The sequence below is a fragment of the Hibiscus syriacus genome, unplaced genomic scaffold (genome assembly GCF_006381635.1).
Source record: "Hibiscus syriacus cultivar Baekdansim isolate YM2019G1 unplaced genomic scaffold, ASM638163v2 tig00113726_pilon, whole genome shotgun sequence".
In the NCBI taxonomy this organism is placed as follows: Eukaryota; Viridiplantae; Streptophyta; class Magnoliopsida; order Malvales; family Malvaceae; genus Hibiscus; species Hibiscus syriacus.
The window spans coordinates 3258847-3403025 of NW_024063472.1; the positions used below are offsets into that span (position 1 = coordinate 3258847).

A 144179-nucleotide genomic window follows, 5' to 3' on the forward strand; every position below is an offset into this window, starting at 1 on the left:
GTGAATAGTGAAATAATAGGTACTGATATATCTAGTGTCCCCGAGGGACATGAATGACATAATAGGGCAATGATAACATATTCTCTGACGAAATAATGGAAGGCGCGCCCCGGGAACGCGCCTTCATGTGAATAGTGAACCGATTATAGGCACTATTATGCAACGTATTATAAACTTTCAAAACAAACTTCAGTTCACAATCTTTCAAATTCTCAAATTCCCAAACTCTAAATTCTCAAATTCTCTGAAAATGAGTCGTCTTTCTGCTTTTGTTTTGTATAATGGAGAAATTAAGGAAGCTGAAGAGGGGGTTGTTTTTGAGTCAGATCATTATATCCCCTTAACCTTGAAGAGAAACATCACAATTGAGGAGTTAATCACAAAAATTTCGTTAAAGATTCGTGTAGCAGGCCAGAGAAGACTATCTTCACTTCAGTACAGATTTCCTACTGACTTTTTCCGCTCACGTATACATCATTTCAGCTTTCAAACGATGATGATGTTCTATGATGGTTGATGCTCATATGGGGAGTTTCACAATCTCTTATTGAAATGTATGCCACTTTTATTGAGGTTCGTGCAACTCGTGGTCTCTCATATTCCTCTCACTTTGGCATTGCATATCAACTGATCAAGTTGATAGCCCGACACAACTGATCTGTAATGATTTCACATCATTAATGGCGGATCCACGCCATATACCATGCCATCAAGTTCAATAGAAGGCATTCATCTGCAACTGCTTATGATCTCAACCCACGTGGCTTCACCAATAATCCATATGCAACATCTCTTCTACTTCAAGGGGCAGACATTCATCTGCCAATGTTTTCGACTTACATATGGAAATGCCAACGAGACGACAGTCTATCACATCCCACATGATACAATGGCCTCAATTCAAGGGGAGACACGCAAGCGGAACTTATTTGACCTCAATTGGATTATCGGAGGAACCCTCATCTCCACCAGAAGACCTCTTCGGGAGCCAAGTGCAAATGCTGAAACGGGATTATTCGTTGAACCTGACTCACCACAGTTTAACGTACTTCTGATGATGACGAGGATGACTTCCGATAATACACACCAGCCGAACTTCCTGCACATATGTATAGGCTGATTAGATGCAATGTATGAGCCTGAATTTCCAGATCTTCCTGATGTTGGCAACTATGGACTTCAATCATCAGTCAATGACTGTAATTTACATATTGGAATGGAGTTCGCATCGAAGGAGGAAGCATGATGGCAATAAAGAGTTACAATATTCGTAACTCAGTTCAGTCCCGAGTTGATCGATCTAACGGAGAAATATGTCTGCTACTGCGTCCAACGTCACAACGGATGCCAATGGATGGTCCGTGTATCAAGAGAAAGAAGAACACTTATGGGAACTACCATACAACGGTCCTCATACATGTGTGCAACAGTATAAACCAGATCATCCCAACTTGGACTCCAACATTATTTGTCAAGCAATCATGCCCATTGTGAAGCAAAGCTCTCATATAGCTGTTACATGTTGATTTCTGCTATACAGTCACAATATGGGTACATTGTCTCATATAAAAAGCGTGGTTGGCAAAACAGAATGCCATTTGCAAACTTCATGGCGAATGGGATTCCTCTTACAACGAGCTGCCCAGTTGGTTTCATGTTGTGCAAAGACTTAATCCCGGGACAATTGTTGAGTTCGAAACTCAACACATTACGTGAATGATCGAATGGTTCGCGATCGCTGCCAATTTTACCGAGTCTTTTGGACTTACCCTCAGTGTATTAATGCAGTCATACTGTAAACCAATTGTCCAATTGATGGTACTTTCTTGTATGGAAATACAAGCAAGTTTTATTATTGCTGTGGTCCAAGATGGAAACCGCAATATTCTTCCTGTTGCGTTGCCCTCGTTCAAGGAGAGACACTGAGTCTTGGGCTTTTTTTCCTTAAAAATTTACGTTTACATGTTGTCACCAGGAACGACTATGCATTATTTCAGACCGAGGAGCCGGGATAAAGCAACAATGGACTCTTTGGGTACAATGTATAGACCTCCACATGTTCAACATCGTTATTGTGTCCGTCTATTACTGCAAACTATTACGGAAAATACAAGAAGAACTGAACGTCAGTTAGTCGTGCGGATGGGTATGTTACTTTTTCCCATTTTTCTATCATTTCTATTACTTATTACTTTTTATACTATTACTATTACATTTCCTAAGGCTTAGGTTACGAACTCTTACCTCAAAGGTTTGAGTCGACGCTACAAGAGCTGTTTGGCAAAAATAAGAAGGGGTGCGAGTACATTATGGACATCAGCAAAGAAATTGGACAAATGCATATGACGGGGGTATCGCTATGGTCATATGAACAAACTTGGCTGAAGCAATAAATTCAACCTTAAAGGGGGCGCGTCATTTACCAGTCACGGCGTTGGTCAAACGACTTATTTTCGTTTGGGTCAACTCTTTGCAAAACTCGATGGACAGCTCTTACTTGGATGCAAAACGGACATTTACCACCCAAGACTAGTACCGATTTACAGAAAAAGTGGCTACATCAAATGGGATGTTAGTTACAAATTTTCTCGCGCAAAGAAATGTGGACAAATGCATATGACGGGGGGTATCGCTATGGTCATATGACAACAAACTTGGCTGAAGCAATAAATTCAACCTTAAAGGGGGCGCGTCATTTACCAGTCACGGCGTTGGTCAAAACGACTTATTTTCGTTTGGGTCAACTCTTTGCAAAACTCGATGGACAAGCTCTTACTTGGATGCAAAACGGACATATTACCACCCAAGACTAGTAGCCGATTTACAGAAAAAAGTGGCTACATCAATGGGATGTTAGTTACAATTTTTCTCGCACCCGTGAATTGTTCGTGTAACCGAAATGCCACGTCCGCTGCAAGAAGCTAACTCTTTCAGAGTTAATCTGCAAGAGAGGTGCGATGGGTGGTTTCTTTCAAGCACTCAATATCCATGCTCTCATGTCATTGTGCTTGCTCACATTCGCATTTGGACTACAAAAATTGATCCCGTATACCAACTTTCACAAGTTTTCAAGGTATATGAATGAGTTTCCGCCCAGAAACGAAAGAGACCCAAAGATTCAAACTTGGCTTACAATTGTACCAGATCCATTGCTATTGAGGGACTCAGGTCGTCCAAAATACTAGAATACATTGTGATATGGATATTCGGGAGAAGTCAACAGAACAAAACGATGTGGGCATTGTAGAAACATCGGCACAATAGAAAAAATGTCCAGCTCTGTTCATCATATACCGTTAACTCTTATGTAATTAATGTTTTTTAAATGAATGTTTATTTCTAATAATTTAATGTTATTGCATTTAGATAATTTGTCAATGTAGTACACCTAAATAATTTTTTAACTTTTAAATACATAAATATATTTAATATATTTATTTAATATATTAATATATTAGTTATAATTTTTTTAAAATTAATAATATTCCACCTTCTAAGTAGAGAAAATATTAAATTAAACAATAAAAGTTATTAAAAAATTTATGTATACGATGACACATTTCATGTTCTGATTGGGGATTTAAATTATTAAATTAAATTTTCAATAAGACTAATTTTATAAAATATGTAAGTCTTGAAGATTAAACATGTAATTATACTAATTTATTAACTTATGCATCAATATTTTCGTTAAATATTGATATGAGATGACTAGATTGATAACATTTAAATAATTAACTGATAAAATTAATAGATCGATAATCAAATCAAAAATACTCGAAACTTAATAATTCTTACATTATAATCGAAACATTTACATAATATATTTAATTTATAATAATAATAAAAAAAACTATTTATATAAAACAAAATATGTGTCTGCTGAGTTGGCAAAGGCGCGTCCCCGGGGACGCGCCTTTCACACGTGGCATCCAACTCAGCGACAACACGGGTAAAGCGCGCCCCCGGGGACGCGCTTTGCCAAATCAGCAGAAAGGTGCTAGTTCTGGAAATATTGGTCAAATGGTGTCAGAAAAGTAAAATTAAAAACATGGGGTGTCAGTTATGTAAAAACCCCATTAAATAAAGGACCATTCGCATAAATTTCAAACACAGTTAATCACGATTATTATTTCCCTTATTCAACGATCTTCGCTTCATATCTAAAAAAAAAAACAGAGAAACTCCCAGCTATGGTCTCCGCTCCTATTGAAGATTTAATAAAGAACACTTAGAATTCTCAAATTTCAAAAAATTCAAAATCTTGAACCCTAATTCCCTTATTCCTTCCCCAAACGTAATAATACCCAGGTAAGGGCTCTTTCCTTTTCCTTTTCCTTTCCTTTTCCGATTTGTTCCCTTATTGAACATGAAAGATGGTGGCTTGGAGAATAAAAAGGAACTAGAAAATTCAAAAAAACAATCGAATTCTTCCAAATTTCGTAGCAAAAGTGATGATTTCGCCCTTTCAATTGCCAAGGTTGCCGTTGCACAAGTGTGCGAAAGCATAGGTTTTCAGAGTTTCCAACACTCTGCTTTAGAAACATTGTCCGACGTTGCTGCTCGATACATTTATACCCTAGGAAAAACTGCGAATTTTAATGCTAATTTGGCAGGGAGACTGGAATCGAATGTCTTCGATGTCATCCAAGGGTTGGAAGAGTTAGAATCGGGTTTAGGGTTTGCCGGTGCATCCGATGTTAATCGATGTCTTGCTAATTCGGGGGTTGTTAGGGATATCGTTCACTTTGTTGGTGATGCGGTGGATGTCCCGTTCGCTTATGATATTCCACGGTTTCCGGTTGTTAAAGATCGGAAGGGAATGGGGAGTTTTTGGGAAAAAGGAGAAGAGCCTCATGGGGAGCATATACCTAGTTGGTTGCCGGCCTTTCCTGATCCCGAGACTTATGCTACTCAATCGACTGTAGGGAATGGAACGATGAGTGGCTCCAATGGAGTGAAGACTGGGTTAGTGAGGGTTGAATGGAAGGTAGAGAGGCCGTTGTTGAACTTTCAGCAGCAGTTTGCTCGTAATGGGAATGTAGGAGATTCTTCATGTGGTGGTGGAGATTCTACTAAAGCGAAGGAGGCTTCTAATAGCAATCCTTATCTTGCTGCACCTCTGCATTTTGGGGAAAAAGAAGTGGATGTATCACCTGTTGTTCTTCCAACTAAGCTTTCAAATGAAGTGGCTTCGAGAGATCCGATTCCAGAAAATCGTTTCTTGGGAAATCAAGTCTCAGTGCTAGAGACATTTGCTACTGCTATTGAAGCAATGAAGAGTGGGATATGTGAATATGACGGCAGCAGACAGAAAAATGTTCTTTATAACCAGAGGCCCACGGTTCATTTTAAGATTGGAATAGGGAAGAAGTCCTTAAACAGTGCACCATATTTCATTTCCAAGAACAAGGATCTCCAGAAGATTGCATACTGGTTTGAAAATGGCAACGAGAAAGATGACAGGAAAAGAAGAGCAGAGATTTTTTCGAAAGAATCTATGGAATGTTCTCACGAATCAGGTCAGTTGTAATATAGGGTTGTTACCATTTTTATGGATTTCTCTAAGAAGGTCCCTATAAATGGACAATGAAAAGCACCAGATAGAAGTCTTCTACTTTGACATCTTTCTTAAGGCATGATTCTTTTTAATTGAAATTCTTGTTTCTTCTTTGGTGGTCTTTAACTGATCATGGATTCATCAGTTTCTGTTTCAGCCTGAACTCTAGTTGTACACTACGTTGAAGCTTTACACGATACTGTATTAGCATTTGTTATTAGTGAAGGCAGTTTAATTTAACATCACTTGCTTTCTGCATAATTTGGAGAACGAACATGATTTGCTGTAATCAATCTTTAACACAAATCATGTCGTCCAAACTATTAAATAATTAAAGGTGGATAATAGGGATGTATAACTCAGGGAAAGTTTCACGTGCGACAGTCTTAATATACGGCTAAAGAAAGGCGCAACCGGTTTTGTTATTATTTTTTTAACAAAACCGGTAAAAAATTACCTAAAACATTATTATTTCTACCGGTTTTGTTATTATTGGGCGCTTTACCAGTTTTGTTAACATATCCGGTAAAGCGCTACATAAAACATTATTTTTTCTACCGGTTTTGTTATTATTGGGCACTTTATCGGAAATGTTAAAAAATATTAATGTTTTAGGTAGAAATAATAATGTTTTAGGTAATTTTTTACCGGTTTTGTTAAAAAATAATAACAAAACCAGTAGTGCGTTTCCTTAGCTGTATATTAAGGTTCGCAAGGTAGAACTTCCCATAACACAGATAATTCAGATACTAAAGGCTAGTGGAACTCATCAGATTAATGACCCAAAATTCAAATATTTGTGAACTGCTTTGCTGATTTGAATTTCCTCAACAATTTATCTTCCAGAGTTAGGGTATTTCTTCTTGTGATCTGAAGATCTCCCCTTTTATCTTCTTGTAATTTATTTTGGTTCTTCTGAAACTAGAGTTTGTTATGTTCAACTTCATTGTTTAATTAGTAAATCCTCAGACGAAAGATATAGTGTTTAGCATATTCATGCTATTATTTAATTTGAATTTTATACAACCAAAATAGAATCTTAGAAATAGAGATGGGATTCTTTTTAGAAATCATGGACAAAGCCAAGCGAATCTTCCTTAAAGTCAATCGATCTTTCAGTAGGCGGTTGCCCCGATCCAATCGAGGGATCGAATATATTATAGAAACATGAGTTTAATTAGTCGATTTATTAGTGAATAAGGGAAAAATGTTATCTACACGAGTAAATATATTGATCTTAAAACAAAATGATTAATTACTATTGCTATAAAACAAGTTCATATTTTATCTTTGTTAACCTTTCTTAATTCTTAACAATTTGAAAGAAAATGAGTCTACCATTGGAACTACTTCTCTTAGAACCAGAAATAAATAGGCTTACCCCTTCAATATCATCAAACTTAGACTAATGCTTTATTCAACAAACTCTGATATATATATATATATATATATATATATATATATATATAATTCAAAGGATAAAGTTAGATAAATGACGTAAACTTCTCCAGAGGTGACCTTCTTGATGCTTCCTGGCTCACCAGTTCCCTGAATGTACTCAACACTCTTAAAAGCCTGAGGGACAATCTTGGGAATGAAATTGTCACCGTCAGCAATACAAGCCTTAAACATCCTGGCTGGTGGGATTGCAGTAATAATATCAGATTCATAAGTGAAAACTCCCATGATTATATTCTAGCGATTTTTAGAAGTGTTTAAAGAGGTTTTTCAGCTGTGGACATGTAATTGGAAGATGGTGTGTTTATAGACTTTCAGAATAATGAAGAGTTGCAACTTCGATCCTGGTTTGCGCAAGGACCTTACGACCTCTCGATCTGAAGCTGATAAGCTTACAGTAATGGACAAAATCAAGGTTCTTGAATGCAGTCAATATCAAAAGAAAGATTTATAATATTTTAAATAAAAATGTAAGATCTTGAATCCAAATGCTTGGACTATGAGGAATGTGGTAAATTCTAAATATAGGTTTGTATGATAGATAAGTTACTGCTATCATTCTGGTTTCATCCTTGTATGTCAGTTGGCCCTCTCTCCTTGGCTTTGAATTAAGATATACGTGTAATGGTGGTTCTTTTATTGCCTGATTAAACATGCAACAACGAGTAACTTGCTAGATATTCTTGTTTTGTACGAATGCCATCTTTATTCAATCCTTAAGTTTGTATATGTTCTGCTTCTCACATGTATCTTGTGATTACAAGTAAAGAACGAATGAAGTGACTGGTTGGTCGGTTATTAAAGTGATAATGCCGAGTCCATCGATAACTTTACTACAAAGTTTTGTCCTTCAAAGATTCAAAAGATTTGCCCACCATATCGTCAGCAGAACAGATCAATGCTCTCTATGCAAGAAAGTAGTGAAGATGAATCAAAGAAGAAGATATAATAGCGGGTGCTTTTCAAGCCAAGAACAAAGAATAGTGGTTGCATACATCACATGGTTGAATCCAATATTGATCCTTACTCTTCTACATTATTGGAGACCTAGTCTCTATAATGGTGATTACTGGATCAGACTGGGTGGGTGATGTATTATGTTGTAGCAGAGTACGAGGACAAGGATTTTTGTTTAGGCTTTAAATGTTAGAATATTATGTTAAAATTAGCTAAATGATTGCTGTTGGGTTTGTAATGGTCAGCAACCAATGCATGGAGTACAAGTGAAAAATATCTTAAGTTTCTCAAACATAATTATCTGCTCTTATCTCGTTTCTCCTCTTTCTCTCTTAATTCCATCGTCGTCATCGTCTTTTATTTAATGTTTGTGATGATATACGAGAATGGGAGAAACAAGGGACAAGGAGGAAGTAGAAGTGGAACCCCCTCACTCTATCACTACTGATGACTGGGTAGGTTTTATTTCATGTTTAATATGGATATTCTGTCTACTCTACTGAACTCCTAAACTGTTGTAATATATATATAAAGAAAAACTCCATGTGAAATTAGGGTTTGTTTTGATATGTTTGTTGTTGAAGAAAATCCTTACCGAGTTCGAATTGGCAGAAGCTGGATGACGAATGGGATGATTTAGAACACATGTTCATCATTGAGGCTGCTCTAAGAGAGTGCTTCTACCAACTCTAGTCGAGAGTAAGGCACCATGCTGTATAGCTTGAAGCCAAAAAGGAGGTTAAATCTAGAGAAGATTACCAATCAAGTTTTTCTCAACTGCGGTCAGGAGAGGTTGAAATGACAGAAGCCAATCAACTTCGGTCGGATGATGTTGAGTCGATGGAAAGCACAAATGAGCTTCCACGGTCAGAATATGTTGAGTCAACAGAGAGCTCAACCGAAAATCAAGTTGAGTAGATGAAGATGATATCAATTGAAGATGAGTTGTAAAAGATTGAACTTCAGTAGTTTACTAAAGATTGTGTTGAAAGAGAAGCAACTTGAAAAGACGAGAACATTGTGAGGAAAGACCGGAAGAAGTCGCATGTTCAACATTCATTATAGAAACCCTCAGGCAATTGAATATCTAGTTCTCAGTTAAGTTTGTTTGAGTAGCTTGGATTGCTAAACAGCCCAACCTATTATATATCGAGCTTGATCCTGCACAGCACTCAACTTCCACAACAAATGTACGGATATTGTGCCGCATGCTATGAACGTAGCGCAGACTGGACCGGCGCAGCAGTCAACTTTTTCCACACCAAATGTTCATATATTTCCGATTGTTATAAACATTCACTATCACCAGGGTAGTTAGGGATGAAAATGAATTGAGTTTGAACAAAAAAAATGTTATATTCGTATTCGATTGTTTATTTTTAAATGTGTTTATCTTTAGTTCGTTTAATTTTTTAATATATTGTTTGTGTTTGTTTATTTATTTTTGAAGGTGTTTGTATATGTTTATTTAGTCTTTGCGAATATGTTCGTTTATATGTCTGTTAACATGTTTATTTAGTGTTCGCGAATATATTCATTTGCAAGTTAAAAATTATGCCTTCGTAGTTTAAGCTTCAAGTTTCATTATCTATTCAATTTAGTCTTTTTGTCCATCAATATTTAAAATATAAAAAAAGTAAATGAGTTTGATTATGAAGATAAACGAATGAGCTCATAAATCAGCTTGTTCATGAACATAAACGAATCGAACACATCTTTATTCATATTTGTTCGTTTATTAAATAAACATAAAAAAATATGGGTAAACTACAGGGTGACCATTAAATTATAAAAAAAATTATAGGTATTTAATTATCCCATTTCATTTTGATAACTGACGTTTCGATTTGATCAATCATATCATCCAACTATTTAAATAGTTCAATCAAATCATAATTATATGAAGCATATTTACACATTATATCAAGCCATAATAACCCTCCAATCCAGAAGTGCCACATGTCATTACATGATTGGAAGGATAATTTAATTAATTTTAATATTTTAATTAAATAAATTTTCTCACACTACCTGTGTGTACAGGGGAAAACATTTTAAAATAAGGAATAGAGATGGAGAGATTTAAACCAAGGACCCCTTGGCTCCCTAAGTATACCTTTGCCATAAATCCAAGCAATCCACTTAGTATTAAATTACACAATATTTTATATATTGTGTTTGAAATTATATATATATATATATATATATATATATATATATATATTATATATATATATATATATATATATATATATATATAATTATTAATAAATCTAATAAATAAATCATATTTCATATATATATATATATATTAAATTATATTTAATGTAAGACTTAAAAATAAAAATAATTTTAATTTTTTAATTAAATTATTTTTATTTTATGATTTGAATTCTCTAAATAATTTTAATATAATTTTATTTTTAATATAATTTATATATTATCATTTAAAAATAATTGTAAAAAAATTTAAACAAAAATATCAAGCTCATTTTTATTTTTAAATCTTACATCGACTATAATTTAATATATATATATATATATATATATATAATATAATATAATTTATTTATTAAATTTATTTTAATAATTATATATATATATATATACACGTGTGAGAGAGAGAAATACTATCAAACACAACATATAAAAAAATTGTACAATTTGAAATCAAATGGATGGTCTAGCCCATTGACAAAGGCATGCCTAGAGGACCCAAGGGGGTCCCTGGTTCAAAACCAACCCCCACCACACCCCCAAACTCACCTCTCTTCTAAAATGTTTGGTGTTAAAATTTATTTAATTAAAATATTAATAATAATTAAATTAACTCTTGAATGACATGTGACTCTAATTAAATATTAAGATTAATATATTTATTTAATTAAACTAAAATAATGACTAAATTGATAGAATATTCAAATATTAAGAGTTAAATATATAATTATGTTAATTTTATTAACTGTCAGTTCATCATTTCCGTTAAAAATTAACAGCAAATCAAAACGATAGTAGTTAAAATGAAAAGAGACAATAGTTTAACAGTTATCGTGTAGTTTACCCAAAAATTGTTCACCCTCATTTATTTAACTTAATAAACAGACATAAACGAATGTTATATGAATGATTTAGTAGGTATGTTCATTTAAACCATAATATGCCATTGAGATCCCAAGACAACTAAAGCAGAATTAAATAGTTTACTTATACTACAGAATGTCTTTCGGTTGCACCTTACAAATCAGTGGAGTTAGCAGTGAAACTTTGCTTTAAATAACCATATATCATACGAGTAGTTCTGCGGTGCGACGCCTAAAAAACGGCTAATATACGGCTTGACCGGTTAAATAAGTGACCGATTAAAATTTAGACCGGTTATTTTATATTATTTAACCGGAAATATTATCAAGTACAATAACATATTAGGTAACGCTTATATAATGTAATAGATAGCGCTTATATAATAAAATAGGTATTTAACGGAAATATTATCAAGTACAATAACTATTAGGTAACGCTTATATAATGTAGATAGCGCTTATATAATAAAATAGGTATTTCATTATGGACAAAAATATCGACACAAACTAAAAAAGTGTCGATACATGATTTAGACCTATTCTCTCATAAAACCGGTATAATTATACCGGTTTCATTGAACATTATACTTATGGGTTTCGATGTTTTAGGGATCGATACTTTTTTAATAAATGTATCGACACTTTAAGGGTACACCTTTTTGGCATTCATTCTAGACCGTAAGTCGACACAACTTTAACAAGTGTCGATACTATATGCTGACCTATTTTAGCATAAACCGATATTTTATATCAGTTACATTGTAAATTTACCTAATACATTATAATTATTGGTTTCGATATTTTTGGGATCGATACTTTTAATAAGTGTCGATACTTTATGTTAACCTAATATATTATGCGTGCACCTCGTTTGGGTTGATACTTGTTACATTGTTAATTTACCTATTACATTATAATTATTGGTTTTGATGTTTTTTGGGTCGATACTTGTACTTATTGTACATACCTAAATATGTACTGCGAATTTAATGTTGTACCCACCCTTTAACTACCACTACCATACCACATCCTATTGAAAGCAGCACGACTGAAACATGTTCAAAATGAACCTTTGCTTACATCTCCATCAACTCTGGACCACTGAACTTGCACAACAAATTTTTGCCATGGATAATACTGATGTAGACAATGTTAGCCAACCGAGGAATGCCATGAAGTACATAATGTTGATGAATCTAACAGATTTGTTGGTCAGCTCTTCGTTCACGTGATCAAGCTTGTACTTTTACAAGGATTCGCACGGGAACATGGGTTTAGTGCACGTAAGGGAACAACACGGCTTGACGTGGAAGGGAATGTGAAGACACAAGAATTTGTTGTTCCAAGAAGGGTTTCAGTATCAAAGTCAATACTGTTGATCGTCACATGCTCATACTCCAGTCACAAGAACAGGATGTAAGGCTAGAGTCGTAGTTACAGCAACAAATACAAACGATCAGTGGGTTTATAAGTAAGTCTGATCATAAACATAATCATGCATTGTGCACACCTCTATGACACCATTATGCTTCTAATAGAGCTGTAAGTAAGGCTGATATCGATGAGGCAACAACATTGAAAGAGGTCGGTGTTGGCACGTCACATAATGAATATTTAACGCAGCAGGCAGGGGGCTATCATAATGTTGGATTTACACATAAAGACCTCTACAATGCACTTCAAAGAGGTAAAGCAAAGGAAATCGTCGATGGGATGTGAATGCGCTTATTGCCTACTTTGATTATAAGAACCTGATGATCCCGGTTTTTTTATGACATACTCGGTAGACGAATCGGGGGCATTGTATAATCTTATTTGGTCGGATTCTACATCGAGATCGGATTACACATGCTTCAGTGATGTAATTGCGTTCGACACAACGTACAAAGATAATTTGTATGGTCGACCAATTATGCCTATTGTTGGTGTCAATCATCACCATAACACATTATGTTTGCCACTACCATAATCGCTTGACGACGTCTCAATCTTTCGGTGGGTGCTACAGAATTTTTTAGAAGCCATGATGAATAAATCACCTATTTCAGTTGTCACCGTGGGATAGGGCAATGCAAGGGCTATCAATTTATCCCTTATGCTAAGCACATATTATGTTCTTGGCATCTTTCTCGCAATGCACAAGCTAACATTGGTGACCCAAGTTTACAGCACATTCTCAAATGCATGGCTTCCTGGTGGACAACCAAGGAATTTGATATTCAATGGCGTTCGGTTGTTTCAGAATTCAACGTCCAAAGCATCCATGGGTGATTGAAAGGGAAATACACACACTTATGGGCACAAGCATATCTAACCGGTCATTTCTTTGCCAATATTCGCTCAACACAAAGGTGCGAGCTATGAATGCTTCACTAGCTATTGCACTGAACACAAGAAACATATTTAGATTGTTCGTGCAATTGAAGATGGAATTATAGAAGTGTATGAACGTTTGAAAGCGGATTACTTAAGTTCCCATACGAAGCCCTTCCAGATCAAAAAATTGTCGACCATGAAAGCCATGCGCTGCGATTTTTACCCGCGAATCTTTTCGTGTGTTCCAAGATGAACTTATACGGGAGACATTGTACCAGATTGAGGCAGAGATTAGTCCTTATCATGATGTCAACATTATATTTTTCAAAGTATCAGCAAAAATATGAATTTGAAATTAGTTTTGATTCTCGTACGAAAACTCTAATTTGCTCATGCAAAAAATTCGAGACCGTTGGACTTCCGTGTTGCCATCAACTTCACATTTTGAAGCACTTGGACTACACTATTTGCCCGGGACTTTGATTCAAGTAGGTGGACTAATGATGCGAAGCTTCTGCACCCAGTTATTTGATTTGATGTGTCTCCAGAAGTGATGCAAATGGCAAGGTTCGCTGCTCTACGTTCAACGTCAAGTAGGTTATGCTACATTGCATCAAAGACAGACGAGTCTTTTCAAACCGCAAGAGATAGATGAAAAAACTAATAGAATTAGAAAACTCGTTTGGTTTGAATGATTCAGTCAACCAGATCATTGTAGTAACAACGTTCGTGACCCTCACGAAACAACGCAAGCGAAAGAAGTGTCCGAAGAACAAGGTCGAGAAAATTAGGCGATGTGGGTACTGCACGTGAGGGACATAACAACTAACATGTCCTCAAGTCAAGCTCATTTGAGTACAGCACACAGCCTACATCAACTGATTTTTTCGAAGACAGAATGAATGACAACGATCTCCATATATCGTAAGTATCACATGACTCCTATTGTGTATAGAAACATGTACAATATTTTTGAATGAAGGAAAAAATCGCGTTACTTAAAATTAGCGACACATATTAAAAAGTGTCGATATAGGTTGTAGACCTATTCGCTCATAAAACCGGTATATTTATACCTGTTATATTACAAATTATCTATTACATTATAATTATGGGTTCCGATGTAATGTCGACACTTTTTGACAAGGTATCGACACATTTTTTTCCATTCTGGACATAAAGTACCGACACAATATTAAAAAGTGTCGACATAGGTTGTAGACCTATTTGCTAATAAAACCGTATACTTATACCGTTATATTACAAAATTATCTAGTACATTATAATTCTAGACATAAAGTACCGACACAAATTAAAAAGTGTCGATATAGGTTGTAGACCTATTCTCTCATAAACTGGTATATTTATACCGGTTATATTACAAAATTATCTATTACATTATAATTATGGTTCCGATGTGTAAATGTCGACACTTTTTGACAAGGTATCGACACATTTTTCTTCCATTCTGGACATAAAGTACCGACACAATATTAAAAGTGTCGATATAGGTTGTAGACCTATTCGCTCATAAACCGGTATATTTTATACCGGTTATATTACAAATATCTATTACATTATATTCTGGGTTCCGATGTGTAAATGTCGACACTTTTTGACAAGGTATCGACACATTTTTTCTTCCATTCTGGACATAAAGTACCGACACAATATTAAAAGTGTCGACATAGGTTGTAGACCTATTCGCTAATAAAACCGGTATACTTATACCGGTTATATTACAAAATTATCTAGTACATTATAATTATGGACATAAAGTACCGACACAAATTAAAAAGTGTCGATATAGGTTGTAGACCTATTCACTCATAAAACCGGTATATTTATCCGGTTATATTACAAAATTATCTATTACATTATAATTCTGGGTTCCGATGTGTAAATGTCGACACTTTTTGACAAGGTATCAACACATTTTCTTCCATTATGGACATAAAGTACCAACCAATATTAAAAAATGTCGATATAGGTTGTAGACCTATTCGCTCATAAACCGGTATATTTATACCGTTATATTACAAATTATCTATTACATTATAATTCTTGTTCCGATGTGTAAATGTCGACACTTTTTTGACAAGGTATCGACACATTTTTTCTTCCATTCTGGACATAAAGTACCGACACAATATTAAAAAGTGTCGATATAGGTTGTAGACCTATTTGCACATAAACCGTATATTTATACCGGTTATATTACAAAATTATCTATTACTTATATTATGGTTCCGATGCTTTTCAATCGACACTTTTTGAAAACGTATCGACACATTTTTCTTCCATTCTGGACATAAAGTACCGACACATATTAAAAGTATGAAAACTTGTTGTGGATATCATGGAAAACAATGATATAGTAATGTGTTTCGATACATTTACAAGCAGATGTAAATACATTAATACTATATTGATATTTCAACAATCATAACTAGTATTGATATTTCAACAATCCTCAATGTATATGTATACAGAGAAGCAAATATGGAATAATTAATGAAAATATACACACAATATAATCACACCAAAATATACATACACAAGAATGTTCAAATAATGTACCGACAAACGAAATTAATCCGATAAAAAAGGGTTATTTCTAACAATGTCCGGAACATTAGAGGCCTTCAACAAATTTTCCAAATACTCTCGTATGTTTCCGCCTTTTTCTGAGGACATACATAAATAATTTCAATTATCAAACTAATGAGGTGCAATTTTACTAACAATAAACTAAATTCGCATAAGCATGAATAAATTTGTGTCATACCTAGAGCATTGTCGTTCGAATGGGAAGCAACGTCAAAAGTATGTGGACATATGTAATTGTATTTCTATATAAACACATAAGTTGTTAAAATAATCAATGTCTGAACACCTGTTCAACTGGAAAAACATATTGCATAAATGCAACTTACCGGATTATAAAATCATTTTTTCCGCTGAATCATCGACCAAAAGTGTATTTAGCTCGTTAAAATCTGGACACGCGTTCCAAACATCATTGAGATCTTTACAGTAGGTAACAATATCGTATGTTTTGCATTTTGCTTGATCCTGTTCACAAACAGTCGAACATAAATATGTAGGAATCATAGACAACGAAAAGTCAGCAAACTGTAAGAACATTCATCTTACCCACACGAATAGAAAATGCTCAGAAATAAAGGTAGTTTCTCAAGTACACGGTCGACGTTATGCCTGAGATTGTAATCAAGTTTGAATGTTAACATTCAAATGTATATTAACGATTTTGACTACAGTAATTCAATTGCTCCAACATGTTCTAACCTATCTTTGAAGACCAAAGGGCAACACAAAATTGTCGACACAAAATTGCATAAATTCAAATAATCCTATTATGAGGACAACATCTACAACATGAAGAAAATGAGATAAAGTTCTACGCTTATATGTTAAAATAATGGCACCATTGAGATCAAAATTAAAAAGTTTTCTTGAAGGCGGCGTTGCAGACACGATATACTTGTTTGGATCATCATCATCATCATCATCTTCATCGTCATCTTTATCGTCAGCTTCATCTTCATTGACCGCTTGGTTGTCCACATCTGTTAAAAGAAAAAAACACGTTCAGAACGGTAAATGTTTAAAACATAAATAATGAATTACCTAACTCGTTTGATGTCGTTGACGTAATTCGTCACGCAACATGGAGACTTCATGTTGCAATGATGAAATATCGGATCGCATTCCTCACAAGGGAATCAATATGCTCCCGAAAATTGACCATGTATTCCATCACGGTCTAATTATGACATCCTCTGCAATGGAGCTTCTTCCATCATTGCGTCTCCACTTGGTTGCTCTTCTTCATGGCTAACGGGGTCCATTTCCTCCCTCTCTTGATCTAATCCGACCTCCTTGACACGCTTCCAATCGAGTTTTTCAACAAAATCATATCCCGCTTTTTTAATAAATATCATGTCAATCTTGCGGGTTAATCGAACAGGGGCGTCCTGCGAAAATCAACTTCCTTCTTTTTCAACAGATGGTGATGACACATCCATATGGTAGTGTAGTTGAAATTGTTGCTCCCTTTGACCATATATACAATTGTATTAAATATGAGTTTTGCAATGTTTGGAGCCGTTTTGGATTTGGATTTATACTTTGCTATCCACCAATATCTGTCTCGAAGCGTGAATGTTTTCCCCCACTAGGCCGGATATACCATGTGAGCATTTTGTGAAACACTCTCGACTCTACATCGAGGTTGGGATAATATCTTGGTTCTACACCAAGGAATTCAAGCCAACCCCAAGATGTAAATGTGGATTTAAAACTAAATGCATATTTATCATCAACAGAACCCAGGTCAATGACACGTTCGGGACGAATCTTCCTTACTTTAAAACTCGTCTGCCATCTGTGTTTCTCCATATCGAATCTAAGTTCAGAGTTTCGAAGGACCTGATTTCCTCAGAATCGTTTGTTTCAGAAGGAGGTTGTGGTTGAGAAGAACTGGGTTGAGAAGAGCTTTGAGAAAGACCGCGCTTTTGACGCTGACGTTTTGGAGCCATTTTGGTTGGATGCTATTTCAATGGAACACAAACACATTCAGGAAAAAAACTCCAATATAGAAATCAATCAAACTCATAAAATATCGATAAATTACCTGAATATATCGTCACTGTTATGATAACGCTAGTATTCTTCGGAGATGAAGAGTTACGGTTTTTCGATTTAGAGTACTATATAATGAACGGTGGAAAAACACTTGATATTAAATTAGTATCGACAAACATTAAACAGTGTCGATACATATTATAACCAATTCTCCCATAAACCGGTATACTTATACCAGTTAGATTGAAAATTACCTAATACATTATACTTTTGGGTTTCGATGTTATGGATCGACACTTTTTATATATGGATCGACACTTTATTGTTGCACCCTGTTTGCCATTCATTCTGGACCAAAAATCGACACAAACTACAAAAGTGTCGACACATTATTAGACATATTCTCTCATAAAACCGGTATACTTGTACCGGTTAGATTGAAAATTACCTATTACATTATACTTATGGGTTTCGATGTTTATGGGTCGACACTTTTTATATATGGATCGACACTTTATTGTTTGCACCCTGTTTGCCATTCATTCTGGACCAAAAATATCGACACAACTACAAAAGTGTCGATACATTATTTAGACCTATTCTCTCATAAAACTGGTATACTTATACCTGTTAGATTGAAAAATTACCTATTACATTATACTTATGGGTTTCGATGTTTATCGGATCGACACTTTTTATATATGGATCGACACTTTATTGTTGCACCCTGTTTGCCATTCATTCTTGACCAAAAATCGACACAAACTACAAAAGTGTCAATACATTATTTAGACCTATTCTCTCATAAACCGGTATACTTGTACCGATTAGATTGAAAAATTACCTATTAATTATACTTTTGGGTTTCGATGTTTATGGGATCGACACTTTTTATATATGGATCGACAATTATGATAACATTTGGTATAATACAACACATCTCCATATATCGTAAGTATCAACATGACCCTTAATGTGTATAAGAAACATGTACAACAACATACTGCTAACTTTTTCTCATCTCATTCATAATTATATTCACATACAAAATTATAAATCGTATACAAAATTATAAATCTTATACAAAATTAACCCTATATTTAAATCATTGCATCCTTTTGTTCTATGTATCATGGCAGCTTTGTTATCTCCTATCTTCGTTGATTTTGATTGTGGCTTACGAGATCGTTTAATATTCGTGATCGATCCCACTCTCCAACAACCTTATTCAAATTTTCAGAACTTTAAGTATTGTAAACTACAACATTCAATCTACGACTTTTAACATTTTACCACAAACGAATTTTTCTTTCCACTTACAAAATCACCAGTTCCCCTGTAGAAACCGATCGATTCCATCCACATCATCACATGCCGCAATCATGTCTGTTACAAAATTTGAAAACCACACATGTCAATTATGATGAATACGCATAAATTAAGCTTTCTATTTATGATAACATCTCATACCCATTCAATTGCTTATTCTTCTATGCTCCACAAATTTGAAATTTTTCAAGGGATACTTTCCTAGAGATCCACAGGATTCAACCCAAATGCGTTTCTTATTATAAAAATCTAATATTTAATCTGCATTAAATAGAAGAAGTTATGATCCAAAAATTATGCATTATAATTTATAATGTCCTTTCATACATACATACATACCAATCTCTTAGCATCCTTCACTCTCTGTTTAGCTGCTTCAGTTGTAACATACTATCATATATTGTTGCAACACGATCTACCATATCCAACACCAACAGATACCAATGTGAATTATGTAGTTTATTGTGATCATGGATTTGCAACAAATTTCACACCCAATTTGACAAAATTCAACATTCTATATCTGAAAACATCATTTGTAATTGGTATGTGTCTTACCTTCTCACAGTCGGTGAATTTCACATAGTTATTCAATATGGGACCCCAGAAGGTAGCAAACGCTCAACACTTTCTTTGTTGTTGGCATCCAACGCCTGCTGCTGCAATTACGCAACAAACATTATTAATTTACCGTCTATAACACTAACTTATCTCCATTTATTAATTTAACCACCGTTAAGTGGTATGGAAGGTAGCTAATCCTCCGGGTGACTTCTGAGAATCGTAGCATACTGTCCAGGCGAGCAAATCAATAACCTAACAAAATTAATTACACAATCAGAACATTCAATAAGTTTTAATATTTTCTACTTTCTACTTACCACACCGCCAACCCATTCCGGAGGCTTCAACGTTGCAACGTCGTATACACTAGCGAATTGATTCCCATTGAGATTACAGAATATCTGTATGAATCATTAGGATTAATATGTTGTCATGAAATATTAAATATAACTCACAAAGCAATATATTCACTTACTCTCCGGTTCTAACTCACTATTCCATAAATAATCACAAATTGCAGCTTCGATGTCATCAATTTCGCTTGGAATATCCGCTTTTTCAACCTACAATTTTTGCATACAATTTTTTCACAACAACATAATAAAATCAAATAAGTTTTCTTTTATTCAACTACCTTCTCTTCTTCTCTTCTGGGGTGCAGGACATTCCGAATCCAAATCTGCTGCTATAACACTCTCGGTGTATAAATGACTCGACTTCCTTCCTCCTCATTCTTCTATCTCTTCTTCCTCCCCCTCTTTTCTTCTTCATATTTTTCAGTTCATCATTTTTTTTTTACATAGCTCTTCATCTCTTTTATTTCACCCTTCAATTGATCTCCTTCATCCAAGTATTTATCAACCACCCCCTTCACCCCCGTAAGTTCACTCCTCAATTCCACAACCTCCTTCACCACCCCAAATTTTTCACCCGTCACCATCTTAATATCACCCTTAACATCCCAACTTCTTTCACCACTTCACCCCTCAACACCTCTACTTCTTTCACCACTCCATCTATTTTTCCTTCCACTACCCCCTTATGCCTCTCAAGTGTATCTTCGACTCTCTCAAGTTCTCTTCGACTCTTGATTGTCTTTGCATGATATCAAATTGGATTTTTTTTATATCAGCCAATTCAGACATCAAAATCGAAGTTACTATGTTTTCCCTCACCGTCGTCCCCTCACCGTCATCCCCAATACAACCATCTCTCCTTTCCTCTCCTCTGCCTCCACTGCCTCCTCTACATCCTTGCCAATAACCTTCAAAATTAAATTACAATATTAAGACATTGATTATATTCTTAATATTATTTAATTACATTTATTACCCTTTCTTGCTTCTTCGCTCTATCCAACTTCAACTTCACCATCACTCTAACCACCTCTTCCTTCCCCATGCACGGATGCGTGCCACTCCGGTTCTTTCATAAGCCGGCACTGCCTCACAGCCCGACCAAAAATCGAACAGTGCAACCTGCATTTATAATAAATTTATATTTTATATAAAACACAAAAAAGTTCTTCAACTCATTACCTCTAAGATTGCTATGCACCCTTTGAGTATCTTTGGCTACCCTTTTTAAAGGTGATTATTGATTTAATCAATCTCGAATGGATATATTCAGCCCAATTGAATTCACCCTTCAAGCCTTCATCGCAAATGAGCTTCATATGTTCCTTGTTCGTTGACGTATGACCTGTTGGACAAAGAAAGATACCGACAAGGTATAATAGAACTCTGCCCTTCAGCTCATCCCCAACGTAAGATCCACTTTTTATTTCCTCTTCAATTTTAGCATATGTCACCTTCTGCTTCAAACTATATTTGGAGGTAAGTACTTTCCAGTCCTTACTCTTACAGACTTCTACAACACTTTTGCCTTCATTTTCTACCCCCAATACGGCTGCAGCACATGGGATCCCGAGAGGAAATGAAAAATCACCATACTTAGCAATACATTGTCTGACATCAAATTGTGCCATCAAGGATCGACACAATTCCCTCCGAATAGGTCGATCCCTTACTCCTACCAATGATCCAAAACCTATTTCTCCCAGTACATTCAACTGACCCTTCTCCTTAAGGTGTTTAATTGAATTCACCCTTTTAATGCTGCATCTTGTCGACACTTCCTACATTTTTAACAATATATGTTATAGTTCTTATATTTTGTATCAACGTATTTACAAGTTTAATGAATTTATTTTCATGTGCTTTCCTTCGTTCTTTGTATTCTTTACTATCATTCCTTGACTGTGTGATGTAAGGTTCCTTTTCAGCATCACTCATTGAATTCCATTTGGACCTCACATCTTTTGTCACTAATATTTAAACATAAACGTTTCTTAATCAATACATTAACACTAAACACTACTCAATGTCAATTTCATTTTACATACCGAACCGCTCTGTGTGCCATCTTCCTTCATCCTTTTGCATTCGGCCATACTGTCAACATTTAAAATTTGTAATCAATTTAAGTTTATCGATACTTAATCCATTACCATTTCAACAAGAATAACAAAAAGACATTGATACTTACTAGAAGTATATATCCACCCTTGGTTGCTTTCGAGTCTCGGCCTCAATTTCAAGTCATCTGCGCACCAACAATTTTCCAACCCATTGACTCCATTTTTCCTTCATATATCAGTTTACGCAAATCAAATTATTTTTTTACATACACTTTATTCAATATACAAATATAGATAACTACTCTTGTGGTAAAACGGTTTTCTTCAAAATAATTTGAATGGCCACTACAAAATGTGTCGGCACATTTATACAACCTATAATATCATTTTCTACCTATAATATTTAATAAAAGTATCGACATTTATATTTTACCTTCAATATCACTTTCTACCTACAATCGGTCTCAAATGCTTCTATACTCCAAAACCCCAAACAACACATAAAACCCTATTCGCGATTACTGTAATAATAAAAAACTAGGGTTTCGACAACATACTTTTCGATTCGACTTCATCAACAAATAAACAAACATCGCTTTAGAAACGCCTTCTGAAATGCAGCAACAATTACGCTTCGATTTCAAAAACTCGTCCGTTCTATCGATTTTCAGAGGATATTTAGATATGGCCTTTATATTTTCATCGGATATGTTATTTATATTTAATCGATACAAATACAAAAGTGTCGATACTTTTATGTCAGGTGTCGATACTTTCGAAAGGATAATTACCTATTTCTTTGAAAGTGTTGATAATTTATTATACGTACTTACGAAAGTATCGACACTTTCAATATATCCGGTATCGTTTTACCGGTTTTATCATTTTGATACCGGTTTTATCATATTTTTACCTGTTATATCGTTTGGATCGTATATTTTTTTAAAGTATCGACACATTAGGCGCTAAAACTGCTTCTCTTTTAAATTCACAAAGTGTCGATCCTTATATAAAGTATCGACACTTTCAATATATCCGGTAACGTTTTACCGGTTTTATCATTTTGATACCGGTTTTATCATATTTTTACCTGGTATATCGTTTTGGATCGATACGTTTTTTTAAAAGTCGACACTTTATAGGATTTAAAACTGCTTCTCTTTAAATTCACGAAGTGTCGATCCTTATATTAAAGTACCGACACTTTAAATATCCGTACGCTTTACCGATTTTATCATTTCAATACCGGTTTGTCAGTTTTACATGTTATATTGTTTTGGATCGACACATTTTAATTTGGATCGACACGAACCGACAAGTTAAGTTTGCCGGTTGCACAATTTTTAATATTCTTCATGACTTAGACCTACTACATTATTATTAGTCAACATTTCCGGTAGCGCTAAACCAAATTTGTTAAATATCTTTTAATGTATCCGGTAACGCCGTATATTAGCCGTATATTAACCCGCCTTTCCTGAGACAATCCCTATATCATACATTGTAAATAAGAATGAAAGTGTGAGATTTCTGTATGCATTAACTTCAGCAAAATATTAATACATTATCGGAAACCCTTACTTGCAATACTTATACCTGAGACACCACTATTGTAGATTTGCTACTTCACTACTTATAACGCTACTGTTGAGATTGTTATCCTTTATTGTTGAAAACATTTTGATGTTTCGATATAACAAATTAAGTATAAATGAATTTTAAGATTTTACAAATGATTTTCTAAGTATATTCGATTTAATTACTCTAATATCAAATTATTACTCCAAGTCTTCAGATCAATTTCAAACCTTACTAAATGTGTAAAATTGTGTTTTTATACTAATATTTTTTGAAACAATTTTCACAAAGAATTTTGAACCAAAATCAAGCCTTAAATCAATTTTTCAAAGTGATGCACCATGCACCAATCCATGCATCGATGCACCATGGAATAAATTGAACATCGAATGCATTTCATGCATCGATGCACATACTATGCATCGATGCACTCAGAGTTTTATGAAAACATCGAATGCATTTGATGCATCGATGCACTCATGCTATTTTTAAACATCGAATGCATTTTATGCATCGATGCACTCTTAGTGCACCGATGCACTAAGGGTCCAACGGTCAAAATATTTTAATTTTACACTTAATGCACCGATGCACCTTGGGTATGTATCGATGCATTGACGCTCCCAACTGATTTAATTAATTATTTTCACACTTAAACGACTCTATTGACTCCACTAATCATCCCCAACGTTCAGAATCATTTGAAGGAGTATTTAAACAAGCTTAGAAGCCATTGATCAACAACAAGAAAACACAAGAAACAAGAATAAAGAGAAAATCAAAGAGAAAGCATCAAACCTCAAGCTTGAGCATTTCAAGCCTATTTTTCATTCAATATTCATTTTGCTTTCAAGAACACTACTTGTACTCAATTGTATTCATTTTTTAGTGTTCTTTTCTTTGTTCTAGAATTGTGCAAACAATCTACCTTGTGAGGATTTCCTTGTAAGTTTGCAAATTTGTAATCTCCTCTTTGAGAAAGAGTGTTCTCAAGAAATGGGGTATATTCTTGAGGGAGTTGTAAGGTTATCTCCTTGGCCTCACAAGAAAGAACAAATTAGTGAATTTGTTGGAAAATCTTAGTGTGGTAGCTAAGGGGACGTAGACTTTGGTTGAGAAAGTCGAACCACTCTAAAGCTGTGCAATCTTTCAATTTTCTGCAAAAGCTTCCACCAAAATTTTAATTGTCAATTCACCCCTTCTTGGCCAATTCCATCGATCGATTAACTCAATAATTGGTATTAGAGCCTCACTCATTTGAAGATTTAATCGCCTCTTGAGTTGATTCGGGAAGAGTTACATCGATTATCAAGTCATCAATGGCCTCTACTTGAAATGTCGACTCCGGTCTCGATTCGATGCCCGTCAACAAGCCTCTTTTCTTCAATGGAGCTAACTATGCCTATTGGAAGAATATGATGATGTATTTCATTCAAGCAAGTGATATAGGAGCATGGAATGTTGTAGAAGATGGATATATCAAGCCTCTCACTCATCCAAGATTGGGAAGTGAAGGAGAGACAAGAATGTTCCAGCTCAACTCCAAAGCCATCCATATCATATTTTGTGCTCTTGGACCAGATGAATATGGAAGTTTCATCTTGTACAACCGCCAAAGAAATGGATAAACTATAAGTCACCATGAAGGCACCGACGATAAAAGAATCTAAAATTAGTCTTCTAACACATAGCTATGAAATTTCAGGATGAAACCAAATGAAGATATAAAAGCTATGACGGATAGATTGTCAACAATTGTCAATGGTCTCAAATCATATGGAGAGATCATTCCAAATGAAAAGCTTGTGAGGAAGTTAGTTTACTCACTTCCAAAATCGTGGCAATGCAAGAAGACGGCAATCATCGAGGCTAAGAACCTAAAGTCCTTAACTCTTGAAGAGCTAATCGGTTCCATTCTCACTCATGAAATGATACTTGAAGATAAGGTGGACTTCGATAAGATTGACGAGACACCAAAGGAAAAGGAGAAGAAGAAAAACATTGGAGTTGCTCTCAAATCCACAAAAGATTAGAGTGATTCGGATGAAGATGTCGATGACGAGGAAATGGCATTGTTTGCCAAACGATTTAGAAAAATGATGAGACCTTACCAAGAAGAAAACTCAAACGAAATGAAGGCCTCAAAAATGAACCAAAAGAGAAGGACCCTATCATTTGCTATGAATGCAAAAAGCCGGGGCATGTCAAATATGATTGCCCAGAATTGAAGAGAAAGGGTCAATCAAAGAATAAGCACAAGGCTCATGTGGCTACATGGAGCGATGAAGAAGGTTCCGATGAAGAGGAACAAGAAGTAGCAAACTTGTGCTTGATGGCATTTGGGGAAGATTCTAAGGTAACCTCTAACTCATTTGAATTAGATGATTTATCTTATGATGAGTTATTAGAGGAATATAATGGGTTGGCTTCGGATTATGATAAATTGTTTTTAAATATAAAAATGATGTTCAAAATTGAAAAATTGAAAATAAATAAGCTCATATCCAAAACCAACAATGATTTTGAAAGTAAAATTAGTGATTTGCAAATCAAACTACAAGAGTTTGAAAAGAAAAATTTAGATTTGCAAAATTTACTTTCAAAGGTCAATGATGATCATCAAAAGAAAATGGATGATCTTGAAACTTCTTTTAATAAAGTTGGAATAAAATGTTTTGAAAAAGGGGAGAATTCAAAAACCAACTTTGTTAGAAAAAGTTTTAAAAACTACAATCATAGAGGTCCCCGAAGAACCTCTAATGGAAAAATCATTAGAAGTATATGGGTTTCTAAAGGACTCATTACTACTAAAGATAAGGATATCCTACACAAATGGATACCTAAGGGGACTAGGATTTTGGAAACTAATGAATATGGACACAAAAGAATTTGGGTACCAGGTACCAAAAATAAAAAATTAATCTATGTTTGTAGGAAAATAAGCATTGCTACAAGGCACGGGAAACAAATTCAAACTCATGGTACCTTGATAGTGGATGCTCAAGACATATGACTGGAGACAAAAGCTGGTTCATAGAGCTCAATGCCAAAAATGGAGGAGAAATGACTTTTGGTGATGATTCAAAAGGTCACATTGAAGGTGTAGGTACTATAGGTAATACCTCTTCCATACAAATTAATAATGTTTTATATGTTAATGGATTAAAGCATAATCTATTGAGTATTAGTCAAGATTCAATGTCATGTTTGATATTAATGGTTGTAAAGTCATTGACATTGCATCTAATCGAATTGTGCTTGTTGGTCATAGAATAGGAAACATATACATGGTGCATTTAGACTCTATTGATATGACTAATTTATGCCTAGTTGCTAAGGATAAGCATGATAGTTGGTTATGGAATAGGAGACTAGGACATGCTAGTATGAGTGTTTTGCAACGGCTAATTCAAGGAGATTTAGTTCAAGGGTTGCTAAACTAAAATTTAATAATGATAAAATCTGTGATGCTTGTGCTAAAGGAAAACAAAAGCGAGTTTCTTTTAAATCCATTAATGATGTATCAACTAGTAGAGTATTACAATTGATCCATATATATCTTTTTGGGCCAACTAGAACTACTAGCTTGGGTGGAAAACAATATGCATTTGTCTTGGTAGATGACTATTCTAGATATACTTGAGTTCTATTTTTAAGTATTAAAGATGAAGCATTAGAACATTTCATCACATTTTCAAAAATAATCCAAAATGAAAAGGTTACTCTATAACTAGTGTTAGGAGTGATCATGGCACTGAATTTGAAAATCTTGGATTTACTCAGTTTTGTAATTCTAATGATATTAGCCATAATTTTTCAGCACCTAAAACCCCTCAACAAAATGGAGTTGTTGAGAGGAAAAATCAAACTTTTAGAAGAAATGGCTAGAACCATGCTTTGTGAAAATAATTTGCCAAAATATTTTTGGGCAGAAGCCACAAATACCGCTTGTTATGTTGTAAATCGAGTATGATTAGGCCGATTTTAAAGAAAACTCCATATGAAAATTTTCAAAAATAAAAAGCCTAACATTAGCTATTTTCATCCTTTTGGATGTAAATGTTTTATTTTAAACAACAGTAAAGAAAACCTTGGCAAATTGATGCTAAAAGGATGAGAGGAATTTTTTTGGGTTATTCCTTAAATTCTAAAGCTTATCGAGTATTTAATAAAAGAACTTTAGTTGTAGAGTCTATAATGTTGTTTTCGATGATAATCCCCTTCCGAGGAAGGATTCTTGTGTGATGATGTAGGTATTATAAATATAATGACGTTGGCATGACTTGGAGAACCATCATCAAAGGAAGAAACGAAAGATGAGGAAACTCAAGATCCTCTCGGAATCCAACCATTGAAGAAAGGGAAGTATCTTACCCAAGGGAATACAACTATGTCAAGGATGGTGAGATTATAGGTGATCCATCCATGGGGTAACACTTGATCTTCTCTTAGAAATATTTGTAATTATGTTGCATTTATCTCATGCATAGAGCCTAAGAATATTAAAAAAAACATTAAATGATGAACATTGGATTATGGCTATGCAAGAAGAGTTAAATCAATTTGAGAGAAGTAAAGTATGGACATTAGTTGAAAGGCCTATTAATAAATCCATTGTAGGTACTAGAGGTATGGAGAATAAGGTTGATGAGAGTGGTAATAGTGAGAAACAAGGCTAGACTTTGTTGCTCAAGGGTATACTCAAAGAGGGCATGGGACCTATGATAAAACATACGCTCCCGTAGCTAGAATTGAAGCAGAAATTATGCATTTCATGCTTGTATATCATGAATTAAAGTGAATTTTTTAAATGGTTTTATAAAAGAAGTGTAAGTGGAACAACCTCCTGTTTGAAGATTTAATTCCAAATCATGTTCTTAAATTGACAAAAGCACTTTATGGTTTTAAAACAAGCCCTAGAGCTTGGTATGAAATTGTCAAATTTTAATTGAAAAAGGTTTTTCCAAAGGGAAGGTTGACACATTGTTTTCAAATAAAGGTAAAGATTTTATTATCAAATTTAGTTGATGATATAATATTTGGTTCTACTAATGATTCTTTGCCAAGAATTTCTAAGCTAATGCAAAGTGAATTCGAGATGAGCATGATGGGGGAGCTCTCATTTTTCTTGGGACTCCAAATCAAGCAAAAAAAAGATGGCATCTTCATCAATCAAGCTAAGTACGTCAAAGATATGCTCAGAAGTTTGGACTGGATAATGGAAACCTCATGACACTCCAATGAGTCCTCAACAAGCTTGCATAGATGAATGAGGTAATGTGTGAATGTTAAATTATATAGGTTAATTATTGGCTCTTTGCTTTATCTAACTGCAAGTAGATTGGACATTATGTTTAGTGTTTGCTTATGCGCTAGATTTCAATTATGCCCTAAGGAATCACATTTACTAGCTGTTAAGAGAATCCTTAGATATCTTAAGGACACCCTAGATTAGAACTTTGGTATCCTAGAGACTCTAGCTTTATCTTTCATGCCTTTTCTGATGCGGATTATGGAGGATGCAAATTAGATAGGAAAAGCACCTCCGGTACTTGCCAATTCCTTGGAAATATGATGATTTCTTGGTTTTCAAAGAACAAAATTGTGTTGCATTATCTACCACTGAAGCATAATACATTTCAGCTGGTAGTTGTTGTGCACAGTTTATGGATGAAACAACACTTTTTGATTATGGAATTGAAGTAGGTACTATTCCTATCAAGTGTGACAATACTAGTGTTATTTGTCTCACTAAAAATCCCATCCAACACTCTAAAACTAAGCACATTGAAATTAGACATCACTTCATTAGAGACCATGTCGCTAAGGAATATGTAGTTCTAGAATTTGTTGATACTTTACACCAATTAGCGGATATCATTACAAAACCTTTAGACAAAGAAAGATTTTGGACACTTAGGAGAGAATTAGGTTTAACTGACCTATCTTCACTTAGTGTTTTAAAATAATTTTAGCACTTTTAAGAATAAATGAAAAATGCTTATAATAGTAATTTTTTATTGCATTCATTGCTATTAATTAGGGGGAGTTTATGTTCTTTGGTGAAAATTAATATTATGTTCAAATGTAGTTTTAGAATTAATTGATTGATTGAACATGATTAATTTTCAATATATGAGTTGCCAATACCACTAGAGCTAATTAATTTAGCATTTTGAGTGTTTTAAAACGAATTTTTGACATTTTTGTGCTTCATGCATCGATACACTTAATAGTGCATCGATGCATCACTTTGAATGTGCATCGATACACCATGAAGGTGCACCGATGCATGCCTTGAATGTGCATCGATGTACACTGCCATGCATCGATGCATTCGTCGGGTTTTGGGTTTAAAAGGCTTATTTTCTCATTTGTTTCAAACCCTAAAACTACACCCTCATCAGCCGCACGCCTCTCTCAACAACTATCTCATCATTCTCATATCGTCCGCAACATTTCAACATCTCATTCTCATAAATCCGAAATTTTCAAGGTCTTTTTCTAAAAACTTCTAGTTTATCATATTTTGATCTTAGGACTAGTTTTAATTAGTTTTAGGATGAACATTATATTGGGCATTGATTGTTTGATGATTTCAAACTAGATTTTACAACCAATTTCATCAAAAACTCACAAATTTTAAATTTTTTTTTGAATTTTTTGAAATTAAAAAAAATAAAAATATGAATTTAATTTTTAAATTTGATGTTTTTGATTTAATTATGTTGTTTTCATGAAAACTATGCATATTATGATTTTTCAAAAATTATTTTCAAATAGTTTTCAAAACCTTGCCAATTAGGATTCGGTTAAAGAGAACCTAGAATTATTGAGGACTCAATTGAGTTTTGGGATTAATTATTGTGCATACATGTGTTTTAAATTGCAGGTTCCATTCCTTATTCCTATACCTTAACCATGTTGTTAGGATTTTCGGAAGCTCAAATCGATAACCGAAACAGTTTACAAAGAGGGGTCGGAACGGTTTTGTGTTTAGGGAGTAAGGAGATTGAAAGATAGAGAATTGCACAACGATTTATAGTGGTTTGACTTTCTCAACCAAAGTCTACGTCCACTACCTTAGCTCCTCACCAAGGATTTTCCAACAAATTCACTAATATGTTCTTTCTTTTGAGGATAAAGAGTAACCTTACAAACTCCCTAGTTTTTCCGGGCTAAACTAAAACCTTTCCCTAGCTTTTACACGAGATTAGCTAGAAGCTTTCCCCTTTACAAAAGGATAAGAAATGTAAACAAGAAAACCTCTCTAAGGTAGGTGTTTACAAGATTGAGCTCACAAGAACAAAATATATACAAGAGAAAGATGAAATAAGAATGAAAAACTCTTCTCTTGTGTTTGATTGCTTGGATAGTCGTTCTATTGCTTCTTCAAATGTCATTAGGTTGTATTTATAGCTTGGAATGTGTTTGAAGTCGTATATAGACATTAGGGATGTTTTGGAGCCGTTTGAAGATGAGAAACAATTAATAAAACAGCTTGGAGTGTGGGGGAATCGGTACCCCCTCATGGGGAATCGGTTCCCTAAGTACAATATGTTTTTGACCGTTAGACAGGGGGAATCGGTACCCCCTGCAGGGGGAATCTATACCCCTTGGGGGGAATCTGTACCCCCTGGACAATCTGATTTTTCTTGAAACCCTTTAAAAAGAAAATATTTTAGGCTCGATTAAGTCTCGAAATACTTTGTAAAATTGTTTTAAAATAGTTTAAGTATAAAACACAATTTTACACTTTAGTAAGGATTAAAATGAACTTTGAAAGACTTGGAGTAATATTTTGATATTCGAATAATTATATCGAATATACTTAGAAAATCATTTGCAAAATCTTAAAATTCATTTGTTATATCGAAACATCAAAATGTTTTCAACAATATCCCCCTTTTTGATATAACAAAACATTTGAGTAATTTTAAGATTTTGAATTCAAGTTTGAAATTACTCCCCCTTTAAAACACCTTAACACTTCTCCCCCTTTAAAACACCTTAACACTTCTCCCCCTTTTTGTTAAATCAAAAAGACTCTAATCTCTTAAAGTTCAAAATAACTTTGGAGAGTAAGTAGTAAATTTGACATTTTAAAAATCATTTGAAAAAATCAAAGCTCCCCCTCAATAAATGCATTCCAAATAAAATTTAGCTTTAAGAACAAGACACTTAAACAAAATTGAATTTCAACAAAGAATAACAAACATGTTAGTAGCACATGAAATTAAATATATCCAAGAATAAAATACTTTATGCAATATCAATTGTTGAAATTTGATATCAATACCAATTGTTAAAATTAAGTGCATATGCATAAAGTTTTCCAAAAATGTTATGCATTTGAAAATTTTGATATCAATTGTTAGAGAGATATCATTTTCATTTAAACCACATGCATAAACATTCAAATTTAGGTCAAATTTTTTTAAAGATTTATAAAATCAAAGTATTTGAAAAGTTGATATCAATTGTTAGAGAGATATCATTTGCATTAAAACAAATTTTGACCAAAATTTTATTATGATGAACTAAAAATTCTGAAAAATCATTACAACTTTAAAATGTTCATCATAATCATCTTTTCAACATACATGAGATTATGATGCATAATCATTTAAAACCAAAACTCATGCATGCTTAAAATCAAATGAGCAACCAAATAATCCAAAATTAAAAGCATTAAGCTTAGAGGTTACCCATTCCTTTTTCATGTGTGGCTAGAGCATCTTGAATATCATCATTTTCATCACAATTGCTTCCACACACCTACAAGAGACATTTAAGTAGATTTTGGTATCCAAATTGCTTTGGATCCTTGAATGTTAGTTACAATGCCCCTTGTTCCTTTTGGAACCCATACTTGCCTAATTTTAAAACGTTTTCCTTTCTTCAAAGGGCAAGTATGTTCCATATGACCATGATAGTGGCAATGTGAGCATTTTGCCATATTTAAACATAATAGGTTGCTTTTAGAAATTAATTCTTTTTCTTTTATTAAGCTTTCAAACTTAACACCTAACTCGAAATTTTCTTTTTCTAAATCATTTATTTTGATTTTTGAAAGCTCTAAATTATTTTTCAAAATTTCATTTTGATTTTCAAAATCAACTTTTGCTTTCAAAATAAAATTATCTTTATTTTTGAGTTTTGAAATTAATTTCGTATATTTGGAATTCATGGTCTCAAATCCCAAATACAACCTATTATAAGCATCTTGTAACTCATCAAAAGTAAATGAATTAAATTCATTTGAGTTAGAAGATACCTCGAATTCTTCTTGAGTGGTCATAAGGCATAGGTTGACTACTTCATCTTCATCATTGGAATCATCTTCATCACTCCAAGATGCAACAAATGTCTTCTTCCCCTTTTTCTTTAGAAGAGGACATTCATACATGACATGCCTCTTTCTTTGACAATCGAAACATACAGGGGGACTCTTCTTCTTGGTTGATTCATGTTTCACTTCCTTGGAAATCATGAATCTCTTGAGTTCCTTCAGGAGCTTGACCATCTCTTCTTTTTGTTCATCATCGTCTTCATCTACCTCATCACTTGAATCTTGATAGCTTTCATTGATGCCTACGTCCTCATTCTTCTTCTTCTTCTTCTTCTTGTTTTTCTTCTCTTCCCTTTCTTCATCTTCCTTCACCATCATCTCATGAGTGAGAAGGGAACCAATTAGCTCGTCTAGAGTGAGAGACTTTAGGTTTCTTGCTTCGATAATGGCCGTCTTCTTTGATTGTCACTCCTTTGGAAGAGAGTAAATCATCTTCCTCACAAGCTTCTCATTTGGGTTACTTCTTCATATCCCTTGAGACCGTTGACAATCACGGAAAATCTATCCGTCATAGCTTTGATGTCTTCATCGGGTTTCATCTTGAAGTTCTCGTAGCTATGGTTGAGAAGAATTTTCTTTGATTCCCTCACATCGTCGGTTCCTTCATGAGTGACTTGGAGTTTATCCCAAATCTCTTTGGCATTGGAACAAGATGAGACTCTTCCATATTCATTTGGGCCTAAAGCACAAAATAGAATATGTATAGCCTTAGAATTAAGCTGAAAATTTTTCTGCTATTCTCTACTCCAATCGTTGTACTTGCCCGGTGGAGAGGAGTAACCGTCCATGATTGAGTACCAAGCTCCTAGATTGTATGATTGAATGAAGTACATCATCTTATTCTTCCAATGTGCATAATTTTCTCCATTGAAGAAGGGTGGCTTGTTGACCGGTTGTGAATCCATAATAGGATATTCTTCAAGATAATAAGCACCGGAGGAAAAAGTCATTTCTTTGTCGGTTGCGTCAGGAATTGGTATAGCTTCTTCTAGGATCGTCTCAAGGTAGTTAAACCTTCTTAACGAGTTAGACTCTGATGCCAATTGTTAGGATTTTCGGAAGCTCAAATCGATAACCGGAACGGTTTGCAAAGAGGGGTCGGAACGGTTTTGTGTTTAGGGAGTAAGGAGATTGAAAGATAGAGAATTGCACAACGATTTATAGTGGTTCGACTTTCTCAACCAAAGTCTATGTCCACCACCTTAGCTCCTCACCAAGGATTTTCCAACAAATTCACTAATCTGTTCTTTCTTTTGAGGATAAAGAGTAACCTTACAAACTCCCTAGTTTTTCCGGGCTAAACTAGAACCTTTCCCTAGCTTTTACACGGGATTAGCTAGAACCTTTCCCCTTTACAAAAGGATAAGAAATGTAAACAAGAAAACCTCTCTAAGGTAGGTGTTTATAAGATTGAGCTCACAAGAACAAAATATATACAAGAGAAAGATGAAATAAGAATGAAAAACTCTTCTCTTGTGTTTGATTGCTTGGATAGTTGTTCTATTGCTTCTTCAAGTGTCCTTAGGTTGTATTTATAGCTTGGAATGTGTTTGAAGTCGTATATAGCCGTTAGGGATGTTTTGGAGCTGTTTAGAGATGAGAAACAATTAATAAAACAACTTGGAGCGTGGGGAAATCGGTACCCCCTCATGGGGAACCGGTTCCCTAAGTACAATATGTTTTTGACCGTTAGACAGGGGGAATCGGTACCCCCTACAGGGGGAATCGGTACCCCTGGAGGGAATCTGTACCCCCTAGGGGGGAATCTCTACCCCCCGGACAATATGATTTTTCTTAAAACCCTTTAAAAAGAAAATATTTTTGGCTTGATTAAGGCTCGAAATACTTTGTAAAATTGTTTTAAAATAGTTTAAGTATAAAACACAATTTTACACTTTAGTAAGGATTAAAATGAACTTTGAAAGACTTGGAGTAATATTTTGATATTCGAATAATTATATCAAATATACTTAGAAAATCATTTGCAAAATCTTAAAATTCATTTGTTATATCGAAACATCAAAATGTTTTCAACACATGTCCAATCCTAAACGTCCTAGGACTTCATCGAGTCGTTCAACCCGACCTCCTAATCCCGTTCCTCTTCCACCTAATAGTCTTATAGGATCCTGTTTTAATATGCCTGAACGTCGTTGAGACGACTTGTACTCTAGGTACATAAATTCTTTCCAATCCTATAGAATCCGGGAAGAGCGTATTCCTTCTCTTCAAGCCATGATAGATATTGACTTTGAATACCTTCCGATTATTAAAACTTGGAAGTTTGATAAAATGTTTCACCTCAAACCTATCGTCTATCATCAGTTAGTCTGCATTTTCTACTCCAATGCGGTATGCATTCAAAACCAAACTCAATGTGGGACTATAGTAATTAGATCATATCTTTTAGGCTAATATATTAATATTGACCCCGAGACTATAATTTTCCGTTTTGGGCTAGATGATGATGGGTTATATAATGAGAATGAAACTGTGGAATATCTCTATGTTCCAAACTCTAGTGTTAGTACTCTACGATCTCATCACGATCGTGTACTTCATTTGATGATCTCTTGGTGTTTTAGACCATCCGGAGGTAGGTACTCCACTCTTCGTACTAGGGATTTATGGTGGATGCACTGTATCAAGAATAAGAACAAAATAAATATGCCCCACATTATATTTAGTCAACTAGTGGATATCATAAACATTGTTCCTTCAAAACATATCGAAACATTAGTTTATGGATGTCTTCTTTGTAACTTTTTATCAAACTCGGTCTAAACGTCTCTATCGACAATCCCATCCCTCTCCAAAATCAAATCAATCTCACCTCGTTGAAGAAAGCGGATTGGAAACAAGACGAGGAAACCGGTCTTTGGGTCTTTCGACCCAGTAAGCAAACTCCGGGAGCGAGTTCTTCATGAGCTGCTCATAGCTCCTCTCATGCTCATCCTCCTCCTCTGGCACCGGCTGCAGACGATGATCCAGAATTTCAGTAGCTTATGCAAGATATCGACGATCACGTACCAGAAGATGAGCCTGCACGGGAACAAGCTCCACAAGAGGATCAAGTGCCTCCATATTTTCGTTCATTTTTGGAGACATTTGATCTACGATATGCTTCCATCAAATCCCACTTGATTGCTACTCATGAAGCGGTAAATCATCGCTTAGACACTTTGGAAGCTCGACAGATGGAGAGATGCTTGCACGTATGGATGTTCTCTCTCTTGAGATGCAAGCACGATTTCCTCCTCCTCCCGATCCTCCGATGGAGTAGATCTATCCTTGTTATGCTTTCTTGTTTTTAAAACTTGGATTGATTTTGATGTTTATAGAGTGTTTGTTTTGGTTTGTTAAATGTTTCAATTTGTTAAGAGTTTGATGATTGGATGTTTGAACTTAATATATATATATATATATATAGTTTGGTTGAATTTTCTTATTTTTGCATCATTAGACATATATGACCAATTATGTCATTTCACATTTGATTATGAATATTGTTTATGAAAGCTAATGGCTAATCTCTCTTTTGATCTTTGATCTTAGCAGCTTAAGCTATATATATATATATATTTAATCAATTGACTATGTTTTTCAAAACCTTGTTTAGAACATTTTAAAGTCTTTTTGATTTAACAAAAAGAGGGAGAAGTGTAAAAGTGTTAAAGGGGATAAGTGTTAGAGTAAGGGGGAGTAATTTTTCAAAGTTTATATTCAAAGAAAATCTTAAAATTACACACACGTTTTGTTATATCAAAAAGGGTGAAATTGTTGAAAACATTTTGATGTTTCGATATAAAAAATTAAGTATAAATGAATTTTAAGATTTTACAAATGATTTTCTAAGTATATTCGATTTAATTACTCGAATATCGAATTATTACTCCAAGTCTTCAAGATCAATTTCAAACCTTACTAAATGTGTAAAATTGTTTTTATACTTAATTTATTTTTGAAACAATTTTCACAAAGTATTTTGAACCAAAATCAAGCCCAAAATCAAATTTTCAAAGTGATGCACCGATGCACCAATCCATGCATTGATGCACCATGGAATAAATTGAACATCGAATGCATTTCATGCATCGATGCACATACTATGCATCGATGCACTCAGAGTTTTATGAAAACATCGAATGCATTTGACGCATCGATGCACCAGCCATGCATCGATGCACTCAGGCTATTTTGAAACATCGAATGCATTTTATGCATCGATGCACTCTTAGTGCACCGATGCACTAAGGGTCCAACGGTCAAAATATTTGAATTTTACACTTGATGCACCGATGCACCTTGGGTATGCATCGATGCACTGACGCTCCCAACTGATTTAATTAATTGTTTTCATACTTAAACAGCTCTATTGACTCCACTAATCATCCCCAACGTTCAGAATCATTTGAAGGATTATTTAAACAAGCTTAGAAGTCATTGATCAACAACAAGAAAACACAAGAAACAAGAATCAAGAGAGAATCAAAGAGAAAGCATCAAACCTCAAGTTTGAGCAGTTCAAGCCTATTTTTCATTCAATATTCATTTTGCTTTCAAGAACACTACTTGTACTCAATTGTATTCATTTTTTAGTGTTCTTTTCTTTGTTCTAGAATTATGCAAACAATCTACCTTGTGAGGATTTCCTTGTAAGTTTGCAAATTTGTAATCTTCTCTTTGAGAAAGAGTGTTCTCAAGAATTAGGGTATATTCTTGAGGGAGTTGTAAGTTTATCTCTTTGGCCTCAAAAGAAAGAAAAAATAGTGAATTTGTTGAAAAATCCTTAATGTGGATAGCTAAGGTAGTCGGCGTAGACTTTGGTTGAGAAAGTCTAACCACTCTAAATCGCTATGCAAATCTTTTCAATTTTCTACAAAAGCTTCCACCAAAATTTTAATTGCCAATTCACACCCCTCTTGGCCAATTCCATCGATCGATTAACTCAACATTTATATATATGGTGACTACGTAGAAATAATTAATACACACAAGATAAACCAAGTACGCTTATGGCTAAGATTATTGACTCGTCACATTATGTACTTCCACGTAATAATATCTCAATTATCTTGTACAAAAACCATTTAAAATATTTAGAAAAATGACATCAAAGGAAAAATATTTCTTTAAAGTTTACTCCCTCATCTTCAAAACAATAATAATATAAATATTTGATAAATTCGTTTAAGAAGTAATTTTGCATATCTATTTTTTAGTGTACTGTTTACTTTAACATTTGAAGATAATTCAAGATCAAACTGTACATGTATTATTTAAATTGAGTTGTCGCAAGTAAAGTTTTTTTTTAATGAAATAACATGTCATGTGTATTAAAGATGTGTAATTTTATCCGTTATTAAGATTTTTTCCTACAAGATTTTTAGGTAAAAAGACATCAAATATCCTTATACTTAAAAAACAATGTGGTCATCATATTATTTTTCTATCAATGTTACGCCCCAACTAAGAAAATAAATCAAATGTGACTCTTTGACCAACATTTTCGTCATCAACCGTTACGGTGCTGATGTGGTAGTTTACTATTCCGACGTGACAATTCACGATGTTAAGATGACAGTCCAGTGTGGAAGATGACGTGACAAATTGACTAAATTGATTACTCAAACATGGTAGATAGATTGTCAAGTCAGCACCATGGACCACCACATTATCAAAATGAATGGTATGCTAGTACTGTAACGATCAACGACAAAAAACATTAGTCAAAGAGCAACATTGTATTTGTTTTATGAGTTGGAATGTCACATTGAAATAAAAAATAATATGATGGTCATATTAGTTTTTTTTAAGTACAAAGATTTCTAATGTCTTTTTGCCAATTTTTTATTTAAGTAAAATTTGAATGAGACATAATATTTTATAGATATCCAATAAAATATTTATTTATGTATATATTTATTATAGTTATAAAACTATGTAGTTAATATAATTTTGTTGTGGTTTATTATTAGGACTCTAATATCATTTAGGAGTTTTATATAATATCTATTCTTGATAATTAAAAATATAGAATTTAGAGATATTATCATGCAGAGTTAAATATTAAGACAATAATATACATTTTAATCTTATTTTTATACCTATTCTTCCTCGTTATTTTTCTTAGTGAAACTAAAACTGCTAAGGTTGTCATTGCTTCCCCCCCCCCCCTCTCTCTCTCTCTCTCTGCTCGGCTGCTTCATCTAAATTGAAGCTAGGGTTTTGCTGAGATTTTAAAGCTATAATGACGACTGTCGTTCCCACCTCCGAAGAAGATCCCGTGCTCCCCGTGGTCCGATTCACGGCCGAACTCTCTTGGGCCGACGCCGGTCCGGAGGTGAGCTCAACTCTATTCTCCCAAAACACTTTGAAATCGGATTTTTCAGTTTTTTATTATATTTTTTTCGTGTAATTATGATGAAAAAGGTTGCGGAGCCGCAAGTGACGAGGCTTTGTATGGAAGCGCAACAGTACATGGAGATGGAAAGATGGCTGGACTTGGCTTCTTTAATGATTACTTCTGCCGAGATAGTCTTTTCCAAGGTCTCCGATAAAGGTATTATTTGAATAGAATTGGGAGATTTATGAATTGAGATAATTTATTAGTTCATTCCACTTTTCGATTGAGTTTTTGAATTAATAATTTTAGTTAGAATTAGTTAATTGGCAAAGGATTTGGGTACTGCTTTGTTGTTGCGTTTGATAAATACGTGTTTGAGTATAAAAGAAAAGAACGTTTTGAAGAATTTACAAATTAATGATTGAAATTATTTGGAGAATGAATGGTTGATTTTAGTTTTAAAAGTGGAAAAATTAGTCGGAATTGGATTTGTGGTACAAGTCATTTTCCCTCTTTAATCAATTAATTATGATTTTGCATTTCTTTTCCTCTTTTCTTGGGGTTACTTTTAGCATGTGAAAAGAGAGTAGCAAAAGCAACAGTAAAAAATGGAGTTTTATTACACGGTGATGTTTGTTCCGAGATTATAGATACTTTGGAAATTATGATTCTGTAACATTTAGTATTTCTGCAACTTATTTTCTTGGCATAATACTTGAGATTTTGTTCTCCAAGACAGTACTTAGACCTTCTGAATAAATTTTGTGTAATTAGTATAGATAAGACGGATTGAATGTTCTTTAGAATTCCCTTGTTTTACTTTTTTCAGAATTTTTCATTTGAGTTGCAATGGAAAATTGGAAGTGAATTGAGTTGATACTATTAACATTCTGTGAGGATACCTAGGACTTGTATGAATTCTACGAGTTGAGTTGATACTATTAACATTCTGTGAGGATACCCAGGACTTGTATGAATTCTACTATGTTTTTTTGTTGTTGTTCAAATATGACTTCTACAATTGGTGTCTCTATGGCTAAATACAACCCCCGACGATCTTTTTGGAGAAAGTCCTCGCCAGCTGTCCAACGAGAGTCGGAGAGGGCAGTTGTTACGAGAAATAATCCCTATGCAGTTGATGGGGTTGTTGACGAAGATAAACTTCAAGTATTGGGAAACTGTCTAATGGGGTGGTGTAAGAAATATATCAAAATCGGTAATCTTGCTAGCCAAATGCAAGACAAAGGTCTCGCTGGTTTCTCGTTAGTGAGAGCTGCTGGGAATGTCGTCTATTGATATTTGAAGACTGCTACGTTGAGGAAGGTAAAGAATGAAAAATTAGAGACTTTTGCAGAGTGGTTTTCCAAAGTTGTTGCTTGGTCGGAGAGTCTGGTGGTGGAGTGTCGTCGAGTGTGGTTAGTTTGCAAAGGAATTCCTTTTCACGCCTGGAATTGGGATACTTTCAAAAACATTGTAGCTAGGTGGGGTAATTTATCAGCAATCGACGAAAGCTCTCAATTTCCTTCGTCTTTTGATCGAGCAAAAATTTAAATCCTCACAAAGGCTAAAGTGAGAATTGATGAGTCGTTTGATTTGAAGATCGGTGCTAATTTCTTTAAAATACTGGTTCATGAAATTGAGTCTTTCTTCAAACCAAAGTCTTGGGTACTTGAGGAATGCGATGACTCATTAGATCTTGTTTGTTCTCTTGGGGATTCGCCAGACAATTCTCAGTCAGGGACAACGATGTTCTCCTCAGGATTAAAATGCTCCGATCAAGATGTTGCAATTGAAGCCACTAGCCTAGAAAAGGTTTCACTCAGGAAGAGTGTTAAAGGTGTTGAGAATTCGAGTAACAAAATTGGTGAGGAAGATGTAATTAAAAGTTGGTCTGCCGGTGTTGGGTTAGGATTGTCTTCATCCCATTGTTATGATTCAGGGTTTCAATCAACGAAGGATATGAATCATTCCGACTTAAATATTGTGGAGCATCGTGTTCATAAATCAGTTAACTATTCTGATGGATTCGGTCCCTGGGCCTCAGAAGATGTTCTTATGATGGGTCTCTTTCCTTCTAATGGTCTTTCCGATGATGCAATACGATTACAGAGAGATTCCTCAGCAGTACCCCTCTCCCTGGGAAACTAAGAAGAAATCGTGTTCTGAAGAAATGCAAGCAAAAGAAAGGAGTTTTGAATTAAGTTGCAAGGACATATTAAATGATGGGAAGGAAGTCTGGTTTTGTTCCATTGACGATTTCTTTAGGACCTGAATTTTTTTTTTGTGGCTTTGGTTCGTAATGGTGCTTTCAGTGGAGTTCTCTTTAAAGTCGGTTGATTTCGTTTTTATGAGTTGAGGTGTTGTTTATTCTGTTCTATTATGTCCTTAGGTGTTGGCTTGTTTTTTCTTTTGTTGGAGGTGCAACTTAGCAATAGTGTGATTGTATCTTGGGATTTGTGGTTAAGGAGATGAGAGTTTTAGGTGATTTTGTTTTTTTCGTAATGGTGTCTATCCCATTTTGAGGGTATTTCGTGTTTTCATATGTACTTGGTGGTTTATTTAATGAAATATGAGATACTCTTTTCTTCCTTCCAATGTTCGTTACCATACTTGTTAGTATGTGGACGAATACGAATGGAGTTTTTAATGAGTCCTCAAACTTTTATAAAAAAAATTGATTTCTACAATGCTGTGATAGATAATTCATAAATTTGCATTGAAGTTCTAGTTTTTGCAATTAATTAATTTCTTTTATTATATTTCTTCAGATCTTGAGTGTATCTTCACCGTCATCTGCAATCTAGTATCGAATCTCAAAAATCCAAATGAAGAACTTGAGGTGGCAAAACTCATATCTACAAAAATCACTCAACCAACTGATAAGCCTGCAATGCGTCTAAAGATGTAATGTCCAATGATGTCCATATTTCTAGCTTATTGAATTTTTAACATCTTTCTCTCTCATGTTTCTTTTTTTTCTTCTTTCCAGCTTGTTTGATCTATATAATTTATTGGAAGGTCCGGATAGCCGGTTCTTTGTGTACATGCAAGCCTTAACTTTGGCATTGAATGGGGCAGTCACTGATCATATTGTATCATCTTTCAAGAAGATTGATAGTTTCTTGAAGGAGTGGAATATTGGGATCAAGGATCAAAGGAACCTCTGTCTTACCGTTGCAAATGTACTTAAAGAAAACAAAAGGTATATAACAACCCCAAAGCATACAATAAGATGCCCTTACCTATATGCGATTATAAGTTCTGTTACTTTTGTAGCTCTCTTATATGTACTTCAAATACAGCTCAGGAAAGGATTCTTTCAAATTCTTGACCAAGTATTTGGCAACTTTCTCTGGTGAGGATTCATATGTAATGAGTGAAGCCAAGGAGGAAGCTGTGCATGCTATTGTAGAATTTGTGAAGGCTCCCGACACATTTCAGGTATCTTAATCTTACTATGTTGCAGATCCTAGCTGATCTATATGTATAAAATTCATGGATTTTCATTTTAAGCTTATTCTATTGTAGTCATTTCTTTGCTCCCTCGGACGTCCCCCCCTTTCCATTCTGGCTTTTACACTTTCTCTGCTTCCCCCTAAATCTTTTTAAATATGTGGATTGTCTTGTTCCTACATTGCAGCTTAGTATTTGTACAAGTGCTTTTTGGATATAGATTAGTTATGCTACGTTTGGTTGGAGTGTTAGTTTTTCCTCATGCTTTGAGACATGGGTTCACAATAGAATAGCTTCAAGGGGGAATTTTTAGCCACTCACATGGCATAATTTTAACAAAGAGAAGGAATATATATTGCTTATTATGGAGAGGTATTGTTTTGTACATGTGTTTTACTTGTCTTTCCTTATGTTAGACAAACCATTTGAAAACTCATGTAATAATTAAGCTTTTTCCTTTTTATCACCTATGTACCAAGTGACATTAATGGGTTTTTTATCACCTTATTGAAAAGTTATGGTAATGCTTTGTCTTCCATTTTACCTACTGTACAGGCTTTTACATGGGCTAAAGTTCATTGGTAATTTATTTAATTTCAATATTGCCGCTCTCCATGTTTCAGGTCTTGTTCATGAAGATTGTATAACAAAGATGAGGTTGATGTCATTGGTTGATCTGGGGTGTAATGAATCTAGAGGAATTCCATACGCCCTCATCAAGGATATTCTAAGGGCAAAGTTGCTTAGCTTCCTGTTTACAGCATTTGATGCATAATATAGGTTTTTTTTTTAAATTGCTTTATATCCTTTTGTAGATCAATGATGATGAGGTGGAACTGTGGGTTGTTAAGGCAATAACTGCTAAGTTAATGTAGTGTAAAATGGATCAGATGAATCAGGTTGTGATTGTGAGGTAAGCTGTTAGCTCTCTGTCTCTCTCATATGCTTATATGATTTCATTCCTTTGCCCATTAGATTAATATGGGGGCTTTTTCTTCTAATTAATAAGCAATCCAACTCTTTGTTTAACATGCAGCCGCTGTATTGAGCGTCTTTTTGGACAGCAACAATGGCATTCCCTTCAATCCAAACTAGCAACATGGAGGGTAAGGAATTTCAATATTCACTCGTTTCTTTTCTTTACTTAATGTGACTCGGATAGTTAGCAGTTGTGAAGGAAAATGATTTCACTAGTTATATAGCCATTCATCTGTTCGAATGTTGGACTTGGGTTTGATTTGATGGAGCAGGGGAATGTTGCAAGCCTCATCAGCACCATTGAAGCAAACAAGGTTGTGGAAGAAGGTCACAGGCGATGCAAGGGCTGGCAATTCGGTAGAGCGTTTTTGTTATACCTAGTATTTATGTTTGTTTTCCCAACAGTATACATCAGATTTAAGTTATGGTTTTTGTTGAATAATGAAATGGAAATTTTGACTCCGCATTTCTGTATTCTATCTTGTGCACAAATAATAATTACAGCAAGCTTCAAGAATTAATAATTTGGATTAGGGGTGAAGGTGAACTAAATTTGTCTCGAAAATATGATTTCCTTTAATTTCGAGTTATTCAAGTCAACTTGAGTTTTTAATTCGGTTTTCGAGTTCGAGTCAGGTTGAAATTTGAATATCTAGAATTAGAACAAATCTTTCTTTCGTAACTTCCCTTAGCTCTTTTACTCACCAATTTTCAATCTTTAATTAAACAGACATTTCTAGAAAAATATCTAGAGTTAGAACAACACAAGAGTAGTAATAAAGGGAGCACTTTTCATGCAGGTCGTCAGTCGTTGAGATAGTAAAATAAGCCTTACTCGTATCCTCGTAATTTATTAGTAAGTTGGCGAGCTGATGGCATTAGATTGTACAGAATGTTGGCATATTATTTTTATGAATGCTAGCTACTTGTAGAGCTCAGTCCATAACCCCATGCCCCGGTTTTTGCCACGGAAGATCGGAGTTAAGTCAATGAACATGTTCCCAGGTTCAGAATAGTTGATTACTTTCTAAATACATATAAATTTTCCATCCACATCAAGTGATGCTGTGATTTGTTTCTTGGAATTCTAGGAAACTACTCTTTGTTTTAACATGTATGCTGCAGAAATTTGATATTCTTGTACTTGGATATTGTTTTGGAACTACACTTTGGTGCTTGGACCTAGTAGTTGCCTCCTAACCAGCGCCGTGTAGATATCATTCTCCCGCAGAAGATCTTCATGGGTTCCGCTTTCAGCTATCTCTCCCTCAGATATGACAACTACGGTGTCTGCACTTTGGACTGTAGATAGCCTATGTGCTATGACCAGAACAGTTCTACCCCTCATCAATGAATCCATGGCATCCTATCCAGAGAAAAATTATTAGTTAGAATTTAATTCGGTAGAGAGCGGGATCGAATAGAAAGATAAATCCAGCAACTTCCGTCTCACCTGGACAAGGTATTCACTTTCAGCATCCAGAGCACTCGTGGCTTCATCCAACAGCAAAACTTTCGGATTCATCAATAGTGCTCTCGCAATGGCTACTCTTTGTTTCTGGCCTCCTGAGAGCCTCAAACCACGTTCTCCGACCATTGTTTGATACTTCTCAGGAAATTTGTCTATGAAGTCATGAGCATTAGCCATTTTCTGCACCATTGTAGTTTATCAGATTACACAAAAAAAACTGAAACCCATGAAGACGGCTTACAGATATCAATCAAAGTGGAAGAAGCTAGAACATGATAAAAACTCACAGCTACAGATTCTATTTCTGAACTGCTCGCTTTCCCACAGAACCCATAGGCAATGTTCTCCTCTATAGAACAATTGAAGAGAACAGGCTCCTGGCTAACTATACTTACCTGTATTCCAAAAAGGCAAGAAGAATTGGGGTGTTCAAGAAAGCTCGGTACATCGATATAATCAAGTTCTTTATGAAAGCAATTCATACTTTGAAAGATGCCAGAAACGCAGATTCTTACCTGTTTGTGAAGGTATTCATGTGATATTTCCACTAAAGGAACCCCATTTAACAAAATCTCTCCCTTCAAAGGATCATAAAATCTCTCGATTACGTTCGCAATTGTGGTCTGCGAAAGATAAGAAATTTAGGATATCAACGTTTGAAACACTCCAACAGAGAAAAATGGAAAAACAGTAAGAGGGAAAGGGATGATAATGCTACTTTTCCACCACCACTTGGTCCAACAAGGGCAACTTTGGAACCAGGCTTTAGTTTCAATGATATCCCCTGAAACAGTGTCAATCGATTCAAATCTTGAGGCACGAAAATCGAAAAAATCATAATTGAAGAAGTTGATACATAAATTAAACTCCCAATTACAAGTGTCTGCTCTATTACAATTTCTTGGCTTGAGCAATGCCAGTCTATGTACTTCCATTTGGCCCTTGTTTTACCCTGGTCTTCAATTTTATCATGCTGCATTCCTAAAAGGGGGGCCCCAACTGAACCAAATCCAGCACCATGGTATTAACAAGGAAAATCATTACCTTTAGTATCATATGACTTGGTCGAGAAGGATATGCAAACCAGACATCTTTCAACTCTAAATCTCCATCAGGATTTCTGTCATTGAAAAATATAATATCATGAACCATAAGCAATCAAAGTCTTCACATAAATGGTATTCTTGATTTTCATTGTTATGAGAATTGCTATAAAACTTAGGATATTTTCATTTATATTGTAATGTGACTTACCCTTCTGGGCGTTTTTCTCCGATTTCGGCATGATTGACACACGATCTAGGAGCTGGAAAACTCTCCTACTTGCCCCTGCAGCTTTCATGGCAGTTGAATATAATCCAGATAAAGAGGAAACTGCGGATCCAACTGCAGGTGGAGAGAGGTACTACATGAAAATTTGAGTGGCAAAATCCTGCCAATGAAGGCAATCCGTTTATAAACTCCCCGATCAGTTAAGCTTTGAATGTTTACCATATATCAACAATAATGAGATGAAATGCTTTCAGGATCATAAATGACCAGAAACTGAGCAAAACTCGAACACTGAGGAAGTACCTGTGAGGCTATAAAGGATGAAGGATGTGAGAGAACCCACTGTCATAGATCCCATTATTGTCAAGTAGGCACCATAGGTCACGACGACCATAACAGAACATGTGAATGCAGCATTTACTCCTCCAAAGAATAGACCGACTACTTTCTGTTGAATAGAACAGTAGAATTTATGCAATGTTTAGCTTCCGACATTGTGCGTGTGACAGGAATATATATGTGTGCGAGAGAGCAAGCGTTAGCATCCTCAAACTCACAGCTTGTTTTAGTCCAAGCTTCAGTGTCTCGTCAACTTTTTCAGAGTAGTTTGATATCGCAAAACCTTCTTGAGCAAATGACCTGACTGTCCGAATTGCTCCAAAAGATTCCTAAATATTAAAGTAGCTAATGAAGGGATAGACTATCAAATAAACGATAATGACCTTACCAAATATAGAGGAAATCAGATATATTTGATACAGACCTCAGCAATTGATACTGCTACTGCAGCTGCAGCTTGTGTTGAGTGTGAAAGTTCCTCCAGGTAGCGACCACATTTTTGTATAGCAACAGAAATAACAGGTATTACAGCCAAGGATAGTACTAAGAGAAACAAAAAGCTACTATGAGTGTGCTACGCTGATTTGATAGAGGGTATTGAACCAAAAAAATCGCATACATGTTAATTTCCAAGATGATGAAAACATGAAAACACCAATACAGGCTGTCGTTAGATTACAGAGTGCCTCAGAAAGATTGGTTGTTGCTGCATTTTTAATGACCTGGGTGTCCTCAGATAGCCTGCTGAGGAGTTCCCCTGTTCGAGTAACATCAAAGAAGGCTATTTCCTGTCAACAATTTAGGATCAATATTTCTGAAAATCGAGTTTGGAGAGAAGTCAGATATGAGCTATGAGCAGAATAACAATCAAATCATTGGTTACATGAACCATGAATTTTAAAATTCAGTGCAGTAATCATTAACATGGGATGGTGTACAACTAGTTGCTGATCTAATTGGCCTGACCTGATGAATAAGATGACTGAATAAGTCTCTCCTAAGGCGAGCTACTACCCGTTCGCTGGAAGAACTAAAAAGCCATGACCGAAGTGCTGTGCACAAAGACCTAAACAGATGAGAGAAAAAGAACTGTAGCGTCAAACTTTTGAAGCTAAAAGATCAAGTACTAGAGAATTTAACTTTGATGCACGAATAGGGACACGAGATTAAGGAAATAGAGATATGGAAATTCCTAAAACAGAACGGATCTTAAACTAAATTACATCATCATAAACTCATTCTTAAGACGATATTTTTAGGTTCAGTATATGTTTGGCATACTCCAGAAAGTATTTTGCAAATCTCCAAAGGAAAAAAATTAAGTTTCAAATTCTGAATTGGTGAAGCATCTGACATGTGAGCAGCAGTATCATCAAGCATGATATAATATATTACAGCCCTCTAGAAGGATTTGGTATCTAATTTCTTACTAGATCTCCACACATTCTTGATATGCAAAAACTAATTAAGATTTTAGTAGGAACTTCGCTATAAGATCAACATTTGCAATATAGCAAGCGAAAAACATGAAGTTTGAGGTAAGATAATTCGATATTGTTTTTAAGATAATCTATGACAAACCAATGAATGTCCAATTATTAAAAAAGATATAACTAGAAATAAAAGGAAATTAGTAGAATACTAGAACCTGAAAATCAAAAAAGGAAAAGAATACCCTACTACAACGATCACCACAATGTAAACTACAGTGTTCTTGACAGCTTGCAGGGCATCTGATTGCTGTTCAGGTGTCCTTGTATCTTTTGAAACAATGTCTATGATCATTCCACCATATTTAGGCTGCAATATAAGCATTTTAACATTATGCAAAATGAGGAAACGAATGAGTATCGGCAGGACCGAAACTTATTTCAAAGTTAAATTCTGCCCTAGATTTCTGAAATGGTCTCATATGAACATTTCCAGTTCGATCGTGCTGGAAAATAGAGTTTGAAGTACAAGAATTCCTTTGTCATGCAATTTATGCTTTCTTAATATCTGGAAGAAAGGGAAAACAAAATAGAGAATGCCTGACAGAACAACTCAAAATCTTGCATTACATTACATTTCTTTCACTTTTCAGAAGGCAATGCAATATACTTGTTTAAAAACCAGACACTGAACCTATAAGCTACAATATGTGACATTCTGTGTAAAATAGGTTACCATTAAACAAATTTCCTTTTTCCTATTGGATTTCATGGGGGAAATGGTACGAGAAATAAGGGCAGCTAGTGGTTCAAAGGGGGAAATAGTTAAGTTTACATACATCATGATGAGTTTTGCATTTTGCAGTTTTAGTTCAAATTTGGGTTCATTTCAACAGCAGAAGTAGAGATTCTCTGAATGATGGAAATACAAATTCGGGGCCACAGAAACAAATCGCTCAACTATAAACAAAATGAACCAAAATGACATTTTTTAAGCATAAATAGACAACAATGAGCCAATCCTACTCCTAAAATGTGTCTTTTGGTTAACAACAATGAGTTTTTTTAACTCATTTTTCATCTAAATAATCATTTATTATGATCACGGTAGAAGATAAAAAACTGAGTTTGAAGAACAAAAATGAAGAATTGGGACATAAAGAGACTAAAGTCTGATATAAGAAACAACATACAATCAAGAGACTTGTGACTGATCCAATCAATAATGCAATGGTGGCAATGGTTATCGTCCCAGCTTCTCGCTTTGCCTGAAATTTAAAAAGGGGGGGGGGGGAGATCATTGCTAGGTGGTCATAGAAATCCATGCTCAGAAATGATGAGAAACAAATTCATCACTAACCAGTGCAAATACTCTGAAAAATCCAACATTGGCTGCCTGAAAAAGTCAAAAATAAAAACAGTCTTTAATTCCCAACAAAATATGCTAATTGAAATTTCTTTTATTCGCCAAATTGAAACTTGAATGAATTGTATTACTTCAACCAAAAAACAAAAACAAATACTAACTTCACAGTGTTGCTAATTTAAGTTTCAAGAATAAACTACTACTCTTTATGTTGTCCTTGAACCTGCACTAAACCTATATGTTGTCCTTTTAAATGTTTATATAAGTGCTTACTTCCGGAATGTTATCTGATGCATTTTGTGAACTATGATGGAATAATGACTTGGGTGAATACCGTGCTAGTTTGAAACATATTTGGCTTTGTTTTCACTGTTTAATATCATGTCTGTTTATAGTATATAATTTGTAGTTTTTGGTATATCTAACTTTGTATGTTTATTGTTTTTGTAAGAAATTTTTTCGGCTGCATTGACCTTAAGGAATAAATTAAGCCTAGCCACTAAAATTGCGTCGATGCTTACACCTCTACAAAGAAAATTGTTTGAGGATACTTGCTTCGGGCCATGGCTGAAAGTGCAACATACGGGTGGAGATGCTATGTTGACACATTTGTTTCTTCGGACCATGACTAACGATCTACCCGAGGGGGTACAACGTGGTGATGAGGAGATATGGTTTCATTTTCCTCCGGCATAGGCGTATACTTGTTTTGGGCGGGAGGAGTTTTGTTTAATCACCGGTCTACGCTTCAGACACGATGATGTAGGTCGGTACACTAGTTATATCGCTCGCCCATCATGGTTATATCGGGTTTTTCCTGAGCTGGCAAAGTCGAAGCCGAGTATACACGTCGATGACTTGAAGAGATTATTTGATAAAGATGGTTTTACTCGGATGGATGACCTTGATGTTGTCCGAGTATGCCATTTATTACTTTTGCATGCCATCTTTTTAGGCAAAGAGGGCAGACAACCAATCTCCGAGGACCTAATATTATTGGTAGATGACCTAAATTTATGGAACCTGTTTCCGTGGGGTTCATATCTATGGAAAGCTACCTGGAAGAAGTTGTCGTCTGCCTTTAAGGACCGAAAAAGTTTGCGGAGAGATGGTTCTAAATACACTTTGACAGGCTTTACTTGGGCCTTTAAGGTAAATATTTCTATATTATAATGTTTTCAAAATTATAATTAATTATTTAACAATTACTAATGTTTGTGTATTATATTGTTTGTAAATTTGGATATTTGAGGCTTTCCCCAGCATGCGGACATATGCGATAAAAAGATCAAATGATATTCCTAGGGCTATTACCTGGAAGAGGATCCGCATGTTGGATTGGGAAGAGTTACTCCCATATACGACGATGAATGATGTAAGCTAACACACAAATAATACCATATAAACAAGTTATTACTAGTACAAGTTTAACTTTGTTTGAGCTTTTATATTGTTAGGTGGCCAACTATCCATTACAGAGGCTGACACCCACAGAGGCTGAGCTTGCCACTGATTGGTGGCAAGCTAGTAAGCAATTTTTTGATGGGACGGATGATGAGCACCCCCCCACCTCGAGAGCCATCACCTATTCGGATCGATTCTACAGCTCGACACCCGGAGCCATCACCTGATCGAGCCTCTTCTCCACCTCCACCATCACCTATTCCATCACATCATCGAGCTTCTTCTCCACTATCACCTCATGATAGGAGACCGGCAAAGAGGCCACGACATTTATCTCCCTGTTCTCCACCTCCACGGGATGAGTTAGGGGAATTACGTGATGAGGTCGGTGCTTTGCGTCATGAGATCGGTACTTTACGTGAAGATAATGGTGCATGGTGTGATGAGGTTCGATCTTTACGTGGTGAGGTGGATTTTTTACGCGATGACAATGGTGCACTACGCGGTGAGGTATCTACCTTACGTGATGAGGTTGCCGCTCTACGCGAGATTGTTTCATTGTTGCAGAATGAGGTTAATACTCTAAGCAATGAGGTAAATTTGTTTAATACTATACTAAAAATACAAATAACTTTTTTTCGGCATTATTTATTTATTTACTGATTTATATATTAATTTATTTTCAGCGGCCCGTTAAGGTAGATGTTTTACTTTGGGTTTTTCTTACACGAAGGGGTTCACGCATCAGAAGTCGTGCACGTGCCATTACGTCTCCGTTCACCCCACTAGTGCCAAGACTCCGTAAAAATAGCCCCGATGCACCTATCATCATTCAAGAGGCGCCTCCTATCGTTCAAGAGGCCCATCTCATCATCGAAGAAGTCCCTCCCACCGTTCAAGAGGCCCCTGTCATCGTTCAAGTGGTCCCACCCGCCGTTCAAGATCTCGATTCATTTGGCGTCATATGTCGATATATTGATAAACCACCTCTCGTGCCTGATATGATGGATGCGTGTTGGCTTTCGTATGAGTTACCGGCCAGTACCATTCCTCAGCAGGAGATGGAAACACTACCGGACACAATTACGGATAATACCCTTTGGGCTAAGACCGTAGTTGATTTTTATCTACATGAGCGGAGTAAGGGGTGTTCTTCTGACCTATGCCAAATCGACGATGCTATTCATTTGTTTCTTGATCGGTCTTGATGGGGTATTTTATTAGGGGTTGAAGATAATGGCTACCTCGAAGGGGGGTAAGTATTATATTATTCTTATATTGCATTTTGATTAATTTTTTTTAAATTATTAATAAATTCACTAACATATTTTTTTTTTTATAAAACAGCATATTGATGCATGGGTGTCACGTCTTCTAATAATAAGGAAATTGAAGAAAAGAGGTACTCGATGGACTATTATGCCGACGTCTTTTCACACAGCTCACTTGAAGGATCAGAGAGATGCTTCATATAAGTTGGCTAATGGAAAAGCTAAACTTTATCCTGCGTGGTGGGAGGTCGATAAGGTTAGTATTTATTTTTTGAATATTTTAAAGGTTTTCATAAATTTTATTTGATGTGCGCAATTATTTATGATTGCAGGTGTTTATCCCTTTTTTGGAACATCGTCATTGGCTTCTCGTCGAGCTTCAGCTCCCATCCCTGAAGATAATGGTATATGACAGCATGTTGAATTACATACCATTGTATGATTTGAGAGATATTATTACAAAGAGATGGAGCGATCATTTGGCTAAATACTTGAATGCGATTGATTATTGGACAAAATCTGGAAACAAGAAGCCAAAGAAGTTCAAAATTACAATGATCAGAGACGAGATTGCGCCACAACAAACGCATGGAGCCAGAGGGGATTGTTGTCCTCTTGTATGCTTGTGCTTGAAATGTTTGACTACAAGAAGTATATAATATCTACCTCCCACAGATAGAGATAGAGCTGCAGTAGGCTTGTGGTTTCGGCATTATATGGCCAGATCGGTATATATGAGACACTGCCTACCTGCATCAGCGTGCTGAAAGTTGTACATAAACAATTAGTAAGTTTGAGCAAGTGTTGTTAACATATATACTCTTTAATTGGTTTGAAAATATTTGGTTAAGTACCTAGAATTCAGTAATTTGTTGTTTGTTGGTTTTAGATGTGTAGAAAGTGTTGTTTGAGCAAATGTTTGGTTTCTGCAGGTTAATCCTGAAGTGAGCTGCGTGAAATGTATTTGTGCATAAACAATAGTCTGGGGTACACTTTTTTTTCTTTGTTTAATTGAATTTTACATTGAAAGTTGATTTGTTACAATTGATGAGGAAATAAGATTTATTTTTTGATTAATTGATTTGTAAAAGTTGATTTGTTTAATTTGATTTGTAAATAAGAATTATTTTTTTGCTTGTTTAATTGATTTGTAAAAGTTGATTTGTTATTTCTAAAAAATTCAATATGCATTATGTTTGAAGGCAAAAAAGACCTGTTGAAGGTAAAAATTCGCAACATGATTTTCGGTTTGCGAATTTGACTTTCGCGTTGATCGCAACATAGGTATATACAACATCAAACACATTCCAAGATATAAATACAAGCTAAGGGCACTTGAAGAAGAAAGAGAACAACTATCCAAAAAATCAAACAAGAGAAAATCCCAACATGATAACAACTGAACAGATCATATCAATGTTCAAACTCAAGTTGTAAATTTTGATTTCCTTTTGCTTGGCACCATATGAGATTTGGATTTTGATTTCCTTTTGCTTGGCACCATATGAGCTTTGGATTTTGATTTCCTTTTGCTTGGCACCATATGAGCTTTGGATTTTGATGAGCATCGGAAGCATTTCGGACTTATGATTTGGGTGGTACTCAGAAGCATTTCAAACTTATTATTTTTGTTATTATTACAAGTTGTAGCCCTCAATTATCGGGATTTTTAGTTTTCATTTGTTGCATTTCTCGTATACCACCTAGATCATACGCCCGAAACGTTTCTGACGCTTTAAAGTTGACCAAAAAATACGATGGTCGGGATTTCCCTTGCGTTTAAAGTTAAAAAAACAATGGAAATTAGGAATAATCAATGATAACATGCATATTGGCTTGGGCTAACAATTATAGTGGAGAAATTTATATTGAAATTCAAACTCAAATTGAAATTTAAATTCAAACTCCAATTACATATGAAATGAATTTGAAATGCAGTGTTAAATTGAACATGAAAATTGCATAATTGATTCATACTGTTCAAGTAACATGCTTTATGAACCATCAAGCTAAAAGACAATATTGATTGAGTTCAAAGCTGAGTTGTGAGTTGATGGGGTTGTCACACTTGTCACATGGTTGGAATAAAGTACTCACATGGAAGAGATAGATTGTTTTGTTATACACAGCCCATCTCATCTGAATGAAAATATGCATACAATATAATCAAACCAAAACATACATACACAACAAATTTATACATAACAATGTTCAAATAATGTACCCACAAAAACAAAATTAATCCGATGAAAAAGGGTTATTTCTAACGAAGTCCGAATATTATTTTTCCAAATAATGTACCCATAACAATGTTCAAATAATGTACCCATAACAATGTTTAATTGATTTTTGTTTAATTTTCAATCTGAATTATGTTGAAGGTAAAAAAGACCTGTTGAAGGTAAATTCACAACGCAAAATAAGCGTTGTGATAGTCAAATTCACAACGCGAAAGTCAAATTCGCAACATACAACATCAAGGTATATACAACATCAAACACATTCCAAGCTATAAATATAAGCTAAGGACACTTGAAGAAGCAAAATAACAATTATCCAAGCAATCAAACACAAGAGAAAATCCCAACATGATAACAACTGAACAGATCATAGCAATGTTCAAACTCAAGTTACTAATGAATGTCTAACTGAAAATGTATGCATTCACACATAAAATACACATAATACAACGTTTGCATTTAAAAATCACCTAAGTTAATAAGTCCCAAAAGGTGAAGCCGGTTGTGATTGGAATTTTGATTGCGATTTTGATTTCCTTTTGCTTGGCACCATATGAGCTTTGGATTTTGATGAGGATCCATTTTTTGGTAGAGGAAAAGATAATTGTGATGGCACTGGTGATCCACAGGTCAACCTTGTATGACCACTCTCCTTGCACCGACTACATGTCGATATCCTCTTCTCTTCACCCTTAGACGGTATACGATCGTGATTTTTTGGTCGGCCAGGTAGCCTGTTGTCCATGACTGGTGGCAAAACTGTTTGTAAGTCATCTGGTATGTCTCACTCAGAAGGATATGGACATGGGTAGACAATCTTGGCATAAGTTTGTCGATATACTTCTGTAGTGTAGCAATCCATAGCGTATGCGCTTGAATCATCTTGGTTTAGATGAAGAGCAACTTTTATAACATGGCCACATGGATAACCAGATGTTTGCCATTTCTTACAACTACACGTGTTTGCATTTAGATTGACAAGCCCATTTAAGTATTATCTAATACTTCAAACAAAGTGTTTGAACATGGTTCAACTCTCCAAGACGTTGACTTCACAACATGTTTCGTTATCTTTTTTTCAGTCCATGGTGTAACACGACGTTCCAATGTTCTTGTAAATTTAAATAAATAATACTTAGTAAAATATATGATAAGTTACGACTTTAAAGAAATAATACATGCATGGTTTCTTTTCTTGTAGTACCACTGTTGAATAGAGGCTCGAAAAAACTCCATTAACATAGTAATGGGTAATTTCCGAGAATGACGACTTAGAGCGTTGATTGATTCTGCACTATTAGACGTCATGAAACCATATCTTGCTCCAAGTTGATGTACTCTTGACCATCTTTCAAACCCGACATCTTCTAGTGTTTGAGCACATTGAGGCAAAACACGTCTTAAACAATTTATATTCTTATTAAAATTCATTTCCCGATAAGCTTTTACAGCCTTCCAGTATGTCCATTTGTGATTTTTTATACCAGCAGACCTTGATTTTAGATTTCTGTACAAATAAACACCCCAAAGTCCATGAAAAGCATCTGGAAAACACCTTCTAACAGCGTTGTCAATTGAGTTTGCCCTATTGGATATGATTGTCAGATTGCTAATAGGACCTATGCAATCCCTAAGATGCCCCATAAACCATGTCCATGAATCAGAGGTTTCAAATTTGCCAACCCCGTAAGCTATTGGCAGTATCCCATTGTTAGCATCCATGGCTACTGCTAATAAGTTTACTCCAAGGTATCGACCTTTCAAATGTGCTCCATCAACTATAATAACTGGGTACATGCAAGTAATAAACGAACGAATCTACAAAATCATATACACAATAAATATAATCATTTAAATGTGAAATGCATGCAACTAACAAAAATGAGTCAACAAAATTATAATTATTTACTAACCGCAGCACCAATGGCAATAAACAGCAACTCAAAGTGTCAATCTCTATCTGTTTTGATATGAGTTACCGACCCATGATTTTTCAGTTTTAAATTGTGACAATAAGCCAGCAGTTGGGCAAACGATGTTTCTAGTGACCCCCTCAACAATTCCAAGGCATAACATTTGGCTCTCCAAGCTTGAGAATATGAGATACTAATCTTGAACCGAGCATTCATGTCAGTCATAATTTCATGTCCCCTATATACCATTCCATTCAAAAACATTAACTCAGCCAGAAAACCATCCAACACCTTTTTGTTTGCCTGTCTATGGTGAGGAAAAACTTGGGTTCTTGAACATGTATGTTTATCAATAAAAGTCCTAACTTGAAACATTTCGCAATCTTTTATCCTCTTTGCAATCATATGCCACGTACAGTTTTTGTCAATCATACACGTTGTTTCGAAAAGATCTTTGCTTGATTTGTTAACTCTTAGTTGATAGCCATCTTCCACACATTTCGTATACAAAGCTATCTTCAAGTCTTCCTTTGTATCAAAACAATCATCTTTCTTGATACGAATGACTATTGTGTAACAATCAACTGATATCTTTACCAACTCTTCTTCCGGTATCTGAAGTAATTCTGGCATATTCCAATTATACTCCAGTGGCATTTTCTTCTTTTTCCTTTCTTCGGGGACTTCTTCTTCTTCTTCAGGGTTATATGAATTACAGAATGGATGTTCAACATGTTCATTCACAGTCGTAACTTCCTCCTCATTATCATCAACAACATCTTCCTCGGCAGTGGCTGTTTCATCATCAAAATTCGGGTTTTGACCAATATTAAAATCATTACATGCAGGGTCTGTTTCTTCTTCCATCACATCATCAAAATCCGAGTATTGACCAAGATCAAAGTCCGGGTATTGACCAAGATCAAATTTCAAATACTGACTAGTACTCACAATTTTTTCTATTGGCTCATAATCGTCTAACTGGTCAATACAAAAATCGGAATTTCGTACTGAAAGTTGATTGGGGTTTGGATTAGGAAAAGGTTGTGGGTTTTGAGATTGTGTTTGGTATTGGAAATGTGGTGAAACAAAATTTGCTCGGTGATGAAATTTTGGTGGAACCATTAAATTTTGGGTTGAAGAACTTAGTTGATTACTACCCGCTACTGACCCAACTTCACTACTTCTAGGTTCAACAACATATAATGCAACATCATCTTCTTGCGAAACACTAATGTAAGCAATGAATCGTTCAACATCTTCATTGTCGGTTAACAAATAAACTTTACCTTTTCTCAGATAAGATAGCCTAAATCCACTTGGAGGCTCTAAATTCAATTTCTTTGTCACACGTAACATTAGAGTTTCATAAGTTAACTTTTTTAATGACAGTTTTAGTTGAAGATTCATGGGTAAAGGCACATATTGTAAAACACCATGAACATTCTCCCATGACCCTCCAAAACACAAATCTATCCAAACATGATCAACATTAGATGATTTCATTCTAAAAATTGTAAATTAATTTACTAAACAAACGAGCTATAAACTAGATATCATCACTAACTTAGAGAAAAACATACCTTTATTAAGTTAATAGTTGATAATTTGGGAGAGAAATCATTGAAAAATTATATAGAAATAAAATTATGTAAAAAAAATAGAGATGGGGAAGGATGTTGTTGGATATAGGAACGGATGTCGCCGGAGAGAGTGATAGATAAAGATGGAATGAGTTGCGATTTAGGGATTTAGGTTATGAGTTGTTGCTGCTGCGTTGTTATATACCCAAAACATTTGTGTTGCGAAACTAAAACATGTTGCGAAATTAAATTCGCGTTGCGAATTTGAAATTCAGTTGCGAATTTGACTTTCGCGTTGCGAAATTGGAAACTGGGTTGCGAAATTGAAAACTGGGTTGCGAAATTGGAATTCGCGTTGCGAATTTGTTGGTCATTTTGGCAAATCAAAAAAAAATTGGTTAAATTCGTATATTATAAGATATTTTTTGTCACTGAGGTTATTTTCTCTAAAGGAAAAGTACCTTTTAGGTCCTTTTATTATAGTAACTATATCAATTTAGTCCTCTACTATTAAATGAATTAATTTTTTCACTGTAATTGTAAAAAAGAATTAAATAATCTCAAGCTTTTACATATTTAACATTTTTTTTAAAAAATAACACTAAAATTAATATTTTTCATTCACAACTCCTAAAAATCATCATTAGCAAAACTATATAAGCTCCAAAACTATTAACTCCATTAAATAATAATCGTCATTTTGAAACAATAAATTGTTATTTTTATTAAAAATATATATTTTTTTACTAATAAATGCATTTAAATTATTTATTTATAAGTAAGTGATTAATTTAATAATTTTGTTTATAATAGATAATTAAATTAATACATTTAATTATAGATGAATTAAATTTATAATTAATACAATTAATACTTTCACTGTACTTAATTTAAATTTTTAAAAATATTTTTAATTTAAATAAGAATTAATATATTGATAATAATTTTATTTTTATAATTTTATAAAACTTTAAATAAGGAGTATTTAATGGTTGAATTTATATTCATATCAATGTATAAATAAATCATTTATCACTCAAGCAATAATTATTCATAAATACATTCTAAAAATATGTTTACGTAAATCTAATATATTATAATTTTAATTTATTCTAGCAACCTCTTTGATATTTTCGCTTCAAAAGGAACAATATATTTATACTACCCCGGCCCAAAGTGACCCAATTTAGTTTCGAAATCAAATAGGAATTAAGGAAAATGGATTTAAGGCTCTTAAATCTTAGATTTGTTAATATATATATATATATATAAGAGAAATATAAGTTAATATTTGTTTAAAGACTCTCCATTATTTGATAATAAACATATACACTTATGTATTTACGATATTCAAAATTGAAACTTTAAAAAAGTAACAATAATTCTTTAACAACCGGATTCTTTTAATTTGTCTCAACGGAATGGAAAACTGCGTTAGTAGAAGGGACCGTGTTTCAAACGACTAGGTTAAAATGGTTTTGACTTTTGATTCCATGATAAAATTGCTTCATAAAACCTTCAAAATTTCCTCCTCATTCAATCTAATTCTCAATTAAAATAAAAGTGTACTTTGGATAAATTGTATCAGAGCTCAGTAAATTATATTAAAATTATCGTTTTGATTATTGAACTTTCAAAAGTTAAATAATGGTTGTCCTTTTTCCCATATATATGGGATAAGGGGGAGGTAAGATAGTAGGCTACCCCCAACACCATGTTGAGAGCAGCTTCCGTAAGAGACCTCAAGGTTAAGAACCTTGTGCTCTACCAACTGAGCTGGATGGTCATTTCTTTCAAAAGTTATATAATTATCATCAAATTTATCTCAATATTACAAAATGATCATTCAATATTATTAAAAGTGCATGGGTTTGATTAATTTAATGATATCTTTTAAAGGCTGGGCAAATTCAATGATCATTTTGAAATGATTTGATAAAATTTAATGCACATTTTATAATCATTTGATAAATTCAATAATTATTTGATAATTTTTAAAAATTCAATAATCAAAACGACTAATTGATCATAGTTCGGTGATGTAATTTATCCTTAAATTTAATCTTATTTAGAATGTCACCCAACTAGGTTGGTGTAACTCGACTTGTGACACAAATTTTAATCAATAAATAATATAGATAAATATTCAATTTTTATTTAAAAATTCAAAATGCTAATTTTATATTGTAATTTAAAAAGAAGAAAACAAAAATACAAGTTGTGGGGTTCGAACACAGGCATACTTTTGTACAGTAGACCTTAAGTCTTCCCCCTTGTTGAAGTATAGTAATGTAGTTGTGTGTATGTTGAGCAACGTTTGTTAGGCAGTCTGTTATGAGGCTATTAAGAGGCTGTTAAAGTTGTTATACTGAAGTTCATGCAGCTACAGAATGTTCATGCAGTTAGAGCCCTTATTGTTTGTATATATATACTGTAATAGTTCTTGAATGAATAAGCAATATTGTATATAAATCATTTATCTTGTGACGTGGTAGGAATCGTTTCTTCTCTTTTGGTGTTTCGATCGTATAGTGCCTCATGTTTCTCTTCTTTTTGGTGGTGGTTCAGACGTTTTGGGAGTTGCTCAGAAGGTGTTCACCAATAAACGCCCTAGTGATGTTTTAGATGATCATAATTTTCTGTTGTGGAAACAACATGTGTTATTGGTAGTTCGTAGTCATCGTCTTAAGAAGCTTCTCTCTGGTTCGGTTACTCATCCGCCTACGACAGTTATGCTTGACGATGGCACTGTTGCTGAAAATAAAGAGTATGAGCTTTTTATGGCTCAAGATAGTGCATTAGCCTCTTGGATCTTGTCTACGGTTACTCCTTCCTTGCTGTCGCATCAAGTGGGAGTTAAAATCACTACTCAGGTATGGACAACGATCAATAAGATCTTCGCTTGTAAGCCTGCAACGACAGTTATAAACCTGCATTATCAACTCAAAGCGGCTCATCAAGGCAATCCAGGGATATGAATGTACATATCTCAAGTCAAAGAGATATGTGATGCTTTAGCGTCATGTAGTAGCCCAGTTTTCGATCTTGAACACATTGCTACGATCTTAAATGGTTTATCGGCGTAGTATAGGCCTGTAGTCACTATGTTGTCTGCTAGTTATGATGATTTGACACTAGAAGGAGTAGTTTTTGTTCTCATTGATGCTGAGACTCAGTAGAAATATTTTAATCGTTTTGATAATTTGATGGTTACTGCTAATGTAGCGCAGGTTAAAGGTTCTGTTGATGGTCGATCTGATCGTTCTTTTAGACAGGATCAATCCAAAATGAAGCAATCTGTAACTTAAAATCACACTGGTCGTGGTCGAGGGCGTGTTAAAGTTCAGTGTCAATTGTATGGAAAAAATGGTAATCTTGTCAACCATTGTTTGTATCGGTTTGATAAATCTTTTTCAGGTGTTGATGATTCTGATTTGAGGAGCTCACTGAAGGAACGGTAACCTACAATCAATGTTTGTCATTATAGTTCGACTTCATGTGCATGTGGAAGTAAGCCTGGCGTGCGTGGATCTGTTGTGGATGAACAAGAATGCTTCAGGCCGCTTGCAAACATGACTGATGCAAATACTACTTCTACATTGTGGTTTGTTAATTTAGGGGCTACTCATCATGTTACATCCGATACGACAGAGGTTCTTGATGGTTCAGATTATACAGGGGTTGGTAAGCTTACTGTAGGAAATTGTAGTTGTCTTTCTATTGCTATAATTGGTTAAACGTCTTTATATACAACATCTCGTTCTTTGAAGCTGAGTAATTTTTTGCATGTTCTTTCTATAACTAAGAAGTTGGTTTCGGTTTCCAAGCTTGCTAGGGATAATATAGTTTTTTTAGAGTTTTATGCTAATAATTTTGTGGTTTGGGATGAGGATTCTGGTGCTGTTTTGCTTAAAGGTAAAAAAGTTGATGGTCTGTATGAGATTGGTGGTTGTTTGTCTGCTCGAGTTCGTGATACTGAAGATAATATGGCTCATACTTCTAATAATACCTATGTACTTTGACATGATCGATTAGGTCATCCTTTTCATGAAGTTTTGTTACAAGTCTGTAATCGATGTAGTATTGTCTTACCAAAGAATATAAATAAAGATTTGCTTCCTGTTTGTGTGGGCAAAAGCAACAAGCTTCCGTTCTTTGCATCTGAGACTCAATATACGCAACCATATCAGTTAGTATATATACTGATCTATGGGGCCTGAGTCATATTATCTCTAATGGATTTCCGTATTATGTGTCGTTTGTTGATGCGTTTTCAAGGCATTCATAGGTATATTTTTTGAAAGATAAAGGGCAGATTATTCGTGCGTTTCAATTGTTTCAACAGCTAGCTCGTACGCAATTTGGCCAGGATATTAAAGCTGTGCAAGGTGAGTTTCGCTAGTTTTCAGCTGTGCTTTCACAATGTGAGGTTCAACATAGGGTGACATGTCCTCATACATCTCAGTAAAATGGGGTTGTTGAAAGAAAGCAACGTCATTTGTTTGAGATGACGTTAACGTTGTTAGCTCAGACGTCTTTACCTCTTAAGTTCTGGTCGTTTGCTGTTGTTACAACAACTCATTTGATTAATAGATTACATACTAAGGTGCTTCAAAGAGTTACTGAATTTGAAAGATTGTTTGGGAAGCCTCCAAGTTATGATCATCTTGAAGTATTTGGTTGTCATTGTTTTCCTCATTTACAACCGTTTCAACCATACAAGCTTGCATACAGGTCACAATCGTGTGTGTTTTTGGGATACAACATGAATCATCAAGGTTATCTGTGTTTAACCTGATGGACGAGTTTATGTGTCTCACCATGTTATTTTTGATGAGCAGGTGTTTCCATTTACTGATCGAATATTTCTTCTGAGGTTAGTTTATGTAGTGGAGCTTTGTTTTAGTGGTTCCTAGTACTCGATGTATTTGTGATGGTTCTTCGTAGGTGGCTCTGGGTGTAAGTTTTAATCAACCCACGGTCCAAGAGTTTAGTTGTGTACCAGTTTTGATGTAGATTTTTCTGTGAATGTTGAAGCTGGGGCTCTTAGTCTTGTTGTCGGTCAGGCTACTAACAGTGCTGGTCCTGGTGTAAGTGAGAGTGGTGATCGTCTCTCAACTACTGTGCAAGATCATGCCGAGTAGTAGGGTGCATCATTAGTTTTTTAGTCAATTCTTAGTGGTGCTTCTAGAAATTTTGAAGATGGTCAAACTCTTCTTTCTTCTCAAAATGGGCATCCAATGGTCACTTGTAGTAAATGGGGAATTTTTAAACTGAATTTGTTTGTTGCTCAAAAACAAGTGGGTGATAGTGAGTCTTGCAAAATTGGTCAAGTGTTCAAGACCCTCGATGGAAGGAAGCAGTTCTCGCTGAGTATGATGCTATTGTGAAGAATGGTACGTGGATGCTTGAGCCGCTGCCAATAGGGCGAACAATAATTGGGTGTAAATGGTTGTTCAAGGTCAAGTCTAATGATGATGGGTCTGTCTTAAGGTACAAGGCTCGTCTTATGGTGAGAGGTTATTCTCAGGTGCCCGATCATGATTTCAATGATACGTTTAGTCCAGTTGTTAAGACTACCATGGTAAATATTGTTCTATCATTAGCTGTGATTCGTGGGTGGAGTGTGAGAAAGGTTGATGTCAATAACGTGTTCCTCAACGGTGATCTCAGAGAAGAAGTGTATATGGTTCAGCCACCGGGTTTTGAACGTGTGGCTAGTGATGACTATCGGTTGGTTTGTAGGTTGAAGAAAGCGTTATATAGGTTGTGTCAAGCCTCGTGCTTATGGTATTCCAAGTTGCGTTGGTTTTCGTTGGAGCTTGGATTTCATGACACTTCAGCTGATGCGTCTATATTTATTCATCGAGATGGTGGAGTTCGTACGTTTGTTTTAGTGTATGTGGACGATATTATTATCACGGGTGACTCTCGTGATGTTATTGATGTTGTAGTTCGGTTGCTTGGACAGAAGTTTTCCTTGAAATATATGGGTGAGCTTGGGTATTTTCTTGTTATTGAGGTTCACAGAACACCTGAGCAACTGATTTTGAATCAACATAAATTTGTTCGAGAGTTGTTGGAGCAAACAGGTATGCTCAGTTCTAAGCCTGCGCTTACCCCGATAATGGTCTCACCCAAGTTGACGTATGATGCTAGGAAGTTGCTTGCAGATGTGTTGGTGTATTGTAGTATTGTTGGGTCATTGTTGTATTTGAGCCACACACGACCAGATATAGCTTTTAGTGTTAATCGTGTGGCCCAATATATGTATCATCCTTGTGATGGTCATTGGTTTGTTGTGAAGAGAATTTTGTGTTACTTGAATGGAACAGTTGATCATGGTTTGGTGTTCTGGTCGTCATCTTTCTCTGAAGCTTGTTGTGTTACTGTTTTTACCGATTCTGATTAGGCAAGTAATATAGATGATTGTCAGTCAGTTTTTGGGTCATGTGTGTTCCTTGGGTGTAATCTGATCTCATGGAGTACTAGACGACAGAAGACGGTGGCTCGGTCGACATATGAGGCTAAAGATCGTAGCATTGTTTATACAGTATATGAAGTAGTTTGGATTAATTCCTTACTTACTGATATGGGTGAGTCGGTGTTTACAACTCCGGATGTGTGGAGTGACAACACTAGTGCCATTGCAATGAGTGCTAATCCAATATTTGATACACATTCTAAGCATATTGAGTTGGATCTGCATTTTGTGCAAGAAAAAGTGGCTCGTGGAGCTATTCAGGTGAATTATGTTCCTGCAGAGCACCAACTAGCAGACGGGCTGACTAAACCCTTGCTAAAGTCTGCTCATGTTTTGTTTCGACAGAAAGTTCAAGTTGCTGAAGCTGAAAAAGAGATAGCTGAGAGGGATGGGGAGAATGTTGAAGTATAGTAATGTAGTTGCGTGTATGTTGAGCAACGTCTGTTAGGCAGTCTGTTATAAAGCTGTTAAGAGGCTGTTAAAGTTGTTATGTTGAAGTTCATACAGTTAGAGAATGTTCATGCAGTTATAGCCCTTATTGCTTGTATATATATGCTGTAATAGTTCTTGAATGACTAAGCAAGATTGATAAATGTTCTAAACATGTTCTCTGTGTAGTCTAATTGATTGTTTAACACCCCTTAATCTCTCGGGAAAACCTGCTAGCAAATATAAACTTTCTAACAAAATTTATTTGTAGTATAGTTTCTTTAGAGAATAGGAAGAAGAAAGAAACCAAATGACAAATCAAAAGGAGCTATAACAATAGATAAAACATAGGGTAAACTACGTGCTTAGTACCTAAACTATCAGTTTTGATTTGTTATAGTACCTAATTTTTTAATTTTTTCCAGAATCATACCAAACGTTTAGTTTTTATTTCATTTTAACACTCCATTAAAAAGTAACGTTAAGTTTTGAAAAAAGTGAAAGTTTAGGTACTAAACGAGCCAAAATTGATAGTGTAGATATTAAACACATTAAGTTTTTAACGGGGGTATTAAAATGAAATAAAAACTAAACGTTAAACATGATTTTAAAAAATTGAAAGTTTAGGTAATAAAACGAATCGAAACTGATAGTTTAGGCACTACACACGTAACTTATCCTAAAAGATGTCCCATTATCAAGGAATAATTGAAGTATAAAATGACATTAACTAAGTGATCTCAATAGTAAAAAATTTATTGTTATTGCTAAAGGTTTCATGTTCAAACACGATGTTTGCAAGGCTATTTGAATGTTTATTGTCAAATGATTAAGAATTTTTTGAACAAATACTATCTTATAATTACCTTAAACTAAATAAAAAAACTCAATTTTTAAATGATCTCTCAAAAGCATTATGAAAAAAATAATTTAAAGCTTATCCTTATATGTTATTCTAATACAAAGTTGTTTAGGAATATTAGTAGAGTGAGATTAGCGATAAAAGTGTAACACTTGTTGAGGAATAATCTTTTTGTAATTTTTATTTTTACAATTATTAAAAATTTAACACTTTCTTTAATATTTTTGAAAATTTATTTTTAAAATAATTATTTTATAATTGTAATATTTTCATAATGATTTTATATTTTATATTTCATATTTTAAATTGTTTTTATTATTTGTTGCATTTTTAATTTTTTTCAAATATTTTCAATCTCTTGAAAATATTCATTTTCCAATCTTAATTATTTTTTAAGATTTCAAATATTTTAATATTTTTAAATATATTTTATAATTTTATACATTTTTTAATTTTTGAAAATTTTCTATAAACTTTTCTTAAGAATTAAATAAACATTTAAACTTTTTTTAAAAAAAACTAAATAAGTCTCTTTTAACATATCAAATCATCCATGCAAAAGTTTCCAAATAATGCTTCCCACTTTTTCAATTCCCCAGATAATGCACTCTGGGAATTATTTCCTAGGATAAACCATTGCTACAGTAAACAGTGAAGACGTCGTGTAATTTCGCGACCAATTAAAGACGCTAGAATTTCTATGCGTCTTTGAGCTAAAATTGAGCTCATTGAAGACGCAGTGTAATCCCTACGTTTTGGATATGAAGATTCGATGACTATCATGCATATTCAACGTAATTCTCGTACCTTCTGTAAGTTTGCACCACCACAGTCGTCCATGCAACACAGTTGTCTTGATGTATCATGCGTCCGTAAAGGCTGCAATGGTCATGCATACAAAGTTTGCAAGCAACATGAGTTCGTGCAGCACTGTTGCCTTGATGCAGCATGACAGTGAAGAGTAAAATCAAATCAACTTTGATTTTAAATCTTACAAAGCTTGCTTCCGTGTGAAAACAAATGAGTTTGTATAAAAAATAATTTTAAGTATATATATGGACGAGTTGAGGTGTTAAATTACCAAAATTAGGGAGGGGAAAGAGTGAAATCTTTACTTGAAGAAAAAAAAATAAGAAGATTGAAATAGAAAGACTGCAAAGCCTGCTTAAATAACAAAATTTTCGTTCGTTTTCTTAATTAAGTATTCGAATAATTTATATAAATGTGTAATATTTTACCTCGTATTGTTTTGTTAAATGATATTGTTGAGTTTATTTACAAATATTTTTTAAATGATATTGTAAAGTAATATTTTTACCTCGTATTGTTATGTTAAATGATATTATTAAGTTTAATTACATATAGTTTTTTGTTAAATGACATCGTTGAGTGATATTTTACCTCGTATTGTTATGTTAAATGTGTATATTTGTTTTGTAATGTTTTTAGTTTTTATTTGACTTGTGATAAAACAGTTAGTATTGATTTAGTAATTAGATTAAAATGATAAAAGAGTTAGATCATTTTACCTTATTAACTATTATTAGAATATTTTATTTTTTGTTATATATATATATATATATATTTCATATGTAGGGAAAAATGAGCAACAAACTCTTCATGATTGTCCATTATAATGGACATGTTATAGAGAATGAGGTCGATGTTGTTTTTCAATCTAAAAGACCTATAAATATGATGTTTAAAGGAAACATCACATTTATAGAAATGAAGGAGAAGATAGAAAGAAAAATATGAGCTACAATTGATGGGTTGATGTATAGGTTTATGATATGTCCCAATCCAGTCATGTATGTTGCAGTACCACTTAAAGAAGATGATATTAGAACCATGATTGAAGTACATGACCCAACAAATATTTCGTTTATTAAGTTATTTGTTGAGGTGAACAATATATTTGATGTTCCCGGGTCGTAAAAAAATATGGTTGGAAATTCATCTCAAATGACTTTCGGAAGTGAGTTTAAGGACCCGACATATAGGTCGATAAATAATTTTATGGCGATGTTGGAAAGTGCAAATGAAGTCAGTGGGACATCGAGAATAGTAGAGTATAGGGCAAGAATCATACATCTTTCAGAATTGACTGTTGATGTTGATGTTGAAATTAGAGAGAAACACATGATGATTCCAACGATGATGAAGAAACTAAAGAACGATGACACTATTTTTATGGTGGAGAAGTTGATTTGGCGAATGATGAACATCCGACATCGTATCAACCTACTCCTCACATGTGCGAGTTAGATTATGATGCAATGTGTGCAACTGAATTCCTAGAGATACCATATTTCACTTCAGGCTACGTAACTGAATCATTCAAAAACTCGGATGAATTATTTGTTGGGAAGCAATATAGAGGAAAAAAATGAAGCTGCATTGACGAGTAAAGTGTAACATCCTCAATACCGGGTTAGTGATTAAATTATAAAGTTTCAGAATTTGGTGATTAAAGTAGAATAATTGAATAGTTTAATGAGTTATATGAGAAATATTGTGTATGATTGAAGTGTAAAGAAGAAGAAATTGAAGGACAAAATGGTATTTTTGGAAAGAAATAATTTAATTTGGGCTATGGTTATATTAACCCACGTGGAAGACAAGGAAGCTAAAAATCTAAGCTTCCAGAGATATCTTCTTCTTCTATTCTCTTCAAAGTGAAGACCCCAAAGTAAAGGTAAGTTTTATTGTTAATTGATTATTAGTTGAAATTCAAGTTGTGTTTTGATTATTAGGTGATAATTAAGCTTAAGGAAAGCTTAATTTGCTCTAAAACAACAAGATGGGAAGAATAGGAAGGATTAAAGAAAGGAAGTGGAAAAGTGAAATCTTGATAGGAAAGTATTAAGTAGATTCCAAGCTTAAATTTTACTTGTCATTAATGGAATTAAGGAATAGGAAGTGTTAGAATGAGAATTAGAGCATGTTGGAAATTAAGTGTGATTCTTGAATATCATATAAAGAATAGGATTTTGAGTTTAAGAAAGTGATTATTGAGTAGGATTGAGTGTAAGTATATGTATGCAAGTTAGGGATATTAAAGGAAGTGAAATATGAAGAATTGAGCTGAAAAGAGTGATTTTTCGTGCTTAAAATGACATTTCTGGGCTAAGGGTATCGGTACCCATTCAATAGGCACCGATACCCTCTTAAACAAAATAATCACATAATATATTGAGGGTATTGATACCCCCCAGTTGGGTACTGATACGCCCCTTGAACGAAAAATCACAGAATTCCATGAGTCTACTGATACCTTAAGTAGGGTATCGATACCCCCTAAAGAAAAAATAGAATATTGATTCCTTACATTTATTTAAGTTATTAGAAGCAAGTTGCAAGGTTTAGGCATATGATAATCATCTTGAAAATTTTATTATGTAGATACAGAGCCTAAACAAGTTTCGGAACAATTGCCTAGTAAGATCGATCGGGGGAAAAACAAAGGAATATAGGTGAGTGCATATTAGAGATGTAGTTCAAAGAAATTACAAAGAAATTAAGACTTGTGATAAGTCTCTTTCTTAGATTAATTTCTTAGTATGATAGTTATGAACATGCATACATTATAGTCTTTATTAAACATTCATAAGTCATATATGTTGACATATGATTCGATACATGATTCATGTGAATGTACTCAAATACTTATGTTACATGATATAAGATTAATGGTGATATGCACATGGGAAATGTGATAGAACAAATGATATATGTAATTACAGGGGAAATGATACAAGTACATAGTTATATGAAATATAATATTAATGCCCATATGATTTAATGTGAGAGCTATAGGTATAGTTGGCATGCCAAGAGTCGAGGGTTTCATAGGTCATTCGGGACATACTCACAGGTCCTTTGAGACAATTTCATATGCCACTCAGTGGGAATTATACGAGCTGTGGTGACAACAGATGTGCACAACCTCTATGTACTCGAATACCTTAAGTTCTCAGTATATACATGGGCATATAAATAATATGGAAAAATGTATGTATTGCATTATAGTTATCATACTAATGTTGTTCATAGCGAGTCATATGAATGAAACGAAATTGTGAATGATAGTGATGATTTTATATGAATAACATGTCACATATTCATATGCATAAGAAAAGCATTATTATAGATTTATGTCTCACTAAGTCTATGACTTAGCGTGTAAGTGATTTACACGTAGGTACATAAAAGCAAGAAGACCGGTCTTAGGAGCAGCAGAGCAGCATATCCTCATTTGAAGATTAGATCAGAAGCACCTTACATAGTATGTTGGTTTATATTTTATATGTGTTGGCATGTAGATAGAGTCATATAGTATGTACGCTATGATCGAAGTGTAATGTTTTGAACTTGTGATGTAAATATAGTTTTGTGTTAATGAAAGTTTTAAATTTATGATGGTTTTATAAATGCACAAGCTTTAAAAAGTCAATGTGACATCTCAGATTCGTATTCGGGTCAGATACTGGTTGGGGGTGTTACATAAAGGGTATTCTATAAAATACCATGTTGATTACAAGGTTACATAGTCCAACCAGAAAACTTTGTATGTGAAGTGTGTTAAATATGGCCCCGAGTGTAAGTGGCTGATCAGGTTGTCCAAAATGTCGAGGCAAGATGCTTGGGTTATCACAATGTACAATGATCCTCACGTATGGTTACAGAGCTATTAGATTCCGATATAATATAACAATAAGGGAAAGTGTTAGTTGAACAAAACCCTAGGATCCCTTGTTCAATCTTAGTTACATCTATTCAAGACCAGTTTGGATACAATGTAAAATACAAACCAGTTTGGTATGCGAATGAGAATGCAAGTAGGTTGATATATGGCGATTGAGATACATCATACAATGAGCTACCGGATTTGTTACAAGCTATCAAAGAATTCATCCCAGGAACCATAGTGAAATCTCAAACCATGCCTGCATACAACCTAGAAGGTCAACTTTTTCAAGGGAAGAGAATATTTCATAGACTCTTTTGGGCATTCAACCCATACATTGAAGAATTTCCATTTTGCAAGCCTCTGGTCCAAGTAGATGGTACGTGGTTGCACATGCAATATAACCATATACTACTGATAGTTGTTGCACAAGATGGTCAATGAAATATCTTTTCAATATCATTCGTCATTGTTGAAGGAGATACAAAAAATGGGCAATATGATGTCGAGGGGCTCGACGATTTCGTTATGGTTGCTCGGGAGTCTGATCACATAGGCAACCTACTCAATTACCAAGGGTATATTCTCCGGTGTTGTAAATTCTTGTGAACTACTCTGTCTTCCTTTCTTTGGTGGATGACAAATAGTTGTATTTGACATCATATATGTCATGTCATTAAAATCAAATGTTGATCCAAATATGGGATCGTAGTTGATGGGTGTTTGAGGAGGTGGAATAAACTCAGGTCTGTAGGGAGTAAAATTTAATCATCAAACGTTTAATGAAATGATGAGCCGTAACATACTATTGTATTACCCTTTTCCCATATGATTAAACTCGATCTTTGATTCATATGTTTGTCCCAATACTGCCATGTTGATCGTGTTTCGCCTGAATCATCAAACGCTTAATCCAATTGAACCGTTTCCACTTCATGTTGAGCTGAACTCCCACTTCCACGCAGTCTAGATTTTCTTCTTTTACTAAATTTTTTCATATATGCTTTAAATCTCTTCCTTTCTGTGGTTGTTGTCAAGTACAACTTCCCATTATCCCAATGATATATATGGTAAGCCGAATTTTGCAAATCGAAGTCATCATCTTGAACATAAGTGAGATTCAACATTAACGTTGCTCTGTTGTTCCAAAGATTGATGTAGTAGGCATGTTTCGTAACCCAATCAACCACGGGCTTGCCCCGTGCATCTATTGCGTGGATACCATCATCATTTTCTAGAATTTGCGGAATAGGTTGGTGGAAGCTAAATTGCCTCAACACTTTATCAGCCCTATAGTACTTAACAAAAGCAAAATGTATCAAGGGTGTAACAACTCACCAATATTCACAACCCTCCCAAATATATTGCGTATGTGGCAGCACAAACGATATTATTTCTCCAATGTCGCACGACCTCCAAATAAACTATATAAATAAATAGTAAATTATATAATTATATATATATTATATAAATAAATAGTAAATCTATATCATATACCTCATTTTTGCTTTTAATATCGATATTCATTCTAAACTCCTTCATATTATTATGTGCCAACCCCATTTCTTCTATTTTATGCCTCCATCTATATAGCAAAAAAATAATATTAGAAAAATTGTTTCTATATTCAAGAAAATAAATAAATTCAAACTAATATTTTAAATCAAAATTTTACCCTCGACAAGAAGAAATTCAATCTCAACTCAACTAATCTGTGTTAAAAATGGAAGTCTGTGTCAAGCCAACGACTGTAGCAACATCAGACATCCACCGATTTCTACTGTAAATTTATTATCTATGACTAATGATGTCTTACACATCTAACGCTATAAGAACACCAATATTGTTGATCCCCAACTATATTTACTGGTTTCCCAAAATAAGTCCAACAATGGGAAATGTTGTACATAAACTAGATTACCGGATTTATCCGACATCAAAATTGCCCCCAATCAGTTGGAGTATATATGCTCGAGTTGAATATCTAAATTTTTCATCGATACTATAACGATCGAGCTTAAATTCATTCTCTAACCATGACAGCTTCAAACGCGACCCTTTTAAAATTTCTGGTGGCAGTGTCTTCCCGAGGTACTTCTCACAAACTAAATTCAGTTCTTTTCATTTTTCCTTACCACTACCATCCCATTTATCGGGAGCCCGAGTTGTAGGGCCACATCATCGAGAGTGTTTGTGCATTCTCCACAGGGTAAATGAAATGTATGAGTTTCAAGCCTCCATCGTTCAACCAATGCATTCATCGAACCAGGGACCAGCTTGAAGCCTCAAACAAACGTGACTCGTAAAATCCAAACCCTTTCAAATTATGGATAATAAAAGCGTATGGCACATTACAAACATTGATTCGTAATCGAAGGTGTTCCTGGTCGTTTTCCTGTAATTTTTTAATCCATTGAATTAATCATAAAATAATTTTCATTTTTAATAAGCATTTTCACTAGTAGAAAAAACCCCTTTAATGACGCGCATTGCGCGTCATCTATGGGTGCGGATGACACACAAAATGTCTGTCGTTGAAGCCACTGACATGAATTTTTGATGACGCGCAATTGTGTGTCATAAATCTATGACGCGAATTTATGACGCTCATTGCGTGTCATTGAAGCCCCCGTCATAAATGAAGATGACACACATTTATGTGTCATAAATTTATGACACTCATGTATGACTTACATTGCGTGTCATTGAAGCACGCGTCATTAAAAAAGATGACACACATTCTTGTGTCGTGATTGTATTTCGTAAATTATATATATATATATATATATATATTGTAGATTGATAAATAATCAAACTAAATCACATTTAATGCCTCATAATACTAAATATATATATCATATTTTATATAAGCAATCCATTTGCATACAATATATTCACATTAAGTTATCAAAAATATTGTAATCATATGTGTCGATACAAAATATCACGACATAATAAAGTTTGTCACATAAGATTCCTCAAAACCCTATATAAATATAACGGGATTATGTTATGTCAAAATAAAGAGAAGAAACTATCATTCATCTCTTCGATATGCCATTTGCTATAAAAAATAAAATGCTTGTGAACAACTCAAGAGAATAAACTATCACATAAGAGGCTGTTGTGTATCCGTCGTGATGCGCCTTTTGCCATCTCCATGCAATCTGTAAACTCTCATGGAGATCGGTAAATCGAGCTGTCCAATTCAGCTCTCGCCTTATCTTAGTTGGATCACTAAACACTTTGATCTTCACCCCAGTGGCTTTCTTACATGCCTCCACAAACTCCTTCACAGATCTACCTCTTCCGGTGCCAACATTGCAGATTCCCACTTTATTGGGCTTTGCGTTTTGAAGAGCTTTCACATGAGCATCGACCACGTCAGTAACGTCGATATAATCACGAATGCAAGTCTCGTCGTGTGTTTTATAGTCCATTCCGTTGACCTACACGAAAATCACAATAACCATAACAAAGTTCACCAAAATCAATTTGAAACCATAAAGGCAAAACTATGAACATCTTGGGTGATAGGTGTGATAACATTATAAAAGTTACAAGAACAAAACAAACATGAAAAAAGCACATACAAAGTACAGTTGTAGTAATTAATACATAAATTATTTTATCATATACACAATATTTTTCACTCGAGAAAATGCATCATTGTTAAACATATGGAATGACAGATAATCATAGTTCAGTCCAAATCTTTCAAATCTTCAATGAGCTCTAAGATCTGCCTAACGTATTAGGCAGATGCTTGCAAAGGTGATGTCAGCATAAAAGAAAATTAAATTAGATACACAAAGCATCCAGTTATGCAAAATCATCATCTATAGAAAACTTATTTCAAGGAAAAGATGAAAATGTAGGCATTATAAATGATCATTGATTTTTTTCTAGTAGTTGTCAAACTTTAGAATCACGTATATATACTTTTTATTCTAATGAACTTTTCTTGATACTCACACACAGAAAATCAATGATTTGATTGAACCCATATTTGCACTTCACATACTTTTTTGCACTTCCCATTGTTAGGAAGAGAATACATTCACAAAATTATCCAATTTTACATCAGGAATATACACATGGCCTTTCTTCCTAAAATAATGAAGTGTTCTCTAAATTGTCTGTACATGACTAGTTGTTTACATCTTGACCCCAGGTGTAGCTGAAATACGTAGCAATCATTAAAGAATCATAGTGAAGGGATAAAAGGAATAACACACCTTGAGACCAAGAATAATACCACGAGCTGCATCAAAACAAGCACCTGAAATTCGTCCATGCTCACGCTACTCAGGTCTGGGAGCCTCACCTAATTTTCCTTCAGGATCTAACCCGATCACATTGAAGTATCTAAAATTCACAAAAATACATATGAATCATAACCTTAGCAAATTCCTTTTAATGTTCAAGTTTTTAATAACAATAATAATATATTAATAGGAGAGCATATTGTTGGACTATCATCAATTTTGGTCAGAACTCTACACATTGAATATGATAGTATAAGCCCTTCGAGGTCTACAAAGTTCATCAATCCTAAATTATTCTGAACTAAGCTACCTTCTATGGTTTCCTTGTAATCTAGAACTACAAAATGACTGTGTTAAAAACATGACTATGTAGACCTTGCATGTATGTCTTATATATGCAGCAGTTAGCTGGCAGAACAATGAAAACTTATCAACTAACTCCCTCCAATGAGAAAGTATAATGATCTAAAATACTTAGTTTTGGTTTAAGGCATGGAAGACTTCTGGGATGCTAAGTTGATAAAATTATGCATATTGAGAAAAGAAAACATTGAGTAAACTCAAAGCTCCTAAAAGTAAACTAAAATAAAACCTTAGGATAATTACTGCCATGTCTGAATTTTTAGAGAAATCCATGATGATATCTTCTGACATCTTCTTAGCTTTTCTATATGGATTGATTGGAACCTGAGTTGGTTCCAAAACGAAGGTCAGTTTCCTTGTAATACAACTCTATATTAATCCAGAAATTGATGAAGGTTGATCCTTTAATATTTCCTCAAACAAAAATTTAAAATTTATCAAGCATAAAACCAAGTTTGCAACGTGCCTGTGGGGTTTCTTCAGTGATTGGCATCTTCTCAGGCTCCCCATATGTGGCACATGTACTAGAATATATCAAAGTCCTAACACTATGAGCAGCCATCAACTCTAGGACCACCAAGGTGTTTGAAGTAATGTTGTGATAATACCTACAAATCATGGGAATATATAGCATAAAGAACATAATTTGGAGATTAGTTTAAATCATGCAAAAACTTCTCAATCAAAGATCAAGGAGTTAATTTTAAATGTCAAAAGATAAATGATTTTTAAGAACACAACTAATGCAAATACAAGAGGGCATTTGAATGGTGATGGTGTTAGAAAAAATCCATCTAGAGAACGAATATAAAAGTTGGATTTACCCGAAACCATCAAGGAAATGAAAAGCATGAATTTCATGGCAGATACACCGAAGGAATTGAAAAAAAGATGAATTTACTCGAAAGTAAAAACAAAATAACATTAATGGAACATTGAAGGAGGCCAAGAAAATAACAAAAGAAGGGGGGAACCCTGAAGAAGAACCCATTTCCTGGTCGTTATCAAGAGGGAAGAACTGTCAGGTCACGGGAGCCGGTCCACTCTCCATGGAGCACTCTTCTTCTTCTTCTTCGTGAGGCACCGAGAAATCAAAAATCCTGCTACTTCTCTTCTTTAACCCCGCTTCAACTCGCTCACCATCTTCTTCTTCCGATCCATCCTCGACCACCAAAGCTGAAGAACTTGAATTCGACATAGATCGATCCGTTTTCCCTTGTCTTCATCATCGTCTATGGAAGTCTTCTGTGACGAACAACAACCCTCGGATTCATCGTCTCTCGGTTGTTGATACGACGAGTTATTGAGATCCCACATTTTCCCCTCTTTCTCAGCTTATAATCTCCACACAAAAAAACAACAAACTTAAGAAAATATCCTCACCAAAAAAAAAGAAAACCCAAAAAATTCAGAGAGAAAACTAGAATTGATTAACGAGGGGGGAAGAGAAGCGGGAAAGGATGAAAATAATGGGGGGAAATTAAAATACAACTCCTAAAGATGACACACATTTAAAACTGTACGTGTTTTTGTAAATTTTTTGGATTATGACTATTAAATATGACACACATTATTGTAAGTCATAAATCGTTCAGACTTTTAAAAACATGACATTTTTTTAATGACACACATGTTTTGCAAGTCATAAATTAGCATGTGTCATCGTTCGCGTGTCATTAAAGGTATATTTTCTTGTAGTGTCTAAAAAAATATATTAAATACTAATACCAACGCTCCAAAATGAGAAGCAATATGTTAATCATCTAATTTCAGAAGATTATTTTGTGCTACCATACTTCAACAAATCTATAGAAAAAATTAACCTAAATTAATTTGAATAAAAAATATATAAATTAAGACATAAAAATAAAATAAAATAAAAAAATATACTTACAACCCTATATTTTGAACGAATATGTTGATCACCACACAACGATAATGGCCAACTAAATAAACGTGATTGATATCCCACTTGTTTGCTTTCACTGGTTTCTTCAACACCCACTTTCTTTCTTCTCTTTCAACTACACAAAATTTTTTATGCTTTCATCGGGTAGGTAAACAAACTATCCACACTGCAATATATAACATTATAACCCCTCACCAACCCAACCAAACCAATAATTTCTCTACACCAATAATTTCTTCAACACATACTTTACATGCATGACCATTCATGGAGCACCCTAAACCCTAGACCTTCACGTGCATGGAGTAGTCTTCACGGGCGCATGCATGCATCAAGGCAGCTGTGCTACACGGACGGCAGTGGTGGTAGAGGCTTGGAGAAGGCACGGGAATTGTGTTGAAGATGCATGGTAATCCCTGAGTCTTCATCTCTAAAACGTAGGGATTACACCACGTTTTCACTGTGCTTGGTTTTGGCTCAAAGACGCGTAAAAATCTGACATCTACAATAGATCACGGCAATTACACGACGTCTTCAGCGTTTACTATAGCAAATGGCCAATCCTATGAAATAACTCTCATGATGCATTATCTGGGGAATTAAAAGTGGGAAGCATTTTCTGGGAACTTTTGCGCATAATCCATGGAGTGTCAAGTCAATTAAAATTGGGTAATTTAGAAGATTGATTATTTTTTGTTTAAGTTGTATATAAACTTTATCATTGTATTGAAAAATATATAATATTTGATATTCTATTTAATTAAAACGTGATTATTGAAAATTAATTATCGTAAGAATTTTTAATATATTATTATTGACTTGATACAATAAATTATTGTTTTATCAATGGGTTACCGAAGCATGATCACATATTTATGAGTTATCTCTTCCTTCCAACCGTTAATTCGGTACATTTTTATGTGTTCTTAGACTTACATCCGATGTTCAAATTATTATTGGATCAACGAGGCCTAGTATTCATGTGAACTACTAATTATTATAATTAATTTAATTTTATATTTTATTTACTAGTTTTTTTGTGTCCGTTATTATTATACATTTCTTTAATATATGTTGATGTTGTTTTTTTAATGTGTTTTTTATTTTCCTACTGCACTAGCGAATTTATTGTAAAATCCTAACTTTTACCATAATTAATCATAATCTAATGCATTTTCATTTCGTATTCTTACAAGAAAAAATAAAGCTTTTAACTCAAAATAAGAAAACAACTAAAGTACAACGTTGTTATTCTAAATCTTAAGATAAACATAAGGCTTAATATCAAAATAAGTCCCTAAACTATACCATTTTTCTCAGATAGGTGCCTAAACTTTTTTTAACTCGTCTAAGTGCCTAACATTACAAACGTTACATATTTAGGTGTCTGGGCCATTAACCTTGTTAATTTCCTCGTTAAGTGACATGTGTCACAATCTGATAAATTTAAAAAAATTTGTTTAAAATAAAAAAATTAAAATTTTAAATTAAAAAAAAGAAAATACAAAATTTGAAATAAACCCAAATTTTGAAAACCTTCATTTTGACCCGTAAACCTATGTCGGCCACCGCCCTTTGCCGTCGGTAAAGCTCCACTCGACCTTCCCTCCCTTGACGACCAAAATCCCAATTAAATCGTGATTGATCGATGAAGAGTCAACTTTTTATACCACGCGAACCCTAGGTTGAAAATTGTGATCCGACACGATTCTGATGCTAATCGACGACAACTACGATGATTTATGACTAGGAGGATGGCAAGGAGTACGTCAACGGTGGTGGTCGTGGTCGGAAAGGGCAGCGGCGGGGGTTAAGGTTAGCATTTGGGGATTTTAGGGATTTAGGGGCTATTTTATAATTTAAGAGAAATTAGAGTTTTTTTTATAAATATAATAATATTTTAAATATTTTTTAAAAAATATATTTCTAAATCACCAGATTGTGATACGTGTCACTTAACTAAAAAAATTAACGCCGTTGACGACCCATGCGTCTAAATGGGTAATATTTGTAACGTAAAACACCTGAATGAGTCAAAAAATAGCTTATGCACTTATTTTGATATTATACCTAAATATAAACCTTAAATCATCCATATAAAATAATGTCTTTTCAAAAATAACTATAAACTATTTTGATATCGAACCTCAAATACTAATAATAATTCTTTTATCACTAAAATTACTTCGTTCAAGCTTGAAATACAATTTTAATAAAAAAAATACCTTTCAAAAATTATACAAAAGGTGTTTTATGATAAAAAGGTCTTTTAAAAATAATAATATATTTGTAAAAACGGTCCCTATAAAATATTTTTATTAATTGGGGTACTATTTAATAAAATAATTAAAAATGTTATTCTTATATATATATATATTGTTGATAAATTTAAAGTGAATGTAAAACAATAGATGTCCAAAGACTCAATTAATTAATATTGAACCCTAATATCTTTACTAGTGCTGTACTGCGGAATCTCTAAAAAAAAACCGGTTCCTTAATCATTAAAATGCATGATTGGTATTATTTTAATAAAAAGGATGGTGTTTTTATTTTTTAAAATATTATTTTGGGTTCAGCAAAGAGGGGCTGGTCATCTTTAATAAAGAAATGAGAGCATGCACTTGTTTAAAAAGCCAACTGCTTGCATTTGTTGATTGAAATACATAAGGGTAAACTATGTCAATGGTCACTCATGTTTGGGATAGTATTCATTTTTACCATTGATGTTTAAAAAGTCATAAATCAATAACTAATGTTATCATCTGTTACAAAATAGTCACTCGACGTTAACAATCGTTAATAGGCGTGACAAAAAAGCACATCTAGACGTTATCTGATTACTTAGGTTGCCACAGTGGAGAGTTAAATGTCTCCAACAGTCACCTTTTCACCCTTTAAATAAAAATCCAATCCCTAACTTTCAAATTTCTTCTTCTTACTCTCTTTTTCTCTCTAGCAAACAATACTCACAAAATCAAACGACATCCCAATCGAATCTTCATTAACATATAGCTTACAATAATAGAGAGAACTTTTACAATAACCCATATAATTACCCTTTTTTCTAAGTCGGTAATTAGCCTTTTACTGGAACCCAGTATATTAAACTGAGCTGTGTTAAAGAGAGAATGCTCTAGTGTTACATTAATATATAAAACGAATGACTCGATGAGTCTTTTACGCCGTATATCCTATCTTTAATAGAGACTTTTCCTCTATCTGAAAGTTGTATTCCCAAGAATCCAATCGGCTGAACAACCTTATTGACAGCAGAAACCCAACCCGAGATGGCTCAAAGCAATCAGTGCAAGAAACTGTAGTTGGAAGAGTTATTGGTTGTAGCCGTACTAATTCCAAATCAAAATAGCTTGTGACTTGACAAGAGGTAAAGTATACCATCAACTAACAGTGGATTCAAAGTCCAACAATCAGAAACATCGGATTAAACTTTCTCTGTCACTAAACACCAAAGCTTCAGTTTGTAGCAGATAGAGAATCTACCTAATAAAACGTCCCGGGAAGGTGGACCCCACCACCTCTTCTTTTGATCCATTTCAAGAAGAATGTGACAATGTCCATGCCTAGCAGGATTTCAGGGGAACTCATACGGTAACCCTAAGTAACAGGATTGTAAGCCTTATTACCTACGTCTGGAATTAGGATTTTACAATAACCCATATAATTACCCATGGTTCCTACGTCGGTAATTAGGGTTTATTGGAACCCAGTATATTAAACTGAGCTGTGTTAAAGAGAGAATGCTCTAGTATTACATTAATATATAAAACGAATGACTCGATGAGTCTTTTACGCCGTATATCCTCTCTTTAATAGAGAGTTCTCCACTATCTGAAAGTTGCATTCCCAAGAATCCAATCGGCTGAACAACCTTATTGACAGCAGAAACCCAACTCGAGATGGCTCAAAGCAATCAGTGCAAGAAACTGTAGTTGGAAGAGTTATTGGTTATAGCCGTACTAATTCCAAATCAAAATAGCTTGTGACTTGACAAGAGGTAAAGTATACCATCAACTAACAGTGGATTCAAAGTCCAACAATCAGACACATCAGATTAAACTTTCTCTGTCACTAAACACCAAAGCTTCAGTTTGTAGCAGAGAGAAAATCTACCCAAGAATCCAATCGGCTGAACAACCTTATTGACAGCAGAAACCCAAATCGAGATGGCTCAAAGCAATCAGTGCAAGAAAGTATAGTTGGAAGAGTTATTGGTTGTAGCCGTACTAATTCCAAATCAAAATAGCTTGTGACTTGACAAGAGGTAAAGTATACCATCAACTAACAGTGGATTCAAAGTCCAACAATCAGAAACATCAGATTAAACTTTCTCTCACTAAACACCAAAGCTTCAGTTTGTAGCAGAGAGAGAATCTACCTAATAATACGTCCCGAGAAGGTGGACCCCACTACCTATTCTTTTGATCCATTTCAAGAAGAAGGTGACAATGTCCACGCCTAGCAGGATTTTAGGGGAACTCATACGGTAACCCTAACTAATAGAATTATAAGCCTTATTACCTACGTCTGGGATTAGGCTTTTACGAAACCCGTATATTACCCTTCGTTCTACGGCGGTAATCAGGCTTTTATTAACCCAATATTAAACTGAGCTGTGTTAAAGAGAGAATGCTCTAGTGTTACATTAATATATAAAACGAATGACCGATGAGTCTTTTACGCCGTATATCCTATCTTTAATAGAGAGTTCTCCTCTATCTGAAAGTTGCATTCCCAAGAATCCAATCGGCTGATCAACCTTATTGACAGCAGAAACCCAACCCGAGATGGCTCAAAGCAATCAGTGCAAGAAACTCTAGTTGGAAGAGTTATTGGTTGTAGCCGTACTAATTCCAAATCAAAATAGCTTTAACTTGACAAGAGGTAAAGTATACCATCAACTAACAGTGGATTCAAAGTCCAACAATCAGAAACATCAGATTAAACTTTCTCTGTCACTAAAAACCAAAGCTTCAGTTTGTAGCAGAGAGAGAATCTACCTAATAAAACGTCCGGGAAGGTGGACCCCACCACCTGTTCTCTTGATCCATTTCAAGAAGAAGGTGACAATGTCCATGCCTAGCAGGATTTTAGGGGAACTCATACGATAACCCTAAGTAACAGATTGTAAGCCTTATTACCTACGTCTGGAATTAGGCTTTTACGATAACCCATATAATTACCCTTTTTTCATACGTCGGTAATTAGGCTTTTATTAGAACCCAGTATATTAAACTGAGTGTGTTAAAGAGAGAATGCTCTAGTGCTACATTAATATATAAAATGAATGACTCGATGAGTCTTTTACGCCGTATATCCTATCTTTAATAGAGAGTTCTCCTCTATCTGAAAGTTACATTCCCAAGAATTTTTTCATACGTCGGTAATTAGGCTTTTATTGGAACCCAGTACATTAAACTGAGCTGTGTTAAAGAGAAAATGCTCTAGTGTTACATTAATATATAAAATGAATTACTCGATGAGTCTTTTACGCCGTATATCATATCTTAATAGAGAGTTCGCCTCTATCTGAAAGTTACATTCCCAAGAATCCAATCGGCTGAACAACCTTATTGACAGCAAAAACCCAACTCGAGATGGCTCAAAGCAATCAGTGCAAGAAACTATAGTTGGAAGAGTTATTGGTTGTAGCCGTACTAATTCCAAATCAAAATAGCTTGTGACTTGACAAGAGGTAAAGTATACCATCAACTAACAGTGGATTCAAAGTCCAACAATCAAAAACATCAGATTAAACTTTCTCTGTCACTAAAGACCAAAGCTTCAGTTTGTAACAAAGAGAGAATCTACCTAATAAAACATCCCAGGAAGGTAGACCCCACCTCCTGTTCTTTTGATCCATTTTAAGAAGAAGGTGACAATGTCCATGCCTAGCAGGATTTCAGGGGAACTTATACGATAACCCTAAGTAACAGGATTGTAAGCCTTATTACCTACGTCTGGAATTAGGCTTTTACGATAACCCATATAATTATCCTTTTTTCATACGTCGGTAATTAGGCTTTTATTGGAACCCAGTATATTAAACTGAGCTGTGTTAAAGAGAGAATGCTCTAGTGTTACATTAATATATAAAATGAATGACTCGATGAGTCTTTTACGCCGTATATCCTATCTTTAATAGAGAGTTCTCCTCTATCTGAAAGTTGCATTCCCAAGAATTTTTTTATACGTCGGTAATTAGGCTTTTATTGGAACCCAGTATATTAAACTGAGCTGTGTTAAAGAGAAAATTCTCTAGTGTTACATTAATATATAAAATGAATTACTCGATGAGTCTTTTACGCCGTATATCCTATCTTTAATAGGGAGTTCGCCTCTATCTGAAAGTTGCATTCCCAAGAATCCAATCGGCTGAACAACCTTATTGACAGCATAAAGCCAACTCGAGATGGCTCAAAGCAATCAGTGCAAGAAATTGTAGTTGGAAGAGTTATTGGTTGTAGCCGTACTAATTCCAAATCAAAATAGCTTGTGACTTGACAAGAGGTAAAGTATATCATCAACTAACAGTGGATTCAAAGTCCAACAATCAGAAACATCAGATTAAACTTTCTCTTTCACTAAACACCAAAGCTTCAGTTTGTAGCAGAGAGAGAATCTACCTAATAAAATTTCCCAGGAAGGTGGACCCCACCACATGTTCTTTTGATCCATTTCAAGAAGAAGGTGACAATGTCCACACCTAGCAGGATTTCAGGGGAACTCATATGGTAACCCTAAGTAACAGGATTTTAAGCCTTATTACCTACCTCTGGTATTTGGCTTTTACGAGAACCCGTATCATTATCCTTGGTTCCTACGTCGGTAATTTGGCTTTTATTGGAACCCAGTATATTAAACTGAGCTGTGTTAAAGAGAGAATGCTCTAGTGTTACATTAATATATAAAACGAATGACTCGATGAGTCTTTTACGCCGTATATCCTATCTTTAATAGAGAGTTCTCCTCTATCTGAAAGTTGCATTCCCAAGAATCCAATCAGCTGAACAACCTTATTGACAGCAGAAACCCAACTCGTGATGGCTTAAAGCAATCAGTGCAAGAAACTGTAGTTGGAAGAGTTATTGGTTGTAGCTGTACTAATTCCAAATCAAAATAGCTTGTGACTTGACAAGAGGTAAAGTATACCATCAACTAACAGTGGATTCAACGTCCAACAATCAGACACATCAGATTAAACTCTCTGTCACTAAAGACCAAAGCTTCAGTTTGTAGTAGAGAGAGAATCTACCTAATAAAACGTCCCGGGAAGGTGGACCCACCACCTGTTCTTTTGATCTATTTCAAGAAGAATATGACAATGTCCACGCCTAGCAGGATTTCAGGGGAACTCATACGGTAACCCTAAGTGACAGGATTGTAAGCCTTATTACCTACGTCTGGAATTAGGCTTTTACAATAACCCATATAATTACCCTTTTTTCTAAGTCGGTAATTAGCCTTTTACTGGATCCCAATATATTAAACTGAGCTGTGTTAAAGAGAGAATGCTCTAGTGTTACATTAATATATAAAACGAATGACTCGATGAGTCTTTTACGCTGTATATCCTATCTTTAATAGAGAGTTCTCCTCTATCTGAAAGTTCCATTCCCAAGAATTCAATCGGTTGAACAACCTTATTGACAGCATTAACCCAACCCGAGATGACTCAAAGCAATCAGTGCAAGAAACTGTAGTTGGAAGAGTTATTGGTTGTAGCCGTACTAATTCCAAATCAAAATAGCTTGTGACTTGACAAGAGGTAAAGTATACCATCAACTAAAAGTGGATTCAAAGTCCAACAATCAGAAACATCAGATTAAACTTTCTCTGTCACTAAACACCAAAGCTTCAGTTTATAGCAGAGAGAGAATCTACCTAATAAAACGTCCCGGGAAGGTGGACCCCACCACCTATTCTTTTGATCCATTTCAAGAAGAAGGTGACAATGTCCACGCCTAGCAGGATTTTAGGGGAACTTATACGATAACCCTATTAGGCTTTTACGAGAACCCGTATCATTACCCTTCGTTCCTACGGCGATAATCAGGCTTTTATTGGAACCCAGAATATTAAACTGAGTTGTGTTAAAGAGAGAATGCTCTAGTGTTACATTAATATATAAAACGAATGACCCGATGAGTCTTTTACGCCGTATATCCTATCTTTAATAAAGAGTTCTCCTCTATCTGAAAGTTGCATTCCCAAGAATCCAATCGGATGAACAACCTTATTGACAGCAGAAACCCAACTCGAGATGGCGCAAAGCAATCAGTGCAAGAAACTGTAGTTGGAAGAGTTATTGGTTGTAGCGGTACTAATTCCAAATCAAAATAGCTTGTGACTTGACAAGAGGTAAAGTATACCATCAACTAACAGTGGATTCAAAGTCCAATAATCAGAAACATCAGATTAAACTTTCTATGTCACTAAACACCAAAGCTTCAGTTTGTAGCAGAGAGAGAATCTACCTAATAAAACGTCCCGTGAAGGTGGACCCTACCACCTGTTCTTTTGATCCATTTCAAGAAGAAGGTGACAATGTCCACGCCTAGCAGGATTTTAGGGGAACTCATACGGTAACCCTAAGTAACAGGATTATAAGCCTTATTACCTACGTCTGGGATTAGGCTTTTACGAGAACCCGTATCATTACCCTTCGTTCCTACGGCGATAATCAGGCTTTTATTGGAACCCAGAATATTAAACTGAGTTGTGTTAAAGAGAGAATGCTCTAGTGTTACCTTAATATATAAAACAAATGACCCGATGAGTCTTTTGCGCCGTATATCCTATCTTTAATAAAGGTTCTCCTCTATCTGAAAGTTGCATTCCCAAGAATCCAATCGGATGAACAACCTTATTGACAGCAGAAACCCAACTCGAGATGGCTCAAAGCAATCAGTGCAAGAAACTGTAGTTGGAAGTGTTATTGGTTGTAGCGGTACTAATTCCAAATCAAAATAGCTTGTGACTTGACAAGAGGTAAAGTATACCATCAACTAACAGTGGATTCAAAGTCCAACAATCAGAAACATCAGATTAAACTTTCTATGTCACTAAACACCAAAGCTTCAGTTTGTAGCAGAGAGAGAATCTACCTAATAAAACGTCCCGTGAAGGTGGACCCTACCACCTGTTCTTTTGATCCATTTCAAGAAGAAGGTGACAATGTTCACGCCTAGCAGGATTTTAGGGGAACTCATACGGTAACCCTAAGTAACAGGATTATAAGCCTTATTACCTACGTCTAGATTAGGCTTTTACGAGAACCCGTATCATTACCCTTGGTTCCTACGGCGGTAATCAGGTTTTTATTGGAACCCAATATATTTAACTGAGCTGTGTTAAAGAGAGAATGCTCTAGTGTTACTTTAATATATAAAACGAATGACTCGATGAGTCTGTTACGCCGTATATCCTATCTTTAATAGAGAGTTCTCCTCTATCTGAAAGTTGCATTCCCAAGAATCTAAATGGCTGAATAACCTTATTGACAGCAGAAACCCAACTCGAGATGGCTCAAAGCAATCAGTGCAAGAAACTGTAGTTGGAAGAGTTATTGGTTGTAGCCGTACTAATTCCAAATCAAAATAGCTTGTGACTTGACAAGAGGTAAAGTATACCATCAACTAACAGTGGATTCAAAGTCCAACAATCAGACACATCAGATTAAACTTTCTCTGTCACTAAAGACCAAAGCTTCAGTTTGTAGCAGAGAGAGAATCTACCTAAGAATCCAATCGCCTGAACAACCTTATTGACAGCAGAAACCCAACTCGAGATGGCTCAAAGCAATTGTAATGACTTAGATAGATTAGGGAAATAGAGAAGAAAAAAAGCAGAGAGAAAGCAGTAGAATAGAGATGAAAGAAATCTTAATTCATTCAAAATATGCCTAATTTGCTCTTTACACATTACTATTTTATTTGTTTACAATGTACTATAGAACCTAACTAAATGCCAGCTGTTGTCCTTGCATAACCGTTCTGTTATTTCCTCAGGTATTTGGCCACTAAATGGGCTAGCTGATCTGTTTGTGGACTTCAGCTCTCTTTTTACGCCGTATATCCTATCTTTAATAGAGAGTTCTCCTCTATCTGAAAGTTGAATTCCCAAGAATCCAATCAGCTGAACAACCTTAATGACAGCAGAAACCCAACTTGAGATGGCTTAAAGCAATCAGTGCAGGAAACTGTAGTTGGAAGAGTTATTGGTTGTAGCTGTACTAATTCCAAATCAAAATAGCTTGTGACTTGACAAGAGGTAAAGTATACCATCAACTAACAGTGGATTCAAAATCCAACAATCAGAAACATCAGATTAAACTTTCTCTTTCACTGAACACAAAGCTTCAGTTTGTAGCAGAGAGAGAATCTACCTAATAAAATTTCCCGGGAAGGTGGACCCCACCACCTGTTCTTTTGATCCATTTCAAGAAGAATGTGACAATGTCCACGCCTAGTAGGATTTCAGGGGAACTTATACGGTAACCCTGAGTAACAGTATTGTAAGCCTTATTACCTACGTCTGGAATTAGGCTTTTACGATAACCCATATAATTACCCTTGGTTCCTATGGCGGTAATTAAGCTTTCATTGGAACCCAGTATATTAAACTGAGCTGTGTTAAAGAGAGAATGCTCTAGTGTTACATTAATATATAAAACGAATGACTCGATGAGCCTTTTACGACGTATATCCTATCTTTAATAGAGAGTTCTCCTCTATCTGAAAGTTTCATTCCCAAGAATCCAATCGGCTGAACAACCTTATTGACAGCAGAAACCCAACCCGAGATGGCTCAAAGCAATCAGTGCAAGAAACTGGAGTTATTGGTTGTAGCCGTACTAATTCCAAATCAAAATAGCTTGTGACTTGACAAGAGGTAAAGTATACCATCAACTAACAGTGGATTCAAAGTCCAACAATCAGAAACATCAGATTAAACTATCTCTCTCACTAAACACCAAAGCTTCAGTTTGTAGCAGATAGAGAATCTACCTAATAAAACGTCCCGGGAAGGTGGACCCCACCACCTGTTCTTTTGATCCATTTCAAGAAGAATGTGACAATGTCCACACCTAGCAGGATTTCAGGGGAACTCATACGGTAACCCTAAGTAATAGGATTGTAAGCCTTATTACCTACGTCTAGAATTAGGATTTTACAATAACCCATATAATTGCCCATGGTTCCTACGTCGGTAATTAGGGTTTATTGGAACCCAGTATATTAAACTGAGCTGTGTTAAAGAGAGAATGCTCTAGTGTTACATTAATATATAAAATGAATGACTCGATGAGTCTTTTACGCCGTATATCCTCTCTTTAATAGAGAGTTCTCCTCTATCTGAAAGTTGCATTCCCAAGAATCCAATCGGCTGAACAACCTTATTGACAGCAGAAACCCAACTCGAGATGGCTCAAAGCAATCAGTGCAAGAAACTGTAGTTGGAAGAGTTATTGGTTGTAGCCGTACTAATTCCAAATCAAAATAGCTTGTGACTTGACAAGAGGTAAAGTATACCATCAACTAACAGTGGATTCAAAGTCCAACAATCAGACATATCAGATTAAACTTTCTCTGTCACTAAACACCAAAGCTTCAGTTTGTAGCAGAGAGAGAATCTACCCAAGAATCTAATCGGCTGAACAACCTTATTGACAGCAGAAATCCAACTCGAGATGGCTCAAAGCAATCAGTGCAAGAAACTGTAGTTGGAAGAGTTATTGGTTGTAGCCGTACTAATTCCAAATCAAAATAGCTTGTGACTTGACAAGAGGTAAAGTATACCATCAACTAACAGTGGATTCAAAGTCCAACAATCAGAAACATCAGATTAAACTTTCTCTGTCACTAAACACCAAAGCTTCAGTTTGTAGCAGAGAGAGAATCTACCTAATATAACGTCTCGAGAAGGTGGACCCCACTACCTGTTCTTTTGATCTATTTCAAGAAGAAGGTGACAATATCCACGCCTAGCAGGATTTCAGGGGAACTCATACGGTAACCCTAACTAACAGAATTATAAGCCTTATTACCTACGTCTGGAATTAGGCTTTTACGATATCCCATATAATTACCCTTGGTTCTTAGGTCGGTAATTTGGCTTTTATTAGAACCCAGTATATTAAACTGAGCTGTGTTAAAGAGAGAATGCTCTAGTGTTACATTAATATATAAAATGAATGACTCGATGAGTCTTTTACGCCGTATATCCTATCTTTAATAGAGAGTTCTCCTCTATCTGAAAGTTGCATTCCCCAGAATCCAATCGGCTGATCAACCTTATTGACAGCAGAAACCCAACCCGAGATGGCTCAAAGCAATCAGTGCAAGAAACTCTAGTTGGAAGAGTTATTGGTTGTAGCCGTACTAATTCCAAATCAAAATAGCTTAGACTTGACAAGAGGTAAAGTATACCATCAACTAACAGTGGATTCAAAGTCCAACAATCAGAAACATCAGATTAAACTTTCTCTGTCACTAAATACCAAAGCTTCAGTTTGTAACAGAGAGAGAATCTACCTAATAAAACGTCCGGGGAAGGTGGACCCCACCACCTGTTCTTTTGATCCATTTCAAGAAGAAGGTGACAATGTCCACGCCTAGCAGGATTTCAGGGGAACTCATACGATAACCCTAAGTAATAGGATTGTAAGTCTTATTACCTACGTCTGGAATTAGGCTTTTACGATAACCCATATAATTACCTTTTTTCTTACGTCGGTAATTAGGCTTTTATTGGAACCCAGTATATTAAACTGAGCTGTGTTAAAGAGAGAATGCTCTAGTGTTACATTAATATATAAAATGAATGACTCGATGAGTCTTTTACGCCGTATATCCTATCTTTAATAGAGAGTTCTCCTCTATCTGAAAGTTACATTCCCAATAATTTTTTCATTCGTCGGTAATTAGGCTTTTATTGGAACCCAGTATATTAAACTGAGCTGTGTTAAAGAGAAAATGCTCTAGTGTTACATTAATATATAAAATGAATTACTCGATGAGTCTTTTACGTCGTATATCCTATCTTTAATAGAGAGTTCGCCTCTATCTGAAAGTTGCATTCCCAAGAATCCAATCGGCTGAACAACCTTATTGACAGCAGAAACCCAACTCGAGATGGATCAAAGCAATCAGTGCAAGAAACTGTAGTTGGAAGAGTTATTGGTTGTAGCCGTACTAATTCCAAATCAAAATAGCTTGTGACTTGACAAGAGGTAAAGTATACCATCAACTAACAGTGGATTCAAAGTCCAACAATCAGAAACATCAGATTAAAATTTCTCTTTCACTTAACACCAAAGCTTCAGTTTATAGCAGAGAGAGAATCTACCTAATAAAACATCCCGGGAAGGTGGACCCCACCACCTGTTCTTTTGATCCATTTCAAGAAGAAGGTGACAATGTCCATACCTAGCAGGATTTCAAGGGAACTCATATGGTAACCCTAAGTAACAGGATTTTAAGCCTTATTACCTACCTATGGAATTTGGCTTTTACGAGAACCCGTATCATTATCCTTGGTTCCTACGTCGGTAATTTGGATTTATTGGAATCCAATATATTAAACTGAGCTGTGTTAAAGAGAGAATGCTCTAGTGTTACATTAATATATGAAATGAATGAATCGATGAGTCTTTTACGCCGTATATCCTATCTTTAATAGAGAGTTCTCCTATATCTGAAAGTTGTATTCCCAAGAATCCAATCGGCTGAACAACCTTATTGACAGCAGAAACCCAACTCGTGACGGCTCAAAGCAATCAGTGCAAGAAACTATAGTTGGAAGAGTTATTGGTTGTAGCTGTACTAATTCCAAATCAAAATAGCTTGTGACTTGAGAAGAGGTAAAGTATACCATCAACTAACAGTGGATTCAAAGTCCAACAATCAGACACATCAGATTAAACTCTCTGTCACTAAAGACCAAAGCTTCAGTTTGTAGTAGAGAGATAATCTACCTAATAAAACATCACGGGAAGGTGGACCCCACCACCTGTTCTTTTGATCTATTTCAAGAAGAATATGACAATGTCCACACCTAACAGGATTTCAGAGGAACTCATACGGTAACCCTAAGTGACAGGATTGTAAGCCTTATTACCTACGTATGGAATTAGGCTTTTACAATAACCCATATAATTACCCTTTTTTCTAAGTCGGTAATTAGCCTTTTACTGGAACCCATTATATTAAATTGAGCTGTGTTAAAGAGAGAATGCTCTAGTGTTACATTAATATATAAAACGAATGACCCGATGAGTCGTTTACGCCGTATATCCTATCTTTAATAGAGAGTTCTCTATCTGAAAGTTGTATTCCCAAGAATACAATCGGATGAACAACCTTATTGACAGCAGAAACCCAACTCGAGATGGCTCAAAGCAATCAGTGCAAGAAACTGTAGTTGGAAGAGTTATTGGTTGTAGCCGTACTAATTCCAAATAAAAATAGCTTGTGACTTGACAAGAGGTAAAGTATACCATCAACTAACAGTGGATTCAAATTCCAACAATCAGAAACATCAGATTAAACTTTCTATATCAGTAAACACCAAAGCTTCAGTTTGTAGCAGAGAGAATCTACCTAATAAACGTCCCGAGAAGGTGGACCCTACCACCTGTTCTTTTGATCCATTTCAAGAAGAAGGTGACAATGTCCACGCCTAGCAGGATTTCAGTGGAACTCATATGCTAACCCTAAGTAACAGGATTATAAGCCTTATTACCTACGTCTAGAATTAGGCTTTTACGAGAACCCGTATCATTACCCTTGGTTCCTACGGCGGTAATCAGGTTTTTATTGGAACATAGCATATTTAACTGAGCTGTGTTAAAGAGAGAATGCTCTAGTGTTACTTTAATATATGAAACGAATGACTCGATGAGTCTTTTACGCCGTATATCCTATCTTTAATAGAGAGTTCTCCTCTATATGAAAGTTGCATTCCCAAGAATCCAAACGACTGAACAACCTTATTGACAGCAGAAACCCAACTCGAGATGGCTCAAAGCAATCAGTGCAAGAAACTGTAGTTGGAAGAGTTATTGGTTGTAGCCATACTAATTCCAAATCAAAATAGCTTGTGACTTGACAAGAGGTAAAGTATACCATCAACTAACAGTGGATTCAAAGTCCAACAATCAGACACATCAGATTAAATTTCTCTGTCACTAAACATCAAAGCTTCAGTTTGTAGCAGAGAGAGAATCTACCTAAGAATCCAATCGACTGAACAACCTTATTGACAGCAGAAACCCAACTCGAGATGGCTCAAAGCAATTGTAATGACTTAGATAGATTTGGGAAATAGAGAAGAAAAAAGCAGAGAGAAAGTAGTAGAATAGAGATGAAAGAAATCTTAATTCATTCAAAATATGCCTAATTTGCTCTTTACACATTACTATTTTATTTGTTTACAATGTACCATAGAACCTAACTAAATGCCAGCTGTGTCCTTGAATAACCGTTCTGTTATTTCCTCAGGTATTTGGCCACTAAATGGGCTAGCTGATCTGTTTGTGGACTTCAGCTCTCTTTTTACGCCGTATATCCTATCTTTAATAGAGAGTTCTCCTCAATCTGAAAGTTGAATTCCCAAGAATCCAATCATCTGAACAACCTTATTGACAACAGAAACCCAACTCGAGATGGCTCAAAGCAATCAGTGCAAGAAACTCTAGTTGGAAGAGTTATTGGTTGTAGTTGTACTAATTCCAAATCAAAATAGCTTGTGACTTGACAAGAGGTAGAGTATACCATCAACTAACAGTGGATTCAAAATCCAACAATCAGAAATATCAGATTAAACTTTCTCTTTCACTGAACACCAAAGCTTCAGTTTGTAGCAGAGAGAAATATACCTAATAAAATTTCCCGGGAAGGTGGACCCCACCACCTGTTCTTTTGATCCATTTCAAGAAGAATGTGACAATGTCCACGCCTAGCAGGATTTCAGGAGAACTCATACGGTAACCCTGAGTAACAGTATTATAAGCCTTATTACCTACGTCTGGAATTAGGCTTTTACGATAACCCATATAATTACCCTTGGTTTCTACGGCGGTAATTAAGCTTTCATTGGAACCCAGTATATTAAACTGAGCTGTGTTAAAGAGAGAATGCTCTTGTGTTACATTAATATATAAAACGAATGACTCGATGAGCCTTTTATGCCGTATATCCTATCTTTAATAGATAGTTCTCCTCTATCTGAAAGTTGCATTCCTAAGAATCCAATCCGCTGAACAACCTTATTGACAGCAGAAACCCAACTCGAGATGGCTCAAAGCAATCAGTGCAAGAAACTATAGTTGGAAGAGTTATTGGTTGTAGCCGTACTAATTCCAAATCAAAATAGCTTGTGACTTGACAAGAGGTAAAGTCTACCATCAACTAACAGTGGATTCAAAGTCCAATAATCAGAAACAACAGATTAAACTTTCTCTGTCACTAAACACCAAAGCTTCAGTTTGTAGCAGAGAGAGAATCTACATAATAAAACGTCCCGGGAAGGTAGACCCCACCACATGTTCTTTTGATCCAGTTCAAGAAGAAGGTGATAATGTCTACGCCTAGCAGGATTTTAGGGGAACTCATACGGTAACCCTAAGGAACAGGATTGTAAGTCTTATTACCTACGTCTGGATTTAGGCTTTTAGGAGAACCCATATCATTACCCTTGGTTCCCACGGCGGTAATCAGGCTTTTATTGGAACCCAGAATATTAAACTGAGCTGTGTTAAAGAGAGAATGCTCTGGTGTTACATTAATATATAAAATGAATGACTCGATGAGTCTTTTACTCCATATATCCTATCTTTAATAGAGAGTTCTCCTCTATCTGAAAGTTGCATTCCCAAGAATCCAATCGGCTGAACAACCTTATTGACAGCAGAAACCCAACTCGAGATGGCTCAAAGCAATCAGTGCAAGAGACTGTAGTTGGAAGAGTTATTGGTTGTAGCCGTACTAATTCCAAATCAAAATAGCTTGTGACTTGACAAGAGGTAAAGTATACCATCAACTAACAGTGGATTCAAAGTCCAACAATCAGAAACATCAGATTAAACTTTCTCTGTCACTAAACACAAAAGCTTCAGTTTGTAACAGAGAGAGAATCTACCTAATAAAACGTCCCGGGAAGGTGGACCCCACCACCTGTTCTTTTGATCCATTTCAAAAAGAAGGTGACAATGTCCACGCCTAGCAGGATTTCAAGGGAACTCATACGGAAACCCTGAGTAACAGTATTGTAAGCCTTATTACCTACAGCTAGAATTAGGCTTTTACGATAACCCATATATTTACCCTTGGTTCTTACGGTGGTAATTAAGCTTTAATTGGAACCCAGCATATTAAACTGAGCTGTGTTAAAGAGAGAATGCTCTAGTGTTACATTAATATATAAAACGAATGACTCGATGAGTCTTTTACGCGTATATCCTATCTTTAATAGAGAGTTCTCCTCTATCTGAAAGTTGCATTCCCAAGAATCCAATCGGATGAACAACCTTAATGACAGTAGAAACCCAACTCGAGATGGCTCAAAGCAATCAGTGCAAGAAACTGTAGTTGGAAGAGTTATTGGTTGTAGCCGTACTAATTCCAAATCAAAATAGCTTGTGACTTGAAAAGAGGTAAAGTATACCATCAACTAACAGTGGATTCAAAGTCCAACAATCAGAAACATCAGATTAAACTTCCTCTGTCACTAAACACCAAAGCTTCAGTTTGTAGCAGAGAGAGAATCTACCTAATAAAATTTCCCGGGAAGGTGGACCCCACCACCTGTTCTTTTGATCCATTTCAAGAAGAAGGTGACAATGTCCACGCCTAGCAGGATTTCAGGGGAACTCATACGGTAACCCTGAGTAACAGTATTGTAAGCCTTATTACCTACGTCTGGAATTAGGCTTTTACGATAACCCATAATTACCCTTGGTTCCTACGGCGGTAATTAAGCTTTCATTGGAACCCAATATATTAAACTGAGATGTGTTAAAGAGAGAATGCTCTAGTGTTACATTAATATATAAAACGAATGACTCGATGAGCCTTTTACGACGTATATCCTATCTTTAATAGAGAGTTCTCCTATATCTGAAAGTTTTATTCCTAAGAATCCAATCAGTTGAACAACCTTATTGACAGCAGAAACCCAACTCGAGATGGCTCAAAGCAATCAGTGCAAGAAACTATAGTTGGAAGAGTTATTGGTTGTAGCCATACTAATTCCAAATCAAAATAGCTTGTGACTTGACAAGAGATAAAGTATACCATCAACTAACAGTGGATTCAAAGTCCAACAATCAAAAACATCAGATTAAACTTTCTCTATCACTAAACACCAAAGCTTCAGTTTATAGCAGAGAGAGAATCTACCTAATAAAACATCCCGGGAAGGTGGACCCCACCACCTGTTCTTTTGATCCATTTCAAGAAGAAGGTGACAATGTCCATACCTAGCAGGATTTCAAGGGAACTCATATGGTAACCCTAAGTAACAGGATTTTAAGCCTTATTACCTACCTATGGAATTTGGCTTTTACGAGAACCCGTATCATTATCCTTGGTTCCTACGTCGGTAATTTGGATTTTATTGGAATCCAATATATTAAACTGAGCTGTGTTAAAGAGAGAATGCTCTAGTGTTACATTAATATATGAAATGAATGAATCGATGAGTCTTTTACGCCGTATATCCTATCTTTAATAGAGAGTTCTCCTATATCTGAAAGTTGTATTCCCAAGAATCCAATCGGCTGAACAACCTTATTGACAGCAGAAACCCAACTCGTGACGGCTCAAAGCAATCAGTGCAAGAAACTATAGTTGGAAGAGTTATTGGTTGTAGCTGTACTAATTCCAAATCAAAATAGCTTGTGACTTGACAAGAGGTAAAGTATACCATCAACTAACAGTGGATTCAAAGTCCAACAATCAGACACATCAGATTAAACTCTCTGTCACTAAAGACCAAAGCTTCAGTTTGTAGTAGAGAGATAATCTACCTAATAAAACATCACGGGAAGGTGGACCCCACCACCTGTTCTTTTGATCTATTTCAAGAAGAATATGACAATGTCCACACCTAACAGGATTTCAGAGGAACTCATACGGTAACCCTAAGTGACAGGATTGTAAGCCTTATTACCTACGTATGGAATTAGGCTTTTACAATAACCCATATAATTACCCTTTTTTCTAAGTCGGTAATTAGCCTTTTACTGGAACCCATTATATTAAATTGAGCTGTGTTAAAGAGAGAATGCTCTAGTGTTACATTAATATATAAAACGAATGACCCGATGAGTCGTTTACGCCGTATATCCTATCTTTAATAGAGAGTTCTCTATCTGAAAGTTGTATTCCCAAGAATACAATCGGATGAACAACCTTATTGACAGCAGAAACCCAACTCGAGATGGCTCAAAGCAATCAGTGCAAGAAACTGTAGTTGGAAGAGTTATTGGTTGTAGCCGTACTAATTCCAAATAAAAATAGCTTGTGACTTGACAAGAGGTAAAGTATACCATCAACTAACAGTGGATTCAAATTCCAACAATCAGAAACATCAGATTAAACTTTCTATATCAGTAAACACCAAAGCTTCAGTTTGTAGCAGAGAGAGAATCTACCTAATAAAACGTCCCGAGAAGGTGGACCCTACCACCTGTTCTTTTGATCCATTTCAAGAAGAAGGTGACAATGTCCACGCCTAGCAGGATTTCAGTGGAACTCATATGCTAACCCTAAGTAACAGGATTATAAGCCTTATTACCTACGTCTAGAATTAGGCTTTTACGAGAACCCGTATCATTACCCTTGGTTCCTACGGCGGTAATCAGGTTTTTATTGGAACATAGCATATTTAACTGAGCTGTGTTAAAGAGAGAATGCTCTAGTGTTACTTTAATATATGAAACGAATGACTCGATGAGTCTTTTACGCCGTATATCCTATCTTTAATAGAGAGTTCTCCTCTATATGAAAGTTGCATTCCCAAGAATCCAAACGACTGAACAACCTTATTGACAGCAGAAACCCAACTCGAGATGGCTCAAAGCAATCAGTGCAAGAAACTGTAGTTGGAAGAGTTATTGGTTGTAGCCATACTAATTCCAAATCAAAATAGCTTGTGACTTGACAAGAGGTAAAGTATACCATCAACTAACAGTGGATTCAAAGTCCAACAATCAGACACATCAGATTAAACTTTCTCTGTCACTAAACATCAAAGCTTCAGTTTGTAGCAGAGAGAGAATCTACCTAAGAATCCAATCGACTGAACAACCTTATTGACAGCAGAAACCCAACTCGAGATGGCTCAAAGCAATTGTAATGACTTAGATAGATTTGGGAAATAGAGAAGAAGAAAAGCAGAGAGAAAGTAGTAGAATAGAGATGAAAGAAATCTTAATTCATTCAAAATATGCCTAATTTGCTCTTTACACATTACTATTTTATTTGTTTACAATGTACCATAGAACCTAACTAAATGCCAGCTGTTGTCCTTGAATAACCGTTCTGTTATTTCCTCAGGTATTTGGCCACTAAATGGGCTAGCTGATCTGTTTGTGGACTTCAGCTCTCTTTTTACGCCGTATATCCTATCTTTAATAGAGAGTTCTCCTCAATCTGAAAGTTGAATTCCCAAGAATCCAATCATCTGAACAACCTTATTGACAACAGAAACCCAACTCGAGATGGCTCAAAGCAATCAGTGCAAGAAACTCTAGTTGGAAGAGTTATTGGTTGTAGTTGTACTAATTCCAAATCAAAATAGCTTGTGACTTGACAAGAGGTAGAGTATACCATCAACTAACAGTGGATTCAAAATCCAACAATCAGAAATATCAGATTAAACTTTCTCTTTCACTGAACACCAAAGCTTCAGTTTGTAGCAGAGAGAGAATATACCTAATAAAATTTCCCGGGAAGGTGGACCCCACCACCTGTTCTTTTGATCCATTTCAAGAAGAATGTGACAATGTCCACGCCTAGCAGGATTTCAGGAGAACTCATACGGTAACCCTGAGTAACAGTATTATAAGCCTTATTACCTACGTCTGGAATTAGGCTTTTACGATAACCCATATAATTACCCTTGGTTTCTACGGCGGTAATTAAGCTTTCATTGGAACCCAGTATATTAAACTGAGCTGTGTTAAAGAGAGAATGCTCTTGTGTTACATTAATATATAAAACGAATGACTCGATGAGCCTTTTATGCCGTATATCCTATCTTTAATAGATAGTTCTCCTCTATCTGAAAGTTGCATTCCTAAGAATCCAATCCGCTGAACAACCTTATTGACAGCAGAAACCCAACTCGAGATGGCTCAAAGCAATCAGTGCAAGAAACTATAGTTGGAAGAGTTATTGGTTGTAGCCGTACTAATTCCAAATCAAAATAGCTTGTGACTTGACAAGAGGTAAAGTCTACCATCAACTAACAGTGGATTCAAAGTCCAATAATCAGAAACAACAGATTAAACTTTCTCTGTCACTAAACACCAAAGCTTCAGTTTGTAGCAGAGAGAGAATCTACATAATAAAACGTCCCGGGAAGGTAGACCCCACCACCTGTTCTTTTGATCCAGTTCAAGAAGAAGGTGATAATGTCTACGCCTAGCAGGATTTTAGGGGAACTCATACGGTAACCCTAAGGAACAGGATTGTAAGTCTTATTACCTACGTCTGGATTTAGGCTTTTAGGAGAACCCATATCATTACCCTTGGTTCCCACGGCGGTAATCAGGCTTTTATTGGAACCCAGAATATTAAACTGAGCTGTGTTAAAGAGAGAATGCTCTGGTGTTACATTAATATATAAAATGAATGACTCGATGAGTCTTTTACTCCATATATCCTATCTTTAATAGAGAGTTCTCCTCTATCTGAAAGTTGCATTCCCAAGAATCCAATCGGCTGAACAACCTTATTGACAGCAGAAACCCAACTCGAGATGGCTCAAAGCAATCAGTGCAAGAGACTGTAGTTGGAAGAGTTATTGGTTGTAGCCGTACTAATTCCAAATCAAAATAGCTTGTGACTTGACAAGAGGTAAAGTATACCATCAACTAACAGTGGATTCAAAGTCCAACAATCAGAAACATCAGATTAAACTTTCTCTGTCACTAAACACAAAAGCTTCAGTTTGTAACAGAGAGAGAATCTACCTAATAAAACGTCCCGGGAAGGTGGACCCCACCACCTGTTCTTTTGATCCATTTCAAAAAGAAGGTGACAATGTCCACGCCTAGCAGGATTTCAAGGGAACTCATACGGAAACCCTGAGTAACAGTATTGTAAGCCTTATTACCTACAGCTAGAATTAGGCTTTTACGATAACCCATATATTTACCCTTGGTTCTTACGGTGGTAATTAAGCTTTAATTGGAACCCAGCATATTAAACTGAGCTGTGTTAAAGAGAGAATGCTCTAGTGTTACATTAATATATAAAACGAATGACTCGATGAGTCTTTTACGCCGTATATCCTATCTTTAATAGAGAGTTCTCCTCTATCTGAAAGTTGCATTCCCAAGAATCCAATCGGATGAACAACCTTAATGACAGTAGAAACCCAACTCGAGATGGCTCAAAGCAATCAGTGCAAGAAACTGTAGTTGGAAGAGTTATTGGTTGTAGCCGTACTAATTCCAAATCAAAATAGCTTGTGACTTGAAAAGAGGTAAAGTATACCATCAACTAACAGTGGATTCAAAGTCCAACAATCAGAAACATCAGATTAAACTTCCTCTGTCACTAAACACCAAAGCTTCAGTTTGTAGCAGAGAGAGAATCTACCTAATAAAATTTCCCGGGAAGGTGGACCCCACCACCTGTTCTTTTGATCCATTTCAAGAAGAAGGTGACAATGTCCACGCCTAGCAGGATTTCAGGGGAACTCATACGGTAACCCTGAGTAACAGTATTGTAAGCCTTATTACCTACGTCTGGAATTAGGCTTTTACGATAACCCATATAATTACCCTTGGTTCCTACGGCGGTAATTAAGCTTTCATTGGAACCCAATATATTAAACTGAGATGTGTTAAAGAGAGAATGCTCTAGTGTTACATTAATATATAAAACGAATGACTCGATGAGCCTTTTACGACGTATATCCTATCTTTAATAGAGAGTTCTCCTATATCTGAAAGTTTTATTCCTAAGAATCCAATCAGTTGAACAACCTTATTGACAGCAGAAACCCAACTCGAGATGGCTCAAAGCAATCAGTGCAAGAAACTATAGTTGGAAGAGTTATTGGTTGTAGCCATACTAATTCCAAATCAAAATAGCTTGTGACTTGACAAGAGATAAAGTATACCATCAACTAACAGTGGATTCAAAGTCCAACAATCAAAAACATCAGATTAAACTTTCTCTATCACTAAACACCAAAGCTTCAGTTTATAGCAGAGAGAGAATCTACCTAATAAAACATCCCGGGAAGGTGGACCCCACCACCTGTTCTTTTGATCCATTTCAAGAAGAAGGTGACAATGTCCATACCTAGCAGGATTTCAAGGGAACTCATACGGTAACCCTAAGTAACAGGATTATAAGCCTTATTACCTACGTCTGGAATTAGGCTTTTACGAGAACTCGTATCATTACCCTTGGTTCCTACGTCGGTAATTAGGCTTTTATTGGAACCCAGTATATTAAACTGAGCTGTGTTAAAGAGAGAATGCTCTAGTGTTACATTAATATATAAAACGAATGACTCGATGAGTCTTTTACGTCGTATATCATATCTTTAGTTGAGAGTTCTCTTCTATCTGAAAGTTGCATTCCCAAGAATCCAATCGGCTGAACAACCTTATTGACAGCTGAAACCCAACTCGAGATGGCTCAAAGCAATCAGTGCAAGAAACTGTAGTTGGAAGAGTTATTGGTTGTAGCCGTACTAATTCCAAATCAAAATAGCTTGTGACTTGACAAGAGGTAAAGTATACCATCAACTAACAGTGGATACAAAGTCCAACAATCATAAACATCATATTAAACTTTCTCTGTCACTAAGCACCAAAGCTTCAATTTGTAGTAGAGAGAGAATCTATTTAATAAAACGTCCCGGGAAGGTGGACCCTACCACCAATTCTTTTGATCCATTTCAAGAAGAAGGCGACAATGTCCACGCCTAACAGGATTTCAGGGGAACTCATACGGTAACCCTGAGTAACAGTATTGTAAGCCTTATTACCTACGGCTGGAATTAGGCTTTTACGATAACCCATATAATTACCCTTGGTTCCTACGGCGGTAATTAAGCTTTAATCTGAACCCAGTATATTAAACTTAGCTGTGTTAAAGAGAGAATGCTCTAGTGTTACATTAATATAAAAAATGAATGACCCGATGATTCTTTTACGCCGTATATCCTATCTTTAATAGAGAGTTCTCCTCTATCTGAAAGTTACATTCCCAAGAATCCAATCGGCTGAACAACCTTATTGACAGCAGAAACCCAACTCGAGATGGCTCAAAGCAATCAGTGCAAGAAACTATAGTTGGAAGAGTTATTGGTTATAGCCGTACTAATTCCAAATCAAAATAGCTTGTGACTTGACAAGAGATAAAGTATACCATCAACTAACAGTGGATTCAAAGTCCAATAATCAGAAACATCATATTAAACTTTCTCTATCACTAAACACCAAAGCTTCAGTTTGTAGCAGAGAGAGAATCTACCTAATAAAACGTCCCGGGAAGGTGGACCCCACCACCTGTTCTTTTGATCTATTTCAAGAAGAAGGTGACAATGTCTACGCCTAGCAGGATTTTAGGGGAACTCATACAGTAACCCTAAGTAACAGGATTATAAGCCTTATTACCTACGTCTGGAATTAGGCTTTTACGAGAACCCGTATCATTACCCTTGGTTCCTACGTCGGTAATTAGGCTTTTATTGGAACCCAGTATATTAAACTGAGCTGTGTTAAAGAGAGAATGCTCTAGTGTTACATTATTATCTAAAACGAATGACTCGATGAGTCTTATACGCCGTATATCCTATCTTTATTAGAGAGTTCTCCTCTATCTGAAAGTTGCATTCCCAAGAATCCAATCGGCTGAAAAACCTTATTGACAGCAGAAACCCAACTCGAGATGGCTCAAAGCAATCAGTGCAAGAAACTGTAGTTAGAAGAGTTATTGGTTGTAGCCGTACTAATTCCAAATCAAAATAGCTTGTGACTTGACAAGAGGTAAAGTATACCATCAACTAACAGTGGATTCAAAGTCCAATAATCAGACACATCAGATTAAACTTTCTCTGTCACTAAACACCAATGATTCAGTTTGTAGCAGAGAGAGAATCTACCCAAGAATCCAATCGGCCGAACAACCTTATTGACAGCAGAAACCCAACTCGAGATGGCTCAAAGCAATAAGTGCAAGAAACTATAGTTGGAAGAGTTATTGGTTGTAGCCGTACTAATTCCAAATCAAAATAGCTTGTGACTTGACAAGAGGTAAAGTATACCATCAACTAACAGTGGATTCAAAGTCCAACAATCCGAAACATCAGATTAAACTTTATCTTTCACTAAACACCAAAGCTTCAGTTTATAGCAGAGAGAGAATCTACCTAATAAAACGTCCCGAGAAGGTGGACCCCACCACCTGTTCTTTTGATCCATTTCAAGAAGAATGTGACAATGTCCACGCCTAGTAGGATTTCAGGGGAACTTATACGGTAACCCTAAGTAACAAAATTGTAAACCTTATTACCTACGTCTGGAATTAGTCTTTTACGATAACCCATATAATTACCCTTGGTTCCTATGTCGGTAATTTGGCTTTTATTGGAACCCAGTATATTAAACTGAGTTGTGTTAAAGAGAGAATGCTCTAGTGTTACATTAATATATAAAATGAATGACTCGATGAGTCTTTTACCCCGTATATCCTATCTTTAATAGAGAGTTTTCCTCTATCTGAAAGTTGTATTCCCAAGAATCCAATCGGCTGAACAACCTTATTGACAGCAGAAACCCAACTCGAGATGGCACAAAGCAATCAGTGCAAGAAACTGTAGTTGGAAGAGTTATTGGTTGTAGCTGTACTAATTCCAAATCAAAATAGCTTGTGACTTGACAAGAGGTAAAGTATACCATCAACTAACAGTGGATTCAAAGTCCAACAATCAGACACATCAGATTAAACTTTCTCTGTCACTAAATACCAAAGCTTCAGTTTGTAGTAGAGAGAGAATCTACCTAATAAACCGTCGCAGGAAGGTGGACCCCACCACCTGTAGTTTTGATCCATTTCAAGAAGAAGGTGACAATGTCCACGCCTAGCAGGATTTTAGGGGAACTCATACGGTAACCCTAAGTAACAGGATTGTAAGCCTTATTACCTACCTCTGGAATTAGGCTTTTACGAGAACCCATATCATTACCCTTTTTTCATACGTTGGTAATTAGGCTTTTATTAGAACCCAGTATATTAAATTGAGCTGTGTTAAAGAGTGAATGCTCTAGTGTTACATTAATATATAAAATGAATGACTCGATGAGTATTTTACGCCGTATATCCTATCTTTAATAGAGAGTTCTACTCTATCTGAAAGTTGCATTCCCAAGAATCCAATCGGCTGAACAACCTTATTGACAGCAGAAACCCAACTCGAGATGGCTCAAAGCAATCAGTGCAAGAAACTGTAGTTGGAAGAGTTATTGGTTGTAGCCGTACTAATTCCAAATCAAAATAGCTTGTGACTTGACAAGAGGTAAAGTATACCGTCAACTAACAGTGGATTCAAAGTCCAACAATCAGACACATCAGATTAAACTTTCTCTGTCACTAAAGACCAAAGCTTCAGTTTATAGCAGAGAGAGAATCTACCTAATAAAATGTCCCGTGAAGGTGGACCCCACCACCTGTTCTTTTGATCCATTTCAAGACGAAGGTGACATTGTCCACGCCTAGCAGGATTTTAGGGGAACTAATACGGTAACCCTAAGTAACATGATTATAAGCCTTATTACCTACGTCTGGAATTAGGCTTTTACGATAACCCATATAATTACCCTTTTTTCATACGTCGGTAATTAGGCTTTTATTGGAACCCAATATATTAAACTGAGCTGTGTTAAAGAGAGAATGCTCTAGTGTTACATTAATATATAAAACGAATGACTCGATGAGTCTTTTACGCCGTATATCCTATCTTTAATAGAGAGTTCTCCTCTATCTGAAAGTTGCATTCCCAAGAATCCAATCGGCTGAACAACCTTATTGACAGCAGAAACCCAACTCGAGATGGCTCAAAGCAATCAGTGCAAGAAACTGTAGTTGGAAGAGTTATTGGTTGTAGCCGTACTAATTCCAAATCAAAATAGCTTGTGACTTGACAATAGGTAAAGTATACCATCAACTAACAGTGGATTCAAAGTCCAACAATCAGAAACATCAGATTAAACTTTCTCTATCACTAAACACCAAAGCTTCAGTTTGTAGCAGAGAGAGAATCTACCTAATAAAACGTCCCGAGAAGGTAGACCCCACCACCTGTTCTTTTGATCCATTTCAAGAAGAAGGTGACAATGTCCACGCCTAGCAGGATTTCAGGGGAACTCATACAGTAACCCTAAGTAACAGGATTGTAAGCCTTGTTACCTACATCTGGAATTAGGCTTTTACGAGAACCCGTATCATTACCCTTCGTTCCTACGTCGGTAATTAGGCTTTTATTGGAACCCAGTATATTAAACGGAGCTGTGTTAAAGAGAGAATGCTCTAGTGTTACATTAATATATAAAATGAATGTCTCGATGAGTCTTTTACGCCGTCTATCCTATCTTTAATAGAGAGTTCTTCTCTATCTGAAAGTTGCATTCCCAAGAATCCAATCGGCTAAACAACCTTATTGACAGCAGAAACCCAACTCGAGATGGCTCAAAGTAATCAGTGCAAGAAACGGTAGTTGGAAGAGTTATTGGTTGTAGCTGTACTAATTCCAAATCAAAATAGCTTATGACTTGACAAGAGGTAAAGTATACCATCAACTAACAGTGGATTCAAAGTCCAACAATCAGACACATCAGATTAAACTCTCTGTCACTAAAGACCAAAGCTTCAGTTTGTAGTAGAGAGAGAATCTACCTAATAAAACGTCCTGGGAAGGTAGACCGCACCACCTGTTCTTTTGATCCATTTCAAGAAGAATGTGACAATGTCCACGCCTAGTAGGATTTTAGGGGAACTCATACGGTAACCCTAAGTAAAAGGATTGTAAGCTTTATTACCTACCTCTGGAATTAGGCTTTTACGAGAACCCATATCATTACCCTTTTTTCCTACGTCGGTATCTAGGCTTTTATTGGAACCCAGTATATTAAACTGAGCTGTGTTAAAGAGAAAATGCTCTAGTGTTACATTAATATATAAAATGAATGACTCGATGAGTCTTTTACGCCGTATATCCTATCTTTAATAGAGAGTTCTCTATCTGAAAGTTGCATTCCCAAGAATCCAATCGGCTGAACAACCTTATTGACAGCAGAAACCCAACTCGAGATGGCTCAAAGCAATCAGTGCAAGAAACTATAGTTGGAAGAGTTATTGGCTGTAGCCGTACTAATTCCAAATCAAAATAGCTTGTGACTTGACAAGAGGTAAAGTATACCATCAACTAACAGTGGATTCAAAGTCCAACAATAAGAAACAGCAGATTAAACTTTCTCTGTCACTAAACACCAAAGCTTCAGTTTGTAATAGAGAGAGAATCTACCTAATAAAACATCCCAGGAAGGTGGACCCCACCACCTGTTCTTTTGATCCATTTCAAGAAGAAGGTGACAATGTTCACGCCTAGTAGGATTTCAGGGGAACTCATACGTTAACAATTGTTAATAGGCGTGACAAAAAAGCACATCTAGACGTTATCTAATTACTTAGGTTGCCACAGTGGAGAGTTAAATGTCTCCAACAGTTACCTTTTCACCCTTTAAATAAAAATACAATCCCTAACTTTCAAATTTCTTCTTCTTACTCTCTTTTTCTCTCTAGCAAACAATACTCACAAAATCAAACGACATCCCAATCGAATCTTCATTAACATATAACTTACAATAATAGAGAGAAGTAAAAAGATGAGATGACAAGAAGAAGATGATAAAGATAAGACAATGCAAGAACATTATTTTATGTGAAAGAGGGAAAATGTATTCAAAGCATATGAGATTTTGATTCATCAAAGAAAGCAAAAACATCCCCGCAAGGGAAGATGTTCATGGAGGAACATTATTTTATGTGGGCAAATCCAGAGAATAAAGACAAAGATTAATACATCTAAATGGTAAGATTTTGAAACCGTGTAAGAAACTAAACGAGGCAGCAAGCACAAAAAGCTTCATGAAATGAAACAATAAAAGATTAAACCAAATCTGAAACATACAGTAGACAGATCCCATGAAAGAAAGGTAGTGTTTTAAAATTCCCAGACTAGATTTTCCTTCCTGATAACCGTTGGTATCGGAACCGTCTTTCGGTTATGCCCGGAATTGGACTTCGACTTGGATTAAATGAATTGGAGTCGCCACCGACCATTTTAAAACGAATTTAGGTGGGTCGGGCACCATCTTACCTGATCTGCGTTGTACCAGAAACGTGTCGGGTTCGGGAGTCGATTACGGTCAAGGAAGGATTATCACCCTTGAACCACCCTTTCGGTACCAATAAATTTATCGGTTGTCTTTAGTTGCGAAAATAAAAAATTAAAATTAAAATTTAGATTACTCGATTCAAATTGTTTACCTTTGATTGATGGAAATTACTACTGAGAATGAAGGGAAAAAAATGTTAGATTGAAATAAAAAATGAAAATGAATATAGAAAAGGAAAGAGAAAATGTTAGTATAAAATTAAAGAAAATAGATAAAGATGAATAATAATAAATATTAAATAATTAAATAAAATAAGAAATCAAAAGGGAAAAATGAGGAAAGGATTAAATTTTAAAAGCAATAAAACAATATGGAGAAAAATGATGATAAAATAAAATAAAATAAAATAGAGGATTAAATTGAAACGAATGGGGAAAAATGGACTGTAAAAGAAAAAAAATAAGTTAGGGGGTCAATTCACAAAATATAAAACTATAAGCAGGGATCGAATTGATTAAATTGGAAATTTAGAGGCCACATTACAACTGGGGACTAGATTGAAAAGCGATTCAAACCATCAGGGACTGCAGAGAGAATTTAAGAATCCATTAATTGCAAACGGGTCCTTGAGATATAAATATTTAAAAACCCTTATTCCTCCTCCATTCTCACAATTTCTCAAAACTGATAACTCTCTCTCAACTCTCAAGAGTCTCTCAAAGCTCCTCCTGGCCAATGGCCGACCGGAACCCGACGACAGCCCACCGCGGCGGCCGGAAAAACTAAACCTTATAAATATACTCCCTTTAATCCCGTACACCCAAACCTGATACCTGAAATACAAAAACTTACCTCTACCAGTGTATATCTAGGCGTAAAGTTTTGATTTTTACCCTTAAACCGTTTGTATTCCCAGCGACCCCTCCTCTTCCGACGAGTTCCACGACCGAAGCCTCACCTCCTGTGCGAGTGGTTTGCTTTGTGACTTGTAATTCTGTTTTTTTTTTTTTGTGATGTGTAGTATAGGTAGGGGTGTTCAAAATTCGGTTTTAACCGAATTAACCGACCGAACCGAATTAGTTCGGTTAATTCGGTCGGGGAACGGTTAAGGATTTTTTTTGAAATTCGGTTAACGGTTAATTCGGTTCGAAATCGATTAATTAACTGAATTAACCGAATTAATATAATTATATTAAGAGGCCCAATCCATTTAAAACCCATTTAAAACCCAAATCAATATTAATTAATTAAAATAATATCAAAACTAAATGCAAAATGTTTGAATCAAATTAATTAGATATTATTTATAATTAGATATTATTTAAATTAATTGTAAATTGTTATTTTAATTAAAAAATATTAAATTCTAAAATTCTAAAAAATTTCGGTTAATTCGAAAATTAACCGAAATTTATTCGGTTCGGTTAATATTTTCGAAAAAAAATTCGGTTCGTTTAACGGTTAAAGAAAAAAAAAGTTCGGTTAATTCGAAAATGGTATTTCAGTCGATTCGACCACCGAATTAACAGAATGAACACCCCTAAGTATAGGTTTGTGTGGGTTTTTTTTGAATTTCGTGGGTTGTTGTGGTGATTTTGGTACCGTGAGGTTCTCGTCGTAGATCTTGTGGTTTGGTTTTGATTTTGTTCAACTGTGGTGGTCTGGCTCACTGTGTTGTTGTTTGATGATACCCCCGTTTCTTTTGCTCTCTGTTCGTTGTCTGGCTTTAATGACTGTTGTTCTGTGGTGTGATGTTGGGTACTGTGTTTTTGGTACTGTGGTTCTCGATGGCTCTGTATCCCCCCCGGCAGTGGCTTGGTGGGGGTATTTATAACCCACCGGTGGCCTGTTGGTTCCGATTACTATGGTGACACTCGTCGTTGACTGGAGATTTCGGGATGGGTCAGTCCCGATTTCCCCAGCCGAAAATCTCGCGCCGTTGTGACGTGCCTTGACTGGCTCTCGGTCTCCCTGTTTCCTTTGCGGCGCCTGTTGAACATCTAGAAACCCTAACCTGAGATTGGGTTGGGTCAGGCCCAAACGTGACTGGACTCTCTTGGACTTGGACAAAAACGAAAAAAAATTAATTAATTAATTAATAAAACAAGTAAATAGAAAAAAATAATAATACTATATAATATATATATTTCAAAAAATATTTTTAAACTATATTATATTTTTAAAAAAGATTTCAAAACTATACATTATATAGTTTTCAAAATGTTTTAAAAATATATATAAGTTTTCAAAAAATATTTCTAAAACTATATATTATATAATTTTTTAAAAATGTTTTTTAAAACTATATATTATATAATTTTTCAAAAATGTTTTTAAAACTATATATTATATAATTTTTTCAAAAATATTTTTAAAACGATGTATTATATAATTTCTCAAAAATGTTTTAAAAAACTATATATTATATAAGTTTTCAAAATTGTTTTAAAAACTATATAATATATAAATATTTTCAAAACTATATATTATATATATTTTAAAAATGTTTTCAAAAACTATATAATATATAAAATTTTGAAAATCATTTTCTGAAAATTATATATTATATTTCGTCAAAAAACATTTTCACAAACTATATTCTATATATATATAATAAATATATATATATATAAATAACTCCGGGCGAAAATGAGTGTGTGGAGTTTGACTAAGCAAGAAAGGAACCTAGAATTGAGAAAACAAAGGAGATGGTGAAATCATATGTAAAAATATATAGTAAGTAAATAGTTCTATGAAGGAACGTTGAAGAACACAAGTGAGAAAAAGAAAAATTCAAAACAAATAAAGCCTTTGCTTTAAGCAACAACACCAAGCAGGATCGATGTAGAAGATTAGAAGACTAAGGCAAAAAAAAAAAAAAATTGGGGTTGGGTTGAAGAAGAAGAAAAGCCTGTTAAATGGTCTTGTCCAACTTTTTTTTTCACGCCTATTAACGGTTATTAACTAACAAATGATAACATTAACGATCGATTTGTACCTTTTTAAACATTAATGGTGAGAACGAACACTAACTTAAACATTAGTGATCATTGACGTAGTTTACCAACAATAATATAGCAAATGATAAAGAATTCCAATGTCCAAACTTTTACTCTTTATTTCAACGAAAAGATGTTGTGATGAGAGAATCGAGGAAGACCAACATTTTCCCATATATTCTTTACCACATGCTGCAGCCTGTAATTAAACAAACCAAAATATTTCACTGGGGGTTGGACTATAAATTAAGCATTAACCCAGGTTTTAATATATACCAAAAATTGTAATACTATGAAATTTACTTCATCATCTTCTATATCAATACATTACCTTTAAAAATCACATTTATTATAATAAATATAATTCTAAAAGTGGATGATGAATATAAAATTTTGATAATAAATAATTGATTAATTTTATATATGGTAAGAAAGAGATGTTGGACCTAATCATCATGTTAGTAATGGACCAACGAAAGCATCATTTTGAAGATAAAATAATGGCACTACCTCTTCTTTCATACTAATTTATATATGGTTTCCAATAATTTAAATTAAAGTGATAAGATTATTATCAATTGCATCGTGCTTATAATTATTGCAATTTATTTAAATTGTTGACCATAAAGCATATCTAAATTACTACTAATGTTCCCCAGCTCCAACATTTCATGAAAAATATTACCTTCTTCATCCTAAATTACTACTAATGTTGTTGTTCTTCTTGTTTTTGCTCCAGCAAACACTTTCTTCTGCACAAATTTACACCCCAATTGAGAATATTGCTCTAGATTGTGGTTCTTCAACTTCAGCCAACTATGCGGCACCGGACGGTCGTCGATGGACTGGCGATAAGGCCTCTCCGTTTGCCGTCATCGACGAATCCGGTAGCAAATCGGTATCGGCTAGTGTCCGAACCCCCAACAGCTCTTTCCATCGTGTCCCTTACATGACTGCCAGAATATCCAAATCCGAATTCACCTACATGTTTCCAGTCTCTGCAGGTCAAAAATTTATAAGGCTCTATTTCGACCCTGCTCGATATCATGGCTTTGACACCTCTATCTATTTCTTCTCCGTCAAGGTAGGACCCTATACGTTGCTCGATAACTTCACCGCTTCCCTTCCGTCCGATCGTTCGAGACAAGCCTCGTCGATTAAAGAGATTTGTGTTAACTTGATGCACGATCAAACTCTTAATGTAACTTTTACTCCATCTGCAGTCGATGTTTATGCTTTTGTCAATGGAATCGAGATTGTTTCGATGCCTACTAATCTCTACTACCACCCGAGTTCCGATCATCATGGAGTTCCTATCATAGGTCAGAATGCCCGTTTCTCGATCGATAACTATACTGCACTCCAGAATGTGCATCGGTTAAATGTCGGTGGTCCATCGATCTCAGCCGCAAATGATACAGGCATGTATCGGAACTGGTATAACGACATAGATTATCTGGTGCAAGGTGGTGTTGTTCCTAGTAATACAAGTATTAAACTCGAATATGATAAGATACCTGAATATGCAGCTCCTAATAATGTGTATACAACAGCTCGATCCATGGGAAATAACGGAACAGAGAACTTGTTGTACAATTTGACATGGATTTTACCAGTTGATTCCGGATTTAGGTACCTAGTCCGACTCCATTTCTGCGAATTTGATCCGTTGGTGGAAGAGATGAGCGATAGGCGGTTTCGGATCTTTATAGATAACAAGACGGCAGATGCTGCATTCTCCGTGATCGAAGAAGCGGGCGGTAATGGGAAACCGACCTACATGGACTATGTGGTTATGATTGGAAACGTTAGTGATAAGAGTGAGCATTCCCTCTTTATAGCTTTGCATCCTAATGAAGATTTTAGTGGATATACAGATGCTATATTGAATGGACTTGAAGTCTTCAAGTTGAATAACTCCGGTGGCAATCTTGCTCGACCGAATTCCTTGCCCAATCGACCAACAGCAGGCACTGAGCGAACAAGTCTGAAAGCAGATAAGTCGAACTTAAAGAGGAAATTGCTTTTTCCAATCGGTTTTGGTGGACTAGGCTTGTTGATTGTACTTGTGTTATTATGTTTTCAGCGTTTGGCGACATAGAAGATGAAGCAGTATGGTTCACACAAACCATCCTGTTTTTGCTGCTTGGTGGATCGTTACAAAGGGAAATCATCGGCCGGGGCGAAAACCTCATCATTTCCTGATGAAATGTGCCGTCGGTTTTCGCTAGATGAGATCAAAGCTGCCACTAGTGACTTCCATGAAGCATTGATTATCGGGGTAGGCGGTTTCGGAAATGTATACAAAGGCTTCCTGGACAATGGCAAAACAATAGTGGCCATCAAACGTTTGAATCCGGAGTCGAAACAAGGTGCACGAGAGTTCACGACCGAGATCGAGATACTATCCCAGCTTCGGCACATTCACTTGGTCTCTCTGATCGGATATTGCAACGACGATAACGAGATGATGCTTGTGTACGATTACATGATCAATGGAACTCTCCGCGATCACATTTATGACACTACCAACGATTCTCTAACATGGAAGCAGAGGCTCGGGATATGTCATGGGGCTGCAATTGGATTGAACTACCTTCATACAGAAGTGAAACATACTGTGATTCACCGTGACGTTAAGACCAGCAATATCCTCCTAGACAATAAGTTCACTGCAAAAGTTTCGGATTTCGGCTTGTCGAAACTGGATCACAAGATTGACATGGTCAATACTGGCGTAAAGGGCACATGGGGATACTTGGATCCCGAATACGCTCGCGGTCATCGATTAACCGAGAAATCAGATGTATACTCATTTGGGGTAGTACTATTCGAAGCTTTATGCGCAAGAAAAGCTTTGGACAAGAGATTGTCAATGGAGCAAATGAACTTAGCACATTGGGTTAAAAAATGCATTGCTGATGGGACTCTTCATCTAGCCATTGATCCAAAGCTGAAGGGAAAGATAGCTCCAGAGTGCTTGAAGGTGTTTGTTGAAATTGCTGAGAGTTGCATACAAGACATGGGAGTGCAGCGGCCATCGATGAATGATGTAATGGAAAGGCTTGGATTTGCATTGGAGCTTCAAGAATCTGCTGATGCTGAGTTATTGAAGAACGACTGCAGCGATGATCATCGCTATCCCGAAATCGTTTTTCCGGCTGATGGGCGAGTTAATGTCGAATCCAAGGCTTTGGATTCCGATGTTATTGATGTCCAAAATCCCAACCCTGATTCAGGGAGTATTGCATCTTCTGATATGTTGTAAAACACCATTACAGGATAATGATTACGATTTTATAGATTTTAGTTGAGTTTTCCAAATGTGTAGTTGGTTATGGATTGTTTGTCTTTCATTCCACTTCAATCCAGAAAGAAATTACTGAAATAAATATTTATCATATAATTAATTATTAATTCAATCAACTTCATCATGTTTACACAGAATTTAGTTTGAAATCACTGCTTCAAAATTACAATCATGATCTCATCTGTTACACCCATTTACACATTATAATCACAATGTGGAAGACGAGGATATTTAGCCAAGCCTAATCCAATACAATGATTTCTTTTGCCCATCCGTCCAACAGTTTCCCTCTTCCTCAGTGCCTCTTTGCTAATGTCTTCCTTAATCCCCTTATAATCTTCGCAAACCAGATTAAGTTCATAACCGACAGGACCCAAGGCACCACAAATATTAACACCAGTCCATAGCTCTGAACCTGCTTCACCTGTTTCCCCCCACAAACCCCACCTTAACTCTTTAACTCCTATTAACCAAAAACAATTCTAACATAATCATTTATTTATTCCTACCACAAGTTTTGCAGGAAAAATTTACCTCATCGTAATGCATGTAGACATGGTAAAATAGATACATAAACAAGAGTATTCGAGCAACCTGGCAAAAGCATCCAACATTATTACATGAAACAGTAAGATAATTGGTGCAAAGGACATAATCCACAGTGAAGAATCCGAGAGCAATTAACTTATATCACTCACCAGCCAAGCAACAAATATTACAACTCCGTTGATTAAGTAAGCTCTGGTTCTCTTCATTCCAACTGTGTCAAGATACCTATATGAACCCAGAATATCCATAACATACACTCAAAAGTAAAATGCATTTTACAATCAACATACAGGAATGTAATTTTCACCATCTCAAGTTGATCCCAGGGGTTGTAGTCTCAGAAATGAGTACCATGAAGGTGTAAAGCTGCCCCTCCCCAATCAGCATAGAATATGCTACAGCTATTAGTGACAGAAGATGATGAAGGACCTGAATTACAAAAAGTTTAGGTTGCCTTCCATCAGGATCAAATTGAAAATCAGGCTCATGAACTGGACTTCAATACAAAGAAGAAAAAGCATAGCAAGACTATGATCAAACAGTAAGATACTTGCATATTCCATTCCACCGAGAGAAGGGTAAAACCAAATGATCATCCCCAAGTCAGCAAGAAAGTAACCAACGGATGCCTGTCAAAAAAATTCTCAAAAAATATAAACCAAGAGAAATGATGAGACAAAATGAAAGATACTGAAAGATAATTCACAGAAATATGTTTCCCTTTTGCACAATCAAGGGCCCTACGACTATTTCCAGCCACATTAAAAAACCTGACTTAATGGGCACTGTGTTACTTGGTCTTTGGTTGGTGAACAGTGTCGTAACATTTGCAGCTTTTCTGGTTGTATTTATTAATTATATAAACATTCATTTGTTAGCTCATTGTTCTGCACTATAAAAAAGCTAACATACTAACTAAAAAACCTTTTATTTATTTTTTCCATATTTTTCATGTAAGCCCCTATCTTATCTATTTTTCAGATAAGGGCTCATAAAAGCTTACGTAAAAATTGAAGTACAAGGGCTTTCTAGTAGCCCTATCAAAACGAAGGAAAGCAAAAGTTTATTCCAACCAAATCCTAAGACAAACCCATGTAAATATTTCCTCCTATCAAGATATACGGATATTGCTACCTAGCATAATGTATTGGCAAGTTTCAATAGAATAAGAGCTATCAGTCAAGTTTTCTTGGAATTTTATTATACTAATGAAAATCAAGATACTATGCTACAAGGCTTAATTTGACAGATACGCTCCCTAAGTTCAGCTGTTCCAACTTGACATGCTCCAAGCATAGGGATCGAACTAATTTTACTCATTTAAACTGCTAGATGATTCAAGAAACATAATAGCCAAACCACTGATCAACTACAAGTGAAACAGGCATGTATTGACCTAACCCAACACCAAAAGTTACTCCATTTTTAGAAGATAGAGGATATAAGGTTACAGAGAACAAGCAGTTGTGATTACTTATTCAGTAAGAAGACCATGCCTCGTGGCCATGAAAGATCACAGAGAGACGCATGATGAGATTTTACATTTGATAGTGTCGGAGACTGAGCTTTTACTAGCGAAATCCAAATCAGGGTGAAAATGGTTGTTGTACGATAGCTACATGTGACAAGGGGGATATTTATTGTAATGAGTAGTCTTCACATCAGAGGTGAATTCAACCCGGGTCTGACTCCCCTTCATCACTTATCAAATCATTATGTTCCATTGCATGATTAATCATAATCACAAGTATGACTTTCACAAATAATAAATGAGTCCTGCTCATGTGAATGTAATGATGCATGTATTGAAAAATAATAGATAAATAATAATGGATGGGATCCTGATCCATTGAACCAATGCTTAGAAAATCCCTAAGAATACTAAACCCAGCTTACCATAAAATTCCAAAGAAAAAGTTTGACCATGAGTACAAGAAATGCTTGTATTAAGCTTTAAAGTTCAGTATGTTAAAATTTTGCAGAAAGGTGTCAATTTTAATGCATATTTTTGCACCACAATTTTGTTGCGTTTTTTACAAGGAAAAAAGTTTTCGCTAAGGATATATGTTGCATTCTGTTGGGGCCAGTAAACCAACTGGCTGAGAACTTTAGCCACATTAAAAAAAAAATGTCCTTGCAAAAAGACCAAGGATATGCACGTTACATAGATAAACGTATGATATTTCATTGCTGACCCTGGAAAATGAGAGGTCAATATCTGCATGAGAAATCAACAGCAATTCGAAGAAGTTTGTTGAATGAATGGTAATATCACCCGCATCAATTGAACTTATTAAGTAAATTTTATTCATTAACCGGAAATTTAAATATTCAATAAAGAAACTTAACACTTCATTGCTTCTTCTGTAGGATACAGTAAATATGCTAAAAATAAACCATTCAGGAGACATTTATGTACCATAGTGCATGAATGAACGATCATGATGACATTACTAAAGGGAGACAGATCATCTTCTTACTAACATCCAATATTATAAGTCGAGCATAAAAGACCATACATTAATGATCAAATATAATCTCAATTCAAAAACATTCCATGGAAGATGAAAGAGAAAAAATATCCTCACCCCCAAACTGAATGTAGACAGTGAAGAACTGCGGAAAGTAACCAGACCAGCATATTGGTTGTCAGAATAGAGATTTGACCAAAACACTAAGTATAAGGACATAGCTGCTATGAAAATGGCATGAAAGGTTGATATGGCCCTGCATGAACGATCCAGACATTAATTCTGTGTAGATAAAAGCAGATAGTAATAGCCAGTTCAAGCTAACTACAAATATAAGTCACCGGTTGCTCCATTCAGTGCGTTGGACTTTTGATAAGCTAGAATAGCTCTTAAAGTAAACACTGCTAAACGATTGAGTAAGATCATAGACCTGGAAAAGAATCAGAAACAAAAATTGGGAAGAAGAGAAAGAAGAAAGTTATTTAAAGGGAAATAAAGAATTCTTAAACAGAAACAGTGAAAACGGGGGAAAAAAAAGCAAAATCTCAATGAAAGGTAATCATCACCATAGAAAAAGCATAAAAGAATTAGCTTCATGTAGCTGCAAATCATCATTCTAATCCAAATGAATTATTTTCAATCAGAACAGCAGATCACAAAATTGATTAGGAAACATACCATTTTGCATGCACAAATCCCACATATAATTGATGTGTATGGGATGAAGGAATCTGCTAGTACATATTCCTTTATCAGCAGCTCAGTCAGATTCTGGTAAGATTTTTTCTCCATAACTTCCGTTTCAGAAAACAGTAACAGAGCACGTTCCTTAACCAATCAATCCAAGAAACTAAAATTTCTGTTGCCTCTTTGATTCCGAAATCCACTTGTTCTTCATACTGAATAAGACATAAAACAATTTAATTAACATCAGAAAAAGATTTAAAAAGGAAAAATTATATGTTCCAAGTACAATTGATATTTTAAAAATTACAATACGCCAGAAATTCAAACGTAGCTTGCACCACTCTGCATTCCCCTCTAAGCTATAAAAAAGTATGAAGACCCTGTTCACCATATATGAAAGAAAATAATAAAAAAAATCATAAAAGTCTATAATATTAGCATCCCAACCATCTAAAAGGACGAGAATAGGGGCAAGAGGGGGATAGGCATATGATGAGAAAACCAGAAAAGGTACAGAATATGCAGTCAAAAGAGAGCAAGCAGTACGGACTTGAATTTGGGATGGGCAAATCCTCAAAGCCATCTTCGAGGCCGCATTGCGGAATTGCAGTAAAGTACATGTAATGTGTTTCATTCTTGAAAACAGATGATATTCAGAAGAGTAGTGGATTTAGAAGGGAAAAAAAAGGAAGCCCTTCAAAGTTGAGGGATATTAAACATGCCAAGACACGCAATACTTTTAATTTATTTACATAAAAAATGCTCCATCAATGTCAATGCTCAAGGAAAATAAGTTTCAATCTAAATAGCATACAAGGATACATCAAAGATTCAGAATTCTGTTATTTTTCAAGGACTGAGTAGGACCAGGAATATGGAAACACAAAACTGGTACAACGCGGTAAGCTTGTGTGTGTCCGCAGCCATTGCATCTTGCAGAAGTAAATACGAACGACTATTTATCGTAACCCTAATCGTGATCAATTATTCTCTTTTGCATCAAATTAAAGCAACTTATCCAATCCGCAGCAGAATAAAATGAAAAGACGCATTCAACAGAGACATCAACGCGGGAAGCCAAGAAAGAAATGATATATCATGAAATTAACAAATAAAAGAAGAACACGCAAACAACCAATAAGAAAAACAATCAAAACTAAAATGAGGATGCGAGAATGAAAATATGAGTACCGGAATCGGAATTCGGAGCTGGAATCACGGGAGAAAACAGGGATTTAGTTGAGTTAATGGGCGAAGTAGAAAGAGATGGAAACTGGTGGACTCTTGGGATTGTTCTTATCCTTTTTGAGAATGCAGTAATACCTGTTCAAAATAATTTTCTTCATTGCTTTCCATCATGTATGCGAATGCGATACTTCGCTTCGTCCTTTATAATTGGTATATATTTATATATTGATAGAGTAGATGTGTGTATATATATATATATAATATAAAGGAAGAAGATATGCTAGTATATATAAATATATTATGGCAGATATGGTACAATAATGTTATTATAATATATTATAAATGCAATAAACGGAGGATAGGATATGATATGATATCTACAGGTCTTCTAATTTATATGGTGCAATATTGAACACACATATATATGGTGTAGTAATTTTTAGGGTAAACTATGCAATTAGTATCTCAACTATCAGTTTTTATATATATTTTAGTATTTAAACTTTTAATTTTTTTTAAAATTATATTTAACGTTTAGTTTTCATTTCATTTTAGTACCCTACGTTAAAAATTTAACGTGCTTAGTACTTAATCTATTGATTTTAGTCTGTTTTAATACCTAGATTTTTAATCTTTTAAAAACATAATCTTAAATTTTGAATGGTATACTAAAAGAAAAAAAAATAAAGTTTTTAATTGTGGCTTTAAGAATGATTTTGAAAAATTAAAAGTTTAGATACTAAGACATATTAAAATAGATAGTTTAGGTGCTATACACGAAATTTACCCTAATATTTTTATGATATTATACAATAGTCTTATATTATTTTATTAATAAAATTACAACTTGTTTGTTGTTTGTATCCAGGTTATAAATAAAACTTGGTTGGAATTTAATTCATTATATATTATATTATATTATATTATATTATATTATATTATGATACAAGTGAAAGAAAATATTAAATTTAATAAATAATTAGGTTTTTTCACACTTATAAAAGAAATAATTTATATAAAAATGTTTAAAAATAATTCTAGATTGAATGAAAAAGAATAAAAGTGATACAAATATGGGTTTGATCTTTAAATTAATAATTTTAATTTATTTTATTTGAAAATTATATAAAAATACAAAAAGATAAATGCATTCATTAAATATATTACTATTAATATTTTTAAAAATATTTTTAATAACAAACTTAATTAATATTTAATTAATTGATTTACCAATTAAAATAAATTTTTTACGTAATAATACAAATATAAAAATTAAAATTTATTGCATTGAAAACGTGTTTCTCTTTTTTTTTTTTCAGTCTTCTTTTTGGTTCTCATATCAAATCTCACTTAATTATTTTGACGTACGTTGTTTCTTCTCTTGGAATAAACATCATATTAACTCAAATTTATTATGAGACTTTTTCTAGTGTCCAACACATCCCCCATGTACCTTTTCCACCACAACATTCTTGACCATCGCATCTTCCCTTCCACCGTATTTCAAAAAAAGATAATTCATTTTTTTTATTTTAAGAAGGATGTAAAATTTTATATTAAAAGATAAATTTTAAAAATATATCTACATATAAAATTTTAGATGATAAAAGTAAATTATTAATTAAAAATATAATAAAAAAATTTACAAATTTACAAATTTTAGAGACGAATACTTCCATCTACCTTTTTAAATTCGTCATGCAGCCATCGTAACTTTAAATATTTTCTTTAGTTATAATACTCTTTACTCTTTTTTCTTTCTACTCCTCCGATGGCATTAGTGATGAATTTGGCCATTTAAAATACGACAATACAACTAAGAATGGCTTGAGGGAGAGATCTAATCGTATCTTTTAAAAAATCTAGAAAGAAAAGCATTAAAGTCTTTTAAGTTATACGAGGGATTGCAGCACTTAAAATAAAATAATGAGAAAAATATTGTATTTTTTAAATTTTAATTTCAATTGTTTTTGGTAAATTATGTTAATGGTCATTAGTTTTTAGGGTATTTGTACTTTGATCATTCAAATCATAAAAAAATCATTTTAGTCATTATCATTAAGAAATGCTTTTACTTTTGGTACTATATCGATAAAGTAAGGGTAAACTATACAAATAATCACTAAAGTTTGAGTAAATTTTTATTTTCCCCACTAAACTTTCAAAAGTTATAAATTAATCACTAACGTTATTGATTTATAACAAAATTGTCGCTCACCCATTAGCAGCCATTAACCTCAGTGACATAAAACCGACATACCACTAACATTTATCTTAACCGTTGCCGTGACCGTCTTTCAGTTGGGCCCGGAATTGGGCTTCGACTTGAATGAATGTGTTAGAGTCGCCACCGACCATTTTAAAAACATTTAGGTAGGTCAGACACTATCTTACTTGATCTGCGTTTTACCAAAAATGTGTCGGGTTCAGGAGTCGGTTACAGTCAAGGAAGGATTAGCACCCTTGTACTGCCCTTTCGGTACCAATTAATTTATCAGTTGTCTTAATTGCGAAAATTAAAATTAAAATTAAAATTAAAAAACGATTCCAATTACTTACCTCTAATTGATTGGAAGTTCTCTAAAAAAAGTCAAAAATATTATATAAGAAATAATAATTAAATATTAAATAAATCAAAGGGGGAAAATTGATATTTTAAAAGTAATAAAATAAACGAAATAAAAAACATGTGAAAAGACAAAAATATTATATCAAATCATAAAATTACATTAGGGTTAGATTGAATTCAGGGTAAAGTTTATAGACTAAAAGTTGAAATCTATAAACATTAGTGGCTTTGGGTGTAATTTACCTAGAAAAATCCATAAAACCAAATTGTGCATTTCCCTTCTTTGGCGTGAGTGCTCCTGCCTTCACCTTTCCTCAACTTGTGTGACTTGCACGAGTCATGAACAACAGGTAGCCCTAGATCCAGCAAGCAATCCATCCACATCATCAATGTTGGTGATCAGTTCGCCCAAGCACTTCGCGTTCGAGCCACACGAAACAATGGTTCTTTATCTCCACATATGTAACAAATTCGGGCCCTCTAAAATCTTTGGCCATCATGATGGGGTCTCTTCGAACCCTTACCATGGTTGTTGAGGTCTCATTGTCGGGAGAAGAGAATGGAGTGGTCGTTTTCCATGCCTTCTATCCCCTTTTTTTTTCTCTCAATCATTCTTGGGGGTGTTCTTTATTTGAAGAACACCACCGCAGTTTTCCAGATTCTGGCGGGTCACCACCTCGCCGGCCGTCGGTCATCGGCGGTGACCAACTAAAAATTTTGATTTTTTAAAAGCTCTTTGTCCATACTTTTCAAAAATTGAAGTATTTTTCAAAATTGAGCCTCGGGGAACCGTAGATCTAAGAGAGAATATCTCGGTTTCCCCTTTATGTTCATCGGCCATTCGGTGTATTTCGAATTGGAAACGAAAAAAACATGCAAGGAGAATGAAGCGAACAAGGTAAATAATTTTACCTTTTTATTTCTTTTCGAAACTCTTACAAATGCTCGACCTTCTTCGATTTTTCGTATGATTTTTGTGCGTAATCTCTATGTGTATTCGTGTGATTTTGCCTAGTAATCGTGTCTTTTGTACGTGATTCAAATATGATTTTATAGTGCTCAAGAACCTTTATTTTTTGGTGTTCGATTCCTAGTAAAATACTAATATTGTGGTTTGTTCTTGTTTGTTAGTGGTGATACGTTGGTGCTGTGAAAATCGACCGGTGGAGAGGCATGGAGCATGAAGAGTCCTCGGGGGCTATTGCGGCGCAGAAGTTGCGGCGCATAAGAGATTGGGGCTAGGGTTGGAAAACCCTAGCTTTCATCGGGTCTGAACCAGCTCGGGCGTTCCAGCGGGTCACGTGTGTTTCGAGTCTCCAAGTTGGCTTTGGGTTGAGGACTTGGATCCGGGCTACGCGTGCTGTTGGGTTGTAATGGTTCTGGGCGACTGGATTTGCTGGGCTACGTGTAATCTGGTTTTGGGCCTGACTCAAAAATAAAATAGATGTAAATATGTATATTATGTAATATAGTTTGTAATATAATATATAATATTAATCAAAGAGACTAAATTAGGTGTCTTCAGCTGCCTCTTTGCTCATTATCGTGTAACGAAAATAGAGCAAAGATTAAAAGACACAAATTTCGTCCATATCGAATGTCTTCTGTCGTAGAGTTGAAATCCTATATTTGGATTAAATGACGAAATGACTCTCTCGTCGTGAGGTTGAGCTGAACTGGAAACTTCTAAGCACGATATCCTTGGTCGTGAAGTTGAAATCGAACTCAAAGCTTTTTGGAAAGTGGACTCTGAATCATTTTCTAGCTCAAGATACTTCGTCGTGAAGATGAAACTTGACCTGAAGACTTCGGTGTTGACATATAACTCCTTCGTCGTGAAATTGGGTCAATCTTTTGGGTACGATATCTTTCGTCTTAAAGTTAAAATCGTAGATGGCTCCTTTGTTGTGAAGTTGAGCTTTGAATTAGATATCCTTCATCATGAAGTTGAAATCCAATCTTGTTCGTTGTTTCGAGTCCAATATCATTCGCCGTGAAGTTGAAATTGACTCTGAATGAAACTGAAGAGTTGTTTGTTGATAGACACTCCTTCCTTGAGTTGGTTATCCTTCATCGTGAAGTTGAAATCCAATCTAGAGATGGATATTGCTTGTGGGCACGATATCCTTCGTCGTGAAGTTGAAATCTTGGATGGCCCATTCATTGTGAAGTTGAGCCTTAAATTGGATATCCTTCGTCGTGAAGTTGAAATCCAAGGGTTGCATTGCTGCTTGTATGCACGATATCCTTCGTCATGAAGTTGAAATCGTGGATGGCCCCTTCGTTGTGAAGTTGAGCCTTGAATTGGATATCCTTCGTCGTGAAGTTGAAATCCAAGTATTGTATGTTGGTTGTGGGCACGATATCCTCCATCGTGGAGTTGAAATCGTGGATGACCCATTCGTTGTGAAGTTGAGCCTTGAATTGGATATCATTCATCGTGAAGTTAAAATAGTGGATGGCCCCTTTGTTGTAAAGTTGAGCCTTGAATTGGATATCCTTCGTCGTGAAGTTAAAATCCAAGTATTGTATGTTACTGGTGGATACAATATCCTTCGTCATGAAGTCAAAATCATGGATGTCCCCTTCGTTGTGAAGTTGAGCCTTGAATTGGATATCATTCATCATGAAGTTGAAATACAATCTGGTTTTGAGTTGGATATCCTTCGTTGTGAAGTTGAAATCCAATCTAGTTTCATCGAATTGGCTTTGAGTTGGATATCCTCCGTCGTGAAGTTAAAATCAAATCTCGAGAAAATGGTGTCGCTTCGAGTCCAATATCCTTTGCTGTGAAGTTGAAATTGACTCTAGCTAGAACCTGTAAAGTGATGCATATATGTGATTCTATGGATGCAATGGTCTTAGGTGTGCCTAAAATGCATATGCGAAATATGTCGTTTTGGGCTCTAGAGAGATCTCGATCTTCGGTTGCCTGTCTGGAATCTCGATTCTGGAATCTTGAAGTTTTGATTTCCGATCTTGAACTCCTCAAAGGTTTAAACCTGATGTGCAAATTGTATTTTCTGATTCTTGATTTAGGAAATGTTTCTCGACCATCTCAACTATGTGCATGAGCCTTGATCGGCTTTCAAGTACCTGTACTTTTCAAAGAATCTTTTTACAGTAATATGCAATTATCTTTTGCAAAAGTAAATAAATCATTAGGTTTAAATTCAACCCAAGATGCTTAAAAGAAATTTATTTAGAGAAAAGATTATCTTTATTCATAAGGGAAAAGAACAAACGATACATGACAAATATTCTGAAAAATGAGTACATAAATGAAGAATGAATGAATGTCTTAGATCTCAATAATGCGGGCGCTTCTGAGCTAATAAGCCGATAGGTGACCTTGAACGTGGCCTTTGTCAATGGATCTTAAAAAATGCAACAATGTTCGGGAGAGTGCAACCTTTCTCCGACTCATCAAGTCTATAGAAGATTCAGATGTCGGGATGTTTCCCCTGTCTAGATTTCTTGAACCAATATCCAAATCGCCCTTTAGGGTTTTCAACTTGGACCCATCATTGGTTACAAGACGCCCTTTGCGGGTTTTCATCTTGAACCCACCTTATTTTTCTTTTTCTCTATTTTTTTGTTCTTTTTTCTCTTTTTTTTTTCAATTTAGGGTGCCCTTTCGGGTTTTCACCCTAAACATTTTCTCTTTTTTTGGTCTTTTCTTTTCTTTTCTTTTTTCTTTTTCTTTTTTTCTTCTTCGACTTAGAACACCCTCTCGGGTTTTTATTCTAAGCGAAGTATTTCTTGACTGCATCTGAATTGACGGATGTGGCAGTTCCGGTCTGTCCATTTCAACAAGGACAAGTGCTCCTTCGGAAAAGGCATTTTTCACGACATAAGGTCCTTCCTAATTTGACATTCATTTTCCTCTAAAATCTTTATGGATTGACCAAATTCTTTTCAGCGCCAGATCTCCTTCATGAAATATTCTCAGGCGCACATTCTTGTCATGCGCTTGAATCATTCGCTTTTGATAGATTTGACAGTGATGAATGACTTTCAGTCTCTTTTCATCTATCAGGTTAAGTTGATCATATCTGGATTGTACCCATTTTGCATCATCTAGTTTGACTTCTGTCAAGACCTGGAGTAATGAAATCTCTACTTCAATGGGCAGCACTTCTTCCATTCCATAAGCAAGTGAAAATAGAGTTACCCCCAGTCGAGGTTCGTACCGAGGTTCGGTAAACGAACAAAGTAAAAGACAGTTTCTTGTGCCAATCCTTATAGGTCTCAGTTGTTTTTTCTACTATCTTCTTGATGTTTTTGTTTACTGCTTCTACTATTCCATTCATCTTTTGTCTATAAGCATTAGAGTTGTGATGTTTTATGTTGAACTGCTCACAAGTAACATCCATCATTTTGTTATTTAAGTTTGTAGCATTATCGGTGATGATCCTTTCAGGTAGGCCATACTGACATATGATCTATTTTTTAAAAAACTTACAAATAGTGGATTGAGTGACACTAGCGTATAATGCAGCCTCTACCCATTTCGTGAAATAATCAATAGCCATGAGAATGAACCGGTGACCATTTGAAGTCTTCAGTTGGATTTACCAGATAACATCTATGCCCCACATAGAAAAAGGCCATGGTGATGTCATCACGTGAATTGGATGAGGTGGAACATTTATTTTATCTCCGTAAATCTGGCACTTATGACACCTTCTAGCGTAGTTGATGCAATCACTTTCCAGTGTGGACCAAAAATATCCGCATCTCATGATCTGCATTGACATCATATGTCCATTTGCATGTGTTCCACAAACTCCGTCATGGACTTCTTCCACTATCATCTTTGCCTCTTCTGCATCGACATGCCTTAACAGGACTTGATCATGGCTTTTCTTGTACAAGACCTCCCTGTCAATGACATATCCAGCTGCCATCTTTCTAATGGTTCTTTTATCAATTTCGGAGGCTTCCTCAGGATAATTTTGATGCTTGATGTATTGTAAAATATTGTAGTACCAAGGCTTAGTTCTTTCACTTTCTCGATTTGGTAACAATGAGTCGGGTACTCATATGACTGCATGTCAATTGACATCATTTCAGACTCTCTAACAACCTTGAATACGGCTGCCAAGGTAGCTAAAGCATCAATCTTCTAGTAAATGGATAGTGATTTCTTTCCGGGGAGATTAGTATTTCCCCGATGCCATGTCCTAATGCATTTGATGCATCATCGAAATGCATTCTCCAGGAACCATCGATAAAAGTACTTGTCTCTTCTAAGGTGATAGCCATCAAGTCTTAGTCTGGGAAGTCAAAGCTCAGCGTCTCATAGTTTTCATCCGTTCTGCTTGCCAGAAAATCTGATATGGCACTTTCTTTTATTGCTTCCTGGCTCACATACTCGATGTCAAATTCTGACAATATCATCTGCTATCGAGCTAACCTTTCAAATAGAGAAGGCACGCCCATCATGTACTTTAGTGGGTCTAACTTGGAGATCATCCAAGTGGTGTGATACAACATGTATTGTCTAAGTCTTTTTGTGGCCCAGACTAGAGCATAACAAACCTTCTCGATAGGAGGATATCTGACCTCGCAATCGGTGAACTTCTTGCTCAAATAATAGATGGCTCTTCCTTTATTTCGGATTCATCATGTTGACCCAAGACACACCCCATTGAGTTCTCGAATATGGATAGATACAAAAAAAGGTTTGCTTAGGATAGAGGACATCAGGATAGGAGTGCGAGACAAATACTCCTTTACTTTTTTGAATACAATCTGCAGTTTTCATCATATACTCCTGGGTTATTCTTTCGGATAAGACGGAAGATTAGGTCGCATTTTTCGGTTAACTGAGATATGAACCGTGCTATGTAGTTCAATCTGCCCAAAAAACCTCGGACATCTTTTTGTGTTCGTGGTGGAGGTAGATTCTGGATAGCCTTAACTTTATTTGAATCAATTTCAATGCCTTCTTACTGACTACGAAGCCTAATAGCTTCCTAGATGTTACCCCGAAGGTGCACTTGCTAGGGTTCAGTCTTAGCTGGAATTTTCTCAATCTCTGGAAGAGCTTTCTTAGATTCTCGACATGTTCTTTCTGGGTTTGTGCCTTGATAATCATGTCGTCAACATAAACCTCGATTTCTTTGTGGATCATGTCGTGGAACAAGGTCACTATAGCTCTTTTATATATTGCCCAAGTATTCTTCAATCCGAAGGGCTTCACTTTATAGCAGAAAATTCCTCACATTATGACGAACTTGGTATTCTCCATATCTTCAGGATGCATCTTGATCTAATTGTATCCCGAGAATCCATCCATGAATGAAAAGAAAGCGTTCCCGGTTGTATTGTCCACCAATGTGTCAATGTGAGGCAGAGGAAAGTTATCTTTGGGACTTACCTTGTTAAGGTTTCGGTAATCGACACACATACGAACCTTCTCATCTTTCTTTAGAACTGACATTATGTTGGCTACCCACTTCGGATACTTGTCTACTAGGAGAAAATCAACATCGAATTAGTTCTTGACCTCTTCCTTGATCTTAAGGAGCATTTCTAGTCGCATTCTCCGCAGCTTTTGCTGTACGAGTTTGCATTCTGGTTTGATAGGCAGTTTGTGGACTACCATATATGTGTCTAGTCTCGGCATACTTTGATACGACCAGGCGAACACATCTTTGTACTAAGACTATCAGGTTTTGTCTTACTTTAGTCGAAAGAGTTATGTCGATTTTAACCTCCTTCCTATCCTCTTCAGTGCCCAGATTCAAGATTTCGATCTTCTCCTCGTATGGAAATATTTATTTTTCTTATTTTTCTACCATTTTCAACAATTCAGTAGGTAAGTTACACTCATCTTCATTGTCGCATTCATCAAATTCCTCGAGACAAATGGTCGATTCAAAATCCACCTGCGGATCAGGATCATCAATGCCTGCATTATCGTTATCTGGGTACCTGAAGGAAAAGAGAAATGTGCATGCGTGAGAGGAAAACATCCCACATGGAACAAAAAATTAAGTCTGAAAGAGAATAGAACGGAGTACTGAAATGAAGAAAATAGAAATTGAATTCAAAAGAAATGAAATAAGAAAACTTGTTTGTCATGGAAAGAGAAAAAATGCATCATTTTTTGAAATTAAACGATATGTTTTTTCACCCTTACAAAAGATCACACGTTGTCCCGGGTAAAGAAAAATAGGGATAGTTCGAGTATTACTCTGAAACATTATTATAAACCAGAGGTAGTTCTTCCAACGACCAATTGTTAGGCACAAACCCAAGTGGCAGAGGGCAGATTTTGAATCTATCTGTGTCGTCAGTATATCTAGTGGTTACGATAGTGATATTCAAATCTTCTAGAGCCGCTTCTAAATCGGATGAGGTGGTCTCAGACACATAACCTCCATATTTGAATGTGTTGTAAAGAGGCGGGAATGTCATGGGCTTCCATTGAAGCTTGCTTCCAGTTAACCTAGCTAGTCTTCTTTCCCGGTTCTTCTGGACTTCCTTCCTCTTTTCATGATGACTGGGCTGAAAACCAAGCCCAAACTGATCGAATTTTGAAATAAGAAGGAATGGATTAATCTTTCCTTGCAGTTGCTTCTCAAACCCTCTTTCGATCTCGGTGCCTCATCCTAAGGTTTGCTTGATCTCTATCTTGGTGCACTTGGAGAGTCGGGGTTTAGGAATCCTTCTTCTTTCTGCCACAAGTGTGGCATTTACAAATTCTAAAGAGCAGAATGAGCACTCTACCGCTTCCTCATCTACCTCGATGTATGGGGCCTCCGTAGTCATACTTGTCACGATATCTTCCTCAGAATTGATGATTACTAAGGCCCTGTCAATAACAAATTTAACTTTTTGATGTAGTGTGGATGGTACTACACCTACTTGATGAATCCATTGTCTTTCCAAAAGACAGTTATAGGAAGGCATGGTATTCATCACTAGGAACTCAATATTATAGGTGGCAAGTATGATGGTTAATGGCACCTCGATCTTGCCAACTACCTCTCTCTTGGTCCCGTCAATGTCGCAGACCACATTCTGACAAGTTCTCATATGAGAGGTATCTATTGGCAGCCTCTTCAATATAACCAAAGGCATCACGTTTAGGGCTGAGCCATTGTCGATCAATACACTTGCTAAGGCATGCCCCTTGCAATACGTGGTGATGTGTAATGCCTTAGTTTGGCCTCTTCCTCCGGATGGAATCTCATCATCTGAAAATGAGATGAGATTATCAGCTTAAATATTGTTTACAAATTGATCCATCTTATTGATTGGTATGTTTTGTGGCATGAACGTCTTATTTAGGACTTTCAACAGCGCTTCTCGATATGCCTCGAGTTCAACAATAGTGCTAGCATTGAAGTGCGCATCGGTAAGTTGTGGAGCTGTTCTAGAATACTGCACTCGCTGTTCTTCAAGAACTTGAGGAACTCTTTAGCATCTTTCTCTTTTATAGCTTCATTGATAGCTAACACATTTTCCTTGAAAGGTTCAAGTGGTCTTTGCCCCACTTTGATATCATCTTCTTTCAAAGTAATCACTTGTCAGTTGTACTTTCATGGCACTTGTCGATTGTCCTTGTATTGAAAAGGTCGGGGTGATGTGATCACCACTTTGGCTTGTGTTGTTGTTGCTGCTTTCACTTTATGGGTAATTATCAAAGGACTACCCCTGCCATATTTCTTGTCGGATGACTCTCCGATAGCACAAACATCTACTTCCAGAGAATATTGAATTTCTTCATAAAACTCCAACTCATTTTTTTCCATCATGAGCTTGACTAACGACTTGAATTCTGGGCAATTTTATAGCTCATGACCTTCTTCGTTGTGATAACATAAATGATTACCATTTTCTTTCCTTGCTGCCTCTGACTAGGGTGCGAGAAGCCCTACTTTCACCATTTAGCTCTATATCCAAGCCAAAGGAGATTTTACCTCTGAAACACTTGATTTGACTCTCTTACCCTTCTCGGTAGTGACTGCGTTAATTCCAATCTCCTGATGATTAGGCAAGGGATTTTTTGCGATGTTTGGTGTTCCAGAGTTGAAATGTATCCAATTCTTGTTCCGTATTCGTTGTACAAGCCTCTTGAATGATAACTTTTAATCGAATGCGCTTGTACACTTTCATGATATTCGCAGTGAGCGTTCTCGTCATACCATCTCTGGTGAGGGGGCTTAATTGGCTCCATAGGGTAGGGTGACACCACGTGGGTGTCGAAGAGCTGTTGGTATAACTCTTTATATGTCATGGGAATGGGATCGAACTGCTCCATTTCCCGTTCTTTCCTTGGTTCTTTCTGGTTTTGTTTAGAAGTACCAGACGGTACAACTGTAGTGATATTTGAACTTGAGATCGTAACACCTTTGTTGGCGTTGTAGGTGTTAACATTGTTGATCTCTCTCTCTTTTTTCTTTATAGGGGGCTTCTTACTGGAGTCCCCTCCCTCAATTTTTCTTGTTTTATGGCCAACTCGATCATCTCACCAGCCATAACTAGATCTGAGAAATTTCTTGATGTGATTGTCATCAGGTACCCGAAGTAAGGTGCCTTCAGGGTATGTACAAACAGCTTTCTAGTTTCCTTTTCATCCAAGGGTTGATGAACTTGCACAGCCAAATCCCTCAATCGCTGTGCGTATTGTCGGAAACTCTCATTATGCTTTTTTCTCCATGCTTTGTAGCATAACCCGGTCTGATCTCATATCGTTAATATACTTGTATTTCTCCAAGAAAGACTTGGATAAGTCTTTCCATGTCTTTCCATATACCCTATCATTTTCTGACAGAACATCATGATATGGGCTGAGGGGAAACTATTCCCATCGAATTTCTCGAACTCAAGGACTTTGAACTTTGGTGAAAGCACCAAATCTGGAACTAGACTCAACTCCATGGCATCCACTCTATAATAGTTGTGGTCCCCTTTGACCATCTTTATCTGGTCTTCCAACATTCCATCTTTTTTGCCTTATCCTCCTCATCAAATTCCGGGATAGGGTAGTTATCCGGATGATTGTCAGGGTTGGTTGTATAAGTTTGTATATTTGCAACAAATACCACATTCCATTTGGTAGTAGAATGGTCCCCTTAAAGTCCGAGTAAGATCCCGGGTGAGATAACCACTTGTGGGGTCAGTGGTATAGTTACCCTCTCAGATGAACCTACCCTGGTGCACTAGCATACTGTAAACCCGATAACTTAGCCACGATCTGATCGACTAATGACTCCTGGCTTCTCGTGATAGAATATAAGGTACTCTGACTGTTTTGGGTTATCTTGTCTTCAAGTTCTTTCTGTAATTTTGTCATGTTTTCCTCAATTTTTTCGATTCTGGCCTTTATTTGTCTCTTCTTTGTTCGAGTGTTGTGTGAATGATGTGTGTCTTAAGCTCGTGGAGGTAAGCTTGGTGTTTTCTCATTCTGAGACATGTTCTGTTAGATAATATGAATTAAATACATGGAAAATATAGACAATAAACATGAAATATAAAATGCAAAGTATGCAATGTACGATGTACGTAATTTAGAGGCATTGATCCAAAAAAGTGTCTGTTATATAATAGTATTTATTTAAACAAAAATGTTTTATCTTTTAAGAGACATAAAAACAATCTAAAGGTACATCCAGACTAAATCCTCTAGACCCCGAACATCTTCTAGTAGGTTGATAAGTCTTCTTCCTTCATCTATCACTGGTTGGATGCTTTATTGAACCACTCCATCTTTCTTTGCTAAGCCTTGCAAATGACGAGATGCCTTATGTACTTGCTCCCTTATGTACTTGCTCCAGGAAATCGCAGATGACTGCATCTCTAGCCTTCACCATTTGCTGAGCTTCCTCCAAACGGAAATGCCACTGTAAACCTCTGTCAAAAGGCACTATCTGAAGCTCGCTTGCTTGCTTCTTGAATCCATCCACAATAGCTTCTAACTCATCTATTGTTTTATCATCTCGCTCATGTTGTTTCTGTAGAGATTTCTCCAGATCAGCTACCTAGATTCTCAAATGCTTGTTCTGATGGTGGCTGTCTATCAAGCGTCTCTGAGAAGTCTTCAGCTGTTCTTTCAGAACTCTCTTATCAAGCCCCTCAAACTTCATTTTTAGGCTATGAACTTCATCTTTCCAGTACTCAGAAGTCCTCTTCAAATTGGAGTTATCATGAACTTTCTCTTGTTACCCCTTTCTAAAGTCTTCGAGCTCAAAATGGACCATCTTCTATTTTTTCTCCAGTTTGTCCGCCCGATCTTTCTAAGTATCGGCATCTAACTCCACTAGTATCCTTCAGCCTAGAGTTCTCTTACCCTCTGCTTCAGCTCGTTCTTCACAGCTTCAAATTTTTCCTTTGCTATCTTAAGTTCGGAAGGGACATACCTAAGATGTTCCTCCATGGTTCGGGCGTCTTCACAATCTGGTACTAGGATATTGTCATTTTTCCTCAATCGTTGCCACTCCAAATAGTCTGGGGTAAGCATATTTTTGGCAGCCACGATATCCATCTAAAACACTTTCTTCCATGACTCAGCTACTTCCTTGATCATTTTCTTATAGTTGTCATTGTGGTATACAAATTCTGATCCCGATAGTCCGTATGTTACTGGGACAAACTGACGTACCCCATACCGTTGAAGTGCCAACAACAGAGAATATCCAACTCCGCCCCATAGTCCAAGTAGAGTCATAATGTCAGAATCCCCACTCGGAAGAGAATGTCACTATGGGTAAACCTAGGGGCTCTCCAGGTAATGTCTCAGTCCTGGAGATGTGTAAAGACTTTCAACCATTTTTCCTTTGAAGTGCCTTCATGACATTTCAAAGTGATGAACTCTACCAAAGGTGAATAGGTGGTGCTGAATTGGCGGTAGGCAATCCCGTTAGTCTTTCAGAAATGGCTGTGAATCCAGACTTGGAGAAGCTGAGCACACCCTGTGAACCTTCCTCCACTAGTCCTTCTGCAATGGTTGAGAGAGCGAAAGTTCTTGGCTAAGATGGCAGGTGCTGGATTTACTCGCCACGGGAGTTGTTCGAATAACTCCACCACAACTCCACCACAACTCCATCAATGTATCCCAAAGTCTTTGGGAATATAAGTAGACTATATAGACCCAATGCGAACAGATCAATTTGTCTTCCATTAATCAGGATGGTTCTTCATCAGTTGCCTGATATGAAGCCAGACGATTCCTTTCCCACTGCCTTTTTGTTGAGCCCTGTCAGTTACCAATTTTTCGTCAGCCCAATAACCTTGGCCAGTGCATTCTTGAAAGGTTGACTTTTGATGTGTTTTAATGTAGGCTCACTCAAGTCTAATGCTTTCACAGTACAACAGTGTAGTGTACTCTTCTATGGTGGGCACCATGTCCTCCTGGTTAAAAGTGAAGCAATTGTATCCTGGGTTCCAGAATTGAACTAAGGCTCTGATTAAGGGCTCTTCAGTCTTGACATAAAGTAGGAGTGCAATATCACCGTACCGCTGGCTGAACTTCTATTTTCGGTCACTCTCCCAACTGTTCTAGATGTCTCGAAGCTCTTGCACATCATTTTATTTTAGGCTGATAGAGGCATAGTTACCCAGTTCTGACGCGTAGCTCCCTTGAAGACTGTCTCCCCTTTCCTTCTGAGTCTTCTCGAACCATAGTCGTACCTCAGTGTTTTTTATCTCTTGTATTACAACACCTTTGCCCATTAATTCATATTATTTTGTGTGTAATAAATATCTTTTTAGGGATTGATAACCTCTTTTTATGATGCAAATGCTAAAAAAACAAACACAAAGACAAAAAGTTAGTAAAATAAAAATATAAATGATGAAAGAAAAAAAGACAAGTAAAAAGACAAACAAACAACATGGTTAAGGTAAAAAATATCTTAGGTTTTGAAATGGGGTTTCGGGGTAGGCTCAAATTCTCCATAGTCTCCTGGTTTAGGTTCTAAAAAGGTACCCTGTTGAGTTAATCGATCAATGAAATAGCCAAGAGGTGGTGAATTGGCAATAAAACTTTTGGTGGAAGCTTTTGCAGAAAATAGAAAATAATTGCATAACAATTATAGTTCGAAATACTTTGTAAAAATTGTTTCAAAAATATTTTAAGTTTAAAACACAATTTTACACTTTAGTAGGGATATAAATTGACCTTCGAAAAACTTGAAGTAATATTGTGATATTCGAAAATTTTAATCGAATATACTTTAAAATGATTGTAAAATCTTAAAATTCAATAACACTTAATTTGTTATATCGAAACATCAAAATGGTTTCAACAATCTCCCCCTTTTTGATATAACAAAACATTTTAGTACTTTTAAGATTTTCTTTCAAAAATCATTTTTGAAATTAATTTTGAAAATTACTCCCCCTTGCTATATTCCCTTACTATATTCTCCCCCTTTTTGTTAAATCAAAAAGACTCTATAAAACGTTTTTAAACAAGATATATTCTTTAGGAAAATAGCCAATTGATTTTAAAACTTATAGCTTAAGCTGCTAAGATCACAATCAAGAGAAAGTTTAGCCATTAGTTCCATAAATCAATATTCATAAATAATGTGCAATGGTAATTGGTTATATATAAACTAATATGTAAAAGATGCAAAAACTAGTGAAACCAAATTCAAACAATCAAAACCAAATATATATATATAAGCATCTAAGTTCAAACATCCATATAATCCAAAACATAATAATCCAAAAACATCCAAAATGTTTTAACAATGAAGTTTTTTCTTAACCAAAGAAAATAAAGTAAGAAAATATCTAATTGTCCATCGGTGGATCTGGAGGTGATAAATGTACCCATATATTGGCCACATCACATGTAAGAGCATCGACCCTTTCGTCCATAGCATCGAAACGATGATTCATCGCTTCGTTGTTAGCAGTTAAATGAGACTCGATGGATACGAACCTCATGTCAAGATTCTCCATCACTTTTAGCATCAAATTTTCCAAGATTATCTTTACCGTTGTTTAAAAGAAAACATTTACATCCAAAAGGATGAAAATAGCTAATGTTAGGCTTTTTATTTTTGAAAATTTCATATGGAGTTTTCTTTAAAATAGGCCTAATAATTACTTGATTAATAACATAAGAAGCGGTATTTGTGGCTTCCGCCCAAAAATATTTTAGTAAATTGTTTTCACAAAGCATGGTTCTAACCATTTCTTCTAAAGTTAGATTTTTCCTCTCAACAACTCCATTTTGTTGAGGGGTTCTAGGTGCTAAAAAATTATGGCTAATACCATTAGAATTACAAAAATAAGTACATCCAAGATTTTCAAATTCAGTACCATGATCACTCCTAACACTAGTTATGGAGTAACCTTTTTCGTTTTGGATTACTTTTGAAAACATGATGAATTTTTCTAATGCTTCATCTTTAGTACTTAAAAATAGAACCCAAGTATATCTAGAATAGTCATCTACTAGTACAAAGCAATATTGTTTTCCACCCAAGCTAGTAGTCCTAATTGGCCTAAAAAGATCTATGTGGATCAATTGTAAACTATATTGGTTGATACATCATTAATGGAATTAAATAAAGATCTTTGATGTTTTCCTTTAACATAATCATCACAGATTTTATCTTTATCAAATTTTAACTTTGGCAACCCTCTTACTAAATCTCCTTGAATTAGTTTTTGTAAAACACTTATGCTTGTATGTCATACTCTCATATGCCATAACCAACTATCATGTTCATCCTTAGCAACTAGGCACAAGTTAGTCATATTAATAGAATCTAAATGCACCATGTATATGTTTCCTATTCTATGACCAACAAGCATAATCCGATTAGATGCAATGTCAGCTATTTTACAACCATTTGTTTCAAATAAGACATTGTATCCTTTATCACATAATTGACTAATACTCAATAGATTATGCTTTAACCCATTCACATATAAAACGTTTTCTATTAGTATGGAAGAGGTAGTACCTATACCTTCAATGTGACTTTTTGAGTTGTCACCAAAGGTTATCACTCCTCTATTTTTAGCATTAAGCTCTATAAACCGGCTTTTGTCTCTGGTCATATGTCTTGAGCATCTACTATCAAGGTACCATGAGTTTGAATTTGTTTCCCTTGCCTTGTAGCAATGCTCCTTTTCCTACAAACATAGATTAATTTTTTAATTTTGGTACCCAAATTCTTTTGGGTACATATTCATTAGTACTTAAAATCCTAGTCTCCTTGATTATCCACTTGTATAAGATATCCTTATCTTTGGTAGTAATGAGTTCTTTAGAAACCCATATACTTCTAATGATTTTTCCATTTGAGGTTCTTTGGGGACCTCTATGATTGTAGTTTTTAAAACTTTTTCTAACAAAGTTGGATTTTGAATTTTCTCATTTTTCAAAATGTTTTGATCCAACTTTATCGAAATAAACTTTAAGATCATCAATTTTCTTTTGATGATCATCATTTACTCTTGAAAGTAAGTTATGCAAATCATTATTTTTCTTTTCAAATTCATCTAATTTGATTTGCAATTCTTTGATCTTACTTTCAAGATCATTGTTGGTCTTGGATATGAGATTATTTTCATTTTTTCAATTTTGAAATATCATTCTTGTATTTTAAAAATAATTTCTCATAATCCGAAGCCAACTCAGTATATTCCTCTACTAACTCATCAAAATAATAATCCTCAAAGTTGGATGAGTTAGAGGTTACCTGAGAGTTTTCCCCGATGGCCATCAAGCACAAGTTTGCTACTTCTTGTTCATCTTCATTGGATTATTCATCATCACTCCATGTAGCCACGTGTACCTTGTGCTTCTTCTTGGATTCACCATTCTTCTTTAATTTTGGGCAATCGTATTTGACATGCCCCGACTTTTTGTATTCGTAGCAAATGATAGGGTCATTCTCCTTTAATTCAGTTTTGAAGCCTTCATTTCTTTTAAATTTTCTTCCTCTGTTAGGCTTCATTAGTTTTCTGAATCGTTTGGCAAATAATTTCATTTCCTCATCATCGTCATATTCATCCGAATTAATCTTATCTTTTGTAGATTTGAGAGCAACTCCAACGTTCTTCTTTTTCTCTGTCTCTTTCTTTGTCTTGACCTTCTTTTCGAGGTCTACCTCATCGTGAATCATCATTTCATGTATGAGGAGAGAACCGATGAGTTCATCGAGAGTTAGAGACTTTAGGTTTTTAGCTTCTATGATAGCCGTCTTCTTTGATTGCCAAGCTTTAGGAAGAGAATAAATCAACTTCCTCATAAGCTTCTCGTTTGGAATGATCTCTCCATATGATTTGAGACCATTGACAATCGTGGAAAATATATATGTCATAGCTTTGATATCTTCATCTGGTTTCATCCTGAAATTTTCATGCTATGAGTTATAAGACTAATTTTAGATTCTTTTACCTCATCTGTGCCTTCATGAGTGACTTGTAGTTTATCTCATATCTCCTTGGCGGTTGTACAAGATGAAACTTTTCCGTATTCATCTGGTCCAATAGCACAAAATATAATATGGATAGCCTTTGAGTTGAGCTAGAACATTCTTGTCTCTTCTTCACTCCACAATCTTGAATGAGTGAAAGGTATAGTGTATCTGTCTTCCACGATATTTCATGCTTCCATGTCACTTGCTTGAATGAAATACCACATTATATTATTCCACTAAACATAATTAGCTCCATTGAAGAAATGAGGCTTGTTAACAGGCATTGAATCAAGACCAAAGTCGAAGTTTGAAGTGGAGGCCATTGATGACTTGAATATCGATATAACTCTTCCCGAATCAACTCAAGAGGTGGTTAAACCTTCAAATGGGTGTAGCTCTGATACCAATTGTTGAGCTAATCGATCAATGAAATAGCCAAGAGAGGGTGAATTGGCAATAAATATTTTGGTGGAAGCTTTTATAGAAAATAATTGCACAGCGATTTAGAGTGGTTCGACTTTCTCAACTAAAGTCTACTTCCACTACCTTAGCTATCCACACTAAGAATTTTCCACAAATTCACTAATTTGTCTTTCTTTTTTGAGGACAAATAGTAACCTTACAAATCCCTCAAGAATTATACCCCAAATTCTTGAGAACACTCTCTCCCAAATAGAAGAATACAAATTTCTCAAACTTACAGGAAAACCTTACAAGGTAGATTGTTTGCACAATTCCATAACAAAGAAAGAACACTCAGTAATGAATACAATTAAGCACAAATGGTGTTCTTGAAAGAAAAATGAATATTGAAAGGAATTTGGCTTGAAAATGCTCAAACAATAAGTTTAAGGATTTCTCTTTCATTCTCTAGCTTCTCTTCTTAATTGTTGTTGATCAATGGCTCCTCAGCTTGTTTAAATACACCTTGAATCACTTATGAACGTTGGAGATCATTGGTGAAGTCAATAGAGTCGTTATTGTGTAATTATCATTTAAAAATCTATTGGGAGCATAGGTGCATCGGTACACTCTCAAGAGTGTATCGATACACTGTGTGTAAAATTCAAATATTTTGACCGTTATATGACCTAGTGTATCGATACACTCCAGGTGCATCAGTACACTAATTGCATTCGATGTTTTTTAAGAGCCAGTAGTGTATCGATGCATTGTCTGTGCATCGGTACACAAAATAGGTTCGATGTTGAGTGTGCATCGATACACTAAAAATCATTTTTGGCTCGATTATAGTTCGAAATACTTTGTAAAAATTGTTTCAAAAATATTTTAAGTTTAAAACACAATTTTATACTTTAGTAGGGATATAAATTAACCTTTGAAAAACTTGGAGTAATATTGTGATATTCGAATAATTTAATCGAATATACTTTAAAAATGATTGTAAAATCTTAAAATTCAATAACACTTAATTTGTTATATCGAAACATCAAAATGTTTTCAACATACCCGAGTTCTCCTTGCTGGCACCCCCTTTGGGCTTACCAGACCCTTAGTCCTAAGCCTATTACAAACTTGTGTGGACTAAGTTAAACTCGAGAGGACACATCCCTTATGTCTGTGCGGTGAATAAATTCACACGAAGACATAAGGTATGTGAATCCTGAAGGCTACTTGCAAGACCTGTACGGAGAATAAATTTCCACGAATGTGTTGCTTTTACCCCCACTTAAACAGGGTTCAGAGCTTGGGTATAAAGCCTTAGGTGGAAAAAAACTTTAAAGGCTTAAACCATTGAAAAAACCGTCAGTACAACTATTTATTTGAAAATGAAAAAATAATCAGAAGTAAGTAATAAGGATCGAAAAGTTACCTTAAAATTTAAACTTACCATTTTCTTTAAAAAGACAACTGGAAATTACCTTAGCTTAACTCACTTACCTGCTTCCTCAGCAGAGTCACCAAGCTGTCAAAACCGTCTTTCGGTTGGGCCAGGAATTGGGCTTCGACTTGAATGAATGTGTTAGAGTCACCACCGACCATTTTAAAAACATTTAGGTAGGTCAGACACCATCTTACCTGATATGCGTTTTACCAGAAATGTGTCGGGTTCGGGACCCGGTTATAGTCAAGGAATGATTAGCACCATTGTATTGTCCTTTCGGTACCAATTAATTTATCGGTTGTCTTAATTGCGAAAATTAATATTAAAATTAAAAAACGATTCCAATTACTTACCTCTGATTGCTTGAAAGTTTTCTAAAAAAGTCAAAAATATTAGATAAGAAATAATAAATAAATATTAAATAAATCAAAGGGAAAAAATTTAATATTTTAAAAGTAATAAAATAAACAAAATAAAAAACCTGCGAAAAGAAAAAAATATTAGATCAAATCATAAAAAAACATTAGGGGTTAGATTGAATTCAGGGTAAAGTTTATAGACTGAAAGTTGAAATCTATAAACATTAGTGGCTTTGGGTGTAATTTACCCAGAAAAATCCATAAAACCAAATTGTGCATTTCCCTTCATTTGCATGAGTGCTCCTATCTTCTCCCTTCCTCAAGTTGTGTGAGTTGCACGAGTCATGAACAACAAGTGGCCCTAGATCCAGCAAGCAAGCCATCCACATTATCAACGTTGGTGATCAGTTCGCCTGAGCACTCCGTATACGAGCCACACGAAACAGTGGTTCCTTATCTCCACGCATGTAACAACAGTTTTCCAGATTACGGCAAGTCGCCGCCTCACCGGCCGCCATCAATCGGAGCGGTCGTTGGTCATCGGCGGCGACCAACTAAAAAATTTGATTTTTAAAAGCTCTTTGTCCATACTTTTCAAAAATCGAAGTATTTTTCAAAACCAAGCCTCGAGGAACTGTAAATCTAAGAGAGAATATCTCGGTTTCCCCTTTATGTTTATTGGCCATTCGGTGTATTTCATATCGGAAATGAAAAAAACATGCAAGGAGAATGAAGCGAACAAGGTAAATTTTTTTAACTTTTTATTTATTTTCGGAAATCTTTACAAATGCTCGACCTTCTTCGGTTTTTCGTATGATTTTTGTGCGTAATATCTATGTGTATTCGTGTGATTTTGCCTAGTAATCGTGTCTTTTGTGTGTGATTCGAATGTGATTTTATAGTGCTCAAGCACCCTATTTTTGGGTGTTTGATTCCTATTAAAACACTAATATTGTGGTTTGTTCTTGTTTATTGGTTGTGATACATTGGTGCCGTGAAAATAGGCCGGTGGAGACGCGTGGAGCATGAGGAGTCCTCGAGGGCCGTTGTGGCGCAAAAGAGATTGGGGCTAGGGTTGGAAAACCCTAGCTTACATCGGGTTTGAACTGGTTCGGGCGCTCCAGCGGGTCACGTGTGGGTTCGAGTCTCCAAGTTGGATTCGGGTTGAGGACTTGGATCCGGGCTGCGCGGTTGTTGGGTTGTAATGGTTCAGGGCGACTGGATTTGCTGGGCTACGTGTAATCTGGTTTTGGGCCTGACACAAAAATAAAATAGATGTAAATATGTATATTATGTAATATAGTTTGTAATAAAATATATAATATTAATCAAAGGGACGAAATTAGGTGTCTTCAACCGTCAAGCTCTATGTATGAGAAAGTCTCACGTAAGACAACCTTAATATACAGCGAAAGAAATGCACTACCAGTTTTGTTAAACAAAACCGGTAAAAAAATTACAGGAAACATTATTATTTCTACCGGTTTTGTTATTATTGAACACTTTATCGGTTTTGTTAACATATCCGGTAAAACGCTATTTGTTTTGTTATTTTTTACCGATTTTGTTATTATTGGGTACTTTACTGGAAATATTAAAAATCATTAATGTTTTAGGTAGAAATAATAATATTTTAGGTAATTTTTATCGGTTTTATTATAATAATAATAATAATAAAATCGTTAATATTTTTCCTTAACCGTATATTAAAGATGTCGCACGGTAGAACTCCATGTTTGACTCATGTTAGTGACGCTTTAGCTAATGCAATAGCTACATCAAAGCTCCACCCGGTCCACTATTACTTTTTCCCTCGCTTCCAATGATTCCTCAGACATCTTCATCAACAGGTTAACCGTGTTTTCACTCTTCCTGGTCCAACACCATGAGCACAATCTTCACCATTATTTTCACTTCGTTTGGATTCTTTATCAATGTCTCTTTCGCTTTCTCTTTCCCTAGCATTTGCTCTATTCTCGCCATTGACATTCCTGTCAAGGATGATGAAATCAGCCCCACAGTATTTGAAGTTTCAGAAACTAGTGCAAAAGGCAAAACTGGCTTTGTTGTGGAAAAGTGTAAGGGCAAGTCGGTTTTGGAAAGCGATGATCGGCTTACAAAGCCGGATTCAATACAAGAAGATAAATTAGAATTATCTGTGAAAGATGAGGTTGACTGGATAAATATGAATGACTTTCTAAGTGCAGTCTGATAGAAAATTCCAGCTGACAGCAAATCGATTTTTTCTGTCGGTGATTTGATTAAACTGACATTATTTAATTAAATATTTATCTTTTTAGTACTGATTGATATATATTTCTCGAAGTGGCACCCTTTTGGTTGAGCTGGCGAAAGACGCGTCCCCGGAGGACGCGCTTTACCCGTGTTTTCGCTGAGTTGGATGCCACGTGTGGAAGGCGCATCCCCGGAGACGCGCCTTCACTGGATTCTGATGACTCGACTGCCACGCTGGTATTTTGTTTAATAATAAATATTTTATTTTTATTATTATTATAAATTAGTAATATATTATGTAAAGTGTTTCGATTATAATATAAGAATTATTAAATGTATTTTGTTAATGTGTGTTAAAGGTGGAGTGAATTATCTACATTAATATGATAGAACAATATATGAAAACCAGTTTTGATTTTATTGTAGTTATAGGAAAAATATATGAAATTATAATATTACACATATGGTTATATTATTATTTTAGATTTTGATTATCGATCTATTAATTTTATCAGTTAATTATTTAAATGTTATCAATCTAGTCATCTCTTATCAATATTTAACGAAAATATTGATGCATAAGTTAATAAATTAGTATAATTACATATTTAATCTTCAAGACTTACATATTTTATGAAATTAGTCTTATTGAAAATTTAATTTAATAAATTTAATCCTCCAATCAGAACATGAAATGTGTCATCGTATACATAAATTTTTTAATAACTTTTAATTTGTTTAATTTAATATTTTTCTCTACTTAGAATGTGAAATTATTATTATATTTTAAAACTTTTATAACTAATAATATTAATTATTATATTAAATAAATATATTGAAAATATTTATGTATTTAAAAGTTAAAAAAAAATTATTTAGGTGTACATACATTGACAAATTATATAAATGCAATAACATTAAATTATTAGAAACAAAAACATTCATTTAAATACAATATTAATTACATAATAGTTAACGGTTATATGATGATAACAGAGTTGTACATTTTTTTCTATTGTGCCCGATGTTTCTACAATGCCCACATCGTTTTTGTTCTGTTGACTTCTCTCGAATATCCATATCACAATGTATTCTAGTAGATTTTGAACGACCTGAGTCCCTCAATAGCAATGGATCTGGTACAATTGTAAGTCAAGTTTGAATCTCATTTGGGTCTCTTTCGTTTCCTATGGGCGGAAACTCAAATTCATATACCTTGAATACTTGTGAAAGTTGGTATACGGGATCAACATAATTTTTGTAGTCCAAATGCGAATGTGAGCAAGCTGCAATGACATGAGAGCATGGATATTTGATTGCTTGAAAGAAACCACAATCGCACCACCTCTCTTGTAGATTAACTCTGAAAGAGTTAGCTCCAATCCATTGCAGCGGACGTGGCATTTCGGTTACACGAAATAATTCATGGGTGCGAGAAAAATTTGTAACTAACATCCTATTTGATGCAGCCACTTTTTTCTGTAAATCAACTACTAGTCTTGGATGGTAAATATGGTTGTTTTGTATCCAAGTAAGAGTTTGTCCACCGAGCTTTGCAAAGAGTTGACCCAAACGAAAATAAGTCGTTTTAACCAACGCCGTAACTGGTAAATGCCGCGCCCCCTTTAAGGTTGAATTTATTGCTTCAGCCAAGTTTATTGTCATATGACCATAGCGATACCCCCCGTCATATGCATTTGTCCACATTTCTTTGCTGATGTCCATAATGTACTCGCACCCCTTCTTATTTTTGCCAAACAGCTCTTGTAGCATCGACTCAAACCTTTGAGGTAAGAGTTCGTAACCTAAGCCATTAGGAATATGTAATAGTTAATATGAAGTATAAATAAGTAATAAGAAATTGATAGAAAAATTGGGAAAAAGTAACATACCCATCTGCACGACTAACTGACGTTCATCGTTCTTCTTGTATTTTCCGTAATAGTTTGCAGCAATATGACGGACACAATAACGATGTTGAACATGTGGAGGTCTATACATTGTACCCAAAGAGTCCATTGCTGCTTTTGTCCCGGCTCCTCGGTCTAAAATAATGCATACTAGTTCCCTGGTGACAACATGTAAACGTAAATTTTTAAGGAAAAAAGCCCAAGACTCAGTGTCTTTTCCTTGAACGAGGGCAAACGCAACAGGAAGAATATTACGGTTTCCATCTTGGACCACAACCAATAATAAAATTTTCTTGTATTTCCCATACAAGAAAGTACCATCAATTTGGACAACTGGTTTACAGTACTTGACTGCATTAATACACTGAGGGTAAGTCCAAAAGACACGGTAAAATTGGCAGCGATAGCGAATCATTCGATCATTCACGTAATGATGTTGAGTTTCGAACTCAACAATTGTCCCGGGATTAAGTCTTTGCACAACATGAAACCAACTGGGCAGCTCTTTGTAAGAGGAATCTCATTCGCCATGAAGTTTGCAAATGGCATTCTGTTTTGCCAACCACGCTTTTTTATATGAGACAATGTACCCATATTATAACTGTATAGCAGAAATCAACACTGCAACAACTATATGAGAGTTTTGCTTCACAATGGGCATGATTGCTTGGCAAATAATGTTGGAGTCCAAGT

The 144179-nt window shown here is 35.4% G+C and overlaps 3 protein-coding genes and 3 pseudogenes across 4 annotated transcripts; 3 read left to right on the forward strand and 3 right to left on the reverse strand.

Annotated features, from left to right (window-relative positions):
- The first annotated feature begins 4187 nt into the window (after positions 1-4187).
- Positions 4188-8733, forward strand: LOC120187851 (transcription initiation factor TFIID subunit 8-like). Its single transcript, XM_039191453.1, has 3 exons — positions 4188-5522; positions 7783-8430; positions 8588-8733. Exons 1-2 carry the CDS (start codon positions 4370-4372, stop codon positions 7794-7796), a joined length of 1167 nt encoding a protein of 388 aa, XP_039047384.1. The 5' UTR covers positions 4188-4369; the 3' UTR covers positions 7797-8430; positions 8588-8733.
- Positions 8734-39377: 30644 nt separating this feature from the next.
- LOC120187837 lies at positions 39378-44374 on the forward strand (annotated as a pseudogene).
- Positions 44375-45157: 783 nt separating this feature from the next.
- LOC120187889 (ABC transporter B family member 27-like) lies at positions 45158-48895 on the reverse strand. The gene is given in 14 exon segments (XM_039191485.1): positions 45158-45364; positions 45452-45649; positions 45757-45864; positions 45985-46092; positions 46188-46253; positions 46514-46589; positions 46724-46745; positions 46748-46855; positions 47045-47189; positions 47299-47409; positions 47505-47623; positions 47700-47868; positions 48047-48146; positions 48756-48895. Coding segments are annotated over 14 exon segments (1674 nt in total). The 3' UTR covers positions 45158-45160.
- Positions 48896-71660: 22765 nt separating this feature from the next.
- Positions 71661-75984, reverse strand: LOC120187838 (annotated as a pseudogene).
- A 34629-nt stretch (positions 75985-110613) lies between these two features.
- On the forward strand, positions 110614-113245 carry LOC120187840 (annotated as a pseudogene).
- A 97-nt stretch (positions 113246-113342) lies between these two features.
- Positions 113343-118320, reverse strand: LOC120187890 (TLC domain-containing protein 4-like). 2 transcript variants are annotated; one of them, XM_039191487.1, is made up of 10 exons: positions 118168-118320; positions 117284-117356; positions 116968-117188; positions 116631-116719; positions 116407-116545; positions 114373-114447; positions 114126-114247; positions 113968-114043; positions 113804-113863; positions 113343-113693 (listed from the first exon to the last, which is right to left on the reverse strand). In XM_039191487.1, the coding sequence occupies exons 3-10, from the start codon at positions 117079-117081 to the stop codon at positions 113565-113567; spliced, it is 804 nt and encodes a 267-aa protein (XP_039047418.1). In that variant the 5' UTR covers positions 117082-117188; positions 117284-117356; positions 118168-118320; the 3' UTR covers positions 113343-113564. The 2 variants fall into 2 exon arrangements, with proteins under 2 accessions (XP_039047418.1, XP_039047417.1); XM_039191486.1 differs by lacking the exon at positions 117284-117356.
- Positions 118321-144179: the final 25859 nt, after the last annotated feature.

Bases quoted from the DNA above. Each gene is read 5' to 3' on its own strand.
- LOC120187851 (XM_039191453.1), top strand. From the start codon at position 4,370: ATGAAAGATGGTGGCTTGGAGAATAAAAAGGAACTAGAAAATTCAAAA.
- LOC120187890 (XM_039191486.1), bottom strand. From the start codon at position 117,081: ATGGAGAAAAAATCTTACCAGAATCTGACTGAGCTGCTGATAAAGGAA. The intron at 113,864-113,967 runs GTGAGTGATATA...TGCTTTTGCCAG, and splicing joins TAATATTTGTTGCTTGGCTG to GTTGCTCGAATACTCTTGTT. The intron at 113,694-113,803 runs GTAAATTTTTCC...GGGGGGAAACAG, and splicing joins TCTACATGCATTACGATGAG to GTGAAGCAGGTTCAGAGCTA.